Source organism: Gambusia affinis, linkage group LG17 (genome assembly GCF_019740435.1).
Source record: "Gambusia affinis linkage group LG17, SWU_Gaff_1.0, whole genome shotgun sequence".
NCBI classification, from domain to species: Eukaryota; Metazoa; Chordata; class Actinopteri; order Cyprinodontiformes; family Poeciliidae; genus Gambusia; species Gambusia affinis.
In genome coordinates, this window is record NC_057884.1 from 21,045,728 (window position 1) to 21,189,906 (window position 144,179).

Consider the following 144,179-nt stretch of genomic DNA (forward strand, 5'->3'; position numbering starts at 1 on the left):
TCACAGATCTAGCTTCTCCAAAGTGTGAGGGAGTTGTTCAAAACGCGTAGCGTCATAAATAAGATGATTTTGGCCGGCTGCAGCTGCTTTCGCGTTATTTTATGCTTCATCTGGGAGACGTTGCCTGACACGCCGCTGATGGATGGTGGCTCACGCCTCAGCTGGATGCCAAGGCGTCTCAGATGAGTCTGGCTCTCCTGAGCGGAGGATCCGCATCGGTCGTGGATCATCGCTGCGCTGACATGGAGGAGAGGCGCCAAGAACGGAAAGATGGAGGGAGGAGTTGAACACAACGTCTAGATTACCATAAAACCAGATCAGATAAATAAAGATCTGGGTTTATTTTTCTGTCATGTCTTCAGAGAAATTATAGTTTTTATTATCTGAATGTAAAAAATAAAAAGCTGTGCTGACTCATTCATTTAAGAAAAATGTCTATATATTTTTTAACATTTACAAAGTCTGATTCAAGTTTGATAATATTTAACTTTTGTAGTATTTGACACTATTTATTACTATTGTTTAGTTGTTTTTCTGTCAATCTCAGAAGCATTTATATCTATTCCCTCCATGCTGTCGATTCAGAAAAATAATAAATGAAAAAAATATTATAAAATTAGTGACAGTAAAAACCAGACTTTCATCATTTTTGCTTCAAAAGTAGAAAAATAAAAATATTACAGCTAACTTTTTTTTTTTTTTTAAATCTAATGAAGAAGAGAATAATGACAGCATTGCTATCACTATTAGCAACGAGAAGCAGCTCCACCTTGTGGTGCCTTTAGGAAACAGCAGCTTACCTGGAAAGTTTCTCCACCTGCAGCAAAACGCAGCATATTTTAATTTCCAAGCCCTACTGGCTAGTTAAAGCTCTGCTATTGAGAAGAAGAAAAACAAAAACTTTACTGAATCTTAGTCCTGGACGGTACAGCTAGCTTCTACAGGAAGTTAGAAAAGTGTTGTTTTACACTCCTATAAGCAACAGCTGTAAACCTGCGAGGATTGTTCATGATTTTATTTTATTTTTTATTTTTAAACCCTTTACAAAAGGGTAAAGGGTTCAGCCTACTTCATGTCATCAGATGGGTTCTTCTATTTTAATTGATTTGTTTCCGCAGGTCAGACAGTAATTAAGACAAACTGTAGCTGGTTAAAGTGAATTTAGCTTCCAAAGAGATTTGGTTTGGATAACTGTTTGCTTCAATAAATGAAGTTATTTCAAAGCTACCTTCTAATCAAATTATTGTGATGATCTGAAACAAGCAAAAACAGAAGAAATTGTCTGGAAATAATTTGTCTTCTCCAAATTCCTCAATTAATGACCTGAAAAACTGGGATTACAAGTATTTAACCAGTTTCTAACTTTAAAAAACACACAGGGTTGGTCAAGATTAGTGATGCAAACAATGAATTACTATTAATAATTTATTCTATTAAAATGATCTCCAATAGATTAACTAGTAATGTCCGTTTGGATCGTTTTTCAGTGTTGTAGTTTGGCCGCCATCCAGCAGAGGGCGCCGCTGGTCATCTTGAATAGGCTGAGCCGTTGGTATGGAAACAAAGATGGCCGCCAGGCCAGAACGGGGGAGGAGAAACTGCCCAAACGGAGTCCGTTTGGAGGTGAAAAATGCAATTCACGTGGTTCTGTTTTGAAATATAAACTCTCGACAGGCGTCACCTTAATAACGCTCTTTTATTATCAGTTAATTATTAGAAATTAAACGTAATTTGATCGATAAATCCCTGGTTATTCCGTTCAGGATAGACTCTGTTTAATCACCGTAACTGTTTTGGTGAAATTTTTCCGTCTGATTTTTGTTATTTTCCATAGTTTTCTCTTCTTCAATATTCATTTTTCCAGATCCTTTAGCAATCGATGCACCAGAATCAGCCTGACCGCAAAAACGTGACTGTAGTGTCAGGATAACAAAAACAAAACCGTCACTGAAATGTTTTATCTGACCTCTGAACGGCGTGAAAAGCTAAGCGTAATTGCAGGATCAATACGTTGAAAACAAGGAGTGAATTTGCAGAAACAGAGTCTGTGGGAGTTAAAGGAGCATTTTATCAATAATAATCCAAAGCGACAGCAGCACTTTGCATGTCGTCCCTTTAGATTTGATGGTTTATCGACTTGTTTCTGTGCATTCAACAGATTGGCAAGTGTTGCATTTCCTCCTTCAGCTCTCATCTGAAGCAGCAACATTATCTGTTCTCATGTTGAGGTCATAGCATGAAAACAGACGGTTGTCACGGTTTTTCCTTCAAAATAAACACATTGATATTCAATTAGCAATTAAATAACAGGATTGGGATTTGGTTCTGCACATCAAATCTGTTACTTTTGGGTAACAAAATCCAGCATTCAGCTCATTTACTGAGAGTTTCAATACATTTTTATATTGTTTCTGCATTTTCATGACAATCTGAACAATTAAGTAAAAAAAAAAAATGCATATTTTATCTGCTTGAACCTTGAATTACAAAACAATGTGGTTCTTATTTGCAATTAATCAATTACATTATTTAAATAATCTTGTTAATTGATTATCACACATTGAAATGCAGCAGAGGACAAGAGAAGAAGAACCTCTTCCAGGGCTGAAAGGATTAATCAGGTTAATTGTGATTAATCAGGTTAATTGTGATTAATCGATTATGGGAACAATCATCAACTAATTTAGTTACTGATTAATCGTTAACTGAAGTACACACACAAGAAAGGGCCATTGCTGAAAATGAAAACATATTCAGAGCAGTAGTGAAGCAAAAATTGCACAATATATATATCTATATCTATATATATAATATATATATATATCTATATCTATATATATAGATATATATATATTGCAGTTATAATAAAAAAACATTTGTCTGTAAATATGTTTTAGCCAAAACTCGTTAAGTGGCAGTTTTAGCTTCACCTGGTTCTGATTTACTATAAGCAATAAAATGTTTATAAACGTTAATATTTTTAATTTGCATATTTTAATATATTTCTAATATTGCATAAAAGAGGTTTAGGTGGTTAAATAAAATCTAAAGTGTTATTTTTAATCCGATTAATCATCAGAATAATTGCTACTTTAATCGTTAATTTTAGTTCTACAACAGATTGGTGCTTTATTGTCGATATGAATTTGGATATTTGCCACCAAAAGCCCCGTAACTAACCTAAAAATATTATTCCTGCAGCTACCTTTCAGCTCTAAATAAACCTAACATCTGTGTTATTCTTTTGCTCACACATCAACACAAAGCACATAATGAACCGACTCTGACGTGTCAGATGCTTTGTGAGCTGGAGATGCAGCGCCAATCTGTGCCAAATGAGCTCAACTGTTGCCCAAAAGCCATTAAAAATCCATCAGTGAGCCGCAGCGCTGGATGTTAGCGGCACAAAAACAAACGCGCTGCAGCATCTCGGTGTCTCCATTTAAGGCTGAGAAGAGCCGCAGCGTCCAGCTCAGGTGAGATTAAAAGCCTCATCAGAGGTTAGATTTGTCCTTTTCGTCACGTAAAGAGGTGTTAAAACACAAAGTAAAACTGCTGAGATTTTAGATTTCTATTGGAGAAACCAGTGTGGGAAAAATTTAGACACAAATTAGGACATTTCTTCATCTTTTCAAGCTTAATTTAACACATTTGCTGGTCAGTTTCACTAAATCAAAATGTTCTTTAAGTTCAGTAACCTCAGATTATTAGACATGTTTGAAATTTTATTAGTAATAAATACTCAGTTTAGGGCTGCAATTAATAATTATTTTAGTCATCAATAATTCTGACGATTAATCAGTTAATCAGATAAAAATTTATAGTTTTTTAATTTAACCACTTAAGTCATTTTATACAATATTCAAAATACAATAAAGATGCAAATACAATTAATTTTTAAAATAATACAATAAACATTTTATTGCCTAAAATGCAACAACAGCAGGTGAAACTAAAACTTCCACTTCAGTAGATTTGAATCAAACAAGTTTTTTATATCTTAAATGCAAAAAATATGTATATTGTAAAATTTCGACTTAATTACTTCTCTGAATATGTTGTTTTTTGAGTCTGAATTAATCACAATTATTCAATTAGTTGCCAATTATTTAAATTATCACAATTTGTAAAATAGAATTTAAATAAGTAGTTCCAGAAGCCAGAAGCATTTTAATAAATCACTTTAATCAAAAAAGATTATTTTTATTTCACAAGTTAAATTCAAAAAGTTGAACTTCACATCATTTTGTGACAAACAGGGACATTTTAAGCATTTATTACGGTAATTCTGATGATCAGTTACAGCGAATGAAAACCCAGAAATTCAGTTCATCAGATAATCTGAATATTTTCAGGCTTCATGGAGATGTTTTTACTTTCAAGGCTGCTGTTATTGGTGGTTTTTCCCTCCACTAAATTTTCCACCGATATATTTAGGAACATCCAGTTTCTTTTGCAATGAGCATTTTGTAACTTAGTGTCTTTTTTTATTATTATTATTTTTTTTAGCAGAAGTGCAAGCTCAATGAAAAGCTGCAGACTTTTCCATAAAGCTGGATCAGAACCAGAAAATGGATTTATTCAGATAAATTGTTACAAGGAAGAGGTCAAATATCCAAAAGCTCAACGAAATGCTAATATTTTGATTAATTTAGCCAAAAACTAACATTTCTACCCGGAAGCGAGTCTGGCATCTCTAGATAAATAACAAAACATAGAAAAAATGTGCAAAATGTACCCCTTTGCAGTTGTTATTCACATTTTATTAAAAACTGTCACATTGAAAATTATTTACAACCTTCTCAATAATCATTGAAAATATATTTATTAGTTTTGCAGTGATCAAGTCATCCTTCCAATGGCTTAGCAGCTTTTTGCAGGTTGAAGCTGGGATTTTAATGGCTCATCTTTGAGGTTGGAAGGCCTCTTTACCATCACCCTAATCTACAATCTTCCACCACAGATTAAAGTGAAGATTTGATTCTTTAACCTTCATCAAATCCAGCCTTAAAAAGTCAAAAGCAGCGTTGAATTGATGTAAACTTTTTACATTATATCTGGATTCTTTATTATTTACTCTTTAGTTTATTTTACATTTTACAAACAATTTAAATATTTCTTTTGATCCTCCAAATCTTTTTTGTTTCCTGATACAGGAAAACGTAAAAACTATGACCAAGTATTACGGTAATTATACATTGACTGATTTTCTGACAAAAACCCTTGGAAATTAATTTCATGTTTATAAGAGAAAAACAATGGCAAGTAAAAAAAAATAAAAAATGAAAAACAAAAATTAAAATTGGTCGATGCTGATGCTTCGTGCCTCTTGGAAAGAATCTTTTTTCTAGTAAATATGTGAAATAAATCTGAAAATTTCTGAGTAGCTTGGTTAAAATTGACGGTTTTGTGGACAATTTACTATATTCTTCTGTAACTCCAAGATTTTGCGATTGTTTTTGTGATTTTTTGTAATCAAAATCATTGATTGTGTGGTGATTTGTGATAATTTCCTTCAACTATCGGAGAACAGAGGGATGGCGCTCTGTGTTACTGTTTATGTTTTTGTTAATTTGACATCAATTCAAGCTGAGGTAGTAGAGTAGTGGAGCAAAGAAATACTGCCACCTACTGGTGGGAGTTTGTATAATTTTAACCAGATGATTTTGACAATTTCTCTGTAAAATTTGCAATAAAATCACAATCACAAAAATGCAGGGATTTGTTGGTTTTTGCGAGAATTTCTGTGAAAAACCTCAACATGTATGATGGCCATAACACTTTATCGTAGGAAAAAATGAATTTTTTTCTCTCCATCTAACCTTCAAAAATATTTTCTATACAAGTTTCTTCCAGGTCAGAGTTGATTGCGAGTTCATCTCAGGTCCAGACAGTTTAATAACTTCTTCATGTCATATAAAGTGACTTTCCAAGTAACAGACAAACAAAAACATCCATGAAACCTGAATAAATAAACATAAATTAACCCGGAAAAAAATAAGCTACATTCATTGAAGAACCTGGATTATTAAGAAGGTCAGCTCGAGTCATTCATTTATTAAACATCTCCGAGTGATAAATCACCACTAAATGTACGAGTCAGACATTAAATAGCACTAATGAGTGATTTCCACCTCTTATAATATCCCGCAATTAGAAAATATACAGTCATTAGTCGATAACCGAGTCGTAACAAAGTGTTTTGGTGAGTCTGATCCGAGTTCAGCTCAGATATGAAACCTTTTCCTTAGGAAAAATAAAGGAGGCCGAAACCTGGACCTTGCGGGACTCCGGGTTTCATTTGGGCGGAGAAGGCCATATGGGCAGAGGGTGAGCCTCGGTGTTGAAGACGTACTTGTCTAGACTGAGCAGCTCCTCGTCGTCGGAGAACAGCAGGTAGAGGTACTTCAGCGTCTCGCCCAGGAAGAAGCTCTCCATCTTGTCCCGGGGGCCGGGGTTAGCAGGGTCACGGACGTTGTTGATGGACGTGTAGCCGCCGCCAGGGACCTGCGATTGGAGAAGACGTGTGGGCAGGTGGTTAATGCTTCCATTGGGAAGCTGAAAAATCAATTTTGATACATGTTGAGCTTTCCCCAGAAGTCGAACATGAAACATAATTACATTTTTACCAGCTGAGGAAATGTCAGAGAGGCCAAGAAACAGAGCCGCTTTGGTCAAAAATCCTTCAAAATCAGTTTAAATTCATTCCTTTACAGGTGAACTATCATGCTTCCTTCAACAGGTTAGCTGTTTTCATTACATTTTGAACACAAAATCATTCTTAGATAACTAGCTTTTAGTTGTTTTAGGGCGTCTTTTCACTTTAAATCCAAATAAACTGCTGGCCACGCCCCCAACTCTATGTTTACATTCGCACGTAAAAATGGCTGCAAACAGATGTGTAATTACACAACCGTACATCTTTGAAAAGCATTAGTAGAGCCTCCTGAACAACAAACAAGAATGCAGCAAGTGGTCTCTGGATCGGAAGTAAACACTAAAACACTTTTCTTTTCCAGCAGCCATTGTACAGCGCATACAGAGGTAAAACCAACTCCAATGGGGTTGCTAGGTAACCGGCAGAATTCTGCTGGGGTTGCTAAGTAACAAGGAAATTCTGCTGTTGTTGCTAGGTAACGGGGCACTCCCTGATTGTTTGTGACGTTACGTTTCGGAGGTTTTAGGAAAACTTTAACTGAATGCCTAAAACCAGCCGAGTGGTTTCTCTATTTACGCACTGGGACTATTTTTAGAAGCAGTTGAGACCCAAACTGAAGTGCGATAACATAAAAATCTGAATTTTGCATAACAGTTCCTCTTTAAGTTCTGGCTCCACAATAGCTTACAAATCTCTTCTTGACGAAAATAAAAAGACTATTATGTTATCTAGTAATACGTAACAGTAGAAGAGTTTTAATAGAAATATACTTTTTTGGCCTTCAAGTTCGTTAGACTTGATGATTTTGGCCGACGTGACAAAAAGTTTGGACACCCCTGGTTTAGCATAATGTTCACACCATCAGCGAATCTGAAATAACAGGAATACGTGAGCGGCTGGCTGGTCAGTACCTTGGTGTAGGCGTTGAAGCTCTGCAGGATGTCCCAGCCCCAGTCTCTGTACTTGGCGTCCTTGGTGAACCGGTACATGTAGAACAGGCTCTCCACCGTCTCCGGGCGCAGCAGGTTGTGTCTGTCGGCAGGCTGCAGGATAGCAATCAGTATTTTTAGTCTGACCTTTAAAAAGCTGACAGGAAGCTCAGAAACACAACTTTATTAAAGTCGATTGAGGAGACAGAAGCAGCAGTGAGGACTGAATGAAATTATCCAGTGTTTATCCTTATCTTTAACTTAGCAATTTAGAGAGAATTTCAGCAGCTCTTTAAAACTTTTGGTTGACATGAGTCAGCGTTCGTCCCAGAGTGGGGGGGTCCAGATGAAGGAGGAGAGATGAAACAAAGAGGCAGAGCAGCAGCTGATCGATGGAGCTATGAAACATTTTAAACGGTCTCTCCATGCATCAACGTCTCGTCTCTGCTTGGTTTAAAAAATCTAATAAAAACATAGAAGGAGAAGAGGAGCTGCCAGCGGTTTCAGTTTCATCAGCCAGAAAAACCGAATGCATCTTTTGTTAGTATTTATGATTTGACCAGGATTCAAAAACATTTTACATGGAGCAGTCAGAACCTTCAGTAACACCTGCAAAAATCTGAAAGAGAAAGAAGGACTGACAGATGGATGAGTAGATGGATGGACAGTTGGATAAACAGATGATGGATGGATGTTTTGTTGGTTGGATGGACAACAAACAACCAACCGTCCGGATATATGGACAGTTAGTTGGATGGATAAACAGGCGGATGGATAGAAAGTTGGTTGGTTGAACAAACGATGGATGAAAGGATGAATGATGGATGAATGAATGATGGATGAATGATTGATGGATGGATGAATGATGGATGGATGCATGATGGATGAATGAATGATGGATGGATGAATGATGGATGGATAGATGATGGATGGATGACGATGATGATGGATGATGATGGATGATAATCTGATGATGGATGAAAACTGTTTCTGGATTGAAAGCTTCTGTTGATGAAGAGTCCAGTCAGCCTGTCATGTTGTTTATCATCATCTTCATCATCATGGTGTTTAAAAGCTGCTCTCTCTCTCTCTGTCTCTCTCTCTCTCTCTCTCTCTCATCCCAAAGGCCTCTGTGATCACTCCGTTGTTTCTGTGGGTCTGAATGAGTTTCCTAATTATCTCAGGAGTTAATGGAGAAATATTCAGCGCTGCGAGAAACTCAGAGCTGCTAATGAGAAACCAAATGAGGCCTGAGGAGAGCAGGGTGGCCGCGCTCAAACAAACGCAGAGCGGCTGATTAAAAATCAGATTCAGCAGACCTGAATCTGCTGGAACGTCTCAGGCGGCTTCGCACCGATTACACTGCAAAAACACAGAACCTGACCAACAACTTACGGCCCAGTTTCTACCGCTAATATCTAATCACACGTAAAATGAGACAAAACTAACAAGTTACTTTTCAGCAAGAAGTAGCAGCTTGTTTTATGTCAATAAAATAGTTATAAGTAAAATAATGTTCCATAGAATGAAACATTTTTATGTATTGTAGGTTTTAACATGAGGAACATTACAACTTATAAAAATATAGACCAAAAATACTTCGAAAGATTTTTGCCGTATTTCTTTAAAAAGTCAGATTGTGAGTGAAAATTGTTAATTATAAGTTATAATATGGGAAAATGTCTTCTTTTCTGATAACCATTTTCAAATCAATATGAAGGATTTATGACTTAAAATAAGAGCCTGTACTTTGATGAAATGTTATTTGTAATTTAGTTTGGTGTAATTTTAAATGCACTAAGATATTTGAAGTAGAAACTAGATAAAAATACTTGGTAAGATTGAGTGTTTTTGTAGTATTTCTCTTTCAGATTGTGTATAAAAACATGCTATATGTGCACGGTAATTAAAATTACAATGTAATTATTGGAAAAATATTTTGTTCCACTCTCAAATTATTCCACTTATAACTATTTTTTAAATAAATATTACAGAATTGACTTAAAACATTTGAAGTAGAAAGTAGATATAAATACTTGGTAAGATTTAGTATTTTTGCAGTGTTCCTCTTTCAGATTGCTTTAAAAATCCATTATTGTGTATAAAAACATGCTAATAGTGAATCTTGCACATGGATGTGAAAATAAAAGCGGCTGAAACTCGGCCTGACCTTCACAGAAATGTCCTGGCCTTCGCCGCCCTGCAGGTTGAAGTGAGCGATCTCCGGGCTGAGGCCCGTCTCCATCTGCTTGTACATCTGGTGGCAGGTCTCCATCAGCTGCTGGGCCAGGTCCAGGTGGTCCGGCGGCAGGCCGCTGTGCGCCCCCAGAGCCAGAGTCCCCGGCAGGAAGCACACCAGGTGGTCCTGCAGGGCGGCGACAAAGAGAAATAAATCTGTTTAATGCAGAGCTCCCACAAGATCCGCGCCGTCTTAGGCTGCGTTCACACTGGAGCTTGAAGTGACCCAAATCTGATTTTTGATTTAATCTAATCTTTTAATGAAAACACAGGTTGATTTTTTCAAATGCGACCCAGGCTGCTCAAGAAGGACAGCGAACAGTTAGGGGCCAGACGGACCCAATACCAGACCAATACCATATTAGGAACCATTGCACTCCGGAAATACAGGGGGCGCTGTTTGCCATTTAATTTGTGGTCTCCTGTTTTCATTTTCTTTTGAAATCTGTGATACATCTTCACCTTTCACTCTCAGCATGCATTCGAGCTTCTGTTTCATTTATTTCAGCTCAGCTCACAGTTCTAAACAAATTCTGTACGTTTCTGCGTACTTCTAAATCTGCTCCCTATTTGGGTCTTTTGGGGTCTGCTACTGCCCCTAGTGGTGAGGGAGTGGTAACACAACTATCAAATACCAACGGCTTCCAGACCAACAGAAAGAAAATATGTGGGGACTCTTGATACATGAACAAAATGGCCGCCGTCTAGATGGACCCGTATGAGACGGACAAGGAAATATGTCAGACATATTTCATATGCGGACAAACTGCCTCCAAACGATGGAGGAGGACAAGGTTCTGGTGACTGGCAGAGTAACAAACACATAGGTTACAAGTCTGACTTAGCTAGCAGATAAAAGCTACATTAGCTAAGCTAGTTCAGCAGCAAGTACTACAGAAATATTGCTGATATTTATCTTAGCATTACACTGAGGTAGGTAGAGTACTAAAGTAGTTTTAATGTTTAATAGCTAGGTAGGAATGAGGAGAGAGCTAGCGCTAACCTTGTCGTTTGTTTATTGTTGTCATAGCAACTGCCTACCAAGATGGCTGTCGGTTAGAAAGTTAGCGGAAATGTGGCGTTGCATGAGAGCTACACCAACTCCCATGACCCTCCATTGGTACCATTTTGGGGTTGAAGCGGCTGTGGGAGAGTTCTCCGATGAAGGTGAGCCTGCCGGGTCCGGTTTGCCTCAGCAGGTGCTTCTTCACTCCTTCCACCGCCTGCAGGTAATCCTCCAGCAGCCTGCAGCCAGATTCAGGAGGGTTAAACGCCGTCTGTGCCCTTTATGTTGGAACCCAACCTGGTTTATGAGGAACTCTGAATACTCGCAGGTATTTAATCTACTGGTGGGCGGCTGGGCTTTAACGTTGTGCTTGTAAATAAAGATTTAATTACAATTGCAAGTTTTGGCAGTTTTTGTTTTTCATGGGAAAATGTTGAATTTTCACAACAAAATGACAAAAACGTACCAATAATTTCCTTAGAGCTAATTTTCTTGTCATCAGTTTGACAAATATCTGGTTGGAAAACATTTATTCATCCCTATTCTCAAAGGTTTTATAATTTTCATTTGAAAACTTTTCCCTTTTATCCCGTCTTTGTTTTTTCTTTCCTTCCCTGTCTATTTTCTTCTTTTCCCCTTTTTTCTGCCTGCATTTCCTTTCCCTCTGGTTCATAAGAAATACTACTACTACTACTACTACTACTACTACTACTACTAATAATAATAATAATAATAATAATAATAATAATAATAATAATAATAATAATAATAGATTCAGTGCTCCTTATTGTGTAAAAACATCAATGCCTCTAAGAATCAAACATTTCTTTTGAATTATTTGTCAATAAATCACAACTTTTCTGATGTTTCTGTGACTTTAAGACAAGCAGAACCTACATGACCATATATGGAGAGATGATGCATCACATGGAGCAGAAAAACATGGGAAACAAACACCATTCTCAATTCAAAACAAAACAGCATTTAGAGTGACAAATATTTCAATATGTTAACGGAACTCAACGATTAATCGATTATTCTAGTGATTAATCAGACTAATTGTCACATTCTGCAAATTTTTCATTTAAGCCCTTTTCATGCAATATCAGAAAATATTAAAAGATGCAAACAATAACATTTTTGTAAGAAAATTAACATTTTATTGCCTAAAATGCACTAAGAGCGTTCATTTACTGAACACTTGATCATTTATAGCAAAGGATTAATCTGCAGGTAAAATTACTACCAACATCAACTTAAAAATTTATTTTTAAGACAATTAAATCTGAGCTCAGAAGTATTTTTCTAGATGCAGATGAATCTTTAGTTACAAAAGAAAAAGAGTTCACTAAAGGAATCCTGTTCCTGCATTTTATGGAATAAAATGTTTTTTGAAACATTTATATAAATGTTTCAAAACATTTGGATAAATGTTTTATTCATTTATTAGACAAATAAAAACATCTTTAATTTGTCTTTTATAAACAAATAAAAGATGCTTATTTGGATTTTTTACTTTATCTCTAATATTGTTTTAAAAGGCTTAAATATGCCAATTTTTAAGAATCTGATTAATCGATTAAACATCAGAATAATTGATTAATCGACAACTAAAACAATCGTTAGTTGTCACCCTAATGTGTAGAATGTGTCTGCATTGATTTTGTTGGCCGCGGCTGCAGCAGAGGCTCCCAGTGGTACCAGTTTGTGGCCCAGACCTGGTACTGGGGGTCCTGGGTGAGGTGGCTCAGCTCCCTGAACTCCAGCTGAATGCTGGTAACCTCGGCGACCGTGCTGTCTGACGTCCACCGCGGCGGGTGCGCCGTCCCCTTCCCGATGTTGACGTCTGAAAACGGGATCTTTGACGGCGTCTTGAAGGCCGGCATCAGTCGGGACCCCAGATCTTTCTTTAAGGGGCAGAAAATAATCTAATTAAAAACTGATGTTTTTCTTGATGTTGAAATAAAGTTTTTCCTTACAGCTTTTTCCAAGAAGAGCTGGTCTTCTGTCAGGTGGTAGCAGCTCAGCAGTCCGCCCAGAATCCGAATAGTCGTCTCAAACAGATTCACGTCCACGTTCTTGTCAAACGAAAGCTCTTTCTCCACCCAGCTTCTAGCTTCAGCAAACTCTGCATCAACAGACCCGTTTACATCGTTTACATCCGGAAATTTCACACAAGCAAACAGCAATGGAGGGAAAACAGGAGATTCTTTTACAAGCCATCATGGCCGCAGTGGAACGACTCTGTTTACACGAATTAAACCTGGACGTGGAGCTATTACTAGTACAGTGCAGGACGCCACAGCAGAGCCACAAACAAAGCAGAAAAACCCCTGAAGGACTCAACCACTCATGTTCTTCTTCTCTTTCGCTCTCCATGTTTAACCCACCTCCATCTCCCTCGCTATTTTCTTCTTAATTAAAAATTTTTCCCAACCTTGTTACCTAGTTTTTATAGAGTTTTATAGAATACAAAGCACTGCATCCATCCATCCATTTTCTTACACCCTTTGTCCCTAATGGGGTCAGGAGGGTTGCTGGTTCCTCTCCAGCTACGTTCCGGACGAGAGGAGGGGTTCACCCTGGACAGGTCGCCAGTCTGTTGCACACACACACACACACACACACACGCACACACAAGCATTCACACACACGCTCACAACCATTCACACACACAACCATTCACACACACACTCACACCTAGGGAGAATTTAGAGAAACCAATTAACCTGACAGTCATGTTTTTGGACTGTGGGAGGAAGCCGGAGAACCCGGAGAGAACCCACCATGCACAGGGAGAACATGCAAACTCCATGCAGAAAGACCCCGGGCCGGGAATCGAACCCAGGACCTTCTTGCTGCAAGGCAACAGCTCTACCAACTGTATCCCTTTTCCTTTTATACATCAGGCGCACATTTAGGATTTAGCTGGCATTGTGTTGGCAACTTAACAGCTAAAGCTAGTCATTACCGGCTAGCAGCTAGCAGGGAAACAGAGACGGGGTCTAGTGGGCGTGACCTGACATGTAAGGATGTAAATGTTGACCAATAAGTTTAAAACCTTCTGTGTGGAACAAAAAGTGAAATAAATCACCTTCTTTTAGGCCCATAATCCACATGGTGTCCAGAGAGTCGATGAGCGTCAGGCCCAAACCGAACCATTCGCTGAATGACTTGGAGATGGGTTTGAGCTCATCGTGACCCCAGGCGTATTCCCGGTAGGCTTTCCAAGCGTGCCTGAAGGCATCACGGACGGCCTCCAGACGCTCCGCCGCTCCAGGAGAAACTGGATTTAAAAACAAAGACGATTCATTCAGCTCCTCTTGAAGTGCATAGAGTTAAAGGAAATCTTCAAAAATTTAGAAAACCTGCAAACAATGTTACGAAATATACAAACAAAAAAAACCTGTAAGAGCAGAAACATGTAGATGGTTTCCAATCGTGAAAATAATCAATTAATCATCAGAATGCAACTTGATCAGTCAATTAATGGTCAAAATGATCAATTGTCAGAATTATTGATTAATCGTCAGGAAAACTGATTAATCATGAGAGTTATCTGATAGATCAATCATCAGCCTAATCAGTTAATGTTGTGATAATCGATTAATCATCAAACTAATTAATTGTCAGTTCAATTGTTTAGTGGTCAGAATGATCAATTAATTGTGAGAATAATAAATTAATTATCAGACTAATCAACTAATTGTCAAAATAATCGATTAATTGTCAGAGTTATTGATTAGTCATGATAATCGATCAAATAAATCAATTAATCACTGGTCTACTTGCTTAAAGGTCAAAAAAATCGATTAACCGACAGAACGATTGATTAATGATCAGAATAATCAGCTGATCATCAAATCAATTAATATTCAGGATAATTGATTAGTGGTCAAAATGACTGACTAATCGTCATAATGATCAACTAATCATGAGAATAATCAACCAGTTACGAGACTAATCGATTAATCTTCATGTAATTTATTTCTAAAATAATTGGATGTTGGAGCCCTGAATAAATTTAACAATAACAGGTTCAGTAATAAACATTTAAAAACATAAAAATCCACTCAGCTCTTGTTTCTGAACATTCAGACGGATTTAAAAACCATCCGCTCTCTTTCTCTTCTAGCTTTTCTATTTGGACCAGCGAACTGGAACCACCTGAAATTGATCACTTCCTGTTCATCACGATCAGAAGCAAATGAAGGTGGACCTTGCTGATGGACGGAGGCCGCGGGTTCGGCCGGCGCTTGAGGCTCCGCAGCTTCTTTCTGATTGGACGGAGGCTCTGTGGCCGGCTCGGCTTCGATCACCGCTCCTCTCCAGCTGCATGGCGACAACAGCAACTTCGAAACACGCCTTTCAGACATTTCCTTTCCTGAAATCAGTCAGGTTACCTGATAATTTTCTTCTCCTCCTCCTTTTCCTCGCCAGCTTCTTCCCGAACCACTTCCTGGTTCTGCTTTGCGTCGCTCACCGTGTCCAAAGCATTCCCATCTTTTCGGGAGTTTGGTGCAGCTCTTCTGTTGGAAAATGGCTTCCTCTATCGGCAAAAACACAGAAACAGATTTTAAAAAAAGAAACATAAAACACACTTACTTGTATAAATTAAATAATATCCCTCATTTATGTAGAGTTTATTGTTTGAGGAATATTTCTGCAGCCCGTTTTATTCTCAGATTATGTTGATTCATCCCATCATGACTCACCAGTCTTCCATATCCTACACATTTCCACAGTAACCAGCAGCTATTTACATCCTGCATCCTGAGTCATATTAACCGTTTCCTGGAGCTGCTGCTGTTACTGTAAATAAAAGGCGTCATTTATGTGATAAGCTCATTTAAATTTGATTTTCCAAAACGTCCAGCTGGTGTTTTTCATCTCTTTGCTGCTCTGTGTTGGTCTAACAACTTACTGTTTTTAAATCTTTAATGCAAAAACAGTTTTGGATGAATTAATTATCCGAGTTTTGTTCTTTCAGTAACTGCCTCTCTTTTAAATGGATTACTAAATTAGTTGAAAATTATTTTCATAATTGATTTATCACAACTGTCAATAAGATATTAATTTTCTTATCTAAAAAGGGTTTGAATTATTTGTATATTTGCATTTTTTAATGTGTTTCTATTATGGTATAAAAATGGCTTCAGTGAATGAATGAATGTGACATTTTTCTTTACACAAGCAACGGAAAAAATAATCAATTAATCACAATCTTCTATTAATCATCAGGATAATCAATAAATCACCAAAATAATCATCAGAATTATTGATTACTAGTCAGAATGTCACTTGATTAGTCTGATCAATTGTCAAACTAATCACTTAATAATCAGAATAATCTATTAATGGTCAGAATAACTGATCAATTATCAGAATAACCAATTAATCACCAGAATGATTGATTAATCATTAGAATGATAGATTAATTGTCATTATTCTCATAACTATGGGAATAAATTAAATTAATCGTCATAATGTTACCCGATTAGTTTGATCAATAGTCAGACTAATCAATTAATCAGAATAATTGATTAATAGTCATATAACTGATTAACTGTAAGATCAGTAATCACCTGAGTGATCGATTAATCATCAGAATGATCAATTAATAGTGAGAATAATCGCTCAATGGTCAGACTGATCAATTAATCGTCAGGATAATCGATTAATCTTCATAATAATTGATTTTGGAAGTTGCAGTCATAAATAAATCTGATAAAATATTCATTTAAAAACAACAACATGAATATTCACTCAGCTCTTGTTTTAGAAATAAAATCCCACCTTGGTGGGCGGCCTAGCCAAAGCAGGGATGTTCGGTCCTCTGGGGTCCATCGGGTCTTGAGGCCCTTCAGCCGCCTCCGCATGGGGCCCGGCTACCGGCTTCAGAACCGGGGGAACCAGACCTCCGTCCCTCAGCTCCAGCCAGTCGTCCTTATCGGACAGCCCTGCAGAATTTTCCCGTTAGCTGAACTCCATCCTCAGAAACACCAGATGTTCCACTAAACTCTCATCCAGACGAGCGCCTGGGTTGACCTCTCACCTCTCCACTGCGCCGCCATGCTGGAGAAGGAGAGCAGCGTGAACACGAGCAGCAGAGCCAGCAGGAAGAGGATGAGGCTGCGCTGCAGCCGAGAAAGCTGCTTCCATTTCTGAGAAAGCAAAAACGGACAAATTAAATCAAACTCCACTTACATCAATAACTCCAACATCCCCATCGCTTCACCTAAAAACAACAAAAAAGTACAACCTCTCTTCATTTAATGTTTTATTTCTCAGACTTTTTCAGGCTGAATACACAAACAGTCACAGACCAGCCAGTTTAAAACTGACCCCACAGTAAACATCTTAATGTCTACAGTCTGAAATTTAAACATTCACTGTCTTTGTTCCTTCTAATATAAAACGTGACGCTGTTTTTCTAAATGTGACTGATCACAATAAACCATAAACAAATCTATTTGAGTTATTTACAGTTTCTGAAAATGTTTTCTAAGCTTTCGCACATAGAGATAAAAAAAAACAACAACTTTGTTTTAGGGCTATTTGTAATTTATAAACTAAATAAAGATAGACCTGAGTTGCAAAAACAAATATTTTCTTCCAACCAGTAGACTGCCCAACATCAATAGTTTTACTTTAGGTGTTAAGATGCAGTTAATCAGCGCGGGGCGCAGCGCTGCTCACCGCCTCGTCATCATCACATCACATTCAGCCGCAGACAGAGATCTGCACTCGTGTATCGTAATAATGTTGAAAAACTAAAGTTCTGCAATCCAGAAACCTTCCACCGGCATCTTCAGGCTTTCTTTTAGTCTGAGGTGGAAAGGACTACAGAGCAGGGCATTATGGGTAAACACAACCAAAACAAACATGCTAGCCCTGGGCTAGCAGGAGAAATCACTCATTTCTCAAAATAGAAATCTCACAGTCATTTTTGTTTCTATTTTGTGAAGAAGAAGGTTTTTCATGTTGTTTCCTTCAGCGGCTTGTGGTGCAGCGCCCCCACAGGCGAGGAAGGGAACAGGTTTTTAAATTAGTTTGTTTTGACTCAGTGTAGCGTAACAAATGTTGCAACTTTGTTCACAAATAGAAAAATATCTGCTGGACTATCAGGTGTAAAAACAGCCTGAAGAAAATCACAAATAAAGAGTTTCACATAACAAACAGGCCAGTCAGGCAGGAAGCTGCTGGACCAGTTCAACATGGAGGAAACTGGAACCTGGTGGTTTTAACCCACCAGAGGACAAAACTCTTCACTACAGACAAACAGGAATAATAATTCACATGGATAATCTTTTCCTGCGCAAAACCACAAATATCTCAGTGAGCACACAAACAAATTATGAAACGTTTGATTATTTCTTGTTAGGGAGATTGACTGGGTTCTGCTGTTTTTTCACACTCACCCTCATTTGACTTTCAGATCATTTAGTTTGTTTTCAGTTTGCCGCTCTTTTGATTGTTTGTGTTTTGCATATTTTCTACAGGAAATGAATAAAATGTGCAGAAATATGGAGATAAATTTGGATTTTCCTGGTCGCCGTCCTCACCCTCCAGCAGGACTGTCTCCGGTGTTTGCCGTTGTTGTAGGCGTGACTGTGGGGGTCGCTCAGGGTCAACGCGATGAAGTCCTTCCTGGGAGGCGGGTACATCCTCAGTCTGGATGATGGGGTCAAAGGTCATAGAACCTGGCGACGAGAAACCAAAAGTTAAAACCATAGCAAACCTGTCAGGTAGGACATGGCTCCCAGTATGGAGATTCACACTAAACCACAAATTGGGTTTTCTACCAACATTTGGACTCTTTCACTTCCCCCAGAATCTTTTTCTCTCAGAATCTTTATGTTTCTCTCTCACAATCTTGACATATTTTTGTCATCATTTGGACTTTCCTTCCCCAGAATTTTGACATTTCTCAAAAATCTTCAACATTTAGATTTTTATTTTATGGAATTCTGACAAATTTTTCTCATAATTTAGACTTTTTTTTCTTAGAATATAGATTTTTCACCATAATTTGAGTTTTTCTCCCCAGAATGGGGGCATGTTTTCTCTCATAATTTGGACTTTTTCCACCCAAATTTTTTTGCAGATTTTTCTTTCCTAGAATTTTGACAAATTTTCACATATTTTAGACTTTTCTTTCTTAGGATACATATTTTTCTCTCTCAGAATTTTTATTTATTTTTCCCCATAATTTGTATTTTAACCCCAGAATTTTGGCATATTTTCCCTCATAATTTGGACTCCACGTCTGGAATAGTGACATTTTTCCCCAGAATTTAGATTTTTCTGTCCCACAATTATTAGTTCTTTTCCCCACCAAATTTAGATTTTTCTTTCCAAGAATTCCAACTAATTTTTCCCATATTTTAGACTTTTGTCATATTTTCATCCATTATTTGGATTTTTTTCACCAGAATTTTGATTTTTCTCCCCCCAGGATTTTTACTGTTTTTCTCATAATTTGGATTCATTCTCCAAAACAAAAAAACCAATATAGTCAATATAATTTATTTTCTTCTTTAGTGGCTCTAATCTTGTTTCGCACATTTTTAGCTGAACTGAGGTTATAAATTGCTCGTAATGTCAAGATTGCAAACCGCTTTCTATACGATTATACTAAGCAATAAAATTTAAAACCACTATATCACAAATTGTATTAAAATACTGCTGTAACACACCGCTCAATGACCTAAATCTGGCTAAGGCTAACGTCTGAGCTACTTTGTTGAATAATTTTATCAGAATATAAGCATTTTACCAGCAGATGACAGAACCGTCCCCCGGTTAAAGCTTCGGTTTTCTTCCCTCTGACACCGTTGAGGCAGCTTGGCTCCCTGACAGCGACTCTCCGCTGCTGAAACCCAAACAGCTGTTAGCTTCCAGAGGCTAGCCCGCCTCTTCCAGTAGCTTCCGCATGAAAAATAAAACCTTTTCAGGTCCAGAACCGCAGCCCAGTAGAAAAAAAGAAACCTGTACGACTTTTACACCCAACAAAAAGCTGCTACCTGAGACGCCAAACAGGTTAAACCGGGGGGGGAATTATGCTAAAGTTACAGAATGAAACACCAAGTAGAGATGCGGAAAGGAACGAACCGGTGACGACGTAATGTCACGTGATCTGCGTAACGTAAGGACGTTAACCGTTTCAGTACCGCGGTTTCTACATAAACCCCCAAATATGTCAATATTAGCTTTTTACGGGATTAGACGTGGTTTTTGTCCTAATTTTATTATACAATTAAAACAACTGGATTGCTTTTTTTTTTAAAAAAAAAATCTATCCCAAGTTAAAAAAGAACGAAAAATTAAAGGGATTAAAAAAAACATATGTATGGCAGTTTATTCCACAGATTATTCCCAGGAGAAATCTGAAAGCCCCAGATATAAAAAAAAGAAACTGTACATTTCTAAATCTGAAAAGTCAAAAATTAGCAAAAAAAAAAAAAAAAAAGGACATTAACCTCAAATTTTCTAGAAGACCAATTTTCAAGCAAATTTTCAACTTTTCAAACTGAAGATTCTGAGTTTAGAAATTCTTATCTTTTTTATAAAAAAAAAAAATCGGAAATGTTTTCTAAGTTCAGAAAAAGGTGAGTTAAATTTGAAATATCAACTTTTGGAGCACAGGAATTTACTTTGCCCAGAAAATGTATTTTTTCTTTTTGTTTTCATATTTGTGGCAGAAATTTAATCTGCTTATAATCGCTGTAACACGTCATATCAACCCACCTTGTTTCAAAGTTTCATAATCCAAACAAAAGCATATAATTTACTTTTACTACGATATTCCCTAAATTTTATTACACATTGCTTCTCAATAATGCTAGTACTAATTCCAGTTCCTTAGATGTCTAGTTCATCTAAAAATAGAAAGAACTTTGAGTTGTAGAACAAATTAATCAGCCTAAATATATTTCTGTGTCTCAAGTTCAAATATTTATTAAGTTTAGATTTAGAGATTTGACAACAAAACTGTAAAAAAACAAAAACATGCTGGGGCAACAGCAGAAGAAGTGCCTGTGTGTGTCATACCTGAGATGTAAAGGAGAAAAATTATATTTATACATACATCAAAATGTAAAACAAATGCTTTGCATCTTTTAAAACGAGGACTGATCGTAAACAGCTAGCACCAAGTATGCATGAGATGACGTCAGCATCTGAATAAGCTTTAAATAAATGATCAGCACCTTCAGTTAAAGTGATAAACTGGCATCAGTGGGACAGAACCGGCCTGGAAGCAAAACCGTCTGATTCTTATATACACACTAAAGAATGTGAACAGCACAAAAAACACATATTTAATTTACTTTATGCCAGATAAATGTCTCTGTAAACAAAAATGATTTCTCTGTTAAAAAAAGCAACAGAGTCGCTGAAACCGAGGAATTCAATCCCCCAACACAAGAGAAGGAAGTTAGTGAAATCTTCAGAAACTGGAGAAAGAAGCTCTTTCTGTGTCCGTGATTTAAAATCCTGCTGGGTTCAAACTTAACATGTAGAATTTTGGTTCAGTTAAATTATAAAATAAGGAAAGTAAACAGCAACTGTGATTGTCAGTAGAGCAGATGTTTAAATTAGCTAATCTACCACCGCTGTGCTAGTTTAGCTAATAGCAGCTGTAGCTAATCTACCACAGCGATCGCTTATTCATAATAACAAAATAAACATAATATATAAAAATATAAAAATGTAACGGACTGAATATTCTGCTCAAACCAAAACACAAAAACTAGGTAACAAGGTCCAGAACATACAAACAAAATAAAAATAACAGAGCTAAACACAAAGGAATTAACTCAATGGCAACACCCAATGACAATACTTAACATGTAGACTGTGTAATTCTGAATATGGTTCAGTTAAATTATAAAATAAGGAAAGTAAACAGCAACTGTGATTGTCAGTAGAGCAGATGATCCTCACGCGCCTCCCAACCCCGGTCCGCAGGAAAGAAGGCCGGTCCGCTGCACTAGACCAAATGCGTCATTTAAAAAAATTTCAATGAACATTCGATCAGTCCGGCCCTCGGCTTGTAGCTAAATTTTTTATTTGGCCCTCCGTCCATTTGACTTTGACACCCCTGTCTTATGAACAAAAATAAAACCAGAAATGATTATGAAACAAACAAAAGAAAACACAACCACAACAATTTATCCTCTGAATAGTTTAACCTTTTCACCTTCAGCAGAATAAAAACTTGCAACTAGGTCAGGTTTTTAAGTGTTCACTAAAAATATTTTTAAACTTATCTTCTTGAATATCATAATAGTTCAACAGGTTATAAACTTATTTTACCACACAGTGATTCAGCTCTCCGAGGTAGCTTTGCATCCTGGTATCGGTGAGGAATTTCACCTCTGTGTCAGTCGGACCCAGACGGCTTCCTGGATGACAGGAGTAGGTCACCGTCTGAGACGCAGAGACGCTGTGCAGCCGCAGGAAACGCATCTGCACCACACTCTCACCTGGATAAGAAAACTAACAAACACATCATCAATGTTAATATTTACCAGCTCTGCAACTAACAATTATTTTAACAATCAATTAATCAACCATTCTGGTGATTAATTGATTATTCTGATGATTAATCTATTTTGCTGACGATTAATTGGGCAAAAATGTGGCACATTCTTCAGATTTTTCAACTAACCACTTAAGTCTCTTTATACAATATTAGAAATACAATATAAGATGCAAATAAAAACAAAAAAACAGCAAAAAAAAGAAAAGAAAAAACATTTTATTGCCTAAAATAAAATAACTTGGTATTCCTTTAGCACATCTGAAGCTAAAACTACCACTGGAAGAGATTTGGCGAAAACATATTTACAGACAAACAGTTTTAGATTAATGTAAAATGTATATAGTTTTTGAACAGTTTTAACTTCTTTAGGCTCTAAATATACGTTTTTTTGTTCAGCAAGTAGCAGAATAGCTATTTAGCTACAGTATGTGTTCAGGCATCTAGCTAACAATCTAGCTAGCTTTCTTTTAAGCTATAGGTAAATACATAGTTAGCTTTCTAGCTAGTTATATTTAGTTGTAGCTTGATAGCTAAATAGCTAGCTAGCTTGGTAGCTAAACACATAGCTAAATAGCTATTCTTCCATTTGAGGAGTTTTGGAAAAAACAAATTTACAAACAAAGGGTTTTTCTTAGTTTAATTGCAAAATGTTTACATTTGTATTTGCATATACTGCTCTGAATATTTTTCTTTTTTAAAATTTTCTCCGAAGAGTTTTTGCGGCGCTAGTGGCTCGTATCTTTGCGACAGTAGGCGGACAGGAAAGTGGGTGAGGAGAGGGGGGAAGACATGCGGCAAAGGTCGTCGGGACCGGGAGTCGAACCCTCGACGTCCACGTCAAGGACTAAGGCCTCCAAACGTGGGGCATGCTAACCCCCTGCGCCACCACAGCACGCCTCTGCTCTGAATATTTGTTTCCAGAAAATTGCCTTTTTTTGAGTGTATACTTCAGTCAACGATTAACCAATTATTAAATTAGATGACGATTATTTTAATAATCGATTAACTGCAATTAATCATAATTAATCACGATTAATCCGATTAATCGCTTCAGCCTTAATAATAACAGCTAAAAGTCTTAATTTTGATGCTGTGGTTCTGTGTCATTGGTGTTATTTTGTACTGATTTCTTTAGTTATTGATATGGATGCAGTTGCTTCGCATCATTTATTTCATCTCCTTGGTTGAAAATTATTATTTTTTTCTTGTTTGATCAAAAGACATTAAGAATTGGGTCTCAGTTTATAGTACATAGTCTCTGCAATGGGATCTGGGTCTTCCTGCCGGTGTTTATGAATGAATATCTGCTACATTAAGAGGTAAACCAATAAAAAAGACTAATGAACATGATGCTGTGGGTTTATATCAGTCACCTGATGACCCTGATCCAGCCTGCTGAGCCAATAAAACGATCCGTCTTCAGCTGATTCATCCATCCAAGCTTTCATCGGCAGCTGCAGAAGAAAAATGACGATGTTTCTAATCAAAAATATTCTGTTGTTTTTCATTTGAAGAGATGGAGAGAGTGATTCTGCCTCAAATCATCTCTTTCATGGTCTCAGTGTTGGCACTAAGAGCATATTCTGGCTGCGAGTCGTTGAACTGAGGGGCTTTAACGAGGCTCCTTCAGGTCAGCAGAGACGTCGTGTAATTTCCTGCAGCCGTCCGCGGTGCAGGTTTCATACCTGGGGGAGTTCGGGGTGAAGGCAGGTCTGCTTTGATGAGGAGGTGAAGCTGCAGTAGGCCAGCAGAGCGTCGGCGGAGCTGCCCTGGTTGGGGTCGATGTAATACATTCCTGCAGAGGAGAGAGATCAGCACGGATCAAGACAGCGCGCTCTGTACTGACAATTACTCTGGTGAAACGAGGAACAACAACAGCTCACATATTATGAAAGAGGAGAGAAGCTGGAAAAACGACATTTCTAGATATATAAACATATATATACATATATATGTATATATAATATTTATATATATATATATATATAAATATATACAGTACAGACCAAAAGTTTGGACACACCTTCTAATTAAATTCAATTAGAAGGTGTGTCCAAACTTTGGGTGTACTGAAGCAGAGACGGATTTAAGTTTTGTTTTTTTTAAAGGTTTTATTGGCTCTAGTGGCCTTTATTTGACAGTAAAGTGGGTAATGAGAGAAGGGGGAAGACATGCAGTAAAGGTCACCAGGCCGGGAATCGAACCTGCGACGGCCACGTCAAGGACTAAGGCCTCTTTATGTGGGTTGTGCTGAACCCCTGCAGCACTGCAGCACATCCCAAAGATGGATTTAAGTTTAAGGCCCCTGGATTAAGTTTATTACTGTATGACAGTCTGACTGACAGACATTCATGATTTCTAATAATATAGATGAAGGCCTCTACTATAGATGTTATCTTTATGATCTATGTTAATGTGATAACATAACACTACAACAGACTGAAGTTCAATATAATTGTACATAAACACTCACATTTACCCAGGTTTAGAAGATACAGATAGTTAAATTTGTACTTTACAGAACAGATGTTGAACTAAAATGATGTTGTGACAGGATATATTCAAATAAAGAAACAATCTTCACCTTTTATGACCTTTTCCATTTGGAAAAAGCCGTTTTTAGCATCATATTATCCCACCGGCCACAACTGTGACGATCATAAAACACTTTTTCAGATGTTTTCCCACATTTTTAAAATTATTTCCCCTTGATTAGTTCAAAGGCTATCAATGACATCTGATTTTAATATTTTCATGTCTGGGAAAAATTTGGGTTTAAATGGGTTAAGACTGACTGGCCACCAGTCTGTGTTCAGTCTCCATGGTAACCAACAGGCTGTTTAACATCATATTCACAAATGTATCAGGAATCATTCAGGAATAAAAAATGTTTTAAAACTCTCTGTTCCTTCTTCTATTTTTATGTCCTTATGCTTAAGAAATAAAAACAGAATTTAGGCAAACAAAGCTGACTTTCCAAGTTTACATCTTTTATTTTGAAAGGTTAGCATATTAGAGATGATTGTTCTTGGACTAGGACACTGTATCTCCTGCTGTAGCTGCTGAATGAGAAGATGGATCCACTGGCGTTGGACCGTTTCTCACCGCTGCTGAACTCGGGGTGACAGAGCCAGAGCTCCAGGCAGGTGGTGGCCGGGCGCAGCTTGGTCCCGTCAGGAGGGTCCAGCAGCAGCCGCAGCTCCTGCTGCAGGGAGTCCAGCAGCGTCTGGATCAGGGAGAAGTTCGGCTTGTCTGACAGGTACATCAGGCTCTGGATACACAAATAATTATAAAAAAACAAAAGATATCCATCAGTTAACTACCCAGGGTAAGGCCAGTGTTTTATTTATTTACAAAACTGCAGTATTGATCATATGTCACATAGAAAACTGATTGATGTGCCTTTATTTGGGTGAAAGTCATGTTCAGTGACTTTCCTGGGGGGCCAGGAACACCAGGGGGGCCCTGAAGCAGAGAAATAAAAATGATCACGTCTTGAAATAAATACAGCCTTTTAACATACAAACTGCAACACAAACCTCTATCTAATCAAACAAAGTTGGTGTCAAAGGTTTGTGCTGCAAAAACTTGTTTGTGCCGCCATCATTTTTAAAGGTACTAGTAAAGATTTAAAGGTGAAAAGGTCAACCTTTTGACCTTTTTCTTGATTTTATTTATTGTAAAATCAAACAAATTTGGTGTCCATCAACAAAAGTAGGTGTCAAACTTGTGCTGCAAAAAGTTAATTTGTGCTGCTTTTGTTTTGAAGGCTTTAATAAAAGTTTAAAGGTCAAAAGGTCAATCACCTCCCTCCCCACTCCACATCACCCAAATCAAACTAAATGGTTGCCATTAGTTCTACATTTGTGCAGCAAAAAAATTCTGTTTGTGCCGCCATCGTTGAATAGCTGTTAGCTATCAGCTAATAGCTATTAGCTGATAGCTAACAGCTATTCATAAAGGTCATGAGAGGTCAACCAATCATCCCACATTTACAAAAAACTAAATAACTTTCAGTAAAATCTTCAAAACAAAAGCAACACAAATGGAAATGTTTGCTGCACAAACGAAGCAGAAAAGACTAACATATCCATCGATCAATCGATCGATCGATCGGTCGGTTGACTTACTGGGAAGCCTCTCCTTCCAGGACGTCCAGGTTGACCTTGGTAACCTTTCAACCCCTGCCAGAAAAATAAATAACATTTAGTGATCTAGAACTACAAAGACCGTCGCTAAAACTAGAACCAACAAAATTAGTTATTTTTGCTAAATGCTAGAAAAATTGGCAAGAACCTTTTCTTTTTTTTTTTGGAGCTTTTCCAGAATTCAACTTCAGGGATAACTTTGTTTTAAAACTTATAATTTGGGTCAAAGTTGGATTTCCTTCCACAAAATCTAATTTTAACTGTATATTATTATATATATACTTATATATATATATATAAAAATGAGAGATCTGCAGCCAATAACAGCTTTTAAAACTCCAAATGATTAGCGACTGAAACAAAAGCAGGTCTCAGATATTTTTCAATTATTTTTACTGGAAGAATTTAATTTAGTTCCCAGAAAAAACAGTGAAACTATCAATCATTTGTATTTATATCCATATATTGCTATTAAACAGGACATTATGAAGCCAACACCTTTCAAATAAAAGTCAAAAAATAAAACAGAAAACCCAATTTTATATTTCCTGTAGGTCATGTAATATTTATCTGAGCTGAGGGCAGAAATGGCTGTTTGGATTGTAAAGGTTATAAACCCCTGATATGGATTTATAAATATGTTCCTTTATATTCTAATGCTCACTTTAAATCAGACTTTTAAAACAAACATATTAGCGTTTAACAGATATTCTGTTGATGACATCATACCTTTAATCCAAACCATCCCTGCAAACAAAGAGAAGATAAAACTTTATGTCCATTAGGTGGAAATTTTCTTTTCACTCTCAAACAATAAAATAAAACATCCATATAATCACAATATGAACATTTAGATCTTAATAACTCTTAAAACAGGAAAGAAAGGAAACATTTAGATCATTTAACTTTATTTAAGTTCTGCAGGTTTTTTCTGATCCATTAGGAAATAAACATAATAAATGGTTATGAATTAAGATTTTAGTTTGCTAATAGAAAATATTCTTCATATAAATTATGTCCATGTATGATTTTTAATCTACATAATAAAGAAAAAAACAAAATAATTTCTACTAAAATATACTGTAGTATATACTGTAAATTTTGTGGGATATACTGACATCTAGTGGCATAAGTGGCAAATTACATTAAAAAAATATTTTTTTTAGTAATAATCACAGTAATTTTCCTGATCATGTCAATAACTCGATCAACTGGAGCAGGAAGAAGCTACTTACTGGTAAGCCGGGCATTCCCAGCGCTCCTCTGGGCCCGGGCGGACCGATGTTTCCCTGGAAACACCAAAACCAGGCGGACAAACGTTTGTTTTCAGACAAATTCAAATTGACAAAATTAAATTTAATCCAAAGGTGGAGGAGCGGCAAATGGCAAACCAAGCTCAAAGTAACGATTATTTTAGTTATCGATTAATCTAGTTATACAAACGATTAATCAAATTAAAAAATTGGTTCATTCTGCAGATTTTTTTATTTAAGCCTTTTTTTTGCAATATTAGAATTACATTGTTATAATTGAAATAAACAATAAAATTTTTTTAATAATAAAAAATATTTCCTACATTGAGAAAAAACCTTTTTGTATTTACTGATTAATAATTGAAGAGCAAAATGTGATTAGTAGGAGATTTTATTTATTTTTTTATGAATCTGAACCAGATTAAGTTAAATTTGATTTCTGGATCAAAGATAATTACAGACCGAGAAAAAATTATTTTAAATGCAAAATGTTTATATTTGGTTTAATTTAATTGGTTTAACATAAAATTTTCATTTGGGATCAAATTATTTTTCAAACTTAAATTTTGGGGTCTTTATTATTATTAATAATTTTTAATAATTTTATAATTGATTAATCAATTACTATATCAGTTGACGATTATTTCAGTAATCGATTAATCATGATTAATCGTTTTAGTCCAACTGTAAACACAGGAATGGTGCAAACTCCAAAACACAAAAAAATGGAACAAAAAATGTCATAATCACAGGAAATAAAACAAGTATAAATTGCTACAAACCCGCGCCACAAAACAGAAGTCCTCCCGACCACTAGGAGGCGTCATATGTTTCTGTTCTATAATACTGTAAAAAAACATGAAGCGTAACACACATTTTCTTTATTCCTCCAACTTTTTTCTGGACATCCTGTCTTTTTCCTGAGAGTTTGATCACATAAGACTTAGTGATCGACTCCCTCTAGTGGCCTGGAGGACTCATGTTTTGTGGCGCAAGCTTGCAGCATTTTACACTTGCTGTTTTTGCTATTTGTAATATTTTCCCTCTAGCTTCCATCTCCTATTAGAACAGTATTTTTCTGTTGCACCTGTTGGCCAACGTTTAAACTTTAAGAAAGTCTGAGGAATATTTGACCAAAGTCTGACATTTAAATAATAAATATACATGAATATATGCATGAATATAAAATATTTATGGATATGAAAGGTTTTGCATATTATGAAATAATTAGGAAGTACCTGTTCTCCTTTCTGGCCGGCTGGACCGGTCAATCCGACTGGACCTCGACTACCCTGGAATATTAAATAACATTTTTCAGACTTTTCTTTACGTATTTTTCTTGTTAGAGCAGCATTTACATCTCAATAATTAAACCCTGTGGACCCTCCATAAGGGGACCTAAAGCTCCCTTGACGTCACAATCTAAACTCTACAACATGAAACATGTTAAAAACTTTTCCCTTTAAGAAGACAGTGGTACCTTTTTGCCCTCAGGTCCTGGTGGTCCAGGTAATCCCATGTCTCCTTTCTCACCCTGAAGACCAAAACGCAGGAATTTAACTTTCCATCAAGACTCCAAACAATATTGTAAAATACAGATCCTTCTCCCAGATGCCTCATTATAAACCTAAAATGGTTTCACAGCTTGGGATATTGTTTTAAAACCTAACTTTGCTTCCATGAACACGTTAGAACAGTTCTATGGCCTAAACAAAACATGTTCATTACATTTTTTTTTACACAAAACCGTTCTTTGATAATGAGATTTAAGTTGTTTTATGGCATCTTGTCACTTTACATGCAAATATTCTGCTGCTGGCCACGCCCCCAACTCAACGTTCCCATGTGAAAATGGCTGCAAACAGGTGCCCAATTACACAACGGTACATCTTTGAAAAGCAGAATTGGAGCCTCATGCACAACCAACAAGAATGCAGCAAGTGGTTTCTAGATGTTAACTCAACCACAAAACATTTGTCTTTTCTGGCAGCCGTTGTACAGAGCATACAGCGGAAAAACCAGCTGACCAAACGTGCTGGAGCTCCTCTTGGGTTGCTAGGTAACGGGCGGAATTCCACTGGGGTTGCTAGGTAACGGGCGGAATTCCGAAATGCTGCAGTGTCAATAAAACCAGATTTGACAAACGGCTGGTTTTTCAGACGCCATAAGCATTAAGGTTTTTTTTGCTATTTCGCATTTGGGTTGTTTTTGGAAGCCGTAGAAACCCAAACGGAAGTATAAAAACGTTTTTTAATGACTTATTCATGATAAAACATGCATAATTTTTGTTTAATTTTACGTTGATGCACTACTTCCTGTTGATCAGTCACAAAAAATTCTGCTAAAATGTGTAGAGATTCTGCAGGGATTCATGTAATTTTGCAAGGTGTTTCATCTCCAGGCTTGGTGAGTTGTCATCCATTTTGAAATTAATTAAATTTATGCCACGATATGCCCAAAGTTTGTAATTTTCAGTAAGTTTAATCACTCTAGTTTACCTCTACTCCCTTTTCACCTTGATCCCCCAGATCTCCAGGAAGCCCAGGAATTCCCTTAGTGGGAATAAAAACACAAAAATATCCATAAATTAGAAAAAAAAATCAAAATATATGAGTCACTTCTGCTAAAAGTCATTTTTATGAAGTAAAGAAATAAACTTACAATGCTTCCTGGCCAGCCAAGCAGGCCTGTCGTCCCTTTTTCTCCTGCTTCACCCTAAATGACATAAAAATCTCAAACTGTCAGATAAGATTCAACCCAATGCATGAAAACTTCCCGGTAATGTTTCTGTATTCTCCACCTTCGGTCCTCTGTCTCCTCTGGTCCCTCTGACTCCAGCCTTTCCCCGTTTCCCCTGAGGAAATGTTCGACGTGTTTGTGTCAAAACGAGGGAAATGCACAACAATCTGCGCCATGTTTAATGCATGAAACTTCTGCTTTTAGACGCGTTTACTCTTATGCAAACCGCCCAAACCAAAGGAACTTTATTCACCAAGATGACATTCAAAACAGGGACAAACTCTCTGCACGTTTTGCTGCAAAGGAAAAGAAATTTGAAATGTGCAACAGAATCAGGGTCACCTTACCCTCCTTCCTATGGGACCGGTTTTCCCCGAAGGTCCAATTTCACCATCATCTCCCTGTTGGAGCAACACGCAGAGGGAAGAGGTTTTTACATATTTAAAAAGGTTCAGTGATGATATATGCTCTTTAGAAAATCTGACCTTTTCTCCTTTGGCGCCTTGTTTCCCTTCAGATCCAGGTTTTCCATACATCCCCTGCAAACCAAAATGGTTCTGTTAGCCTGAGTTCAGACTGGGCAATTTAACAATAACTTTATGTTGTTTAAAATAAACATTATGCAGCTGTATTTTGCTTAGATACCTACAGGAGCTCCTACAAGGCCGGCCGGACCCTGAGCTCCCATCGGTCCCGGGGGTCCCTACAATTGAGTCAGAAAGTACAAAGTAAGACGGTTTGAGAAAGAACCCTTTAGTGGATTATTAGTAGATGTTATTCATGGTTTCACCTCCAACCCTGGTAGACCTGCAGGACCTTGGATTCCTGGAAGACCGTCTTCACCCTGAACAGGATTAGCACAAACAAATATTCACCAGGAAGTTACAGAAGTGATGAAAGTCGATGCATCCGTCCAGACAACCACTGGTTTCCACTGATAAAAGTTCAGATCCAGAAAACCCAGAAACTTCTCTACCTGGCAACAAAACGCCTCCCGTATTATAAAGAAGAATCTGTCTCAGGTTAATGAGCTTCTGGTTGAAAATAAAGTAAAAATAAACTCTTTTCTTGGTAACCTGTTCTCCTGGTGGGCCTGGTTCTCCTGGTTCACCTCTGACCCCTAACGTCCCGGGTTCACCTTTGGCTCCTTCATCCCCTTTTGGTCCAGCTTGACCAGTTGGACCCTTTGACAAAAACAGAAGGTGATTATCTTTAGCATAAGGTGAATTTTCATTGAATTGTTTTGTGTTTGTGATACTTCAGTCACTCACAGGCGGTCCGAACCCCCCGGGGTCTCCTCTGACCCCTCTGGGTCCGATGACCCCCTGACAAATCCACCAGGATAAACATAATAAATGACTGAAAGGGGAACTGAAGAAACAGAACGATTAAAATCCATATTTCACCTGAGGGCCGTCTGATCCTGGAGGTCCAGAGAGTCCGGCTGGCCCAGGTTCCCCCTGACAAGATCAGATATTCATCTTTTAACAGCAAAACGAAGATAATTTTTACATTTCAGCCTTAAAAATATAATTCTGCATCAAGTTTAGGTGAACTTCATGGACTAAAACAAGCGTGGATTTATTTTAAAGTATCATTTATGGACACTGTATTTAGATAATTTTGCTTTGAAATGTCAGAAAACTTTCAATAAAAGAATAAGAAAGCAACTAGAAAAATTAAATATTAAATATTGAAAAGTGGCATCACATGATTTAAATTAAATCCACCAATCGCCTTGTTATGTAAAATAAACAATTTTATTTTTTACTAAATGTTGAAAGCTTAGTATAAATAAATAGAAAACTAATTATCCTTTACATCAATATTTAAATGCAGATATAAAAAATAAAACTATCTATATTTATTTAAATGTAAATACTTAAAGAGTCAAAATAAATTAAAACTTTTTTACATTATTTTCTACAATCATACTTAATTTTTTTTCTGAATTATTTACTTTTATTTAATAATTCTTGTGCTAAATGTAATAAATAAAATAAAAAGATTTATCATTTATGTATTTATTGTCCATTTTATTTGGTAGATTTTACATTTAAGTAATTATTTAATGATTAATTAATCTATTTAATTACAAAACCTTTAATACACGTTAGGCCAAGATTATGTAATAATTTAATCCAATTTAATTATTTAAAAACATAATTGCATGAGGAAATTAATTAACATTATTATTATAACCCTAAATAAAATAAAATTAGTAAACCATATGTACAAATTTTAAATAAAGAAATTATATTAGGTACATGATTAATGTATATATTTACCTTTTTTATTGTGGAACTTTTAAAAATTAATAGTTTGCAGGCGACAAATGTGATAATTTACTAAATTCATGGATAAATGTGGCATTAATTCATTTGATTCTGCAGATATTTAAAAACATTCAGATGTAATTTCATGAAAAATCCCAAATATTATAAAATTATTGATCAGGATGGAAAATGGCGCCGGTGTTACCTTCTCTCCCGGCGGTCCATCCGGTCCGGATCGTCCTGGACGACCCGCGATCCCCTAAAACGACCAGAACCAGAGAATAAACCAGTGAGACGGGCTGGTAAAACCCAGCAGAGCAGTTCAACCTCGTCCAGGTAAGAAGCTCACCTGCGGCCCAGACGGACCCCCAGGCCCCGGGTCACCGGCCGTTCCGGGCTCACCCTGCGCAGAAACAAAACAACAAGAAACTCAAACACAAACTTTCACTTTTCATCACAAGATAACCCCGTTACTCAGAAATATCATGTTTCCTCACCATCCTCCCGTTGTTCCCCTCTTCACCCTTCGGCCCCTGGAGCCCGTTTTCCCCGATGGACCCCCAGGGGCCCTCTGGGCCGGTCAGACCAGGAAGTCCCCCATCGCCCTGGCAACACAAACAGAAGCAACTTCCTCTTCCTCAGCAATTCATGACTGGTTGATCAGCTCTAGAGCTGCAACTTAAATTATTCAGACGATTAATTGATTATCTGGCTGATTAACCAATTCTGCTAACTGCTTATTCGAACGATTAATCAGACAATTAATCAATTATCTGGATGATTAATAGGTTATTCAAATAATTAATCGGTTATTCTGACAATTGTTTGGATTGATTGTTCAGATTACAAAATTATCACTTTCTGCTGATTTTTTCTGCAACTACTTTTAATACCATATTAGAATTACATTAAAATATGCAAAAATATGCATAATTCCTGCTCTGACTTTGTTTTTTCACCAAATGCCCTTTTGTTGAATCGATTACCAGATTAGTTAGCGATTATTTTAATAATTGATTAACCGTGATTAATCGATTAATTGTTTCATGACCGTTACCTTCTCTCCTTCGGGTCCCGGGTCTCCAGGTTCACCAGGATGCCCGACTTCCCCCTGCAGAACCACCAGAACCACCAGAACCACTGAGGCTGATTTCCACTGAAAAAAACTCAATGAAGCTGTTCATAAAATAAACACCGTAAAACAAAAGTAAAGGAATCTTTATGAGTTTTAATGACCTAGTCAAAGTCTGGATCGACTGACCCTCTTAACTAGCTGTCTGGTTTACGCTGAATTACAAAGAAGAAAGAAAAAAATTTCAGTCTGTAGACGTTTGTTTTGATGCTTTATGTCAGAATGCAACAAAATCCAGAGAAATCTGTGTTTGAAACGTATTTCTCAGATTCTTTCCTAAATGTGCCAATTTCAGAGTTTGGCATTAACTAGTTAGATTTACTCACTTGAGTAACTTTTCTGAAAAAATAAATTATTCACAAAATGGAATGACACAGACCTGCAGTTTTTGTTAAAGTTTCACATTTTAAAGTGAAATAAATTTACTTGGCAAAATGTTACTTTAATTTGAAATTATGTTATTTAAAATATTAATTATTTTCATTTTGTTCTGTAAAATACCAACATTTCCACGTATGTTTTTATGTGATGTTCTGATCAAAATGATGTTTGGATCAGTTACTCAGTACATGAGCAGCTTTTTTACCAAATACTTTTTACTTTTACTTGAGTGATTTTTTATATTTCCTAATGACTTCCTGCTCCACATCTCATACTTCTGAGGATAAAAAAAGAAATTACCGACTCTCTCTACCTGAACAGAATCAGGTTTAAATGTTTTCTTTCTTCCTCGTAAAAATTTAATTTCATGCTTTATGAACAAATGAAAATTCCTCTAAACCCTAAAACCCATTTTCATGTGTGAGGGGTTGAACTCCACCTGCAGTAAACGCATTGATGATGATCCCAGATAGGTGAACCCACCTCTCTGCCGGCTGGTCCCGGTGGCCCCTGGGGGCCTTTATCTCCCTCGGATCCTCGTTCCCCTTTGGGTCCTTGAGCTCCAAGCGCCCCACACGAACCCAGATCCCCCTGAAGCAGCAGAAGAAGCAGAACCTGGTAACAATAGTGTCTTCTAAGAGTCGCTGTAGAATGTGGTGCTGGATCTCCAGTAGCAGTCAGCGTCGCAGTGATTCTGAAGAGGCCTCTGACTGAAGACTGTTGTCGTGACATGCTAACATCTCAGTTTTCAGATAAATAACTTCATTATGAACTACACTGAATTCAAGCTTTGATGGAAATTATTTATTGTTGCTCATTAAATGAACAATTAAGCACTTATGGTGTAATTGTTACACAGCTAAAACCTCTGCAGGGCCTGGGTTTCCCTAGAACCAGGGGGAAGCAGTAACACCAAATAAATCAATCAAAAACACATCAGACTGCCACTAACGATTATTTTAGTTATCGATTAATCGATTATTCTGACAATTAATCGGATAAAAACATTCAGCATATTTTTCATTTTGACATTTTTTAAACAATATTATAAATACAGTAAAGGATGCAAATAATTAAAATCCTTTTTAATAATAAAATAAACATTTTATTGCCTAAAATAATATAACATAACATTCTTTTAGTACATTTGTAGCAAAAGATGCTGAAGATCTGCAGATAAAAACAAAACTTCTAACACGTGGATGACTTTTCGTCAATACAGTGTAGGGCTGGACATTCTGGATTAACTCAGTAATAATTGGACATTAAAAGGAGTTTTGTTTTTACAGGATTTGAACTGGGTGAATAATAACTTTAGACATTTTTAAAAAATATTAAATTTAAAAAGTTAATTGTTTTGCTCATTTTTGGCTTGATTCCTGCTCTAAACTTGTTGTTCTTTCAGGAAAAAGCCTTTTTGAGTCTGTTTAAGTTACAATTAATTAATACTAAATTAATTAACGACTGCTTTAACAATCGATTAATTCGATTAGTCGTTACTATAAATTAACCAATGTATGCATATTCAGTATCAACACAAAGGGGAAAGATTCATCTGAATAACAGAAACAATATTTTATAAAACTCACTGAACCAGAAGAGGAAAAATCAGGCTAATTTAAAAAACAAACTGAAACTTCTTTATTTTTGCCTTGAAACCTGAAAGGTTCCCTCACAACAACATGTACAAAATGCATTTAATACTTTAATTAAATATTTTGAACAGATTCTTGAAGGAGTTCTGACTGACCTGATCTCCTTTCCTTCCAGTTGGACCCTGGGTTCCTCCAAGACCCGGAAGACCCTGAAGGGACAAAATTATGCCAAAATTATTCTCCATAACAACAACGAAGCATATTGACATGATGGTGGCTCTTAAAGGTGAGCTATAACGCTTCCTTGAGCAGGTTAGGACAGCTCTGTGGTCTATACAAAACATTTTAGGGTCTCTGTACCTTTAAATCCTAATAATCTGCTGCTGGCCACGCCCCCTAACTCATTGTTTACACTCGCACATGCAAACGGCTCCAAACCTCAATAACACGACTGAACATCTGTGAAAAGCTGAATTTTAGCTCAGCTTGAGTTGCTAGGTAACGGGGCTGGGCTTCACTGGGGTTGCTAGGTAACGAGTGGTTTCTATGGAGCTAAATTGGGGCCATAAAGTTAGTTCAAAAGAATAAAAACAATTAAACTGACAAAAAAAAAAAGATTTGAAACCACACTTTTTTCAGTTTCAAAATCATTTTTGAGGTTCAAATCTTTTACAGTTTCAAATTTTTTCCCTTTTGAACAAACTTTATGGCCCCATTTTAGCTCCATAAATCCCTGCTGCTTTATTCAGGAGACTTCTTTCAGACCCCAGAAAACATTAACTTATTAATGCTACCATGTTTCATTGCTTAAAAACAGCTGGGTGTTTTTTTTTTCTATTATACGGTTGGGCTGGTTTTAGAACCAGTTGAGATCCAAATGGAAAAATAAAAATGTGCTAAATGTGAATATTTTCTATAATAAATCCCCTTTAGGGGAGAACACTGAATTATGACCAATTTTTGCTGATTTCTTTTCTTTCTTTTTGTGGTTTGATCACAAAAAGTAGCAGCTAGATCCAAATTTCAATATGTGACATTTTTACATCACTGCTTGTGATCTGATTTCTGATTTAAATGCAAAGCATCTTAAAAGTCTCGTAAATTAAATAACATCAGTCTCAGAGTTCAAATACGACCAATATGACCAATTTTATTGACTTCCTCATATAAACTGTGACTTTTTGTGGTTTTCTCCAAACTGAATATGACTTTAGTTTTAATAATTAAGTAAAAGGTTTAACTACAATACTCTCTGTCCTGTCGGTTTTACAGCAGAGCAGAAACGTCTGAATCACCGCTAACCAGCAGTTTGAAACTGAAACCCATATCTTTAGTAAAATGAGTATTTTTTATGTCTTCATTTTGAAATTCGTAACATCTTAAAAACATAAAGTAAGCCAACCTGTGGCCCGCTCAGTCCTAGGGGTCCTGGATCGCCTGGCAGTCCGGGGAAACCCTGGAGGTTTAATCCACTCAGTAAATCCACACATATAATAATAACATGTGATAACTTTATAAATTATGCTTCACCCTGTGTCCTTTCTCTCCTGCTGGTCCCATTGAGCCATCAGCACCTTGTGGGCCCTAAAACCCAAAAACCAGGAATGTTTTGTCACTTTTTTAACAACTTTACATAAACTAAGGTTCTTTATTAATCTATTTAACTGAAAGGTATTTAATAAATCAGCAGTCAAGGGTAGGTACCCACTCACTGGGATTCCTGCTGGCCCCAGTGGCCCCTGAGGGCCCGGGGGCCCGATGCTTCCTCTGGGTCCGGGTTTGCCCGTCCCACCGCTAGGACCTGGAAGACCAGGAGGGCCCTGAGAAATATTTTTAAAAATCAAAATGTGAGTTTATATAGACAGGATTTTTAATTAGAGTTGTTTCTAAACTGTAAATAATAAAGTTAAAATGTTAAAATATGGCTGAAAACTTATCACGATATAATTGCTTCATATCAGTTATTATCGATAATTATTGATTAGTTTTTTATTTTAAATGTCTAAAATATTTCCAAGCTGTTGTTAAGACCTCTCCTGTTTTATCCAGTTTTCTCTCCACGTGGTTATTTTTTATTTTTAATCAGTTATGAGGCGCTGAGGGGAAACCTGAAACTGCTGCTGGGTCAGTTACTCAGCAGGTCGTTGCTAGGCAACCAAAGTTGGGGGAGGAGGGACTTGAAACGGCTTCTTTTCCAGCAGTTTGTTGCTAGGCAACCAAAGAGCGAGCGATTCAGTGGATTCCACCAGCCTAGCTAAGCTAGCTGAAGCCGTTCTCTGCCTTGTTATTGATTTATTGCCCTACATTATTACACAACACTTAAAATGTTTTTATCCCACATTTAACATGAGTTATGAGTTTAACATAAATTAAAGATGCAATTTAGTTTTGTAAGAGTTCACATTCAAATTGTGAAGTGACTTGAAAACATATTTGGAAAAAGGTAAGTTATTTACCTTCATTCTGGTGTTGATTTATCCATTTTAAAGAAAAACTGAGCAGCTGCAGAGTTGAAATTAAAAGCAAAATTTCTTTCTTTCCTTTAAATAAATAATAATGTGTAAATATTTTTTAAATAAATTAACTAAGTTCAACAATAGTTGGCATTTTGTAGAAATACAAACCATTTTTTTTTATATTTCAATCAAATCAAAACACACCCTGTGCAGCGAAAAATAATCAAAAGGAGAAAAAAAAAGTTGCATGTATTAAAAACAATAAAATAAATACAATATATGGTACAAACTTACAGGCGGTCCCAGGATTCCTTTGGGTCCTTCATCTCCTGGTCGGCCCTAATAAAAACAAACAAAGAAATATTTTTTCAATAAACTCTATAATCTTATTGTACAAAAAGATTTTAATATTTTTTGTAACTGATATATACTCATACCCTTAGTTCTCCTGATCGCCATATACTGATAACATTTAAATTACTTTACATCATTATTTTGATGACTGAAGAGATAATTCATTCTGAAATTACTTTTCACATAAAGAGACATTTTCCTTTTCACATCTCATTTCATAATGATTTTTAAATACATTTTCTCACCTGAGATCCGCGAGGTCCTTTCTCTCCAGGAGAACCTGGCAGACCCTTAATACAGATCATATGAGAAATTAAACAATTAAAACCCATTTACTGCTTTAAAACCTCAAATTAAACAGAGATACTTACTTTAGCACCGGGCTTCCCAGTAGGGCCCGGTAATCCTCTGATCCCCGGCTCACCCTTTGGAAAGAAAGAAGGAAGAAAGAATTTTTGTCTACTTTCTTTAGCTTGACAGATTCCATTAACTTAAACCATCAAAACATAAAACAAAACAAGCTAAACAAAATAAAAGCCATGAGAATTAATGGAACATCAAGAAATTATTATTTTCTTCTTAATTTCAGTTGACAGCAGTCAGAGCGAGTCAGCCCTGATGGTTGAAACTGTAAATATTTTCACTGCAGGAGCAAAGCTAACAACTACATAGGCTAACGTTAGCCAACAACCAATCAGATGCTCTCATGTTAAGAGTAAAGCTAACAGCTACTAGGCTAACAGTTCAGCTACAAGCTTCTTTTACTAAAAGTCAAACTGAAAGCTATTTATGGTAAGAGTTAAGCTAACAGCTAATCAACCTACCAGATGCTTAACAGAAGAGTAAAGGTAAAAGCTACATATCCTAAAATTTAAGCTAAATGCTATTATTTGTAAGAGTCAAGCTAACAGCTATTTATGCTACCAGTGTTCCTAAAAGCTACCGATGGCAAGCATAAAGCTAATAGCCAATTAATCTATCAGATGCTTAACTGAAAAGTAAAGCTAAAAGCAACTTAGGCTAACAATAAAGCTAAAATATCCTTATGTTAAATGTCAAGCTAAAGCTACAATGTAAAAAATCAAGTTAACAGCCAATTAACCTACCAGATGTTTAACCTAAGAGTATAGCTAAAAGCTAGTTATGCTAAAAGTTAAATGCTACCATTGGTAAGAGCCAAGCTAAAACCCAAACAACCCACCAGACACATAAGCTAACAGTAAATCTAACAGCTATCTCAGCTTAGAGTAAAGCTAAATGCTATGAAGCTATCAAAAGTGTCAAGCAGATGCCTAACCGAAGAATGAAGCTAACAGGAACTTAAGCTAAGAGTAAAACTAAAAGCTACTTATGTTAAATATCAAGCTAAGGTATAGGCTAACCACAACTCAGGCTAACAGCTAATCAATCCAGGAGTCGATTAAACAGCCACTTAAGCTAACATCAAGTTAACTCCTCAAATCAATCCATATTCAAGTTAACCAATTTAAAAGTTTCTAAATTAGATTTAAACTATCTGATACTCAGCACTTTAGGTTCCCTATAAAACAAATTACAGTTAGTAGTAGCGCTAACGTTATTTTGACATTGTCATGAAAGTTTCTACCTGTACTTCAAGTGGAACTGGTTTTGCTAGTTTGAGAAATAGGTGGCAAAGTAAACCAATGTCCCATGTAAAAATAATAAAACGTACATTTTAAATATTCTTCTTGGAAAGTTTTGAGCTTTGGATGGTTGAAAACTTTCAGCTTGGCTCCTCTGGGACAATTTCTGCCTAATTCTCCAAATGAAATCAAACTCAATGCTGCGTATTGGAGGTAATATACAAACTACCTTGAATGTTTTGACACAACCTCACTTCCAAAACTTAAAGCTTTGATTCAGAATATTGTTACCATTAATAGGTATTTATTTACCCGTTCTCCCATTGGTCCTGGAGGCCCTCGCATGCCCACAGCCCCAACTACACCCTGATTGGAGAAGGAAGAAGAAGAAAATCAATTATCAGAAATACTAACATGACAAAAACAGTGTAGCTTAGCATTCTGGCTAAGGTTTTTCTTAAAAAAAAAACAAAGCTCTTTTTTGCTTTGAAGTTTATTAATTTCAATCAAAATGACCAGAAAAGGAGATTTTATTTGTTCATTTTTGAAATAATAATTTCAGCTCTACTTTGTTAATATGATGCAGAAGTTTTGAAAACAGTGAATTTACTGATTCTTTTAGAAATCCCCTTTGTTAAAAACAAAACTCATGACAGCAGGGCTATTTTAAACACACTAAAACACACATAATTTAAATGATATGGCATTATAATAATGGCATGATTATTGTGTGTTTGTAAAACAAATTTACTTTAATTTGTTTTAATTTTTTAACACATATCTAAGCTTGTTTTGCGATAATTCAATATTTGAGATCGATGCTGAAGAATCACTTACATACATGCCAACTGGGCCCTGCGGTCCCTCCAGGCCGGGTTTCCCCGTGAAACCCTGGAAATACAAAACAGACAATCACAATCAGACCCCATAGATACGTATAAATATACATTTATATAACAATAATCCATGTTCTGATTATGGACGACTCACCTTTTCTCCTGGTGGACCCGGAGATCCCGGGGGCCCCGTCTTTCCTGGTGGCCCCTGAAAGACAAAAAACACTCAGATTCGATTCTTAAGCAGGGTTGGATACTGTTTACTGTGTTTACTCTGCATAACCCTGAAAGTCCTCCACATGAAGCAGCTTTACAACCGAGGTTATTATAGCTAACTGAAACTAACAGAGTAACAGAAATTAAGAAAACATTTTCGTTGACTGAAATAAATAAAAACAGTAATTAGTTAAAAAAAAAAAACAATAACTAACTAAAAAACTAAATAAAATAAACAGAAATTCCATATTTAATCTTCTTTGCTTTTGTGTTTATGGATCTATTTATCAGCTGTTTGAACTGAGTGAAATTTATTTATTTTTTACGTCATGCAGGCGGTTTATTTCAGTTTTCGGCGCTCCATATTCCTCCCGGCGGCTACGCTAACGCTAGTCCGCAAAATGGCGGCAACCAGAATCAACTGGTTGTTCAACAACATTTGGTTAAATTGTTGGAAAGTAGTGTCTTCTGAATGAATATTAATTACTCAATCAATGCAGATATTTATGTAAAATCACAAAACTTTGACCTTTTTGAACCAAAGTGTGAAAAAACTAAAACTAAACAATATTTAACTAATAATGACTAAAACTAGCAAACACTCTCTAAAAACTAATAAAACTGAATTGTACAAATAAAGTCACAATAAAATAAAAGTAAACTACACTGAAAACAACAACAGTGTCTTCAGTCAGAGGCTTTTCAGAATTGCTGTAACACTGACTGCTACAGGAGATCCTTCCTGATTATAACATTTGCGTAATAAATAGCTACAACATTAAATTTTTCTCTGTGATTTATAAAGTTATATTGAATTTTAATTATGAAAATGTGTTAATTTTAAATCCTAGATAATATAATGTTTAAATTAAACTTAGAAATCCAAATTATATCAATTAAGCCCCAATGGAACAACTTTTTAAAATAAATTACTCATAATTATTAGTCTAAGGATATTTAACCAGTATTTAAAATGTTTAAATAAGGTCCATTATTGTTTACTGTATTAAAATCTGAAATATTTAAAACATTTTTCTCTCTTTTGCTTCTATTTTCTTCAGCGTGATTTTAATAACTTGGTTGATATCATTTAAAAATCTGGTAAATATTTATGTCTATAATGTTTAATTGCAAATAAAATTAGTCTAAAATAAAAAGTAAGCATTCCAATTTATTGTGTTGAATTTAACCAGTTTTAAGTTTTGATTGGATTTTTTTTTAAGATGTTGGAACAAGAAAGGCAAATATTAAGGGATTTGTGATTAAATTAAGCTAAATGTGTAAAATATGGTTAGGAAAGGAGAAAACATTAGAATAAATAAAAAGTTTAATGTGAAGTCGGCGCAGCGTACCGGTGACCCGGTCGGCCCGTCTGCTCCTCTCTCACCAGCATTTCCTGGAAAACCCTGGAAAAAAGTTCAGCAAATAAAAACCATCAACATTAATAACTTCAAGTTGTAGTTTAGTTTTTACTCTCAGCTTCATTCATCAAATTAATTCCTGGTTGTTTGAATAGTTTTGTTGTATTTGTGATTAATTCATGATTACCCTGGAGCCTCTGGCGCCAGCGCCGCCGTCTGGGCCCTGCAAACCCTGAAACAAAAACAGAAAGGAAAAATATGTTTATACATGGAAATTATTACTACCATTGTTTGGATTATTGTGTCAAAAAATTATTTTTAAATCCTTTAAAACAAATTCTTCCTGTATCAAATTAACTGAAACAAACATTTCAGTTAATTTGATGCCAGTGTAGGTAGAAAAAAACTGAAATTAAAGAAAGAGAAAATTTCCACCAAAAATCTTTTTTTTTTTTAGAGTTTTGAGAGAAAAACTTGGAAATTTCAGAGATTAACATTCCAAAAATTTGCTAACAAAAATTAGGAAATTTTTAGATTAATCTCAAAAATTGTCTAGAAAATTTCAGTTTGTAAAGTGCAAAATTTTCTGGAAAAAAAAAAAATCTAATTTCGAATTTAATGCAATTAATTCTGTAGAAAAAAACTCAAACATTTTTTAGTTTGAAAAGAGCAAAATTTGCTGGAAAAAAATTAAGATTAAACTCAGAAATTTTCTATAAAAAACAGGAATTTCTGAGTTAGAAAAGGGCAAAATTTACTAGAAAAAACCCTCAGATTTTGAGATTAAACTCAGAAACTTTCCAAAACATTTGGGCATTTCTGAGTTTAAAATGTTGAAACTTTGGTAGAAAAACTTTGAACATTTTCAGATTTAGCTCAGAAATTTTCTAGAAAATAAACGTGGAAATTTCTGAGTTGTACAGTAGAAAATATTTGACTTTTTAAACTTTTTCAGGTTCAGATTTTTATAAGATTTTTCCAGAAAATGTCAGAGGTTAATATCAAAGTAAAATCAAATGTTTTTTTTCACAGATTTACTCCCCTTGTATTTCCATCTATTTTTATTTTTTTAATCTACAAGTGCTCTAATATGTTTTTTATTTTAATGGGGTTTTTCATAAAATTTAGACTTTTTAATTTCCTTGTTTTTCTTTTTAAAAAACCTGATTTATCTCAATATTATTAAGATTTTTACAAAAATTTCCTCTTTTTATTTTCTTCTATCTACGATGCTTCTAATGCAAAAATACACCTGAATTTACGAGTTTAACAAATTAAATATCTTTTCACTAAACTCAACAGTCATGAAGACACTTTTAATTATCATTCAGTTCAGTTATTAAGATGCATAAAGTGAAATATTCTTTAACTAAAAACGTGAAAATGGTTAAATCTCAGCATGTAATCTGAAAGTGAAGCAGGACTGAGTTCACACACACACACACACACACACACACACACACACACACACACACACACACACACTCTGATTATGTAAGATGTGATTTGAAAATGACAGAGAATGGGAACCTGTGTACCAGGCTTTCCTTCTGCTCCCTGCGGTCCCGTTTGCCCAGAGTAACCCTGAAATGAATCAAACAAAAACAAACAAACTCATTAAAAGAAAACATGGAAAACATCTGAACGCTGCAGAACTTCTCAAACGATTCATTTCCCATTAAAAACACAGAAATACCAGAAACCAGAGTCAACAGGCAGATCAAAGTGTTTCTGAGCTTTATAGTGGTTTTTATTTTTTTTTATTATTAATCTTTTAACCTTTTCATACACAAATCAAAAGAAGAAAAACAAGACAAACGGTAGAGTGAAAAAAGGGTAAGTTTGTTCTACCTGCATTGTTTCTACATTCAGCCTCAGAAAAATCAAGCAGCAGAATTTTTGCTGTACATTTTTATAAAACATTTAACCAAGAAACTCCGGCTCAGTCTTTAGACAAACTCATAAAAATAATCAGAATCAAACCTGTGTTGACTTAAAAACAAAGTGCTTTTAAGTCCCTCTGTATGGTGCCGGTTTGGTAGGTGTCCAAACTATCAGATACTTTTTTTTTGTTGTTAATCGACTGAAAGTTTACAAAACAGCCAAGTAAATCAGCGCTTTAGGATCCACTGGAACAAGTTATTTAGGAGACGCTAAATGTGCTCAATGTTTTCCCAAGTTAGCTAAACAAAAATTAGCTTAGCGCATTAGCTTAGCACATGTTCCCAACCACTGATTGGGAGGATACAAAACCCACCACAAAATTTCTGCACAATTTTTTACCAAATCCAAGTTTTAAAAAAACAATTTAACTCAACCGTAGTCAAGTTAACCAACAAATTAAAACTTTTAGTTAACTTTAAGCTAACGGTTTAGAGACTCACCATTGGGCCCGGGGGGCCAGGATGGCCCCTCAGTCCAGTCAAACCCTGGAGAAAAACAATGTGAAGAAAATATGAGTCACTTTGAGCCAACATAAAACATTTTCACATGTTTTCTGTCAGATTAACCTTGTTGCCTCTTGGTCCGGGTTTACCAGGTCGGCCATCTTGTCCTCTGTTCCCCTTCAAGAAGGTCAGAGTGTTAGCCTGATTCCATCGCAAATTCAGATTTTTATGCAAATTTCGCTTGAAAACAAATCAAGACATTGAATTAAATGAAACTTAAGAAAGAAAAAAAAAGCTGCCATGTTGGAGGAAACAGGTTTTTCTTTACTTTTTAGGAAGAAATAAAATATTTTGCTGTGAGATCACAATGTAGAAACACAGATCATCACTGACCTTTAACCCCTGGCTGCCCTGTTTCCCCTGCAGGCCGCCCTCACCGTCCGTCCCCTGAACGAGAAAATATCAAATCAGTCCAGCTCTTCGTTACGACGCCAAATCAGAGCCAATGGGAAGAAAACAAATATGTAAAGATTTTGAAAAACTGAAATGTTCAGACTAATGTTAGAATTATAAAACAAAAGAATTGCAAGAAAAAAATTACTTTGAAATTAATTTTCCATGATTTTTATTTTTGAGTTTCAAAAGTCAAATATTTACAATAAATAAAAAAAAATTTAGATTTAAAAGCTGTAAATTTACAACTCTTAAAACTCAGAAAATTTCCAAAAGCCAAAAAAATTTTATTTTACTTTTGAATCTCTGAAATTTCAGAGTTTTTTTCTAGAAATTTCTTGAGATTAATCTCAAAATTTCAGAGTTTTTGACTTTTTGAACACAGAAATGTTTAGAATAATGAAATTTCTGAGTTAGAAACAAAGCAGGGAGGTGTAAAGTCTCCACAGTGACAGGTGCATAGATCAAAATGAAAAAGTGTAAATTTCTGACATTTTTCTTGAAAAAAACCAAGTTGAATATTTAGGAAAAAAACTCAAAAGTTTTTAGATTAATGTCAGAAAATCTCCAGAGAAAACTTCAAATAGTCAAACATTTATGTCTTTTCAAGCTCAGAAATTTTACAGTTATTTTTCTTTAAAATTTCTGACATTAATCTCAAAACTTCAGATTTTGTTTTACATAAAAACTTACAGTGGCTCCAACACGGCGTCATAAAAAGTGCCTGGATTCCTCTATACTGTAGATTATTATTGTAATTATTGTGATCCCAGTCCTTCAGTCTTTACCTCGGTACCTGCAGGGCCCGGCGGGCCGCTGACCCCGGGGAAGCCGGGCAGACCGACGGGGCCGCGCTCCCCCTGAGGGCCCCGGATGCCTGTGGCCCCTGGAACTCCCTGAGACAAAGAAACAAAGTCAAGCAAGAAGATTCTACCAAACGTTTGTTTAAAATCAAAGTATTTAAATCCCAATAACTGAACAATAAAGAAAAGATAAATAATAAATGTTGTTCCTACTCTGTCGCCTTTACATCCTGCGTCTCCTTTGTCTCCATCGGCTCCTCTGTTCCCCTGTCAATAAAACATGAATAATAAAATAAAATGATAATATTTTCACACTGAAACACGAGTCCATCTAAAACACGACCCACCGTGGCTCCTGGGAAACCCAGATGACCCGGCCTGCCCGGCAAACCCTGAGAAAAGCACAAATTACAAATATTAATAATTACACGAAAATGGAAGTAAAACAAGCCAAATAATACAGTAAAAATACAAATAACTCAACAAACTACTGTAGAAAAGATCAATAATTCATTAAATAAAAATATAGAAGGAAGATCAGCTGAGCTGCTGACAGAAGCAAAAGTTAAATTATGATGCAGTGGCAGAGTTTGGCCAGCAGATGGCAGCGTGAGGCAGCAGGATTTCCTCATAGCAACAGAACCGTTTGGGTTTTTTAGCATTAATGCTACAAACCAGCTGAGAACCAGGTGAATTTTAGGACCTGAACTCACCATAGGGCCCTCAACACCAGGATCCCCCCGAGGGCCCACCGGCCCCAGAGGCCCCTGAGGACAAACATCAGAGTTTTAAACAAAAACCTGACAGAAATTAAAATATACTCAACTTTATGCATCTATATGATTAAATATGGCAACTGCAAACAGGACTCAAGATTTAAGATTAAAGATCACTCTATTGATCTCCACAGGGGAATTAATTTGTCCAAACAGCACAAGATTATTATTATTATTATTATTATTATTATTATTATTATTATTATTATTAGGGCCACTGAAGATGGAGGGGAAAAAAAGAGTAAATTTCTGCCAAAAAAAAATCTGAATTTTTTAAAATTAATCTCAAAAATTTTCAAGAAAGAACAAGGACATTTCCGAGTTTTAAGAGTGGAAATTTTCCAAGAAAAAAAATCCTCAAATTTTTAATCTAAAAAAAAAAATTATAGAAAAAACAAACATGGAATATTTTTTATTTTAAAGTTCAAAATATTTGACTTGAAAATCAGAAATTTCTGAGATTTTTCTAAAAGGTTTCTGAGATTAATCTAAAAATTTCAGAGTTTTTGTTTCTAGCAAATTAGTTTCAGATTTTTCTTTTGAATTTCTGTTACTGAGGGGCCGCACAAAAATTCCTCCAGGGACCACAAATGGCCCCCGAACCTCACTTTGAACACCCTTGATGTAAACCAGTTCTTTGTGGCTCTATATTTCGTAATGTTCAACTCTGACCAACTTCCAGGCCTTTTCCTCAGATCATGATGCTGCCACTATCATGTTAGGCAAATAATTTAAATTGAAAACAGAAGCATTTTCACTTCTATTGTGCTGTTTCTACAAAATATACTGAAGTTTGTGGTGACAAAATGTGGACAAACTCAGGATGAGGCGAATTCTTTCGCTAGTTTCCTTTAATTAAATGTAGAATCAATAATATATCAGTCAAAGAAGTGACTATTTTTATAATTAATGGAGGATTTCTGTTTAAAAACAGATTTTCAGAGGATTAACTCAAAGTCACATGAAAATGTTTTTAACTTACAGGATCTCCTTTAGGCCCAGCGGCGCCCATCAGCCCTGGACGACCCTGTTAGGAGGGAAATAACGTTGATTTTAGCTCCTCTGACGAGGCAGCAAGCAGAGAAACCGGAGCTCACCTGAGGCCCTCTGTGTCCTGGAGGTCCGATCGGCCCCTGCAGACCCGGAGGCCCCTGGTCAGGAACAAAACGAAGACATTTTACGTCTGAACCAGAATCCAAACATGAGGAAAAACTGAAAATCTGCAGCATAAACAATTTATACCTCGGGGCCCTGGGGGCCAACACCACCAGCTGGGCCCATTTCACCCTACAAACAAACAAGACATGTTTTTTATTTTATTTTTTTACACAAAAACAGCAACCAGTTCACCAGGTTTAGACATTAAGGTCAGTTAATGTTTGTTCCTGTGACTCATTCAAAACCTGAATCATTACATTATTGTTCCTTCAGTAAAACAAAGTAAAAGTAAAAATAAATACCACACAAGGTTCAGTTTTCACAAAAAAACATCTGTGTTTTGGAAAATTCTGCATTTTTTCTTAGAGGTTTTCTAAAATATTTGACAGAAAATGCAGGTTGGGAAGCTAAATTAGCTAGAGGCTATGCTAGCTGACAGGCTATTGGCTGGTGTTTGTAGGTTCCTTGGCTCTGATTGGCTGAATCCAGGAGAGCGGAGATAAGGAAGACTGTTAGCGTCTCTGGTAGCGCTAGCTAAGATGGCTTCCACTGCGGGAATTAAATATTATTAAGGCATATTAGATGTTTGAATTGTTAAAATAGCCAATTAAAAGTATTTTTCACAATTATTTAAGGATTTTATCTGCAAAGAAAATCAAAACAGAACATAAAATTAAGAGTATATCACTGTTTAAACACGTTGTATAAGAAACTGGGTCTAAAGAAAATGGTTTGACACATTTCTGTAGGAAGAATAAATGAAAATCAGGTGCAAAAATGAAACTTTTGCTTCTGTTCAGTTTGATATTCTAAATCTAAACTCCTGTGTGTTTCGCAAATCAGGAAATGAAGCAGGAACACAGATTCTACGACAGAGGAGACAATATTGTTCCTAAAAATCTTTGACAAGAAACTGGGGCTTAGCAGACAGCCCTGAGGAACTCCATAACTCTTGGGGCATTTAAGCTGATAAGCAGCCAGTTATTCAGGAATTAGAGAAGAAACTGTGAGGAGTTAACAGACGTTTTCTCAATAAAATGATTTGATTTTATTAGGACTTGGTTATTAATAGGAGAAGGATCACAACCATAGCAGGAAATCTACAACAAAATGGCTGAAAAATACCATAAGATGGTGAAATGATGAAACTTAAGGTCAATAAAAACAGAGAATGTTCAACGTTGATGGTTTTACCCTGGAGCCGTTGGCTCCTTGAGCACCAACGGGTCCGGTGAGACCCGGCGCTCCCTGCAACACAAGTTAAATTTGATTAATTAAGACATTTTAACGCAATAAAAACATATTTATAAAACAGTTGTGTTCTTACTGGTGGCCCTGGGGGGCCCGAGGGGCCGTCCAGTCCACTCTCCCCCTGGAGGTATACATGGGAAAAAATTACATTTTTAAATAAATAAAACAGAAAAAAAAATTTCGACAAATTATTTAAATCCTTAATAGTAGAGAAAACTTTTCTGACTTCTTCTTCTCAGTTATGATGAACTCATAAATGTTTAACTCACGTCGGGTCCAGTGGGTCCTTCTTCCCCCTCTGCACCTCGGACCCCCTGGTGTCCCTGCAGAGAAGATTAAAAATGTTATCATAGGACAAACAAAACAACATCAGCCTCCATTTATATAAAATATTTCTCACATTTCATCATAAAAAGGCTCCCAAACTCAAAGGATGAGCCAGTGTTGTGGTAAAAACCCAAACATTAATGTAATCTTTTTCTGATTTTCGGACATAATGCAGGAAACAGGATGTTTAGCACCAACTAGTTAGCTTAGCTTAAGCTGAAAATGTAGCTAACAGGTCTTTACTGGATTTCTGTTCCTGTTTCTAAAAGACATGGCGACTAGAGGCTTTAGATTCTGGTCGCCATGCCTTAAACTTAACTTTCACTGCTGAGGTCAAAGATTGGACAGAAAATTATTAAAATGTGACATATTATACGTCTTTGAACAGGTTAGGACGGCCTATTCAAAACCTGTTCACTACAGTATTTTACACAAAATCAATCATGTGATTTTAGCTTGTATCACTAAAACCAGCCGATCAAACAAGCTGAAACTCAGCTTGGGTTGCTAGGTAACGGGCAGAGTTCCGCTGGGGTTGCTAGGTGATGGCAGAGTTCCACTGGGTTGCTAGGTAACGGGCAGAGTTCCACTGGGGTTGCTAGGTGACGGGCAGAGTTCCGCTGGGTTGCTAGGTAACGGGCAGAGTTCCACTGGGGTTGCTAGGTGACGGGCAGAGTTCCGCTGGGTTGCTAGGTAACGGGCAGTGCCTGTTGATTCGTAAAGTTTTTTTTAAATGGCTAATTTTCCAAATATTATAAAACATAAATTTGTTGCCAAAAAAATGGCAGGATGTTTGTTTTAAGCGCTTGGGTTGTTTTCAGAATCAGTTGAGACCCAAATGGAAGCATAAAAATGTTCAAAATGTGAATTTTCCATAATAGATCCAGTCCAAAGTTGCAAGAGATTTGTATTTGCTGCAGGAGGAAGAGACTCACTGGAGGTCCAACAGGACCAGGGGGACCAGGCAGTCCAGCTTCACCCTGCAGGAATAAAGAAAAGAACACAAACATAAAATAATCTCTAAAATAGATCAACAAGGTTTGGTTAAAACAATAAACCAATCATGTTTTTTGCAGCCACTAAAGCCTCTTTATGTCTCTAAACTTAATTGATTTGCTCGTTAAAACCTTAGGTGCCCATTATGACCTAGTGAACTCTGAACTTCCTCATAAAAATCTGATCTATAGGGCGTGAGAAGATCTACAGCAGCTTTAAACAATAATAATGATTATTATTGATGAGTACCTTCTCACCAGGCCCACCAGTTTCCCCCCAGGGCCCGCGGTCGCCGACCAGACCCTGAAACCATAAAGAAGGAAAAAGATTGATGCTATAAAAACGGCACATGTTTCTCATAAAACATGTTTTCTATTAAAATATTCTCCATTTTTCAGTAATAACAGCTTACAACCGTTTTGGGTCATTACTGTGCTGGAAAACCCAGTATTCTAAAGTGTTTTTAATGCTCAGGCCCACAGCATCACAGACCCTCCACCGTACTAAACCATGAGTCCAAGGGTTTTTCTCACATATTCAGACTTTGTTTCAATGGCCAACCTCATGTTTGTATTTGTGATGGTAGGAAAGAAATGTCTCATTCTTGGCATGTAGATAGTGCCTTAATGGTTTCCATGGAGACGAGGCGACCCAAAGCGTCCTGTATTTCAACAGTGCTCCTTTAAACCATCTTTTCCTTCCTGATCACTGAATTTTCATCCAGATAAATGTTAGAAAAGAGTCAAAATTAAAAGAGTTTCAGATAAAAGATGGAAGGATGGACAGACGGGTAGAAAATAAAGACGACTGGATAGATGTTTGGATCAACAGAAAGACGGACGGATGAAAACGTTTAGCTAGTAGCTGGCTAATTAAACCCTGAAATGTTTCTTTTCTAAACCATTTTAAAGCAGAACCTGAATTTGTTGAATTTTTTAAAGTCTTCTGAACGAAGCTGTAATCATTTCTGTAGCCAGAATAATACAAACCTTTTATCATTTACCATCTAATCATTAATGTCTTATTCTCACCTCATCACCTTTCTCTCCCTTTGGTCCTCGTTCTCCTCTGTGGCCCCACGGCCCCTGATGAAGGAGAAACACAACATGGAGAGATTTTCATGATAAATGAGCCGAATGAGCTATGCTGAACGTTAACGGGTTAAAACCCGATCTGTCCTCACATGCGATCCAGGAGGTCCAGGAAGCCCCGGCTGGCCGTCTGCCCCATCGTCCCCTTCTCTGCCTGGGGTCCCCGGCCGTCCTGGGGGCCCTCTGGGGCCTGGGTCCCCCTACAAGACAACATAAACCCAACAGTCTAACTGGTGGCTCAACTTCCTCCAGGAAAAACCAGAATCCTGGTTCATATTGGAGCCTCTGAAAAGGGACAGGCGTCCCTCAGGGTTGTGTGTTCGGTACCCAGTTCATCCATTTCTGAAAACCAGCAACATTATTTAAAATCAGTGTAAAATGTGGAGATCCAGGAGGGGCTCAGAGCGGAGTCACTGCTGGGGATTAAACCTTGAACTCTGAACTTTTAGAAACGTTCGCTGTCCGAGAACCCGAGTGCAGAGAACCAGAAAACAAGAAAAGACTTTGGATGAAACGTCGGAAAAATAATGGAAATGATGCTTAAATTGCAACCAAAAGCTATTCTATACACAGTGAAACTATTTTAGGGTGAGGATGGTCAAAGTGAGGTCCGGGGGCCATTTGTGGCCCCTGGACTGATTTTCTGTGGCCCTCTCAATACCAATGAATTTTATAAATTAGCACAAAACTACCACTTTTAAATTAAAATGTACTAACACAAGCTTGTAATTTCCAAGCTTTTTGGTTTCCTTCTGTTGTCATGGTAACTAGGACCACATCTACTCACTAAAGTAAACCTCAATCTGATGTTAATTGCTTTTTGAAAACTTGGCTAAATACAGGAAGTGTTTTCAAATAAAGATTGGCCTAAATACTGTTTTTATTCCTGAGAATCAATTAAATAATTTTTGGTTTTCTTCAACTGAACCCAAAATTATAAGAAAACTGGATGAATTTCTTTTAACAAGGAAAAAACTTTAAGATTTTATTAATCTATGATCGAGTTTCAACAAGAAACAAAATCTGATTATTTGTTTCATTAAAATAGTTCATACTTAGTTTATTGTTGTGAAAATCACGATTGGGCCTGTCACAATAAGAAATAAATCAATTTATTGCATAATAAACTAAAACAAGCTCAACAATCTCCATTAGCATTATTAATCATTTTTCTCTTTTCTCTATATTTCTACCAAACTGGGTGATAAAAGTCTTCAGTCTGGTGTTTTTCTTTTCCTTTTCCTTTGTTTATTTTGGATATTTAAAATGTCTTCCAGTTCCTGTGTTTCAATTTAAAGTTCTTTTGAGAATATGTTCTTGCATTATTGTGCCATTACCAATGTATTAATTGAAAATGGTCTCAAAATAACGATATTATTGTTTATTACAATAATTTATTGTGCTCTTTTTCCATTTTGTTTTTAAAATGTACCATTTCTCCCGGGATCCCTGGCTGTCCGTCCTCTCCAGGTTCACCAGGCGGCCCCTGGAAAACAGGAAAAATAAAAATAAAAATGCTCATCTTCCGCTTTATTAGTTTTTTTAAATGAAGTTGGGTTTTTTTGCTACCTGTATGCCGGGTTTTCCCATCTCTCCACGAGGTCCTGCAGGTCCTTCCTTAGTCTGCAAGCTCACCAAGAAGAAACTCATTTAATAACTCAGAGTTACATAAGAACAGGCTGGTAGTGTCACTTTCATACTTACAGGCCAACCAGCCGACAGGAGCTGGTAGAAATTAGTTTGCTGAAAGTAAAAAAGGTCAAGAATTAGAATGAAAAAGAAAATCACTTTTTAACATTTCAAGCAGATAAAACCCATTTTTCAGTGTAAAAGTGAATATTTGACCAGGAATCCGGGTTTAAAGTGCATTCAGCATCACCATAAAACCACAAGCAGACCTTATTTCTGTCATCCCTGCTCTGTGATGAAGCTGCGGTTCTCCATCACGCTGAGCGCTTTAAACAACTTGCAGCTGCAGCCGGTGCAGAGGCAAAACAGATGAGTGCAGAACACCGGCTTGCACGCACTACAACTGCAACAGCAGGATTTTACATCAATCTGGAGGCCAAATGTCTGCAGATCGGGAGGAACGTCTCAAATTTTTAACGCAACTTCAGGGTTAATCACGCTTCAAGGTTTCAGTTTATACTAATTAGGTTAATAAAAAACACATCTGTCTCTACAAACTGGCAAGAAAAGATAATAAAAATGCAAAAAATTAAGTTTTCTGTCTAGAGTAGAACTACAACTAACAAGTAAAAAGTAGCCACTTAAAAAGTATTTGGTAAAAAGTCTACTCAATTATGAATCATTTAATATTTAAAAATTACATCATCAGACGGACCAAAATATAAAGTTGAGTGTTAATGTTGGTATTTTACGGAGCCAAAAGGACAATAATTCATTTAAGTAACAAAAAGTAGCAAAAAAAAAACTAAACATTTTTTTCCAAATCAGTTTCTTTCAATAAAAAAAACATATAAAACTTTAACAAAACCTGCAGGTGTGTGTCTGTCTGGTGAATTTTTGGTTAAAACATGTTTGATTTTCATTCAGTGGGTAGAAAGTCCAGAAATATTTCACAAAAAATTACTCAAAGTACAGCGAAGTAAAAATACTTTCCAAAAAAAGTTATTCAAGTAAATGCAACGAGCTGCTACCCAAAGCTGCAAAAGTGCAACTAAATAAATGAGAATGTGTTTGAAAAGTTCATTTATTTCAGGAATTCAATCAGAAAGTAAAAGTTTGCATGACTTCCCTCCACACAGATTGAACTTTAATAGTTTATTTTGCTCATTTTGACTTGTAGCATGGATGGCACTGCACTAAAAACTCCACAAACACAAATAAGAACTTTTAAAAAACAAACCCAGATTAAGATAGTCGTCTTTAGGACACAAGTTGCATAAAGACGTTGAGTTTCTAACCACTAAACTGAACACAGTGACTGCATTTCATCATTTATTTTATTATATTTATTGATTCTCTCATGCAATTTACATTAATTTGAAATTTATCATTGTGGTAAAAAATTAATTTTAGGATTTTTTCATCATGATGAGATAAATGTGTGTCTCCAGAAACATTGTAGTTAATTTTACCACTTGTTAACACTGGTAGCTGGTTAATAACACTGACCGTACCTTAAAAGCAGCCCATTCCTCAGCCGTGTTCGTCCACAGATAAAATGTTGGTAAACCTGGACGTCCTGGCGACCCCGGCTGCCCCGTTCTACCCGCTCTGCCTGCAATGCCTTTTTTACCCTGAAAACATTGAAATTTAAACAATATTTAGCTTCTGATCTTTATTTAACAGCATAAAAACGTCTTTCAGTAACAGCATCCCAGTAAAAAAGAAAAACACAGAACATGGTGCTCAAGTTGTAACTATCCTGACATCTTCTGAAACTTAAAACTGATAATAATGAAACATATTTACAATATTTATGTTTTAAGGGGATTAAAACAGAACTTAAAAGTTAGAAAGTTTTTTTTATATCAAATAGTTGTAATCACAAATCTTCTCTGTTTTTAGTTTGGAGCTCCAAGTTAGCTCCAAGCATGCTAACTTGGAGCTAGCATGCTAATGCTACAAGCTAGCGTAAGCATGGGAGCACAGCTAAACTCAAAGCTTCACTTACCTTTTCACCTTTGACCCCAGACGGACCAGGATCACCCGGGCATCCCTATGAAAACAGCAACAAAAAGACAATAAAACTCACAAAAAAAATTTAACATTAATATCTGGAAGCTAACGTGTTGCTCCTGGTAACATATACGCTACTGTTAGCACTAGCTGCTAAGAAATTAGAACAATAGTAGCTAAAGCTATAAAAATGTAGCAACCATTTAGCATAATAACTATTAGAATGAGAGTTTCATAGTCTTTGTTGTTGATGTTTCTGAAGCTGGAGCTCTAATCACTGAATAGGAGCTAAAAACTTCAGCTCCATCTGTAAATAATCATTAACAAACTCTGTCCTCATCACTCCAACACTCCTTAAAAAGCATATTTAGGTCACTAATTTACTAAAAGTAAGGTTAGCCATCAAATGGAGTAAAAATATTGCAGTTAAGAGAAAATAATGGAAGCTACAGCTCCTCTCTCATACTGTATTAGCCAAGTTAGCAAGTTAAAAAAGTAAACTTACATGTGGAACAGCAAATAAAATGTTATTTTTTCTTAAGCAAAGATACAAATAAAAATGCTTACAACAGCTCTGGTATAGATAAATACTGAAGTAAAATGTTTTTTAAAAAAACAAGATGTGAAACCATACTATCACATGCTACAATCTAGCGTTAGCATTGGAGCACAGCTAGCAACAGCAGTTTATTCCAAATGAACTGATACTTTAAGAGTTGCAGGAATGTTTCTGGTTCTACCTGCAAATAATCATCAGCTGTTCTTATCATTTTATTCACAGAAAGTTTTATTTTTTCTTAAGCAAAGACATAAATAAAACTGTTTGCAGCAGCCCAGCTATGGGCTACAATACAAAGAAAGAAATAATAAAAAGAAATGAGAAACTGAAGCCGAATCTTCACATGCTACAAGCTAGCATTAGCATAAGAGCACAGCTAGCGACAGACGTTTAGGAAAAACGCATTTTATTAAAAAAATAAAACATTTTTAGTAGTTGTAGGACAATTCCTTTTTGACATTTAGGCAAATAATAAATAATAATCAAATAACTACAAACTGTAACAAGTAATCAAACTATAACGAATGAAATAACTACTAACTATAATACATGCTAAAGTATAAAAATAAATCAAATAAGTGTAAACTATAATAACCAGCACTCAAATAACTATAAACATAATAAATAATGACTATAAACAACTTAATCAAACATATTTCAAGACAAAGCTCAATAAAATTAAGCTAAAATTCTAAGAATTACTCAAATTAATTATCACTTTCAGTTCAGTAGTAGCCTAATCAAAGCAAAACATTTTTAATTTAAAGAAAATAATAAAAATATATCAATCAGGTTGAAGTTTTAGCTTTAGTTTCTTAGTAAAGGGTCCAACTGTTTATTTGGAATCCATTTTTAAAAATCTGCCTTTCACATGCAGCTGATTGGTGCCAAAGAAATATATTTGTAGTAATGTGGGGGGGGGGGATCTAAAGCTTCAAAAATCTGAATAAATAAAACATCCTAACCAAGTAATATGTCAAATATCCCATGCATCTTCTAGGAAATGTGTTTTCACTCAGTCATCAGTCCAGCCCTGTTACTAACAGAAGATCTAACGTCGTACATGAGAAGAGTGAAACCAATAACCTCCTCTCTCCAGCCGGCTCCAATCACAGTAATTATGCTGAGTGGGCTTGTGGATTTTACAGCACCATGACTCCAGATGTACGTTGCCAAGCAGGCAGCCTGCATTTGGCTCCATCTACCCTGCAGTCACTCGTTTCCTACAGCAGGAAACCCAATCAACAGGGATCAGCTTCAGTCCTTCAGACCAATCAGAAGTGAAAGGTTAACAGTGTCACATTGGTAACGTTCTAAAACCCAACAAGGCCGCTCCATGTTCTCGCATGGCGGCATCAAAGGCATGTGGACCGACCCGTCTGAGCGATGAGAACCGTCGCTGATGGGTTTCAGATGGCGGCCGACGAAGAGCAGCAGCTCAGAAAGCTGTGAGACCAGAACCATTTGTCTCTCAGAGATCATCTTTTCCCACTTCCAGCTCCACTCTGACATGCTGCATGCAAAGCAGGAAATCACTTCCATGTTTGGGGGGTCTTGGTCTCATTTATGGCCTTGGCAACAGCAATGCCAGGAAACATTTCTCATCCAGAATGAGCCGAGCAACACTTGTCTTTGTGGTGGCTTTCCTGTAATTGTTACAAGGTGAACCATTATGCTTCCTTGAACTAGTTAGGATAGGCTGGGCGATACAGAACATGTTCATTACATTTTCTGCACACAGTCATTCATTCATGATGAGATTTTAGCTGTCTTGACACTTTAAATCTAAATAAGCTGCTGCTGGCCACGCCCCCAACTCAACCTTCACACTACCAAACGAAAATGGCTGCAGACAGATGCACAATTACACAACGGTACATCTTTGAAAAGCAGAAGTGGAGCCTCGTCCACAAAAAACAAGAATGCAGCAAGTGGTATCTGGATGGCAAGTCAACAACAAAACACTTGTCTTTTCCAGCAGCCATTGTACAGCGGATGCAGCAGTAAAACCAGCTGACCAAACATGCTGGAACTCCGCTTGGGCGTGAAGGGTCAGTTCCTGCTGACTTGTGACGTTACATTCTGAAGGTTTTTGAAAAGGTAAATTTTTCAGACACCAGAAAACATGAACTTATTGCCAGGAAATGCTTGGCCTGTTTTTAGAAGCAGTAGAAACTCAAATGGAAGCATAAAATTGTGCAAAATGTAAACTTTGCTTTATTAGCCCCCTTTAAAAGTGCGTCACAAAGAGCATAAAGACAGACTTACATCTGGTCCAGGGGCTCCCATCCTGCCAGGCCGTCCCCTCCGGAGCCTGTACGTTTTCCCATCAAATCCCAGGACCAGATCTCCTTCTCTGGACACAGTGGTCACAATCTGAGGGTCTCCTCTCTCTGGTTCTGTTTCTTTCCCTTCATGCTTGTTTTGGTGCACCGGTGGTTTGGTGGTCTGGATCGGGGCCTGACTAGTTGCAGGTGAAACAGTGTTGATCTCCACTGAAAATTCCTCTATTAGTTCATTTGATTCAGTTGAAACTCTAGGAGTCTTGGGAAGCAGAGGAATTCCCAGTGAGGGCTTCTTTGGGGAACCTCCAACATCCAAGTCGATTATATTATCCGAGGGTTTTAGAGGAAACACCACCGAAGTCCGAGAGTCTGTCTTTTTCTCTGTTGTAACGTTCTCCTCCATTTTTTTAGACGACGCGTCCGGTTTGCCCTTCTGGCTTCCCTTCAGTCCATTTCTAGGTTTCCACTGAGGGTTCACGACTCCACCGCTTTGAAAGATGGGATCTAACAAATCGGTGTCCTCTTCAACCACAAAAACGTCTCCACGTCCCACTGAACCCTTTCGGTTCGGCCGGGAGGGTATCGTCCCATCGCCACGAGACAACTCCTGTCGCTGAGATTCATTCTGTAGAGAAACAAAAGAATTAGGTTCAGTTTTACAGAGACTGTGAGAGTGATTAGGTTTAGTCTACAATCCATCATTAACTGCATGTTTGAATCTTTGCAGATGTGATTCATTTTCTGGAACATATAACAATGACGAAATGTTGACTTAGTGATTTTCAAACACATCCTACAAACAGAAAATACACGAGTAACAATATGCACCCAATTATTATTATCGTTATTGTGTCCAGCTGCCTTACTGTTTCTCTGAGATTAAAGCAAACGTTACTGCATATTTATGGTTTGATCTGTTCCAAGTCTCACTGTGATTTGGACTTGGATCGACACAAAAGCAACACGAGTCATTTTATTTCTAATAAAGAAACATCCGGCCATCCATCCATTGTCATCTACACTCGTTTGTCCCAGTCAGGTCACCAACCCAAACCACAATCTGGTGTAATGAAAAAAACTGTATTTATTACTAAAGTCTTACGACAGTCTGAACTTATGGTTTATATTATGTTTTGTTTTCCAGGTGTTTTCAGACCCGACGGTTCGGTAGATTCACTTCATTTGGGGACCAAATTTGCAACAACATTTTCATCTGGTGTGGTTCTCTTTCACACCGAGTCAAACGAACCAAACCCTTTGGAAAACCTGATCCCATCTTCACCTGTAGGGGCGCTGCACCAAGAATCATCGAAGGAAACTACACAAAAATCTCAGAAGAAGACACAGAGCACAACTTCCTTCATCATGAAATGGAGTAGCATCAGATTTCAGCAGTTGTAGGATTTCTGTTTAGACTGGTTCACATAATATGAGTTTGAACGGCACCAGAGTTCACTCCAACTGAACCGAGACCGAGGTTTGCAGATGGAGTTTTTTGGTCCAATTATGGATTCACATGGATTTTGTAAAGTAGTTTGATTAAAGCGGACTGGACTGGACTGGACTGGTGGGACGGTTCAACAAGTCCATATGATGCTTATGGACTTGTTGAACTTGGTTCCTCTGTGTTGCCTCTTTGAGGGTCAGCTGGTTTCTGCAGCTTCCAGGCTGGCGGATGAATTAAAAGTATATATATTTTGCATTTCTTCTGTTTTCAGGTATTAAAAACATGTTTTCCAGAACTCAACCTACACGATTCTTCAAAAAAATCCTGACTCAGTGCTTTCCATAACTCCGGGATCTGAACCAAGGACCTCTTGCTGCCACCAACTGCAGCTTGTAAAAACAAACAGTTGACAACAATGGCTGCAACCTGCATGAGGTTCTTTTCCAAGTCTATGCGGCCATAAACAGACCACAAAAGGAAAGTGTGTTTTCTTAAGATCCACTCAAATCATTTTCAACCTCATCTAAAGTTCATCTGCTTAATTACTTTTGAGCTGTGGGTAAACGAGATGCTAAAGTTCTGTAATTTCTCAGTGTGAACGAGTTCGGTCTGCGGTCCAACGACTCAAAACCACTTAAGTAGTGTTGAAATGTTTCCATTAGTCAAACTTTTCTTGAATATTATTTTCACACATCTCAACTCATGGAGGCCGTTTGTTTTTTTTTAATGTTCTGTTTAAATCTGATTGGTTGCTGTAAAGTAAAGAGAAACATTGTTGCCATTTCCTGTAGAAACGTTACCATAGTTACCGTTATCTCTCCTCAAGGACAGAATCTGTTTTATAGATATGGAAATCTAAATTTATCAGTTTATGTTAAGTTTAAAACAAGCAGAAAAATTTGAGAATTCTTACAAACGAGACAAAAATCAGAATAAGACCAGAATAATTAGCATAGCAATGGGATAAAAAGAAAACAGCAAAAATAAATCTGAGTAAAATGAATAAAGTCGATGTAATGAGGATAAAACTGAAATAAAATGTCTAAAACCTTCCATGAAAACAGGTGATAAAAGCAGGACAGGAAAACATAAAAAAATATTTATATATCCAACAACAGTTACAAAAGATACCACAATAAAAGCTGGAACTGGATAAAAGTAAAAGAATAATAAATACATCAGTAAAATCTCAAATTCAAAAGGTTGATGTACATAAATGAATTAATAAAAAAATTACAATTAGAATTTAATAAAACAAAGAGAACAAAGCAAAAGGTAATCCTAGTAACAAATTTAACTGAAGGAAATTGTAAGAAATTTTTGATGAAATTTAATTTTAAAAATGGGAGAAAAGTAATAATAAAGTGGGTCATAAATGTGATTAAAATCAGGATAAAGTCTGTATAAAATCAGGGTAAAACTGGGACATAATCTAAGTGAAATTCAGAATAAAAAGAAAAAAAAAATTCAGAATGAAAACAAATAAGGCCTTTTGCATTTCATTTATGCCCCCTAGTGGCCGTTCCAGACACATTCATAATAAATCTGATTATTTAATAACCATCACTGGTCTGGATGTGGATTTAATTAGATCGCTGCTTCAGGATGCTGAACTTATTTTACCTAAACATGACTGAAACATTTATGATCTAATTAACGTCCTCTTCAAGATAAACTTTTCTTGTAATTTCACCTGGATTTGAACACAGGTGAGTAATTTTATTACAACATGACCAAATAATCACAGATCAGCTCATTTACAGGGTTTTTTCTTTCATCAGATATTAAATATTAGACATAATGAAAGCACAGAGCGAGTCTTGACTTCACCCGGCCTGTCAAATCAGCAACAGTCTGCAGATCGGCACAAGACCAGACGAAGGGGGCCCGAATGAAAACAAAGGTTGTTTTTCTTCTTCTACTCTTTCTGTCGTCTCAGGCAACATTCAGGCAGCTGGCAAGCCGACACTGGATCTGTTCTGGTGAACACTGACCCTTCACATGATCCCCCTCCAGGCTGGGAGAAAAGCCGAGAAATGTTATCCTGATCGGACTGGGATGACAAGCAGGTCCTGAAAGCACGAAGCATTTCAGAAATCCATAGCTGGCTCGCTAACTGACTATGCTACATGTCAGTCCATCCATCAACAAGCCACCAGTCTGTAAGAAAGTGGCTAAAAGCACCGTTAGGGTGGCGCTCTCATGAAATATGATCTTTGTTTGAAAGCTCTACAATTTAGCAGCTTATTAACAACAAACCTCATTTAAATTTTCAGACTTACTGTAAAACTCTTCCACATCCTCCCCCCCCATGTCTGAAGGTATACCAACATACCTAAAACCTAAACCTAAAAGAGTTGGAACGACAGCATGTCGCATTCACATGACTGCATTTTAATAATCAATTAAAAATGGGTGGTTCAAGACAAAGCAGCTAAATGTGTTTCACAAATGTTGTGACCATCAAACTGCCAACAATGTCCAGAAGCAATAAAATAAACACATGCACACGTACGCCCTCTTGGTGCTGGAAAATCTGGTAAGTGCTGCAAAATTCAGACAAATCAACTGTGTAAAAAAGCCACTTAAATGAACAATGAAATGTTTTTTTAAAAAAAGGCATAACAATGGGCAATGGAGATCAAATGAAGCCTCAATTATTTTGTCTCAAGTTGAGATTCAAGTGTTTGAAGGACAAACCAAAGTCAAATCCTCAGAATATTTGAGTCATTAGGTCAAAATCTGGGATGACAGATTTGACTTTCATCCCGAGTTTTTGGTCTGCAAATGTTAAAACACAAGATTTCCTGTCAAAGCTGCAGCCTGAAGCTTTGCTATCCCGCTAATTATGAGACAGACTGTTGATGAGACTTGAGCTCCAGACATTAAGTAAAGTCTCAAGTTCAAAGTAAATCCTTGGCCTATTAAGGAAGAGTCCAATTCAAGCTTTGAGTCTCAAATGTTAGAAAATTCAGTCAACCTTTGGTGCCGAGTACCGTTATGTGCCACCTGATACTTGACTGTGGTGTTCATCATGGTTAGTTATTGCGTAGCATTGAGATCGGACAACCCATTCCTCCCAGTTACACCCCACCTTCATTGACCATGATTGGTCAACAGGACATACATGTCCACCGAGACAACAAGAAAAATGTTGGTTATTAGTTTTTAAATTGACCATTCTAGCAGAAAAATAAAAACTCTTGTGCAAAATTTACCTGAAAACAAATTTTTTTTCTGTTTTGGAGTGGTATGATGTCTGCATGTCATCAGAATATTCTCAATTTCATTGCTCCATTTAGGGCAACTGGTTGTTGGGGATTTATTATATGTTTACATCACAGCGTTTACATCAGCGACTGTCCTGCTCTAGCAGACTCAAGACTTTGTTTCCCTAAAACTCTTCTACTGTTGAAGGAGCTGGAGAGGCAAAACACAACCCAGCAGTTTTTAGTTAAGGAGGACAAATGGTTGTCAGAGGCCACTACAAACCAGGTTAAGTGTAAAAGGTTTTTAATATAAAGCTGATTAAATCCTCTTTGTTCTGACTGCGTCTTTTTGGTTTTGTCAATAGTAAGTGGTTACACAGTTGAGCTGGAAACGGTTCATATAGAAAACTGTGAATAACGAAGCACGGGATGACAACAGAAACTTTATTTAGCTTGGTCTGGTTTTAAAATACACAGTAGTGATAGAAAAAGAAAAGTCTCAAAACATCCATTCTAGCGCTGGGAATGTGACATAGCCAACAAAAACAAATAAAAAGCAAATAAAAATGGGTGGCTTAGAAAAAAGGTGTTAAATGTGCCACCATGTCTCACTCACCAAGACTGTCACGGTTTTATTCTAAAACACTTTGTGTCTCGCAAAACTGTTTGAATTGATCCTTTTCTAATTCTGCAACCGCAGACGTCAATGTGTTTATTGAGTTTTATTGTAGGATAGACAAGCATAACGTGAGGAAAATTAAACATGGTTGACCAAAACTCGAGTCAGCCTTCATGAGCGAATGCTTTGCAGAAACATGTTGCTGCAATTATAGCAACAAATATTTCCACGTCTAAACTGAATGTACTGCCCAGTACAATATTTGGTACTGGGAGCATATTTGAACTCTTACCAGGGATTCCCAGTTGCATTGAGGCCTGGACTTTGACTGGGCCATTCTAACATGAATAAGCTTAGATCCTATATGTAGGTAGCTGTGTCCATTTCTGATTACCTGTATAAATCCAGCTGTTGTGCAGCTGCTTTTCCATTAACCATAAAAATGTGCAAATTGAAATTACAAAAATAAATTGGCTTAATGGAATCACGCCAGTTTTGAGAAAAAGTTTTTTGCTAAAAAGGTTTTGCACTAGGATGAGTTGGTTTTACCAGCCAAGTACAAATAGATGCGTTTCTCAAAACTCTTATTGTGCACCAGACAAAACATATAATCAACAACAGGATGTTACTACTGATGGAAAAGACGAAGAAGACGACAGGAAGTGGGTGGAGGATGAAGATGTCGCATGTTTTTAATGACTAATCATGTGAATAATTTCATTTTAATCTAATTTCTTATTTAATGGAAACAGTCCAATAGGAAAATTGTGTTTTTTCAACATAAACGGAATATAAAAGTTTTTCACACATTTGTAGCGTAAAGGCAGCTATCGACACATAACGTCTTTTATTGGATATTAAATATTAGCCTCAGTAATTCAATTTTCACTGAATTGTGTCGGAATAGCGCGTTAGCTTTAGCGGAGCTAGCTAACAGTTTATGGTTAGCGCGGTTGGCTTTTTCATTAGTGGGTGTTTGGTTACCAGTATAAATCCAGCCGTTCGTGTTTGTTTGGGAACATGAGTGAACAAACAACATCATAAAAACCAAGAAGCTTTTCATCTGCATAAGACAGAAAGATTAATCAGGGTTAATGGGAACGAGGATGTAGCTTAAACCATAAATATTAGTTCTGCTAATATCAACTCTAAAGCACTATGCCAACATTATATTTGGTGAAAGCTAATGCTAAAGCAAACCACTACGTTTCAATGATACAACATATGTTTTAAATATAGTTTATCAACTCCACAGGCCCAAGTTTTTACTGCACACCTAGCTAACTGTTCAGTTTGCGCTTCAGGATGCGACTCCTCAGATCATTCATGGTTTCAGTTTTATAGCTGTTGAGTTTTGCTAACTGTGTTGCTAATTTAGCCTAGCAAATCACAGTAGGGCTTTGGTCAGAAGGCACACAAACATCAGAAGTTTTTAAACAGTTTACTGTAGGGCTACAGTGATGCATCCTGGGTACAGAACAAACACTGGCTGCATTGCATCATGGGTAGAGAGCAGACACACGTAATTAGCAAGTCCCGTTATTGCTTGGATTTTACAGCGCCACGTTAAGTCCCTGAACTTCACATTTTAACAGAAAAAAGCGACTTGGATGAAACAAGTATCACCGCGATGGTTTTGTAGAAAAGTAGTGAAGTAGAAAGTACAAATACTTACAGAAGTACAAAAAAGTATTTGTACTTTGCTACTTCCCACCACTGGTGGAGAATGAACAAAGTATAAATAAAATGGCTCTCAAAACAGTTAATATGAATGAATCTGTACACCTCATTCATTCGCTTGTTGTATACATCCATTTGTTCAATAAAGTTTCTTTTTTTTTTAAAATGTTATGACTGGAAACTAAACAGACTTCAAAATATGAGCTTGAATCTAAACGTCTAAATACCTGAACTCTACAACCAAAACTTTAACACAGATGTAGAATTTACTCCAATGAACATTTATAAAATTTAGTGCTTTAGAATTTAACTGGGAAAATTAATTTATGGGAAGCTAAGTGCGCTAAACTTTTCAAAAGTTAACTGACACGATAAAGGAAGAATTAGCTCCATTATTAGCGAAAGTATGTCAAACCAATGCTGATATTATTTCCAAATAGGGGTCTGTTGGATTTTATTGAGTTGTATCAGAGTACAGGGGGTTGAACACAAATGCAAAACTGAAAACTTTTGAAAATAATCAATATTTTTTTCTTCCACACTCCTACAACCAATGATGACGCAGCTCATTAAAAACTGGGTGCTACATTGGTGCCAACATGCAAATATAAAACTAAACACACCTCCATCAATCAAATGGATTACCTAATATTATCATGCATCAACACTTCTAAGCTGTCTTCACATTCATGTTATTTTGGAGCAAAGCCTTCAAGGCAACTGGACCGACATGCAGGGACGCGGCTCTCATCCATCACGCTGTCTGGGTTCGGTATTGTCTCGGTTACAGTAGAAACGCTTAGCAACGCTGCAGGCGCAGTTGGTTCCTGTTAGAGGAAATCTTTATAAAACACGTCACTTTACGACTGCTGACTGTTATTTCTGATATAAAACAAACATCGTTTACTTCCTAATGGAGTTTTTAGGAATACAGTAAACAGGACGGATGATGACAGGGAACCTAAAGCTCTGATTGACGGTTACTGTGACTGAGGAACGAACCTCGATATGAGCCATGTGAAATCCATACAGACTGACTGAACGGCTGCAGGCCAAACTGATTCAGACACACACACACACACACACACACACACACGCACGCAGACGCACACACACACACATACACACACACACACGTTTGCGCAGATATCTTTGTGGGGACTTTCCATTGACTTCCATTCATTTCTACAGCCTAAACCTCACCTTTACCCTTATCCTAACCCTAACCATCACATACCTAACCCTAACCCTAACCAAAACTCAATTCACACCTTAGTCCTAAATCTGACCCCTGACCCAAAAACAGTGTTTCCCCTTGTGGGGACCAGGCTTCGGTCCCCACAATGAGCAGTGGTCCCCACAACATGGTATAAGTCAGGAAAATGGTTCCCACAAGGTATTAGAAACAAACGCGCACGCACACACACACACACACACACACACGCACACACACACAAACACACACACACATTTATATATATTTATAGACAACACTTGCTTCTACAAATGGATGATCAAATGGCAAAGGTCGGTAAATCTTGCTGAGACTCAGGTATGCAGACGCAGTCAGACTGGCTGGGTCTTGCCAGCTGCAGGAGATAAATTTAGATGGAAAAGGTTTAAAGATAAGAGGAGTTTGATGTTTCAAAGCATCAGAAAAATGGATTCTACCAAGATCGTTTTAATAAACTGGAGTGGGTTTGATCAACAGCACTTTGGGGTTCCTGAAAGTCTCCTGAACATTTTATTAGAACCTTAACAACTCACTACATTTAATTCAGCAGTGGATCAGTTTTAAAATTACTTTATTTTACGCTGCTGTAGCGCTAACAGAGCAAACCAATCTCTAACTTTTAACTTTTCCTTTCCAAAAACCTCTGCTTTTCTGCCAACTTTCCCTCACCTGTTATGTTTTACTATTTAGGTGAAGTTAGCTCTCTGGGTTCATTCACACCAGCGCTGTTTAGTCTGCTTTAATCTGAGCTCATTTCCAGTGTGAATGTGCAACCAACAAAGTGAACCTGGTCCGCCTAAAAACCTCCGTCTGAAGTGAACTCTGGTTCGGTTTGATTACATATGTGAACCGCTCCACATACACTACAGCGCAAGGCATTCTGGGTAAGTACAACCAAAATAAACATGCTAGTCTAGCATTAGCAGGAGAAATGCTTTGTGGTTTTTTTACTCAAGACAAAAAGAAATCTTACAACTGCTAAAATCGTACGTTATTCCATTTTTGTCCCATTTTTCAAAGAAGGAAGTTGCACCTTCTGTTTCCTTCAGTGGTTCTCGGTGCAGTATTTTCTTACATTTATATGTATTAAAATTCATTAAAATTTTTATATTTTACAGTTTTCCAGGTGAAGATTTTTTTGTACATTGTAAATCTACAAAAAAGAAAAACTTGACAACTTTGATTAAATCTGCATAAAAAAAAACATAAAACTAAACAGTAAGATTTGGACTTTGATGGCTAAAACTCACATTTTAGAGATCAAAAATTTAGAAAATTAATGTATTGTAGTGGATCAAGAGGTGTGAGGTTAATGATGAAATGAAGATAAACTGAGAAAAATAAAATGATGCATAAACTAAATTCATAACAAGAAGCTTTTGTTATGAAGCTTTTGTTAAAATTCAGAAAACCGACAGAAAGTCTGGAAAATTAAGAGAACTTTAAAGGGAAACAGCAACATGGCTTCTCATCCCTGGAAGCAAATTATAAACAAATGTTGCAGCTGAAGCTTGAAATAACAATAAATAAAAAGATTTTAGTTTTTAAACTCTAATCAGATACTTTTAGTATCTGATGTGATGACATAATAAAACTCTGCTAGGGAAATCAATCACTACTAGCATTCATGTTCAGACTAGTAGGTGAATTGAAACATTTCCATGTGTGTGTGTGTGTGTGTGTGTGTGTGTGTGTGTGTGTGTGTGTGTGTGTGTGTTGATCAGCAGGCTAGCGTGCGACTTGTGACTCAGTAGCTTTCAATGGGCTCAGCAGGTTAACTCTGGGATTAAGAGCGTCGCTGTTGGGGGTGTAGCTCCCTGTTGGACCACCCATGTTAAACACGCCCCATTAGCTGGGATTAAAGTTTCCACAGAATCCACGGCGGTGGTCCAAATAAATCACAAAGCCAGCCAGAAAACACGCTGTCTTATGAGCTTAAGACAAGTGGTTACTCTTTCTTTAAATCATCATCACCACTAAAGCCTTTAATGTTTCAGGCACTTAAGATATTTCCACAATTATCTGACTGAAATTGGTGGTTAAGCATCTAATTTTGGTGATTTTCGTCTGTCTGCATCGCTTGTAAACTTGATAACATTTGAATGTACATCTAATCTTTGAGAAAGACAAAATAAATTCACAAGCCAGAGGCAACCGAATGGTCCCAAAAAGAGCTAAACACACAGAAGAAGAAGAAACTGGGAGAGGAAAGATGCATCGCTAAAATAAAACTTGTTTGCAAACAAATGTAGAGAAGAAAGACTTTATAGCAAAGCACAGTTGGTGGAATCAACTCGCTCACTCTTTGGTTACCTAGCAACAACCTGCTGGTCGAGAAGCAGTTTTGATCCCCCCGCCCCCACCAGCTTTGGTTACCTAGCAACCATCTGCTGAGTAACTGACGCAGCAGCAGTTTCAAGTTTCCTCACTGTGCCTAATAACTGTTTAAAAACAAAACACAACGTTGTGGAGAGAAAACCGGCTAAACAGGAAAGATCATAACAGTTTGGTAGTATTTCAAATATTTAAAATAAAAAACAAAACAAATCAATCGTTTTCAACATCGACTGATATGAAACAATTATATCGTAATATGTTTTACAGTCACACTGTCCAGCACTAGACGCACCAATATGGGAATTTGAACTGATTTAAATTTTGCCATTATGGCCCATATCCAAAAAAAACACAAAGCTAACCTTTTATTTCCTCAGATTTCCAACATTTTATATTTGAATTTAGAATATAATCTCAAAATTTGACTTTTTATTTTCAGAATTTACTTTTTTACTTAGAATTTTGACATTTATACTTTTGTCTCAGAATCCAAAGAAAAAAATGTTGGAATTCCGACTTTTGTCTCATAATTTTGACTCTTTCTTAAAATTCGACTGATTAAAAAAAGTCTTAATTATTTTTTCCCAGTGGCCTCAAACTTCTTCCATAATTAGTAGGATGAAGAAAAACCAGATCCAAATTGAGCCTCCAGATTTGCTGTGCAGACGTAGAGTGGGGCTGTATGTCTGTCGGCCTTTGAGCCTGAATAAATTAGAGAAAAATCAACTAAAAACTCAAGTTTGGCCTCCAATCACTGCAGATGTATGTTGAGCAATCATTACATCATGGAAAAAACAATTGAAAGCCGCAGACAGAAATTATGAACATATGGTAATTTCTGACCAGAACTGTTGATAGTTTTACTCTGGAAACAATAAACGCTTGTTTCATACTCATTTTTTAAAGACAGATCTAAATGTTTTAAGTGTGTTGTGTTTTTTGGACTGTGCATGAAGAATATCACCTTTCATAGTTAAAAAAGTCAAATCTACCATTGATTTCTAAAAATATCATGTTATTTTTTACTCCAAGAGAGCCGAACTACATCAGAATCACTAAATAAATATCTAAAAACACATTTTAAAATGCAATTTTTTCATTTCCAAAACGAACATCTGTCTTTTTAAAGCTGTTTTTGAAGTATTGCAAACATATGCAGCATTCTAAAGCAAATCAGTGAACTGATTGAGATCTGAGACTCAAAACACTTTAAAAAAACGTCACAAGTTGAACAAAGCAGGATTTTAAAGTGGAGAAAAACAAGACCAGATGTTCACTGGAATTAGAGATAATTTATCATGCGAGTGAATCAGCCGTCCTTTATGCAAACGTGTTTCTTTTCACATTCATTCAGTGTTCAAAGGAACGACTTTACTCTCAGTTGTGAAACAGAAACAATTCAGTGCGATAGCTGCAACTTTGTTGACTCAGCGGTGATATTTTTGCATCCCTGCCAGACAGAGAGACTAAATAAAACTCAAAGTGAAGCGGAGAGGAGAGTACCTTTCTACTCCGCCGCCGCTGACCTTTCACCTGCACGCTCTTTAAATCCAGCAGCAGGCATCCCAGCAGCAGGTACCATCCGACATGGTGGAGCATGACTGCAGGAGACGGCGCAGGTCGGCCTGCTGCTCAGCTTTGTACCACCAGACTGCAGAGGAGGCTGATCCAGCTGTCAGCAGGCACACCCACACACCTACAGGCTGCACACCTGACGACACGGCTTCCAGGAATAATACCCCTTACAGCGGTGCACAACACACTACAGAAACCTGAATAAACATGGGCTGATCCAGGCCATCAGGCTCTAATCTCTGATTTGTTGATTGTTTGTCTACAAGCTAGCTTTAGCTTAGCAGTGCAGCTAGCTAGAAAATAAAAAAAAGTAATTTAATGAAGTTACAGCTAAAGGGACTGTAAATGATCCAGCCATTAACTTTTATCATGTAGCTGTCAGTTAGCATAAAGCAGGTGAGAAACCAAATTGTTATTTGTAACTGCAAAAGCTGGATTAGCATGATTAGCAATGCAGCACAGCTAGCTGCTAGAGAGCGTTTGGACATTAGCAGCTAACATTCGGACAAGCACTTAATAATAAAACTGGACTTCCTGTGATGCTAATGATCCAAACTTTGAGTTTTACCATGTGGCTGTCAGCTGTGAAAAATCCAAAAACTTTTAAAACCTTTTATTTTTAATTCAATCAATACCAAATTGATGCACTGAGAATCACAACACTATGAGTTTTTTTTTAATTCTGCTTATTAAACTTCACCAAAGTATGAAAAAACTAAGACTACTAAAAAAACTAATACAAACTTTGTATCTAATAAAACTAGGGAACACACTGTAAAAATGAGCTAAAGCTAACTGACTGACAAACAGTTCTGTGTGAGGGAATCCCCACCGCATCCAAACATGAATGGATTCTCTTTTATTTATTTTTCTTTTTGGCTCTCTGGAAGACGAAAAGAGAGATTTCAGAAGTGGGTAAACCCACAAAGCTGAGGCTGAATGAATGAACCGCAGCTGAGAGAACATTTGAGGAGCAACTTTTCCCCCCACAGATCTGATTTATGCGGAGGAGAGACGGGTGGAGGAGCAGCGGACTCCACGCCTTCGGAGGAAACCTCGCCTCGTGTTTATCGGAGGGAGAAGAGAAGCTGTCGAGCGTAAACAGCAACAGAAATTAACGGCACCAGAGGGAGTTCAGCTCTGGATGAAAAGCACCTCTGTGGACTTTAAAATCTCACCGCAGATGTGCAAACAAAAGGAAAAAAGAAAGAGTTTTTGTTTGGTTTTAAATAACTTTGCATCAATGAGACGTTGAGTCAGGATTTCTGTCCCTGAGGAAATAAGTTTGGGACTCTGGTGAGAGGTTTCATCACCTGACATTCAGCCATGCCTGATTTATCATCGCTTTATCACCGCCCCCCCCACTCTTTAAATTACAGATTGGAGAAAAATTATTACTTTGAGCAATCTGGAGCTTCTCACGCTGAGAAAACGCTCCAGTGACAAAGACAAGAAAACAAGCGGAGGAAGATATCTGCTTTTCCTGTTTCCATCCTCTCCAAATCCCAGATCTCCTCCCTCTGTCTTTCATCCAAGCCTTTCTGCTTTTAACAACACATTTCCCACTGTACTGTTTGACTTTAGGGCCTCGTTTCTCCTCTTTAATTATTTCACATTGGATGGAGTCCTAAACCTCATCAGGCAGATGAAAAATTACAGCTGAATCCCTTTTAAAGCGCATGAAAGAAACGCCTTCACACATAACTGCCTTTATTAAAGAAATAAAAAACATTCATTTTCCTTTTTTTATTTTTAAAAAAACATGAAGCCCTTTTATTAAGCCACATCTTCTAATTTGTGAATGTGTAGCTGGGAATAATGTGTGGTTCCTCTTTAAAGCATAAACACCCAAAACCCAAAGCAATTGTTTACATTTATGCTGTGAACCCGTCACATGTTATCGTTTACATCCAGAAATTTCACGCATGACTCAACGCTGGAGGCCAAAATGACGATTCTTTCACCAGCCGTCTTTGGCCGCGCTGCAGCGGGAGAACGACTCCGCTAACTAAATGAAACCTGGAGATGCAGGAATTATTAATTCAGTGCAGAACATTTATCTTTAATTTACTGAAAAAAACAATAAAGATAAAATCAAAACCCTTTTTTCTTGCTCTCTTAGCTAAGTTGGCTAACTTAGCTAAGAGTTAGCTAAGTTGGCTAACTTAGCTAAGGCTTCACAAACGACAACATCACCACTTTATGATTCAACACAAAACAAAACACTCAAACATTTCCCACACAAACAACAAAACAATAAGGTGAACATTACAGTTTTATGTTTTCAGGATTGATATTTACTTTGTGATAATTAATAAATAATAGCTGTGGCTGATTAGCTACTGCTGCTATTAGCTAAGCTAACACAGTAGTGGTTGATTAACTAATTTAAACACCTGCTCTACTGATGATCTGTCAGAGTTTGTGTTGAGGTCACATTTTGTTATTTTTTAACTGAACCAAAACACACCGAATTCCACATCACATCTACATGTTAAGTGTGTCACAGTCAAGCTAGCATAGCTAACCTGACTTTGTTATCTAGTTGTAGTGTTGACAATTAGCATCAAACCACTGCGTTCCTTTTTCTTTACATCAAGTGTAAATTTCAAATTTAGCACATTATTCTGAAAACTTAACACCTAAAACCGATGCTAGTCATTGTTAGCGAATAGCTTTTGGTTCTCGTGTAAGAAAACAGAGGCGGGAATGTGATGTCAGTCTGCAGTGGGTCTAAATGTTTATAATCCAAACTGTGATGCCAAACATTACAGCAGGAGTAAAAAAAAAAGAAAAAGAGTCTGGTCTATATTTGGAGAACGTTTCCAGATGTCAAGAAGAGCCACATTTATCTGTCCAGACAATTATACAGAAGCATAAGCATCATGGGAATGTACGAATTTTAAAGGTTTGAAAACAGATAAGCAGGTATTGAGATGAAAGTGCGACTCAACACGAGAGCAAAAGCAAAACATCTTAAGAAGATTCTGGGTGGAACTGAAAACGTCATTATCCACAGTAAAACCTGCTGAAATGTGGACTGAAATGCCGCTCAAGAAGAAGCCATCAATCAAAACGCAACATGAAGTGGATGGTCAGGTTGTCCATAATTTTCCTGATTTTATGAGAAATCCTTCTATGGATAATCTGTGGAACGTCTGGAGATGAATTTGGATTCAGTACAATTTCACAGAATCCAAAACAAGAAGGATCGGTTTCAAAAAAATCCATTTTCCTCCAAAAAGACAGGAATGAAAGTTTTAAGACAAAATCTCAATGAAAGTACAGAGCTACTGCGTCATGCTGCCACCCTGAGCGGCTCGATTCTAGCACTGCATAATCTGTCCACTTTAAATCATCTTAGCGGCTGAAAATGAGGGAAAATTTTTTCATTTTTCGTGCAAAGTCTCAATGACAAACCCTCAACACTTAATGATAGATGTTTTTAGCTCTTCCTCTCTAATTTGGCCTCCTCTTGACATTTGAAGGCCGGCGTTGCCAACAGGAGCCTCCCTGGAGACACAAAGCAACAACATTTGGTTGTGAAGGAATAAGGAAGAGGGAGCCGGATGTCCACAGGCATCTAAACCGACACATTTCACGATTTACGGATCAAGTGCGTTTACACAATCGAGCACTCTGAAAAAATTGGTGAAGGAAAACAAGCTTTTATTTTGAATTACAAAGACATTTTATGCAACTAGGAGTTGATTTGGGATGATCACTTTGGGAATCACTCTGTTTCTGCTCCCTGTTGAGGCAGAAACAGACGCCAATGCCGCCATGTTGCAAACAGAAACCAATATCTACCAATTATCCAGGCGCTTTTTAACAAGCATAAAGATGTAAATTCAAACCAGCTTTGCTTGTCTTTTGTCTCTAAATATTGGTCTATTACTTCGTCAAACATCTGGTGAGTCTGGAAACCTGATTCCCTCTGAAAGTGAAGTCATTTAATCAGTTATATTTGGTTTGGTTTAAGAGATTTGGCTGCAGCGTGTAGAACGAAACCATGTGTGATTTATGAAAGGCTTGTTTTCAACAGATCTGATCAAATTCTTCATCCTCAGCATTAACAGGAGAGAGGAACCGTCGTCTTCAAAATGCTCAGCTTATTAAATCTTATTATAGATTCATTTTATTTCATCATGATGCCTCAACAGGTTTCATCCTCAACTTAATCATTTTATTAGTTTGGGGTTTTCAGGATGTATTGTTATCATTAGATATTGTTATTACTGTTAGATTTGTACTATTATTTTTAACATTTTTTACTATTTTTATCATTTCATTATTTTATTTTGTTTCATTATTTTTTCGATTTTATTCTTTACTGTTTTCTTATTTTTTATTTTTAGTGCTTTTACTATCAGTTTTATTCATTCGTTTTTGTTTTTTATTTGATTTTCAATATTTTTTCTCTTATTTGTATTATCATTTTATCATTATTTTTTCTTTTAATTTTTCTTTACTTTCAGTGTCTTTTTGTTATTTTTTCTGTCATTTTTCCCTTTATTATTCTTTACTATTTTATTGTTTTATTTTTATAATTTATTCAACTCTTACTTTTTCTTTACAATTATTTTCATTTTTCATTAATTTTACCATTTTTTTATTATTTCTTCGTTTTTATAATTATTAATTCTACTATAATCATTTTACTTGCATAATTATTTTTACTATTACTACTAATGCTGTTGTTACTGATATAATTATTAATTTTATTATTAAAACCAGAGTAATATGTATAAACAGGCGATAGTTGTACATTTTTTTAATGTATTGTGGATTTTGCATTATTGTGAAGAAAAAGCTCAACTAAAAAGCAAAGCTCTCGATTTATATATCTGACAGTTTTCAAAGTGTTAGGAATCTAAAAGGCCAAATTGCATTTTATCCAACCTTTATGTCACTAATTTGAGACATGTGCCATAATTCTGCAGCACATAAACCCACATTAATCCAGACTGAGTGTCGGTGTTGTAGAGCTGAAGATGCCAACTGGCCCACAGCTGCTTCTAATCACCAGCATGTCAGCACACGACGAAACCAGACAACCAAACTGCCGTTAACTGGGAATTTGAAGGACAGCTTTTACAAATTAACTTATTATCCAAAATTCACATTTTTCACTTTTTTTTTTCTGTGATCCCATTTGGGTCTCAACTGCTTCTAAAACAGACCAAACGTTTAAAATGAAAGAAAAAAGAAACCACTTGTTTTCTGGCAGTAAGCTGATGTTTGTTGATGCCGGAAAAATGAGCCGTTTTTCTGTAGAGTCACATCCTGCCTGTTACCTAGCAACCCCAGCAGAGTTCCACCCGTTACCTGGCAACCCAACCAGAGTTCCGCCCGTCACCTAGCAACCCCAGCACGTTTTACTGCTGTAAAACGGCTGCTACAAAAGTTAAGTGTTTTGTCGTTGACTTACCATCAAATAAAACCAACTGGACCGGTTCTGGGTCCTCCTTACAGTCCAGTTCCAGCAGAACAAGGTCATCAAGGTCATTTGAGGTCACCAACATACAGAGGTGGGTAGAGTAGCCAAAGATTGTACTCAAGTAATAGTGGGACTACTTCAGCTCATTTTTACTAAGTAGCTGTCCACAAAATGACTCAAGAATGCTGGTTATGTATTAGGTAACTGATAATTAAATTTGATTGTTACGACTTTACTGCGACAGACTGGCGACCTGTCCAGGGTGACCCCGCCTCTCGCCCGGAACGCAGCTGGAGAGGAACCAGCAACCCTCCCGACCCCATTAGGGACGAAGGGTGTTTAGAAAATGGATGGATGGATGGATGTTACAACTTTATTCTTGTACAAGTTTGTTCTCATAATTTTATTTTTTAACTTTTTCTAAGCAGGGTCCTAATTCTCCATCATAACATGGCAGTGAATCTACTTTTTTTCTCAAAAAGTTACTCATTATAACTAGTTACTATCCACCTCTTGTTCTGTGTGGAAAAAGTCGGTGACAATTTCTAAATGTAAAACCACAGAAGCAGCGTTGAAAGCCCGGCTGCTGAGCGACCACACACTGAACACACCGGGCTGCATCTAAACCGCAGTAATCTGAATAGTTTTCTGAATAAATCCGCAGAAAATCCTTTCAAACGTTTATATTAGAGACTCCAGCAGGTTCTCCTGATCCAGGAGTCTAAGTGTCTGCCCTGAGGGAGACATCTGGCTTCACCTGACACATCCCGATTTACAAGCCAGAGCCACATTAAGAATTATTACAAGTTATGTAACAAGATTTCTTTTTTTTTCCCATCTATTGTATTTTTTTACTGTTACCTCCAGGTCGATGTTGGTGCGCGGGGAGCGAGGAGTTTTGGGAGCGGAGCGGCTGCAGCGGGGCGGGTGGTGGCTGCAGTGCTGCTGGGCGCCATCAGGGTCGTCCAACAGGAAGGACAGCTGGCGCAGCTCCCCCTGCAGGAGGGAGGCGGAAAGACGCAACAAAAATCACCAGAGGAAAGAAAAACTAAAATTACAACCAAGAATTTTTATCTAGTTTATACTGCAAATTATTTTGTTTACTTGAAATAAGACAAAATATATTTTTGCCATGTCATGAAGAAAATAATAACCAGAAATTAAATCTCATTATCTAAAAATTTAATTTGTACAACAAAATAAAATGTAACGAAGCTATTTTGTTTAGTCCATGCTTGGGTTGCTAGGTGATGGGCGGAACTCCGCTGTGGTTGCTAGGTAACGGGCAGATTATATCACTTATAACATAATATTTTCCTATGCTATAAGTGAAACAGTACACCACTGGAACTAGAAATTTGCAGTAGAAATTAGACCAAAAACGTTTGGTAAGGTTTTGTGTTTTTGCAATGTCTACGGAAGAAGATTAGGACCAACTTTAATCTCAGATTTCAGACTTATTTCCCAGAATTTTGGATTTTCCTCCCACCCGAAGAATACAGAATTTATTCTCAAAACTTAGATTTGACTTCTGGTCAAAGTTTAAACTTTTTCTTGGTCAGAATTTAGACTTTTTTTTTCAAAATTTAGACTTTTCCTCACAATTTAAAGTTTTTCTCGGAATTAAATTTTTTTATTTCAGAGGGTTAAACTCAGACTTTTGACAAAATTCAGATATGACTTCGCTTAATAAAACCATGTCATTTTAGGGTTGTTGGGACAGAAAAGAATCCATTTTATTTGATGTTCTGAACAGATCCAGATGCATTCATGACAGTCACCGCGGCCACTCCAACCCTCAGGCTGCAGTTTATGTTGTAGAAACTGGATACCCATAAAGCAAAGCTGCTTAACATTTATGAACTTTAAAAAAATTATCCTGCTAGTAAAACAATGAGAACAAGAGGAGGTTTTATTGTAAGGTGTAAGAAGAAATATCTGTAAAGCTAAATGGCAAAAATCCCCTTTAACAGTCAATGTTGTTTTTTTCTATGAAAACATTGAAGGTTGTGGTTTTGGGGAATTCATGGAAACAATCTGCTGGTTTGTAGGAATCAGGATGAACAGCAGGGCGGGTCAGAAAAACATGGCTGAAACAGAGAAAGATCTGAGTGTCTGCCTGCTCAGACTTCATCAAGACTTCACACATATTGACCTCAAATACTCCAGGTTCAGCAAAATGTAGCAGAAGAAAATTAACATTTAAGACTTTCTTCAAATCAAGTCAGATACTTAAAGTTTGAAACATGTTTTTAAATGTTGAGAGTCAGAGGAACATGACATGCATCTGTTTTTAAGACCAGAGGGAAGAGAAGGAAAAAAGTCATGCAAGTTCACACTTAAGAACGAGGTCAAAGTTCAACTCAAGCTGAACCTGAACTCATTCATGTTTGTAGTTCACCACCAACACATTCTGAACTAGGTTCAAAATGAGTCTGTTTACATTTATTCAGGATTTATTCAATGAAGTTTTAATTAAATCATCCATAGAACATTTATTGAGTCACTAAGTCTTTTCTGAGTAAAACGGGTAAAAATTCTAAGTCAAAGAGTCAGAATTTACCAAAAAATGTCAAACTTTTTAATAAAAAAGTAAAAAATCTGAGTAAGAAAAGTCAAAATTCTATGAAAAAACATCAGAATTCTAAGAAAAAAAGGCAGAATTTTGATAAACAAAAATCAGAATTCTGACAAAAGTTTGAATTCTTAGAAAAGTTCAAATTCGCCAAAAAAGTCAAAATTTTAAGGAAAAAAAAGGTCAAAATTTTTAAGAAAAAAGTCAGAATTCTGCTACAAAATTTAAAATTCAAAGTAAAAAAACACTCCCACCTCAGAAAGCAGCTTACTTCAAACGGAGTTTCAAAACTCTCCAGGATGCCTCCGACCATGAGGAGTCCATCAGAACCGATGTCCAGGCCGTGGTTGACCCAGTCCACGCTCTCCAGCAGCGAGCAATCCACAAACAGCTGCAGCTGATTCCTGGAGACACTGAAGGCAACGCGATGCCAGCCTCCATCGCAGAGCCCACTGATGGGGAACCTGCAACAGAACCATGAAGCATGAAGCAGCTTGTGTTGAAGTCAGAAAGAACAACTTTGTTTTTCCCCTTCAGTTTATGTTAACATCAGATTTCCACTGAATGTGTGGAAATTCTGTTTCCTGTCTCTCAAGTTTTGTTATATTTAGTGTTTTTTTCAGAATCAGTCAGTAAAAAAAAAAAAAAGCAGCAAACGTCCAAATAAAAACTTTCCAACTGTTTAACACTTTAAAAAAATACACTAAAGTCCTGCTGCTTTTCTAAGCAGAAATATGAAAACAAACCAAAACTTGTGTATTTGCAGCTAATTATGAAAATGCCAAATTCTAATCGCCAAAGATTAAAGTAATAGTGAATAATTAATTGAGTTTAGAACTACAACACAGATTTACAAACATATGAAGACGCAAACTAAGAATCTGTGTAGGACCTCCACACCAGCAGGGGGCGACCAGGAGCTAAACGTTAGACAAATGTTTGGTTTATAGATGTAAACTTAAGAAAACAGCATAAGCAAAAAGAGAAAAAGCATTTTGTTTGCTCGTTTTAAAAAACTTAAAAAACAACAAAGACATTTTCAAACATGTTTAAAAGACATTTTATTAAATTAATTTTGGTTGTATAGTAAAACAGCATGTCATATTTTTTATTTTGTTTACCATATTTTTATTTTTCAGATGTTCAGACAGAGTTAAAATGAAACAAATGTAAAATGAGATTTATTCAGTTTGAAGGTTCCCAAATTAAATTCTGCTCAGGATCCCATTTAATGAGGGACCGGCCCTGTTTACAGGGAACCTGTGAAAACTAATGACAAATACTCACTACTCTCTCTCTGACAATAATCAAACTTATTGGATATACCAGTACAGAATGTCTTTATGATTTTCACACATTGTTTTTTCTATTGCCTGTTTATGATCTGTTCTTTCCATGTTTGTGTTTCCAGAACATGAAGGAACAAGTTTCAACAAATCATTTCACCAAATGGAGTCGCCTTCAAACAAAAGCACAGGGTGCAAACAGACGTCCTGCTGCAGGCTCCTCACCACCTGGGTGCACATTTACATACAGACAGGAGGAATGCAGGACCCAGCATGAAAAAGGTTATTTTCTGCCATCTGAGCTGAATGTAGGAAGGTTTACATCATGATTTAACCAAATACTTACATATAAAACTGTAGTTAGTTCTGCTGAGGACATAAATGAGCTATTAAGTTGTTTGATATTATAAATATTTTATTAAATAAAGAACTATAAGATAATTATGTAATGTATCTGAGAGAGAGTAAATTTCAAACATTTTCTAGAAAAAATTTTTAAATTTCTGACTTAAAAAGACAAAAACTCAAATCTTAAGCGTAATCTCAAAAACTTTGTAGAATGATTTTTTTTTAGCAATTTCTAAGCCATAAAAGTCAAAAATGTTTTCAAAATTCTGCAGAAAGATTTTTTTTTGGAATTCCCAAAAAAAAAGTCACATTTCTGAGAACAAATGAATTCTCAGGAAAAAAATATTTCTGAGAAAAAGTCAGAATTATGAGAAAAAAACAAAACTTTTAAAGTCAGACTTTTTTTGTAGCCCTAATTCTCTTCTTGCAATCATTATTAAGCCCATTCTGCCTCTGAAGTTTAAAATCTGCTCTGTGAGGAAGCCTGTGAAAGCCTCATCATGAATACTCACTCGTAGTGGCGCTGTTGAGTCCCGATGAAAATGATGGCGTAGGCGCTGATCCGGACCTGCAGCACGATGTGGCTGTCTGGGCTGAGCATGGTGAACAAGCTCTGTTCGTCCCTCTGCCGACTACGAAGCTGCACCAGTAAACTGAACTCATCTGGAAACCTGGAGGCAGGAAACAAAAAACACAACAAGTAGAGAAACATAAATGTCATTTAATGGACAGGTTTTCAAATTGTTTTCATTCAAAATATGACATTCATTTTTATTTAGCCTACTTTCAATCATGGAACAAAGTACTTGTTGCACTGGCATTTTATTTTACTTATAAAGAAACATTTTCCCATGTTTTAAGTAAAAACAATCCGTGAAGAGGAAATAGCATTTTATTTTTAAGGAATTATTGATGTAAAACTATCTCCTAAATCTTGTTGAATAGTTACCTACAGGTTAGTTTTGTCTTATTCCAAGTGAACTAAGATATTTGCACTAGCAACTAGACGAAAAAATATTTGGTAAGATATTTAGTTTTTGCAGTGTAACTACTCATTTACGTCACAATTTGATGTGAAACTAAATACAGGCCAGTCCTATGGAAAAAAAACAACATGAAACATAAAAACAGAGCTACAATTGAATCAATTACCCATCAAATTATTAAGTTATGTTTCAATAGCCTAGTCCAAGTCTAGATCTGAATTAATAGGAGAAGCAATTTTTTATTAGAATTTTCTAATATGAACAAGCTTAAGCAAAAATGTACTTCTATTTTTAGTTCACAGTACGTGGATTTTCCTGAACGCAGCTCCAAATTTTTTACCAAAAAATAAATCAATCAATCACCTATTCGCTGACTTTTCCGCAAAATTAAATGTTCTCGAAAACATGTAGTTTGTAAGGCCGAAATACAAGGACGCAATTCTACTTAACATCCTATTGGCTATTGTTTGCAAAGCAGCCAATCAAGGAGAACCATTCATTTTTCCTTGGCGCTGATTGGCCGTAAGAACGGAAATAAAGAAGTCCGTCATATCGCTAATATGATTTCCACCGAGCGTATTAATGTCTATTAGGGTATATTTGATATATATTATGTATATATTTGTTTAAACTATTAAAATATGTAGCTATAATCCTTTTAAATGCATATTTGTGGATTTCAGCTATTTGCAAGCGGTTAATAACCTCAGAACATCCAATGTACGGTGTTGACATTAGCATTGCTAAAAAACATCCTAATAAAAAACATCTAAAAATCCTAATAATCCACTGCCACGTTACTGAAATGTAATAAAAGTTTACAAATATTAAAGAGATTCAAACACATTTGCAAGGCTTTGCGTGAATATTTAAATCGGGAGAAACAAACCTGTCCCTGAAAATCTGCTGCATGGGGAGCGTTAAGGTGGCGTACTGTCCGACTCTGATTATCGGACAGCTGGCGCCCTCTACAGTCAGGGAGGAGTTACTGCGATCTGACACCTGGGGAGAAAGCTCCTGCAGAATATTCAGTTCTTCTGTAGGGAGACAGACAGCGGATACCTGATCAAAACATCACCTATGCAATACTTAAAAATTACATCATCAGATAAAAATATGTCCCAAAAATTGTAGTAAAGTCAGATACTTTAAAATATTTTGACTCTAGTAAAAAGTAGCCATCCACAAAATTACTCGAGTGAAAAAGTATTTGGTAACAAGTCTACTCAAATGTAACAGATCAATTAATCAATCATTTAATATTTAAAAAATTACATCAACAAACTGGTCAAAATATAAAGTTAAGTGGAAATTTGGGGGGTTTAGGACCAAAATGACAATAATTCAGATAGGTAACAGAAATAGGAAAATCAGGCAAAAGATAATTTTTCCAAATCAGTTTTTTTCAATAAGAAATCTTCAGAAACTTTAACAAAACAAAAAAAATGTGTGTCTGTGTGCAGGTCTGTGTCTGTGTCTGGTGAATGTTTGGTTAAAACATGTTTGTTTTTCATTCAGTGGGTAGAAAATCCAGAAATTTTACTCAAATAAGAGTAGAAATAATTCATAATAAATTACTCAAAGTACAGCGTAGTAAAATACTCCTAAAGTACATTTCTAAAAAAAATAGTTACTCAAGTAAATGTAACTAGTTACAACCCAACTCATTGGATTTTTCATGGGGGTCTTGCTACCCGCTTTGAGTGCCACTGCAATTGAAAACATCTGCTAACCAAAACCCACAGCCCACTACAAACACACAGCTCACTTAAAGGCCGACTACAATCTGCGGCGCGGAGCGTTTTAAAGGGATTTCTGCTAGCCACAGCGCAGCGCGTTGTTCTACCTCGGCCCCCACCGCCTGGTTTCCTGCCAGCGGTTAGAAGTTATACGAGAGGCTTTTATTTTTACCCCCAGAGAGCAGCTAAAGTGCCATTCATCATGTGTAGCCTACAGGTGTTTTCCTTGAACAGCTTTTTTCTTTATTATACCTGGAGAAAGTGAGTCACTGGTGCTGATGCTACAGCAACCTGACAACTGACAGGGACCCGTCTGAACAGAGATGCCAGCGGGATTATGTAACAGCTGGTTCCAGGATTAATTAGGGTGATGTGTTTGAAGGAAAAACACCAACCCGACCTGCCGTTGTCAGAGGGATCTTAAAGAAAGTACTTATTAAAGAAACGCCCTCAGGGACGCCACGGTACCGACATGTTTCAGGCGGCTGGAGCGCCGCCAAACACCGCAGAGGCTCAGGCCCAACTCCTGTCAGCCATGTTTTAAAATAAATGAGGCCGTGTCTGTCAGCCCCTCCACAAGCTCGTTATCTCTTCCTGAAGAGAAACCCAGGAAAATCTCTGGTCCGCTGAGTGCCACACTGCAAAAACACAAACTTTTACCAACTATTTCACTTTAGTTAATATCTTAGTTCACTTTAAATAAAACACAATGAGCTTAGAAGGAACTCTTCAGCAAGAAATAAATCCTTAATATTGCTCATTTAAAGAAAGTACTAGTTCCACAGGCAGATATTTTCACTTACATCAAGACACGTTTCCCATAAGTTGAACTAGAAGTTTTTTAATCAACATAAAATTCACATTTTGTACATTTGTATCCATTTGTGTTTCTACTGTTTCTACAAACAGCCCAAACTCTTAAAAGCCCACTCAGATGCGTTTTGGACAGTAATTTAATATTGTTTGGTATCTGGAAAATGACCAGTTGCATAAATCTGCGGAATGTAACGTCACAAATCAGCAGGCGCTGCGCCGTTACCTAGCAACCACAGCAGAATTCTGCCCGTCACTTAGCAACCAATCCTGAGTTCCTGGACTTTCCCCCACAGACCTATAAGATGTTACCATTCCAAAATACTTCCATAATACTTGGTAAATATGGTGTAACATAAATGCCAACCGTTTATCTTGGCTGCTCTCTAAAATAAAACAAGATTTCATGTCAATCAGGTCAGGTGGATACAAGTTAAAGTGTAACTGACCAAAAAAAAATCAATAAAATAACCAAATCAAAAAAGTTGATTTGGTTAAACAAATCAACTTTTTTGCCAATAAACTGTGTTTTTTCTTAATGTTTCTCTGTAAATGGCTTCACATTATTTGGCCTAAAGCATCTCACTGCTGGACTCCTTCGTCAAATGATGCTGAAGATGTTGGATTCATTTTTGTTTATCTTAGTTAAGTTTCATGAAACATTTTACATATTTTACATATTTAAATAGTTTTATTTTGATGGATGTGGGGAAAGGCGGCTGTTTGAATTGCTAACAATCTAGATAAAATCCAAACATCTCTTACTGAGAGACATTATTACATTAAAACTGAATAAAATGCAGAAGGTTTGAATCAATTTTAAACTATTTTCCAGGCTGTAATTTTGGAAAGCGGTTGTTTCTCCAAAGCTTTCATTAACAGATCATTTGAGTGCAAACTCTGCATTAATTCCCATTATTTTCCTGAAATAATCACAACAGTACAACAGTTTTCCCACTGGAGTCTCTGATTGGTTCTCATTATATTCAGGAAAGCTTCATTGTTTCCCTGCCAACCATTACGACATTACTACCAACATAATGAGAACAACAAAAACAATCAGAGCTGTAGGCAGTTACAATGGGTTCGTTGGTACAACCCAACATTACTACCAACAAAGTGAAAAAACAAAAATGGCGTCTTGGTGCAAAACATTAGAAAATCCTCCTGTGTTTTTACTTCCTGCATTATCTGCAATCAAATAATAAAACAATAACAGAGAACGGCAAGAGGAGCAGAGGGACGTTTTTATCTAAAATAAGAACATGAGTGTCAAACCCGAGGTCCGTGGCCTAAATCTGGACCGCCATAGCTGTTTATGTGGCCCTTCATAAAATCAGTTTTTAAAAGGAGCATTGAATCTAAATTTTGTTGTACAATGTTTCATTCTTACAATGATAAAGATGTTATTCCATCTCTATTACACAATATCTAAACTTCAAATCAGGTCATTTTGAAGGCCAAATACATCCAGAGAGATATTAACTCAATGCTAATCAAGTAGCTGCAGCAGGTAATAATTTATTAAATAGTTTTGACGACTGAGGAACAAAACTGTGCAACTAGAAAGCAGGAATGTTTCTTTGAATAAAAGAAAAATAAACTTTTTCTTTCTACACATTCAGTGTTTTACCAGATCAAAACTCATTCCCATATTCTCCTCTGCAGACGAGGAAGAGTGAAACAGGATTTTTCTTATTTCCAACAGAATGGAGCAGAAGATGAAGTCCTACAGTCTGGAATGCCTCGTAATTGGTTTCATCTTTCATCTTGGCTCAGATTTCTGGCGGAGCATTTAAAGAATGTGCAGTTTTTACAACAGGCTGTTAGCAGAGGTGCTAAAACTGTAAATTATCGCTTTAATTTCTCTGTTTCTGTAATTTGTCTTGTTTTCCTGGAGCTCAAAGCGACCAATAAACACCGGCATGCAGTGATCCCCAAACGCTGATGATGTTATTCTTTACATCTAAGATCCAATAACATTTATGTTCTCCGATCCTTTGGAAGAATCTCTAGATATTAATTTAATCTGATGATTTTCCATTTACATAGTCAGCAGCACCTACAAAAGTCAACTAATCGCTGCATCTGTAAGACTTTTTTCACCCAAATATGAGTATAAATGTGTTGATTTCAGACTCACTAAGATGTTTGTGAACAAAACCTCCTTTTCATCTTGTATTTCCTCCAACTCTATCAATCTTTTTGCACCAATCTACCAGTTAAGAGGCCAGTAATTTACCAGCCTGTTACTGGGATTTTTACTGGACCTGTTAGCGTTATAAAACGCCGTGGCTCCACTTCCCCTGAGCTGAACGTTACCCAGACATCCTCTGTCTGCACTGGCAGATATTACAGGACATAAATTCAACCGAAGACGTTTTACTAGTCATGTCCTACCAAGTCAGCGTTAACCTGCGGCTTCCACCGGTCAGGAAAATACTTTAGAATGACAGAAAGGTCAGTAATATCCAATTTATGCAGCTTTTTGAAGCTGTTTTTTTTACTTTAGCCAGAAAAACAAAAATGCTGACTGAGATACATCTTGTTTTTGTAAAGCTTCTTATAATAAACACATCAAATCAATTAAATTTTATTTGTATAGCACATTTCAGCAGCAAGGCATTTCAAAAGCTTGATGCCTATAAACATCAAGCTTAACATTTTACACAACAAACCAACTGCCTAAATGCTCCTGAACATTTTCTGAGCAGAAAAGAAAGTTCACTATGACTTATGAGTTAGGAACAAGTTTTGAATTTAACGGAGTCGTTTCTGTGTGGTATCAGTAGAGAAACTGTAATAAATGAAGTCAGAGGAGCTGACATGTGTTTCAGGTTTATTCAGATTACAGGAGAGCCACAGACTGATGCCAGCGGTTTACGTCATCGACCGCTCGATTCGGTTCAAACCCAATTAAATTAAAAGACTCAATCTAAAACCATTTTAGCTAAGAAAGCATTTCAAATCACTCACACATACAGTACAGACCAAAAGTTTGGACACACCTTCTCATTGAATTCAATTAGAAAATGTGTCCAAACTTTTGGTCTGTACTGTACGTTTCTGTTACCTTTAACTTTTTGGACTCAAAAGTTAAGACTTTTAATTAAAGTTTTATGTAAAATTTAAAACTTAGATTCCTGCTTTGATTCTTTCATTAATGTTTGAGAAATCCTTTATAATCTTCATGGAAACCATTGAGCTTTGCAAGACGTCTGGGAGGACTTAGCTCCGCCTTCAAGACACAGCTCCTCCCCCTTAGTTCCTTCAGACTAGCCAGCAGCAATTAGCGAACACCTGGAGTAACTTCGCATCAGCTGAGTTCATTATTGGAGCTTCTTCTCAGGTAAACGTTGGTAAAAACGTTGTTAAAGAGCCAATAGACGAGCCATGTTGTGATGATTTCCTGTAGGGGGAGCTTTAGAAACAGCAAGAGGTTCTTAAAGAGACAGAGGCCCAATTTAAAGGCATCAAATCAGAAAGTCAAATTTCTTTTAAGTCCTATTTGATGTAAACAGATTCTTTATTATATATAACTGAAGGTAACAGTTTATTGAGCTAAAAAATGACATAATTCTGCCCCTTTAAAAGGTATAATCACCCAGAATGCTGAAGCTGTCATGAGTTTGAAAAAGTCTGTAGATCTGCAGAGTTTGAACAATTTTCTGCCCCTGAAAACACAACAAACTGTAGAAGAAAGACAAATATTCATCTTTCTTTACCCGTAGTGTTTATATCAGGCACAAATAAAGACAGTTTACTCTGAATCTAAGATGCTAACCAGATTAAAAACCCAAACTAAGTTTCTCATGTTTTCTTCCTGACTCTGACTCAAAGGTCGGGAGAGAGAGGATCTAACTGCAGGGGATCCGACCCCTGCTGCAGCGACCCGGTCCACTTTTTGACCCCCGGGTCACCAAGTCTGAGATCAACCTCAATGTGACTAACCGAGACTTTCAACATCAACGTCAAACGTTTTGCTGTCGCCTCAGGTTGAAAGGCTTTCTCAGAAATGTGGGAATGTGACTGGGAACCAGTGGGGGTGAGGCTTTAAACCAGCAGGTAAAACATCGTTCATCAGGGCACAGATAAAAAGAAATGTCCTTCTGAAATCATCTTGCAAACGTGACTGAAAAGCAGTTCTGCCTCATTAAAGTGTACGTATATATTTGGGCCTCTGTCTCTTTAAGAGTTCTTGCTCTTTCTGAAACATTGTTTACCCTTTAACAACGTTTTTACCAGGGTTGCTCGGAGAAGTAGCTCCTTAATGAGCTCAGCAGAAGCACAGTTTCATTAAGTGTTGGCTAATTGCTGCTGGCTAGTCTGAAGGAGCCGACTGGAGGAGTTATAGCTTGGAAACTGAAGCTCAGAGGAGGAGCTTCGTCCTTGTAGGCGGAGCTAGGTCCACCTAGGCGTTTCTGCAGAATGGTTGTCATGGAGATTAAACTTGCATGAAAGAAACAAAGCAAGTTCTGTTTCTGATGAGTGAATAACATTAAAACAAGATGTAAAGGTAAAAAAAAGTCTATTTTACATTCTTTGTGAGTAATTTATAAACAATATAAGCAAAACCTGAGTCTATGTTCAGAACAATAACAGGATTTGGGTCCCTCTCTCCCTGCGTTTGCTGTACTTGGTTGAGATCAAGTTTGACGATGGTGACTTAGAGGATTTACTGCTCTCTGCAGGTGGGAGTTCGCATCATTACAACCCAAAGTTTTCGGTCATTTTTGTGTAAAATTTGGTAATAAACTCACAATTATTCTTCAGTACAAAAGAGTTGATGTGGTGTGAAAAACTGCAGGGATTGATTGATGTAATTTGTCGGTTTACAGACCAAAGTTGCTTTGATTTGATAGATAAAATAATATTTCGGCAAACAAATGTTATCTCCTACTTTTTGGAGTCGCATAAGAAGCTTTGGTGGGCCGGATTTGGCCCCCGGACCTTAAGTTTGATGTTTCACATAACGATACTGAATTGACCCCCTGCAGTTCTGTAAAAGCAGAGACATAAAGCCGTTGTCTAAGCCGCAGAGAACAGGTCGTACCGAGGAAGTTAGCTTTGTTTGAACAGATGTGCTTCCAGAGGCTTCGCTCCCCGGCGGACGCACGGCGGGTTGGACTCCGCCAACAAAAAGGAGCAGAGCAAGAAAAAACCGAGCTTAAACCCATTAATATGTCTGTTAGGCTGGAAATAAACAACACCTGCAGTCACCAACTGGCCCACAAACAACCCCTGAAAACTTTCCACCGGGTCAGCTCAAGCTGAAATACGTCAGCCACCACCAGAATGTAAGAATACCAGGGAGTTTTCATGAGATTGCATCCCAATATGCACAATTACAGCCCATTGTCTCTTCCCTGCCATGTTCTGACCTCCCTTCTGCGGTTCCACCGAGCCACACAGCCAGATGAGGAATGTCTGGGTCCAAACTGCAAACACATGCGGCCGGGCGGCGTGGGGCGCGAGGAGCGCACAACTTTACATACCAGCAGGGAAACCGGAGCCCAGAGGGCAGGGAGGCCACAGCAGGCCTGTAAATTAATGTTTTATAGGTGATGAAGGGCGGTTCTGGGGTGACGGTGCTCAACGTCCACGAGGCTGGAGCACGAAGAGAAAGGGAACTTTGACTAGTCCGTTATGCACAAACCAGAGTTCAGCAACCGTTACAACCCTAGGATCCAGTTCAGCCTTCAGTTCTGCCAAATGAAACTGGTTTACAGCCACAAAACCAACATGGCTGTTTGAAATCAAAACGCCTGTCAGGGCTGACGATTAATCAATCACTTTAATGATTAACCTATCTGACGAATAACTGATTATTCTGATGATTTATTTATTAATCAGTTAAAACTTTTTTGGCACGTTCTGAAAATGTTTCATTTAATCACTTACAGTGATTTTATAAAATATTAGAAATGGAATAAAATAAAAAAATTTGCTCAGTGAAACTTTAGAGCCACAAAAACCAAAATGGTTTTCAATATATAATGGAAATCAAATGATCTGTGTTTAGAATACTTCCTGATAGGGCTGCAACCTGATAACTCATCAATTCTTTTGACGATTAATCAATTACTTTTCATGATTAATCGTAAAAAATCTGCAGAATGTGACGTTAAAGAGCCACATTAGGCTGCAGAGCTGCAAGCTGCATCCAGAACCCTGCAGGTTTCAGAAAGTTCAGTGGATGAAGATCAAATTTGTCTCTGTTGAAAGATTGAAAACTAAAAATGGGTAAAAATAAATCAGATCATGAAGCCTCAGTTCTTCAGACTTCATGATCTGATGCACTCAAATGATGGAAGACAAACATTCCCGCAGCATCACAAATCCTCTACCGTGTTTAAAAAAGGGAATGAGATCTTATTCCACACACGCCTGAAACTATTAATCAAAATTATTGTGATTGATTGATTAATGAAAGAATTGTCAACTAATTTTGCAATCGATTCATTAATCATTAACTGGAGTACATAGATTCAAAGAAATAAAAAAACAACATATTCAGAGACGTAATTAAAGCAAGACGATACAAAAATATTTTAATCACAATGAAAACTCCTCTATCTGTAAATATATTTTACCCAAAACTTCACTGGCAGTTTAAGCTTCACATGATTCAAATTCACTCCAGTAATCCAATAATACTGCAATTTACGCAATAAAAATGTTTATTTTCTTATTGAAAAATAAAAAACATTTTTCATCGTCATCTCCTAAAGTATTTCTAATTTTGGTTAAATGAAAAATCTGCCATTCTTTAAAAGTCCAATTAATCGATTAATTGTTAGAATAATCGATAGATTAAACTATAACTAAAATAATCAATCAGGGAAAATATTGAAAATGCAGATCAATAATGTTCAAATCAGGAGCCACCTGTGTGTGAAAAGTGAAGGTTTCCTAATTTTAGTATCATCAGAAATTTTTATTAACATTTTCCAACTTTTCTTTACCAATAATAATAATTCTTCGTTTTGTTTAAATTGATCTTAAAGCAGCAGAGCAGGCGCACCACGTTTACGTCACAGTGCTACTGTATCGTCAGAATCAGAGGTGGAACTGAGTTTTATGTAAACTATTCCTTAATGTGTCCGATTTTTATCCCTGGCTAAATAAAACACTCAAATAAAAATATCAGCTTTAAACCAGAAGTACAAATAAAAAAAGAAATGTGCTGGTTGCTGTAATGTTGAACAACAGAATATATCATTTTTTATATGATCTCATCAATAATCTACCAATCAAAATAATACCCTTTGACCTTCTGAGTCATTGTCAGTCTGCTCTGCTCCATCTTGGTGAGGTCAGCAAAACAAATTAGCATGGGCTTAAAACTGGCAAAACGACAGTCATTAAAGTGCTTGTAAAAAGTTTAAATGCCCTCGTAAAAAGATCCAAAATATTTCAGTTTTAACAAACGGAGCAGACGAGCTTCTGCTTGTTTCACCAATAAAACGGAGTCAGAAAATCCATGAAAACTCCACTCAGCTTCTCCATTTTCCAGAAGTATTAAGTTAAATAAGTTACACTTTTGCACACATTATAATACTCAATATTTATTCATTTAGTTCACTGCACCACAGCAAAGGGTAAAATAACGCAGAAAAACTGTTAAAGAACAACTCAAAATCTCTCTTTTCTCCCTCTTTCTACTCGCAGACTCGTTTCCATAGCAACTAACAACAACGCCGCTTTATGCTTCAGGATTTAACACTAAAAAAACACTCAAACATTTCCCACACAAAGGACAGAACATTCAGTCCGCTGCAGTTTTAAGGTTTTAGGCTTGATGTTTATTTTGTAATTATTAACAAATGACTGTTGTTGTAGATTAGCTACCGCTGCTATTAGCTAAGCTAACACAGTGGTGGTTGTTTAGCTAATTTACAGACCTCCTCTCCTAACGATCTGTCAGAGTTGGTGTTTAAGTCGCCTCTTTTTATTTTGTAACTGAACCGAAACACACTGAATTCTGCACCACATCTACACACTAAGGTTATCATAGTCAAGCTAGCATAACCAACCTACTTCTTGCTATTTTTTTTTTTAATTCAAACTTTTTCCTGGCCTTGTTATCTAGTTGTTGTGTTGGCAATTAGTAGCAAAACTTTATCTTTCATATATGAGGCATTCATGTAAGATTTGGTGCGTTTTATTAACAACTTCACAGCTAAAACCAATGCTAGTCATTGTCGGCATGCAGCTTTTTGCCCTCCAGCAAGAAGATGGGGTTGGGATCTTGAGCATGTGATGTCATGATGCAAGTGGTCTAAATATCCACTGAACTCTGATCCAGAACCGCACACCATTCTGGGAGATATAGGGAAAGGAAAGACTTTAGCCATTCAGGCTCTACCGCCCAGCTAAGCTAGGCTGAGTAACTCACTTACTCTTTGATTGCCTAGCAATGACCTGCTGAGTAATTAGCGCAGCAGCAGTTTCAAGTTTTTCTCTTAAAACCAGGTTAAACAGGACAGGTTACATCACCAGTTTGCTACTATTTCAGATATTTAAAAAAATCTATATTTATCAATATTGACTGATATAAAATACACATATCATAACATGTTTCTCAGTCCTATCTTAAAAGTTTTTTTGTCTTCCTTTTCTTACAGGACTGATTATTTGTAGTTTATTTATAGATCTTTAGGTTTGCCAGGTTTTAACAGACTGTGGCAGCACTGATTTCTTCTGACGTAATTCCTTCCAACCAGCAAACCGTTCACCAACAAACCAAAAGACATAAAGCTCCAAACAGACGTGATCTCTGAGCTCTGAGGGAAATATTTTGATTCATGCAGCACCGTGATAAACGCTGGCAAACTGTGAGGAGAGAGAGCGACGGACTTTACGACTCAATCACAAGAAAGTAAACAAATCCTCACAAGTTGAAGAAGACATGACAGACGGCGGTAAAAAGCGGTTTGAAAGCGAGGGAATAGGTCAACAAAAATGAAATTAATGGCAAAGAAAACAGATTTTAAGTCCTTCCCTCTGGCTGGTTTTATAATGTCGACTGGGCTGTCAGCTCCGGTTCCTCATCAGTCAGACAAATACAGACAAGAATCTTCTGCAGTTCATCTTTAGTGTGAAAGTTTGTAGACACCTTCAAAAAGCTTCATTTCAGCCCTTCATGTCATTCACTGAACCCAAACATTCGACCCAGAAGGACTGACGTGTTCAGTACAGGAATTTGTTTATGTTACAAAACCTGAATAAAATATTCCACTAAAGTCAAAACAAAAACAATTTCACAGCTTTGATGTTTAGATATAATTAGCTGCTCAACGTTTACACTCACACGTGAAAATGGCTCCAAACAGATGAGCAATTACACACCTGTACATGTTTGAAAAGCAGAAGTGGAGCCTCCTCCACAACCAACGAGAACGCAGCAGGTGGTTTCTGGATGGTGAGTAAACAATAAAACACTCGTCTTTACCAGCAGCCATTGCACAGCAGCGGTAAAACCAGCTGACCAAACGTGCTGGAGCTGCGCTGGGGTTGCTAGGTAACGGGCGGAACTCTGCTGGGGTTGCTAGGTAACGGCACAGAGCCGACAGAATGCAACTCAACAAAAAACAACTTGTTTTCAAGACACCAAAAGACATTTAAATTACTTCTAAAAAACGGCTGGGTGTTTTTTTAAGTGCTTGGCTTGTTTTTAGAAGCATCTTAGACTCAAACGGAAATATAAAAACATGCAAAATGTTAATTTTGCATAGTAACCTCTGTGTAACTCCTGGAAGCGTAACAACAAAATACAAACTACAAATTAAATTCAATTTATTTACATTCCTCCTTCCTTCAAACGGATACAATCGACCTGATTGTTGCAGGACGACACAAACAGGAATATTTATTTAACCCGGCAGAAAACTTTGTTGGTGTGACGGGGATGAAAGGGTCAATTATCGTTTTGACAGTTTAATGATGAACTGAGCATTTAAGTCTCAGACATTGTAAGGACTTTAACTGACTATGCACACATATATATATATAGATATCAAATACTTGCAAAAGTTAGCATTTGTCTTTAAATCCTTCTAGACGGTGAGGGCAGCGTCTGACGGACAGAACCTGCAGGGTTGTGATGGAAGCAGCATTACGTCACCTGGCATGTATGAAGCAAAACAAACACATTAAGGCCGTTAAAAGCATCCCAGCTGCAGAGGCTACAGCTGACCTTCTGGTTTTGTTTTGGCTTTAATGATGAATTAAGGTAATGAGAGAGATTAGCATGTAGAGCCAGGTGCCGTCATTAAGACGTCAATTTGCACCAGATTCACTCGGGTTGCTGAAACCGTCATGATGAAGCAACAAAACGATGAAATGCGGCGAAAACGAACAGAAAAACGAACCGATTATTTGTTACGGACTTTATTGATCATTGAGAATGGGTTCTTGCGTTATTACCATTACAACACGATCATTTATTGCAAAAAACTTCTGGAACGATTCATCATCAAGATTGATTTGTTGTGGTGACAGGACCAGCTTAGATTATGTTTGCTCAGACTTAAATTTAGCTTGCACCAAGTTTCTACTGTAAAGTGCCATAAATAGTCACGGTTGCCATGACAACGGCTCACAGAGATGTTGGCGTCCAAACTGTTTCAAACCACAAATTAGTCAAAGTCAAACCGACAGTGTATATGTATATATTTTTCTTTGAAATCGACCTAAAGGTTGACAGGTAAAACCAGCAGCTTCACCTCTTCCATATCTGAAGGCAGGTGTTGGACAATTTTAAGCAAAGTTCTGCACAGCGAATGGTTGCAATTAGCATCTGTCAACAACGCTTTAGTCGGACAAAACAGCTAGATCATCAACTTCCTGCTTTCTCACGTAACCGTCTTCGCTGCATCTGCAGGCTCTTTGCTGTTTGTGGTGGGAAGTCTGAGAAATCATCACTGAGGTAATCAGAAAACCGCAAACATGTGGGGAAGCTTCTTCCCTGGACACCTTCGGACCGCTCAGAGGGAAACTTCAGGTCCAACATGTGGGCGAACCGATCCCTGTTCAAACCGCAGAGCAGCACCCGACCCCCCACTCAGAACCAGAACATGTTAACGGGCCCCGGGTCACAGCAGAACGGCCACAGATCACACGATTGGTTCCACATGGACCTGACCTCATGTTACCAGTGACATCATGTCCTGAACCCGAAAACTCTGGAACCACGGCAGGGACGACTCCAGAACCTTCTCTGGAGCCCAGATGTTCCTTCATCAGCAGCTGTCTGCAGCTGTTGCTAATCCCCTCCGTCCATCAGGACTGGTTCTTTAAAACACTGTGTTACATCCATAGTGGATCTCAAGGAAAAGTTATCGGTTTTACAAAGAAAAATCTAAAATTTTGAAATTTATCTTCAATTTTTTGGGAAAAAAAAAATTGAAAATACTGATTTTAAAAATTAGAAAACTTGCTAGATAAATTTGGAAGTTTTTATTTGTGAGTTTTATCTCACAAAGTTTTGACTTTTAAAACTCAGAAATTTCCAAATTTAAAAAGAAAAAAAAAGTCTGATTTTTTTGACTAAATGTATTTCTTTTTTCTGTCTACTACGTCCCTCAACACGCCATCGTAAGTCCTGACAGTTGTTCAATTTTCATTTAGTGATAATGGAACTAACACTAAACATTGGCACTGTATAGTTAGCGACTGCTAAATACCTTGTTAGCATAGCCGAATTTATGTTTATGATTAGTACATTAGGTTAGCTTCTGCTAAATAAGGTGCTATTGTAGCACTTTAATGTTAGTGAAATTTGTTCATTATCACTGCATTAGGTTAGTTTCTGCCTCATAACTATTGGTGTAGAGCTTCAGGGTTAGCTTCTGCTACATAACAATGCTAGCGTAGCACTTTAGCGTCAGTGGGACTCGTGTTTATTAGCAATTTAGGGTTAGATTCCACCATATAGCATGTCTAGCATTAGAGGAACTAATGTTCCTGACTAGTGGTTTAGGGTTAGTGCAGCTAACTTTTTAGTTAGCGGTGCAAACCACTGATAAAGCTAATCAAATGTTGAGTCTACCCCATGGTTTTCCTCCAGAACAACCAGTGGCGCAAAAGGTGGCTATGCAGCGTATGCAACGCATAGGGGCTCTGCACTAGAGGGGGCGCAAACACGATGTAGGAATTTTTTTTTTCAAGTCAGCATTTTATGTACTTAACAGCTGTTTGTGTATGAAATGATCAATAACAGAGGAACAGCACTGATTAGGCTGCCCTCCCCTCCCATACAGATAGCTTGGGCAGCGGCCCTTCGAGAACGGGCAGCGGCGCGGTTTTTTTTTCTTTAAAATTTGTAGTAATGCCTCGACAACAGGGAGCTAAAGATGGGGCGCAAAAAAAAACAACAACTCAGGGGCACAAAACAGAAAACGGAAGAGGGGGAAGGATAAAGATGTTGGAGAGACGGAGAAAAGCTTTTCAAAGTGGTTGAAAGACAGAAGGTAAGTAATATCAGTGTATCAACAAGAGAGTTGTAAATATTCAGGTTAGCTTAAGCTAGGCTAAAATGACAGGCGGTGGTTGTTGTCCAATACGGGACGCGGTTTATTTCGTATTGCTATAAATGTCTGATAGACACACTTATCACACACATCTCAACAATAATAATAATAATGACCAAAACAAAACACGGGAAATATTAGGGTCATAAATTGTCGTTGCGGGACCTAAATAGGACCCAACGAACTGACGCTGTTGTCATGGTTACCTAGAGACGGACACTACGCAGTGTCTTTTTAAAATGTCCACCCGATACTACACCGTCCTTAGAAATGAAACCTCTGGCAAAAATACAGACTGTAGTGGAAAGACACGGGCTAAACAATCACAGTGAAGTTTAATCGGAGCATTAAAATAAATGTGTCAGCGATATTCAGTGGCACCCAGTGGGTTTGACATCAGACAGAATGGATCAGGAGAGGAACCGCAGACCCGTCAGAACCTAAAGAACCAGACATCAGTCTCTTCAGTCATTTTTTGAGACCAAAAAATAATATAGATGGCAATTTAAAAGAACAAATTATACAAATAGATTAATAGTAAATAAATATTAAGAGAACATTAAAAACGTTTATTACGATTGTGTAGAAAAATGTTGATATCTTTTATAAATAGTGTTTTGTGGTCAATATTATTTCAGCATTTTATTAATGTGGGTTGCCAGTTTGGATAAGGCTTCCTATCAAGCTATAAGAATGATAGAAAACATGCTAACAAAAAGCCTCAGACCGGCAGCTCATAGGAGGTTCTAGACACAGGCTAACAGAATTTGACTCACTTGTACAAGTTTACAAGTTTATGTCCGTGGTTTGGGGGGCGCCGGTGAGATGTTCGCATCCACCTCAAAAATATGTAGTTACGCCCCTGAGAACAACCCAACATCCTTCCTTTTCATCAGGAGCAACAGCCGGCGCAGTGGCCTGAGTTTTACTGTAGGAGTTGTTGTACCAGAGACGTTGTTCTTTTGGTCATGACCCAAACCTCAGCGTACTGAGACCTCCAGTCTTTCTACTTTGCTTTCCAAGAGTCAGAACCTCTTGTAACCTCTGAAAATGTCTCGAAGAATCAGCGTGCACAGTCTGCAGCTGGTTAGATTTTTCCTCATGAAGTTGGAGAATAAGCTTCAGGGAAGTGGAGAAACCCTGGGCAATGTCTTAGAGTCACAAAAACTTCCCCCCAGCTGTTCTGCATCACAAGCAATGTCTTTCTCATGGGGTCAGAGGTTAAACAAAGCTATTCCAGACATAAGAGCATCCCAGCTGGATATAATACTTGGAAGGCAGGATGGATGTAAAGATAAAAGGTAAAAAGAGGGATTAAAAATGACAGCAATGCTGAAACTGAAGCAGGTTATGTGGTTACTGGAATGCAGCTGTGCTCACAATCCTCTGCCTCTTTCATGTTTGGGTGAATATTGAGCTTTATGAAACACTTCAGACGAGGAAAACGCACATAGATCTACGACGTTCCAGAAAATAAGAAAGATTAGCGTACTACAGATGTGGAAGTTTGAATGTTTGATACCTGAAAAAAATCTGTCAAACACAAACCGAGTTCCCAACATCTATTAGCAGAAAACCAGCGTCGTCATGGTATCTTTATATCTTGGCATTTTTCTGCCCTTTGTTGGAAAACGTAGTTTTTAAGTGACGTCACACTTCTATCAACTTTGTACCTGACAGCCATCTTGGTAGGCGGTTGATGGAGTTGCTATGACAACAGCAAAGTCACAAGCCAGAATTAGCTCTCACCTCCTTTCTATCTAACTTATAAACAAAAGAAGTACATTATAACTACGTGAATATTCTACCCACCTCTGTGTAATACTAAGATAAATATCAGCGATATTTAGTGTAATACTTACTGCTGAACTTAGCTGATGTAGTTTTTATCTGCTAGCTAAGACGGACATGGATCCTACCTGTGTGTTCCTACATGTACTAACTCTGCCAGCCACCAGTTGTTATTCACAGAGTTTCAACGTCCTTTACAACTCCATGGATGCATGCAATCAATGTTAAAATGGATTTGTAAAGTTTGAACAAACTGTTGTGTGAATAACAAGGTTCTGGTGGCTGGCAGAGTCCATGTAGTAACACACATAAGCTACATGTCTGTCTTAGCTAGCATATAAAAGCTACATTGGCTAAGCTAATTTTGCTAATTCGGCTGTAAGCACTACCAATATTTATCTTAGTATTACACATTATAATGACTTAGTACTAAAGTCATTATAATGTTACATTGTTTAAAGGATAGAAACGAGGCTAAAGCTAGTTCTAAGGTTGTGGCTTGTTTATAGTTGCCATAGCAACTCCATAGCAACTGCCTACCAAGATGGTTGTCAATTACAAAGCTAGTGGAAATGTGACGTCACATGGAACTATTTATTAGGTCGACCCAAAACGAGACTCTCAGGTTTGTTTTGGTTGTATTTACCCAGAATTCCCTGCGCTGTCGGCCACTTCCTGCTTTTAGAGCGGTTTCAGTCCACTTGGCGTTCACATATGGATTCAAACGGCACCAGAGTTCACTTCAACCGAACAGAAACCGAGGTTTGTAGACGGACCAGAGTTCACGTTTTTGGTGCAATTAGGCATTCACACCTCAACAACCGAACCAGACTTTCTACAGAAACGGACTGGAGTCAGATTAAAGCGGATCAAACATGGCTGCTGCAACCGAGCCGCTGAATATTCTGGATCAGATCCGGTCCAGGAAGTCTTGGATGAATCAGCGGCCCGGCGGCGTCTTGTAACCCAACATATGTTCTGTGGTCGCTGCATCACCAGCGCCGCTAAAACAAAAGGATCCAGACGTTCTGGACCCGGTGAGTCACACAGATCAGGTTCTGATTAGCCGAGTCGGAGCTGCAGCAGGAATCTCAATCTGTGGGTCAGTTAAAATACTTTTGTCCTGTCTGCCAAACTGGGGATTTCAAAAATAAATTTACCTAAAACATGTTTGATTTTTTTTTAAGGTTTTAAAATGCATTATTAGTCAGGTTGTTTAAATAAGTATTATATTTTGAAAACATATTTTATTTTAATTGATTTATTTTTATCTAATTCAATTCAGATTTAATTTAGTTTTTATTTATTTGAATTTCTTACAATTTAATTAATGTAACAGTATTTTTGTTCAATTTTGTTTTTAATTTATATTTAAATTTATTTATTTTGATATAATTTGAACCAGATGTTATTAATTTATTTAATTTGTTTTACAATTTATTTCATCTAAATGTATTTTGTTCATTTATTTTTTTAAATCCACATTTAAATTGATTTATTTTAGATTCAGATGTTTAATTTAGTTTTTTATGTATATTTATTCATTTAGTCTAACATATATTTTGTTTATATGATAATTTTGTATTTGAATTAATTTGTTTTAATTTGATTTGATCCGTCTTAAAACAAAAAGATTCTGCAGCTTGTTGAACTAAAGAGGCAGAAAATAACATTTTGATGCATTTAATGGAAAAAAAACAACTATTTAATATCTGACCACAATGTAAATCTGCGTATCGATAATTTAAGTTTCTTACATTAACAGAACAATGTTGAGTAAAATTATGTTTTAAATCAAATCAAATGTCCCCTGAAACACTGCAGAGAGTAATTTGTTAAACACCATTAAAAACTAATTGCTGTGCAGTGAAACTTTATCGCTTCCTTGTGGTTTGACTTTTCTTCTCTTCAGCAGGAAAACAAGGAGTTTATTACCCGCTCTGGGTTCAGTCTGAGACTGAAGAACCACTTTTTCATCCGGATTTGAACCAAACTGGGAGAAAAACAAAACAAACAAAAAAAACGCAGCAAAGTGCAGCTGATTAACACTAATTAACCACAGAGGCCCTGGAAAATTTAATTTTAAAAGCAAAAAGTCACAATCTGATAAATAAATAGATTTAAATACCGTAGTAATGTACACTGAAACTATATTTATAATATGCAGATATTCAAAGCTTGTTTTAATTTATTAAATATGTCACTAATGAAGAAATAAAACTTTACATCTGGTTAATAAAGTTAGCCCCGCCCACTGATGGCTAATAAATTCATGTTTAATACAAAACTCTAAAATAATAACATGAAACATTTAAAGTTATTGTAAGTATTACTCCCATATATAAATATTTATGGCATGTTTTTTACTTTTCGCTTTTATAAAAGGTTTTATTTTAGACTTACTTCAAAAAAGTTGATAATTCAGAGGTAGAAATTATGAATAAATAAATAAAAACAAACAGAAAAAGCGTTATTTCCGGTGAATTTCCTCCCCGGGATCCACAGGTGAGTCCTCTTACCTGTCGGCAGCATCCCGGATCCGGACTCGCCTCCAACATCCAGGTCAGGTGAAGCGGTGCTCCTGGTCACCGAACCGAGGAGACAAAGTGTCCATTTCACCGCCCAGAGAGACATTTCCACCGAACCGGAACCGGACCTCCAGCTACACTGAGGTCATCATCTCATCCCCGACTGAACTGCAGGACAACTTCTTCCTCTTCTTCTTCTTCTTCTTCTCCTGCTGCTGCTTTCCTCCTGCTGCTGCTTCATCACATCATCCGGGCGTTAAACCAGACAGATAAGCCCCGCCCATTCCCTCCAGACGCTGTCCAATCAGAATCCAGAACGCCCCGCCACCTATTGAACCGTCTGCTTCTCATTTCTGGATCCTCCGCTACTTTATTACAGGTTAATATCTTCTGACTGAAAAAATACTTCATTTTTAATAGCAGGGCAGGAAAAATTAAGACTTCCTGAAAAGCTGAGAGTGATGGCTTTTTGGAAAATGTAAAATATGACAGATTGCTGGATAAAATTAATTTATAGTTGCTCATTTTTGGTGGCTCAAACATACAATCACACATAACCGTTGAGAATTTGGAAACGGATGCTTTTTATTACTTGGGAGGAACTAAACATTTCATCCTCCTAAAATAATCTGTTCCCCTCCATAACACGGGAACAGAGAACCAACATTATTAACTCTGTTTGTAACATTTGAATATTAATTATTTTTCCTTAAAATTGATCATTGAGAGAAGCAGGACTGGATCTTCACACATACACACAGAAGTTTGTGTTTACACTGTTGAACGAACAAGTTAGCATCAGCTAGCATGTTGTCAGTCAGTTTATCACAGTAACAAAGTGATTTATTCTAACTCGCATCTCTCGCTACTGTCTTAATAAGCCATCACCACTAAATGCAGGTGAGTAGATGAGAGAGAAAATGCCCCAAACGTCGGATATTAGCTATAAACTAGCGATATTAAAGCCATTTTGTTCACGGTAACATTAATGAGAGATATATTTACCGATAAACCGAGTTCCGTTTGCATAAAAAAAACTAAATACCTCGCTATTTAGAGAGCAAAGGACAAATAAAATCATTTCTCCCTATTCTGGTCACAATCAGAGGAAAATGAAGCTGTAGCTTCCTCTATCACGGCATTTAACAAACAAAGCTTTCAGAAATAATAAAAACTAAAAACAAAATAAAAAGCAGCGGGTTGAGGCGCTAAAAATAAACCCGACGGCTGCGGATGCCGCAAAGCTGCGGGAGATGCGCTGGGCGAAGAGAGGCGATCTGTGGAGGCTCCACTTGTAAATGATTTAATTATCCCAACTGTAAATAGTTTAAATATAGTCTGACATGCGCAGTAAAGTGGCTCCTGACAGAACGTGACTTCATACTGAGGATATGACGCTGCTGTGTGGGCGGTTTGATGTCTATGACGTGTGGACGGACGTCATAGGTCAGGCTCTTTATTTGCTTTTTTCCCCCCTAAACGTCACTTTGCACTCATTCTTCTCAGAGCCTGTTGTTCTTGCTAGTGTTGCAAAAAACCCAAATATTATCTTCAACCTGACAAATCATGATTAAAAGTAGTCAGAATTCACCATCCGAGACCCAAAATGTCACCGTGGAAGCCCTGATGGCTGCGGTCGACCCATATTTCAGAACCCTCACCCCAAAGGAGTGGTTAAGACTGGCGAATGGAAATACAGAAGCCAGCATCACCTGCGCTCTGCAGGAGAAGTTTGGATTCATCTTGGAGATTTTTACCTGCAATCTTCTGCTTAATCAGGAATGTTGCACTATGAGGAACTTGAAGGCGGCTGTGGGGAACAAAGTTCCCGAATGCTTTGCGAAAATCCTGGAGATTGAAGAAGAAATAATTACGGAGAACACACAAAATTTAAACAGGCTGATTGTACAATATCTGCTGGCCAATGTGAAACACAGCTTGGACTCAGGTGCTACTCCAACAGATAATGTTGAGAAAGCACCTTGCTCATCGATAGTCAGAGTAATGGTTGATGAAACCATCTTGATTATAAAGGACTTTTTGGATAGATCGCCCTCATTTGTTGAAAAATGTAAGGAACCAGCCAACAGTGAATCTTGTGAGCCAAAGTCTAAGCCTAAAGGTCTGACTGGAAGGATAAGGAGGTTTTTCAGGAATGTCATTGGTAGACGTTCAGCAAAGGTGGCTCCATTGATCGTCCAAGTGGAAGATGGAAAAATGTCAGCAGGAGAGGCTTCTCTTTCAGACATTAAAGGGTGCGTAGCTAAGCCGGCCAAAGACAATGAGGAAACGACGGCCATGGCAGCCGATATTCCTCAAGAAGTCAAGGCAACCGCAGAGCTACAGGAAGAGGAGCCTAATGTTGATCAGATCTCACCTCCTGAAACACACGGATTGACAGATTCCCATCTAGTACCTCCAGCAGAAATCTGTGAGAATATGATTCCTGCTGAGGTTGAACTGGAACGATCAGAAACCGAGTCCCTCAGTGAACCAGAGGAAGACCCATCCCTCAGCAAACCTCAGGAAGACCCGTCCCTCAGTAAACCTGAGGAAGACCGGTCCCTCAGAGAACCTGAGGAAGACCGGTCCCTCAGTAAACCTGAGGAAGACCGGTCCCTCAGAGAACCTGAGGAAGACCGGTCCCTCAGAGAACCTGAGGAAGACCAGTCCCTCGGTAAACCTGAGGAAGACGAGTCCCTCAGTGATCCAGAGGAAGACCGGCCTCTCTGCAAACCAGAGGAAGACCAGTCCCTCAGTAAACCTGAGGAAGACTGGTCCCTCAGTGATCCAGAGGAAGACTGGTCCCTCAGAGTACCTGAGGAAGACCAGTCCCTCAGTGATCCAGAGGAAGACCGGCCCCTCTGCAAACCTGAGGAAGACCGGCCCCTCTGCAAACCTGAGGAAGACCGGTCCCTCAGTAAACCTGAGGAAGACTGGTCCCTCAGTGATCCAGAGGAAGACTGGTCCCTCAGAGTACCTGAGGAAGACCAGTCCCTCAGTGATCCAGAGGAAGACCGGCCCCTCTGCAAACCTAAGAAAGACTGGTCCCTCAGTAAAACTGAGGAAGACGAGTCCCTCAGAGAACCTGAGGAAGACCGGTCCCTCAGAGAACCTGAGGAAGACCGGTCCCCCAGAGAACCTGAGGAAGACCGGTCCCTCAGAGAACCTGAGGAAGACCAGTCCGAAGAGGTTAACATGAGAAGAACTGCTGTAAGAAGTCTGGTCAGAGAAGTTATCCAGCAGATTATTGACAAGACAGGAAAGAGCCATTACCCTCTCATACAGTATAATTCTATTTGTGATCGACTCTTTGAGAAACTCTGGGCTGAGACAAAACCCTTAGTTCTCAATATGAGTCTGGAAAAAATTGCACTCCAGGGGAACAACATCTTTAAAGACCTGATGAAGGAGTGCAAAAACGTAGAGAACATCCTCCTTCTACTGGAGGCAGGGACCCCGATACTGGAAAGAAATATCCTGCTAACAATGGCAAACCGACTACAGCCGCGATGGAACATCTTTAACTCAGTTACAAAGGCTTTCAGGAATATGGTAACAAACCTGCGACATAACCTACACAGGCTTTACATTTGGCTGTAAATGAGTTACTGTCATAAGGTGTAGTGGTGGCGGTGAGGCAAACGCGGCAGACACAGATGAGATGCGAATGAGGAGTTTAATAAAGACCAATATCCAGGAAAAACAGTCCAAGAACCTGGCAGCACTGCTGAGCGGAAGGCTAATGCTCACAACAGGTAGCAACAGGTGTTCACAAGGACTTAACAGCAAACTCAGGGAACATCAGACGAGGACGTGACGAGGACGTTACCAAGACGTAACTGAGACGTAGGACCCGACGAAGACACAGACAGACAGGTGACACTAAATACACAGAAGGTAATCAGGGAACGAGACACACCTGGGAACAAATCAAGGGGAGACAGGACAACACGGAGACTCAGAAGAAACACAAAAAACACAGATCACGACAGTACCCCCCCCTTAAAGGGTGGCTCCAAGACGCCCAAAACAGAAAACAAAACAAGGGTGGGCGGAGGGGAGTCGGACGGGGGGCCAGAGTCCAGACAACAAAAAACAACCCAACAGCGTGGGCGGAAGCACAGGAAGGCGGGAACCACGGAGGCGGTCCGGCGGCCGTCGGCGGCGCAGGAGGCGGGAACCGCGGAGGCGGTCCGGCGGCGGCGCAGGAGGCGGGAACCACGGAGGCGGTCCAGCGGCCGTCGGCGGCGCAGGAGGCGGGAACCACGGAGGCGGTCGTCCGCAGCGCAGGAGGCGGGAACCACGGAGGCTGGCACTAGGAACACTGGGGAGCTCGGGACTGGCACTAGGAACACTGGGGAGCTCGGGACTGGCACTAGGAACACTGGGGAACTCGGGACTGGCACTAGGAACACTGGGGAGCTCGGGACTGGCACTAGGGACACTGGGGAGCTCGGGACTGGCACTAGGGACACTGGGGAGCTCGGGACGGGCACTAGGAACACTGGGGACCTCGGGACTGGCACTAGGAACACTGGGGAGCTCGGGACTGGCACTAGGAACACCGGGGAGCTCGGGACTGGCACTAGGAACACCGGGGAGCTCGGGACTGGCACTAGGAACACCGGGGAGCTCGGGACTGGCACTAGGAACACCGGGGAGCTCGGGACTGGCACTAGGAACACTAGGAACACCGGGAGCCTGGGACTGGCACTAGGAACACCGGGAGCCTGGACTGGCACTAGGAACACCGGGAGCTCGGGACTGGCACTAGGAACACCGGGGAGCTCGGGACTGGCACTAGGAACACCGGGGAGCTCGGGACTGGCACTAGGAACACCGGGGAGCTCGGAACTGGCACTAGGAACAGTTAAGTCATTTTATATCTGTTATTGTTTAGTATTTAAGTTATTTTATATCTGTTATTGTTTAGTAGTTAAGTTATTTTATATCTGTTATTGTTTAGTAATTAATTCATTTTATATCTGTTCATATTTAGTAGTTAAGTCATTTTATGTCTGTTATTGTTTAGTATTTAAGTCATTTTATATCTGTTATTGTTTAGTATTTAAGTTATTTTATATCTGTTATTGTTTAGTAGTTAAGTCATTTTATATCTGTTATTGTTTAGTATTTAAGTTATTTTATATCTGTTATTGTTTAGTAGTTAAGTCATTTTATATCTGTTATTGTTTAGTAGTTAAGTCATTTTATATCTGTTATTGTTTAGTAGTTAAGTTATTTTATATCTGTTATTGTTTAGTAATTAATTCATTTTATATCTGTTATTGTTTAGTAGTTAAGTCATTTTATGTCTGTTATTGTTTAGTATTTAAGTCATTTTATATCTGTTATTGTTTAGTAGTTAAGTCATTTTATATCTGTTATTGTTTAGTAGTTAAGTCATTTTATATCTGTTCATATTTAGTAGTTAAGTTATTTTATATCTGTTCATTTTCAGTAGTTAAGTCATTTTATATCTGTTATTGTTTAGTAGTTATGTTATTTTATATCTGTTATTGTTTAGTTAAGTCATTTTATATCTGTTATTGTTTAGTTAAGTCATTTTATATCTGTTATTGTTTAGTAGTTATGTTATTTTATATCTGTTATTGTTTAGTAAAGTTATTTTATATCTGTTATTGTTTAGTAGTTATGTCATTTTATAACTGTTCATGTTTAGTAAAGTCATTTTATATCTGATAATCATAAAGAACCCACTTAAGAGTTTTATTTTATTAGATGTTCTGAATTATGTAGGTGTGACGAATGTGAAAAATCTAGAAGAAATCTAAAAGGAGTAAACACTGCACAGTCCTGTGATGAATAAAATATCTCAGCTACTTCCATAAAATATATTATTTTAGCTTAGTTTGACTTTTAAATAATTTTAGTTGCTTTACATGGGACTATCCGCAAATTTATCTGTGGAATGTTGCTCCAAATTATTAGCAGAAGATTTGCGTATTTACAAATATTTTTCATAAAAACTATCAATAAAATAGAGGTTTTGAAGCTGAAATACAAAGATGCTATTAGCAAATCCAGGAGTATCATTAATTGTTATTGGTTAGCTTCTATGGTAGCGCAAAGATAAAGTTTATTTGTCATTCAACTGTAAAAGTAGGCACTTATAAGCATCGCACGTCTCTTTTGTGGAAAATTTCCGATTAATTAACCTTACTGGGATCGTTATGACTGCTGGTGTAAAAACATACAGTTGTGATTTACTTCCACTAACAGTGGAGCTAATTTTTGTTTAGCATTTTTGCTACATTTTTGAATGTTTACCACAATTAGCTTTCCCTAAATTAAATATTCTGGATAAACTCTACAGTGGTAATTTACTTCACTGTTTTGTAAACTTCCAGTTGAATAAAATTTGACATTTGGGTAAAAATTTCGGGTTTGAACGGTTAAGAATTCTTCAAGTAGCTAACCGTTTATATTCATGCTCTTATGTTGAAAGGGTGAATACCGTTTAATTAGCAGTTCCGTTACCATTCCGTACCTTATCGATTGATTTCAAACGTAAAACATAAAATAACAAAATAAAACACAAGAACGAAACATAGATACAATATCTGAAGACATTATTGAACATGTAAATTATGTCGAAATTAAATTGGAGTTGGAGGGTTGTAGTCTTCCAGGAGAAGACGTAATTTGAACTGACGTTAGCATGTTAGGGTCGTGCTTTAGCTAGCTTACTGCCACTACTGAATTCACCGCTCACCATAAAGCAACAAATTGCACTTTTTTCAGACAAAATCATCAATAAATTCGTGCTTCTATATCGTTTTTTTCGGAATTTATTGACAAAAGCAAACATATAACATACAGCAAGCCTTACCTTTAAAAAAATAATAATTAAAAAAACTGAAGTTGAGCCCAGTGGAAGGAGGTAAGGACTGAGGGCAGAGCCTTATCGAGTCTTTTTCACTGTTATTCTGAAAAATGTGGTTCTAAATCATATTGTAGAAACAAATCTGTGGCCACAGTTTTAATTTGTGGGTTGTTTTCACCCCTCACAGAAAAACAAAAATAAAACCCGGTGCTTCACACTTTTTGCCTCAGCTGTACATCTATTAATACAGATTTAATTTACAACTCTTCACTCACAGACGTAAAATCCGCTCGCAGTCAAATAAAAGCCTGAACCGGGGACTGCAGCGGGTAAAGCTACGGGCAGATGAAGTGTCGTCTTGTTGCATAGCCCTACTTTTTAATATATTTGTACATTTTTCAGAGAACAGTCATCTGCAACAACACAACTCTTCATTGAACCTGTGAGTTTACATTTAGGTCAGTTTTCCAACAAACCGTCACAGTAGTCCTTTAGAAATCAAAACGAGGAGTAAAGCCCAGAAAATCTGAGTTTTTATGGCAGAGACGATAAATATAACACATGCTGGAGGAGGCAGGTGGTTCTGAAGTATTTTCTTTTTTATATAGTTTTTAAAAAATGGCACTTTTTGTCAATTGAGTGACCGATTTCTGTGGCTGACTGGCAGTATATATGTGAGAGAATAAAGGCAAATACTTACCACAAATCCTTCAGTACAAACACTACCCTTATCATGCACTACATTACTTACTCTGAATTAATTGGACTAATTTGAATACACCCACCAGAAGAATTGTACAAAAAAAAAGTATATTTCTGCATTTAAATTAGGATGTTTGTGTATATTTTTTTCATTCTGCACTCACGGTTTAAGTCCATCTGAACCGGAGCAAAGCTGAAACTTTAACAACTTTGTGGTAAACGAGGCACTTGGTATTTGGCCACTTAACGCCAGAAAAAGAGTTCATCTGGTTCTGGTTGCACCGAAACCTTTTTACATCCTGCAGATTACAAAAACGTGACAGTGAAAAAGCGGCAGAAAATGTGGAATCTCAGCTACAGGTGGATGAAATAAACAAAACATGTACATTAGTGATACAAATAACCGACTTACGATTAATTGTTAATTTATTAGATTAAAATTAGTCCCAATTGATTAGTTAATAATCTCCATTTAGACTTTGTGTTGCAGTTTGGCCGCCATCCAGCAGAGGGCGCCACTGGTCATCCATAAACGGAGCCTTGATACAGGATTAAAGATGGTGGTGTTCTGAAACAAAACGGTCCACACAGTTATGGCATGAAAAATGCTCCTTATGTTACCCCCTTTTTTAAAATATATAAAACCTCTAAAAACTTCTTAAGGTAATTTAACCGAGCATCAATTTCTCAACCAAAATTACTGACGTGCCACGATGACGGGGGATAACGGATGAAAAACGCAGAAAGAAAACAACCTAAAATAAAAAACATTATATTAATAAGAACAATTCATTTTGAGGGATGTCTTAGAGCAATAACATAAAAAAAACAATTTCCTGTCTATTCAGTCACAACTAACATGTAAAAATGTCAAATATGACAAATTTAGCCCTTCATGTTGTAGAAAGATGGTCGGTTCTCTTGATACAAGAGAAAACTGCGATCCTTAAGAAAACGGCCACTTATAAATTAATTGTTAGTCGATCGTTAAGAGCATTCTTCTTCCTATTAGCTGGATGACTGATAACTTGCATCCCTGGTGTTAAATATGCTAACTATGCTATCACTGTGTCAATGATAGCTTGTAATTAGCGTTTCTACTACTTTACCTGCAAGGGGAGAACTTACCCTGGAAAATGAACCAACCATGTTCTGCTGATCTCAGAGAAATGGATCTAAAAGTTGCAGCAAGTAGAATCAAAATGGAACATTTGCAAGGATGTGTTCACACAAGACCAACAGGAAGCGGACTACAGCGCAGGGCATTCTGGGTAAATACAACCAAAGCAAACACGCTAGTCTAGCACGAGCGGCAGAAATGTCTTTTTACGAAAGACAAAATAGAAATCCTACAACCGCTAAAATCTGACACCACTCCGTTTTCATTTACATCTTGTGAAACAGGAAGTTGCGTTCACTATCTTTTAGTGTTGTTTTCTTCAGTGGTTCTGGTTGCAGCGCCCCCACAGGTCAGGAAGGGAAAAGCTGATTCAACTATTTTGGTTCATTTGACTCGATGCAGTGAGAAAGCGAACCGCTCCAACTGAAAATGAAACAAATGTTGCCATTTTGGTCCCCAGTTGAACCTGAGACATATTAGTTTTACAAATGTAAATTAAAGAGCAATTAATTCATTTTTCCCCCAAAACAATTTAGTCGTTTTAGATTTTTTTCCCCCTACTTGATCTGGAAATAAAGCAGAAAAAGATGCAATGAAATAGTTTGTTTCATCTGCTAAAATAAAACAGTTTTTTGTGATTTTTTTCTGCTTTAAAGTGAAATAAAAAGTAGAGATTCCACATTTTTGCCTCTGTTGGTTGTTCTCCTTTTCTACTAATGATCTCCAGATATTTAACAGATGTTCTCTAAGAATCTTAATACCTGAACGAAAACATTTGAACCTTTTTTTTGGCAAAAATTACACCAAAGTAGCAGCTAAACAAACAAACATAAATAAACTCAGAAATGTTGTTCTGATTGGGACAAAACAAACAAAAGAGCCATAAATTTAAAGCAGCTATGATAAGGTCAGGAATGAGGCATTCTGATTGGTCTGAAACCAGTTTACAGCTTCACTCTCATCATTTTGGCTTAAATCTTCTGAATTTACCAGCCAAGGCAGAAGGTTAAGGGTTTTCACGTGTGCTATAATCTCAGTGCAAGTAAATGGGATAGAAAAAGTTGGTATTTTTTTCCTGTAAAGAGGTTGTAATATTAGAGATTAACACAAAAAGCCGGAACACTGCAAAAACACAAAATCTTACCAAGCATTTTTGATCTAATTTTTAGTGCAAATATTTTAGTACACCTGAAATAAGACAAAAGTAACATACAAGTAGCTTTTCAGTAAAAAATAGGAACTTGTTTTAAGTCAGTGATTCCTTAAAGGTCACCTTTTATATGGGTTTGAATACAAATATTTGCAAAACAAAACACAAAATCATCCTTAGATAAGCAGATTTTAGCTGCTTTAGGGTCTCTGTTACTTTAAATCCAAATAAGGTGCTGCTGGCCACGCCCCCTAACTCAATATTTACACTTGTATGAGAAAATGGCTGCCAGCCGATGGACAATTATACAACCATACATCTTTGAAAAGCATTAGTAGAGCCTCTTGCACAATAACAAGGATGCAACAAGTGGATTCTGGATGGTAAGTCAACAACAAACCACTTATCTTTTCCAGCAGCCATTGTGCACCACATACAGCGGTAAAACCAGCTGACCAAACATACTGCAGCTCAGCTTATGTTGCTAGGTAACCGGCAGAACTCTGCAGGGGTTGCTAGATAACTGGCGTAGTGCCTGCTGATTTGTGACGTTACATTCTGGAGTTTTTTTGAAACATCTCGTTTTCCAGAGGCCAAAAAACATGAACTTTATGTCAAAAACGGGCTGGGTGTTTCTTTAAAGAGCTTGTTTTGCTTTTATAAGCAGCAGAAACCCAAATGGAAATGGAAAAATGTGAATTTTGCATAATATGTCCACTTTAATATTGATTGAAAAAAGTACTGTTTCCATTGGAAGATTATAAAACATTTTCCCCAATCCATAAAATAATCAGTCGGTACTTCATCAATATTAAGGGATTTTTGACCTAAAACAAGCTCCTATATTTTGCTCAAAAGTTACATGTGAGTTAGTTCTGTCTTATTTCAAGTGAACTAAGATATTTCCAGTAGAAACTGGACCAAAAGAACTCAACGGTATTTGGTGTTTTGGCAGTGAATGATCAGTGAACTCCTTCAGCAGCACAGTCCCAGTCGACCAGCTCCAGCCGGCCGACCGGCGCTCAGCAGCACATTTTTAGCGTTTCAGTTTCAGCCGTGAAGCTTAGCGCCCAGCTAGCACCAGTCCTCCTCCTCCCGCTCCCTGAGACCCGCCGCCCCCCTGCTGCTGCCCGGCGCAGACCCCAGGGTGAAGTGGTAGCCGTTCGGCACTCCCGCTGCCCGCCCCTGTGCGGCGGCGGTGGATGGCGTTGTGGCGCTTCTGGAGGAGTGTCCCCCCCCGTGGCTGCTCACAGCATCCTGGAAGTCCTCGCCCTCCTCCAGCAGGGACGAGTCCAGCTGCTGCCGGCTCGGGTTAGAGTCCGGACCAGCTGGGGCTTTGGGCTCCTCGTGAGCCGCTAGCAGGCGGTCGTGCTCCGATGCGCCGCGGACGAAGCGAGACCCGGGCGTGGAGGCGCTGGGCGGAGCGGCTGAGGAGGTGGGGGTCTTGTAGGCCACGGCGGGCCGAGGCGTGAGCGGCGTCTGGGGCAGCTGGCGGCGCCCACGGGCCTGAGCGCTGGTACCAGACGGCAGCTTCGTCACAGTGCTTCCCTGCTGGGAAAAACAACCACACTGTCACTTTAAGGCAGGCCTGGGCAATAATCAATAAGAATATAAGTCGCAATGGATACGTGATCTATATCAATAAATAATACGTCCGAACCGCACGGCATTCTGGGAGATCTATGGAGAGGAAAGGCTTTAGCTAGCTAAGCTAGGCTGGTGGAATCAACTGATCCACTTGCTCTTTGGTTGCCTAGCAACAACATGCTGGGTAAGAAGCAGTTTCAAGATCCCCCGATCCAAAACCATATCCTGACCTGTTTGATGAGCCCAGAGTCCTGGCTCTCTCCCGGAGACGTGGACCGGCTCGGGCCGGCCGACCGGGCCTGACCCGGCTCCCTGTTGCCATAGCGCTCGCAGGAGTAGTAGCGCTGCTTCTCCCCGGCGGAGGAGTGGTGCCTCCTCTCATGGGGGCGGCTGCGGTCCCGCTCCCTCGCTCGCTCTCTGGACAAACCGTCGGCTGACGGGTCTTCAAACGAACCTACAGGACGGTTACGTTCAACGTCTTACGAAAACATTTTACTTCTTAAACATTTATACGTCTGTTAGCTTCACCTTCCTGTGACTTCTAATGACTTATCACATGATCAAATCTTTACTGGTAAAGAGTCACCACTAAAGTGACTCTTTACTGGTCAGAAACCAGTTAGTATAACTTTAGCAGATCACCAGTAACATAAACCAACTTCTGTGACCAAAACCTGCAGCTAAAGCCAGAAAGAACCTTGTGAGAAAAACATTTCTGCTGTTTGTGGCGCCTCAACACTGAAAAAACTTACCAACTATCTTTGGTCTGGTTTAAATGTCTTAGTCCACTTGAAATAATAATATTAATGACAAATACTAGTTCTATTGGCAGATTGTTTTAAATGTCTTATTATAAGTGAAGTAATCTGCCAGTGGAACTAGAATGAGTTAAATTATGAGTTAGTTTGTCTTATTTTAAGTGTAATAAGATATTTACAGTAAAAATTAGACAAAAATTACTTGGTAATGATGTAAATCTTTTAAATTCTTTTTCTACACCTAATTTTCCCAAATTATTTTGCAACAATAATCTGCAAAGTTTGTACATAATAAATATATTTCCCAGAAGGAGAATCAAATTTTTAATATTTTTACTGTTTACCCATAAAAAGCCACTAAATCTTACCAGATATTGTTTTCTAGTTTCTAGTATAAGTATCTCAGTTCACTTGAAAACACAAAACAAACTTACAAGTAACTTTTCAGCAAGAAATAGCAGCTTGTTTTAAGCCAGTAATTCCTTAATATTGATGAAAAAGTTCTAGTTCTATTGGTAGATTATTTTACTAATAACATGGTAATAATGTCTTATTATAAGTTAAATATTCCCCCAATGGAACTAGTAATTTTTCATCAATATTAAGAAACTATTGAGTGAAAACAAGCTGCTATGTTTTGCTGAAAAGTTACTTGTAAGTTATTTTTGTCCTATTTCAAGTAAACTGAGATATTTGCAGTAGAAACTGGACCAGAACTGTTCGGTAGAGAGGAACATTTTGGTGTTTAATTTTTTTTCTACGTCTGGTTTTCTGGCGGTCGGCTCACCGACGGTGCCGGACGGCGGCGCTGAGGACGTTTTGTCCAGAGACTTCTGCTTCCTGTCTTTGTCCTTGTCTCTGCGGCGGTGGCAGCGGTGATGGTGGTGGTGGTGGTGGGTCCGGTCCGGGTCCGGTCCGGCGCAGAACCGGCTCTGGTCGACCCGCTCCAGGTCGTAGTCCCTCAACCCGACCTGCTGGGGCGTCAGCGATGATGCCGAGCGTTTTATTGGGCTGAGGTCAACGATCGGCTGGAAGGAGGGAAGAGGAAAAGGTCAAAGGTCAAGCGGACTGTTTGGCGGTGGATCGATGAAATAATCACAACATGAAACTAGAGAGCAGCAACTTCACGTCTAAACATCGAACCTGAATGAAGAATGAACTGATTACCAGTTATTGACGGAGGAGCAGGACTGAGTTAGCGTTTAGCTTGTTAGCATCTCATGTTTTATTTAAAGGAAAACTAATATAAAGCAGAAACTGATTTTTTTCTTTCTGTTTCCATTACAAATGTGTTTAATATTCCACTACTGTTGAAAAAACACAATTGTCTCCAAATAAGTCAATAAAAAACAAGCAGCGTCATCAGCCTCCAACTAATTCCTGTTTTTTTTTGTCATTTCCAGCTGTAGTAACATCCTGTTGATCATTTGACTTTTGTGATGCGAAAAAAGTGTTTTTACTGCAGTTTTGCAAGTTTTAATACGGCCAAAAAACTCGTGTCATCTCATCACCAAAACTTTTTATGAAAAAACTAATTATTCAAAACTAGCGTCTCTTTTAAGCAAATTTATTTCCATAATTCTAATTTGCACAACTATATAATCAATAGAAATGAAGCTGCCGTTTGAAGTTAAATCAGACTAAACTTTTCTTGTTTTTCCTAAAAATTACTAAAAATTATTTTTATTTGCCAAACTACATCCAGAGATGAGACACATTCAAATGTGAGGTTTACACTGTAAAAACAAAAATCTTACCAACTATTGTTGTCTAGTTTCTAGTGCAAATATCTCAGTGCACTTTAAATAAGACAAAACTAACTTACAAGTAACTTTTCAGCAAGATATAGGAGCTTGTTTTAAGTCAATCTCTTCAAATTGATGAAAAAATACAAGTTCAGATTATTTCACTTATAATAAGATGAGAAAAATGTTTTTTTATAAGTGAAATAATCTGCAGGTTGAAGTTGAACTTTTTTTATTGGTATTACGGAATTTTCTTCAAACAAGTTCCTATATTTTACTGAACTTTACTTGTCAGGTTTTTTTTATTTCAAGTGTATTTGCATGAGAAACTAGATAAAATACTTAGTAAGATTTTGTGTTTTTACAGTGTAGCTTCTATGCTAATGCTACGATGGTTTCCACTCTGCATACTTAAGCATTTTAAGGTATATTTGGTTTTTGAACTGTTAAAATAGGCTGTTAGTAGCATTTTAGAGGGACACACCTTTTTATCTTTAACATTAAAATATATTTAATGGATGATATTAACGTATTAATATAAAACCGACAGTTAATTTAATTTCCCTTTTATTTTATGAGATAGTGCTGCTCACCCTGTCTGGTTCTTACCTTGTTGGTTGCAGCAATCAGTCTGGTGAGACGAGGAACTGAACCAGCAACCAAAACTCACCTTCCAACTGAATTCAGCAGCGATTTAAACCAAAATGAACCATTTTAGAGATTTAAATTGTTAAATTATTAGTGTGATTAGATACATTTTGCAGTGAATCGGTGGAGCGCTGGTTCTTGTTCCTCGCTCACAGTTTGAGACGTCGCTGCAGTCAGAATCCAAAGGCGACATCATGTTAAGAAAACAATCTTAATAGTCATTTTACTCCGTAAGCAGCCTTAAAATCTCGTCATTTCAACAGAAATAAACAAGTTGTGCCAGAATTTTCTCTAATTCTGTTCCCAACTCAGAAATGGACAGAATTAAAAATTTCCACATTTAAATTTAAAGCCTGAAAAACTCTTAGAATCAGATTACACTGCAAAAATACAAAATCTGACCAAAAATTTTCTTTTCTAGATTTCAAGTGGAAATAAATTAGTTAACTTGAAATAAGAAAAACTAACAAGTAACTTTTCAGCTAGAAGTAGGAGCTTGTTTTAAGTAAATAATTTCTTAATGTTCATGAAAAAGAAGCAGATTATTATTTTACTTACAACAAGGGAAAATGTCAAGTTATCACTGAAATAATCTGCTACTTTTTCATCCATTTTAAGGAATTATTGTCTTAAACTCATTTCTTGCTGGAAAGTTACTGTAAATTAATTTTAAATTATTTCAAGTCTGATCAGACATTTGCATTAAAAACTAGGAAAAAACCTTTTTGAAATGTAAAAGCTTGTTTCAAATAAAGATTTCTTGAAAATTTGATAAAAATTGGGATGATTTCACTGAAAACATTTTCCATGTCATAAGTGAAATAAACTGCCAGTACTTTTTTAAATTAAGAAATTATTTTCTTAAAACAAAATCCTGTATTTCACTGCAAAACTATTTTCAAATTGGTTTCAATTAAAGTGTTAAACTATTTCCACTAAAACTAGACAAAAACAGAATTGGTAAAATTTTGTGTTTTTGCAGTGAAGTCCCAAAAAACACACAAACTGCACTGCAAAAACAAAAATTAAAAGTATTTCATAGAATACTTTAAGTATTTTAAATACTAGTTACATAATTTAGAGGTAACTTTTCAACAAAATATAGGAGCTTTGTGTAAGTAAATAATTCGCTATAATTGGTGAAAAATTACTTATTTCACTTGTAGCATGAAAAACCTCCCAGTGAAATAAGTAATTTTTATGAATATTCAAGAATTACTGACTTAAGTCAAGCTCTTACACTGCAAAAACTACATTTTTCCCCACATAATTAGTGAAATAATGTAAAAACTAGACAAAATACTTGGTAAAATTTTGTGTTTTTTGCAGCTTATTGTCTCCATTTTACAAGCCAAATGAGATTTTAAGACTGAAATCGGTACAAATGAGAAAACTGAAGAGGTTTAAAGTGAGAAATCTTTAAAACAGAAGAGCAGCAGTACCGTCTCTACCAAACGACACAAACACTCACAACCACAGTGTGTAGCACCGTACTGCTGGAAAGCAGGAGACGAACCTGAGAACACATACAGATACCTTTCCAAGGATGTATGGCTTCAATGTGAATGGAAATGCATTTCTTAAAAATGAGATTATATGGAATGGGTGGTGCGTTGTGGAGGGCGTCAACTCTGCCATGTGATGGAGGCAAAAACACAAAGAGAGAGAAGAGGGGAGGACAGAGAGGTGGCGCAACAGGTGGTACATACTGCCAGGTGGGTCCCGGGGGCGTGGCGAGGGTGGCTCCGCTAAGGACAGCACGCACAAGAGGAGGTGGGCAAAACATTAGCAGTGAGCATCAACATGGGAAAAAACGGGAAGACAGGAAGAGAAGAAGAAGAAGAAGAATGAGGCTGTTTCTGTAGTTTCCTGCTGTCCACAGAATCCAACGGTACAATTAGCTTCTAATGTCTAAAATATAAACGTTAAACTGGAGTTTTAGACACATTTAATTATGAATGTTGCATTTTTTTACATTAAATAACATGATCACGCTGCCTTGAACAGGTTAGCATAGCTCTATAGTCTATTAAAATCATGTTCATTACATTTTTTCACAAATTCATTTTCAGTTAATGAGATTTTTGTCTGCTCACTTCTGCTTCTTTTGAATTATTTTAGGGCTCTGTCACTTTAAATCTAAATAAAACGCAACATTTACACTAGTTGCTAAGTAACCTTGCAGAGTTCCGCTGCGGTTGCTAGGTAACGGAGTAACTTATTGTCAGAAAAATGGCTGGGTGTTTATTTTTAAACACTTGTACTATTTTTAGAAGAAGTATATTTTTAGAATGGAAGTATAAAAATGTTAAAAATGACACATTTTGAACAGTCTGTCTTTTACAGTACATCCTCATCTCTTTATATTTTCTAACTTCAGATTTTATCTGTATATTATATTTTAAAATAGTTTGGTCAACAGATTTACAGACATTTTGTTGATCTGGATTTTTTTTTACTTTTTATTTAGAAATTCAGAAATTGTTTAGAAAAAACTTTCTGAGTTTTTTGGTGGAAATTTAATCCTCTTTTTGTCTATCTGCATTCTCTACTGTCCACGTTTTATTTTGTTTTTGTATGGTTCTTGATTAAAATAAAGTTTCTGAGGAAAAATAAAGAAATAACATGTAGGGAGGAAATGGAACTGCTCCGTGTTCATCCACTTCAAAATAAGAGCATGAACATAAAACATCTAACTACGTAAAGAATCTCTAACAGTCCATAAGAAAAACTAACTGAAAATGTAAATTGGGGGTTTAAAGTTATCTAAAAAATTAATTTAGGGGGAAACTAAGTACGATAAAAGTTCCCTAAGCTAGCAAAATTGCTAAACGCTAACTTAAAATTAGCTATATTAGCAGCAGAAGAGTAGATTTGCATCAAGTTCTCCTAAAAAAGTAGCTTACGGTATTTATACAAAAGAATTACCTACAACTACTGACTATACTTTAGCAACAGACTTTTTGGATGTTTATTTGTAAGATAATGTTGAGCTTTTATTTTTTTATACTTTGTTTCACATAAACAAAACAAACCTGTTGAATCTGTGGTTATTAAGTGACAAACTGAATAATTAGAAAGACTTGAATTCTTTAAGGAGTTTAAAAATGCAACGTAAAAACAGTGGGAAAGCACGTGTTCAAGAATCGTGGAGGGAAGGACGGTGACAGACAGAAACCAGACAGTGAGACAGTAAAGCTGGACAGACGGGTGGAAAAATCCAGAAACAGAGAAACGAATCCTCTAAAGGTGGATTTCACAGAATGAAATTAATACACATTAAAAACGGTTTAAAGTTTATGAGAGTTACGTCACTGGACATGCAGAGATGGTTTATTCAACCCTTTGGCTTTGAAAGGAAAAAATAAAAATAAAAAGCACAGTCAACACCAATAAAACATTTTATAATAATTCAACATATTTTATGTTAAAAACTTTTATTAATTCATGTATATAAATACAGAACCTCTTAAAAGAAAATAATGTGAATAAAAGAAGAAGTCCGGTTTGTTTGGGTTCAGTGTGAATGCCAAGTGGACCGGAGACTGATCCAAAACCAGGAAGTGGACTACAACGCAGGGCATTCTGGGTAAATACAAAAACACGAGTCTAGCGCTACAGGGAGAAAATACTCGTGGTCTTTTACCAATGACAAAAATAATAAAATACTTATGATAAAAATGTCTTGTTCTAAAGTGGAACTAGTAGTTTTTTTATTAAGTATTGTCCAGGCATAGGTCGCCATTTTATAAGATAATCTAGTAGCTATGTTACCTTCATATGTTATATATGTATCGTATGACTTAAAAGAAATTTGATTTCATAATTTAACTCCTCGACGTTGGGCTTCTGTATCTTTAAAACCTCCTGCTCTTTCTGAAACAACATGGCTGTTCTATTAACCCTTTAACAACGTTTTTACCAGCATTGCACTGAGTAGTGGCTCACAGAATGAGCTCAGCAGATGTTCAGCTCCAGGTGTTTGCTCATTACTGCTGGCTAGTCTGAAGGAGTCAAGAGGGGGGAGGAGCTTTGTCCTCGAAGGCGGAGCTAGGTCCAGCCACGTGCTCTGCACAGCTGACTGGTTGCCATGGAGATTAAAGGATTTCTCAAATGCTTGAAAGAATCAACAGTCCACGTTTGTTTTTGATGTGGGAATAACATTAAAACATGACGTAAAGCTCAAGTCTATTTTACAAGATACTGCCCTTTTAGGAAATTATTCACTTAAAAGAAGTTCCTGTATCATGCTGGAAAACTACTTGTAACTCAGTACAATTGAATTAAATTAATTATATTGCACTATAAACTAGCGCAACAACCAGGGAATCTTCAGGTCGGCCATTTTGAAAGTAGAGGACGACGATGCTTACGTGGTATTCTGCGTTTAGGCGTGGCAGCGATGCGGCTCTGGCGTGGCCCTCCAGGCCGGGCCGGCCCTCTGCATCAGACATGTTCTCCGGCTTCGGGTCGGCCTGCCGCTCCTGAAACGAAACGCCGTCAGCGGGAGTTTGGAGGAATCAGAAACAGGAAGTAGTTTTTCTACCTGAGCTCTGCTGCAGCGGTGGACGTCCTCTGACTGGCCTCTCTGCAGCCGCCGGTGCGGCTTCAGCCTCGCGGCCGCCGGGGAAAAATCTCCAGACTGGGAATGTTTAATGGAAGTCCTCTGGTTCAGACTGGGAGGGGAAACAGAGACACTGCAAAACATTATGACCAGATAAAACCAAGGAAACTAACACTGATAGAATCAGGGATGAACAGTTGGTTGGTTGGTTGGATGACCAGATGGATAAACAGGTGAACAGTCTGTTGGGTGTCTTACTTGGCGTCCATGTTGGCGTCCACATTGGTGGCGGTGCTGCTGGTGGAAGTGGGCGGGGCTTGTGTTCTGGGTTCCGGTTCTGGTGGCGGAGCCGGTTTGATCGGCGGCGTCGGCTCGTGTAGATGAGTGAAGGGCAGAACGGGGCGGAACAGAGCGCCCAGCTTACTCTGCAAAGAGACCAGAACCAAAACAAACACTTCAATCTGAAAACATCCCAGTAAAACCAGTGAGTCACAACCAGTTCAGTCAGAACCAGTCCTCAGGTCTGTTTACCTGAGAGATCCCAGATGGGTTCTGCTGCTGGAGCTTCTTGGCTCGGTTCTGTTTGTAGTAGTCAAAGATCATGTGGGCAGCATAAACTTTCCCCACAGTCAACTCGTTGTCTGCAGAGAGAAAAGTCAGACGCAGTTCATTCCTGCTGCCACCAGATGGCGCCAGAGGAGCAGCAAAGTACAGATGATAGGGAAGGAAAAAGGAAGAAAAGCTTTACTGTATAAACATATACATGCACACTAATATATATATATATATGTAGGAGCCGATATATCTTGCATCCCTAATTTTTACTATAAAACGTGTTTCATGATTGACCTGTTAGAGTTCACAGGAAGGTTTTTGTTACACTAATAGTTAATTTTTGAGGTAAAATTAAATGTTTTGCTATGAAATGTGACGTTTAAGTCGGATAAGAAAGTTGGTGCTGCCGCTGCAGCTCACACTTATGAGGCGTGACCAGCAGGTCGATGGTCTTCTGCTGCAGGTTGGGCCAAACGCGGCGGATCTCCCGCTTCAGGTCGGCGTCGCACAGACGCTGCGCCAGCACGCCTTGGCACACAAACATCAGGTTAAATCAACACGAGTCGCCCATACAGCAGCAGGGAACTCTGGGAGTTGTGGTCTGTGAGTCTCACCGGATGCCAGCTTGATCTCCAGCGCGGTCCGGATCAGAGCCATCAGCGTGGAGGTGAAATGGACCGTGTTGTCGTCTGCGATTGGCATGTTCATCCTCACCAGGCGCTGCAGAATGCAAAGGTTAAAGGTCAGGGTGAGCAACTCTAAACTAAAAGAGAAAACAGTAAAAAGCTTTTCTCAGGAATCACCAGAAAACGGCGACAAACGGGGAAAAAAAGAAAATCGTCTCACTGGAGAAGCTGTAAGCAGCTACACTGCAAAAACACAAAATCTTACACCAATATTGTTTGGTTAAATTCAACCACTAATATCACATTCAAAATGAGACAAAACTAACTTAAAAGTAACCTTTTAGTGAGGTATAGGAGCCTGTTTCGAGTCATTAACTCTTGAATATTAATAATAAATTATTTCACTTACAGCACTAAAAATGTAATTTTGTAATAAAATAATCAGCCAATTGTACTAATACTTTTTAAAATCAATACTAAGAAATGATTCACTTAAAATCAGCTACTGTATCTTTCTAAAAAGTCACTTCTAAGATAGGTTTGTCTCATTTCAAGTCATAAGATAATTACACTATAGAATGAAAATACTTGGTAAAATCTTGTTTTTGCAGTGCAGAGTCCAGCATCTCCTCTGTTTTAATCAATGAGTGATTTAGAAGCCGATCAATAATCTAACCTGGAGGGTCAGTTTGTCGATACCGTTATTCCTGGTAATTCAGTGGAAGCAAAACAAAAACAACCAGAGGAGAATAACAACACAAGAACTTCAATATTTAAAGAAAAGTAAAAACTTTAGGTGTATTTTGTTTAATCCTCATTAGTTTAAATGTGTTTGGAAATGCTCCATTACACTGCAAAACAGAATCTTCTAGTCAACAAATAACTTAGTTCAACGGAATTAAGACAAATGTTTCACCAAGATGTAAAAAATAACTTTTTTTTTTTTAAATTTTTAATTTCAGAAAATCTTCAACTTTTTCCCTAAGATTTCTGTGATTAATCTCAAAACATCAGAGTTTGTCCTAACATTTCTTTCTCTTTAAACTCAGTCATTTTCAAGTTTTCTCAGAAAGTTGTTATCCTACCAATTCTTCTACTCCTCAAACTCAGAAACTTCAGTTTTTTCTAGAAAACTTCTGAGTTTTATTCTTATCAATATTTCAAACCGAGATATTTTATTGTTTTTTCCAGCAAATTTCTTAGATCAGCCTCAACATTCGAGTTGCTTTCTAGGAATTTTCAAACTCATATTTTCTTGTTTGTTCATTAAAAATTTCAGAGTTCTCTCCAAGAAAATTTTGGACTTTTCAAGCCTTGAAATCTTAAACATTTTTCTACATGATTTCATAGAATAATTGTAAAATTTCTGAGTTGTTTTCCAAGCAAATGCTCAACTTTTAAAACTCAGAAATTTTCTAATTTTTTCTGAGATTGATCTAAAAAGTGCTTCTGTTGGAAATTTAATTCTCTTGTTTTTTTGTTGTTTTTTTTTTAAATCCATAATAGTCCTATTATGCCATTGTAAAAATAAATACCAAATTATGAGTCCTGCACACATGCATGTTTTAGTTCTTCACCTTCACACTGTGGCCGTTTATCGGGTCAAAAACAAAACCAGTAAGTGATGGTTTGTTACAACTTCCAGCCAGTTTGAAATAGGTGCAACAGCCTGATGAAAGTATTTGCATTTTCTTTGCAGAAACAGATGAAATGAAGGTGAACAGGGGACACATGCTTGTTGACACTTCACATGCTCAGGGTTTATTCAAATGAAAATGGGAGAAAAACGCCCAAAGCAGACAAAATAAAAGCCATTAAAAGAGACAAAAGAGGTGGAAACCGGAGGCTAAAATTCCCAACCCAGAGAAATGCGTTGCAGGATTGCAGGAGGAAGATCAGCGGAAAGGTTTATGTGAATAAATTTCTTTGTTTGTGCCTTTCCCTGTCCATTCACAGGACCAGGAGTTATATTTGGAGGCGCGGTGCGAGGCGGCGGCGTCAGGCCCGGCGTTTCTAACTGGGGCAAGGACAGGACCGTGTCGAGTTTGATTCAACCTGACAGCTATGCACATGCTGGAAACAGTCGCATTACGTCTGCATGTCAGGAGGTAAGCAGCTGGAAGTCAGCATACCTGACGATCGCTGAGACTCCCACGTCAACACGACTGACAGGAAAGTGCAACAGAGTATCAGGGCCACGCTAAGGAAGTTAAATAAGAAAATTACAAGAAAAAAAGCCTTAAAATTACAAAAATAAAGTTCATATAATACAAGAATATGGTTGTAATTTTACAAGGATAAAGTCATACAAGAATAAAGTCATAATATTACAACGCAAGTTATCAATTGAGTTACATTTAAAGTTAATTGATCTTATTAATAAACAGACATTTTCTTAAATACCTGAGTTTCTTTGTATTAAAAGAAAACTGATTGTCTTTCTAAAACATAAATGGCTAAATTTTACATGTGTAATTTTTGAAAAAACGTCAAACTTTAACATTATTTTGTTACAGCTGTATTTAATACCTACTGAGTAAACTGGAAATCATGGTTCTCATATTAATAGACATTTATAAAATGCAACAAAACAGCAACCTCTTAAGCTGCTGAATACAAAAATAAAAGGTGAAAATAATAAAATATAAACTTAACCCCCCCATGAAGAAATATTCATACATAGTTACTACTCAAAATAAACCTTGCTAATTGGAAACATGTATTTTTCCCATCATGTTACCATTTTTCGTAGTCATCTTTTTTTATTATATACTCGCAGTTGTAGCACATCAGTTATTGGTTAATGAGAAGTTGTAGCTGCTTCGTCATTAAGTCCGGCTGACTCAAGGTGACACATAAGTTTATCAGGTGTTTATATTTCAATACAGAACCAGATGAAGTGTACGTTTCATCCCGCATCGGACTCATTTACGACTGTCTCTCTTCCGCGCGCCATTTCTGATTCTGAATCAACGGCTTTGCCGCTGCGGGATGGCCAGCAGTGCCATCTGATGGATGGCGGCCAAACTACAACATTAGAAACAGGTACATGCAAATATTATTAGATAATCGACTGGGCTTCATCTTTAAGTCCGGCTGACTTAAGGTGAAACCTATGGAACTTGTCGAGTGTTTATATTTCGAAACAGAGTCGCATATAATGTATTTCAAAGCCCGCAACTTACTCAGTGTGGACCGTCTCTCTTCCCCGTTCTGTTAGCTCCGCCATGTTTGTTTTAGAATCTCAGGCTCTGACGCTTCGCTACAGCTGACAGAAAGCGGCGGGGACGGACCACACGGCACTCTCATATCTTATTAGGAAATGAGATCGCGGATAATATAGGAAACAAAGACCCTTTTGGTCCCATTTCCAAATAAGAGGTAAGACTGGCCGTCCTCGCCGCTTTCTGTTTGATGCATCGAGGTGTACTTGCTTCAACTGTCCAGCGGATAAACTGAATGGCGGATAAAATTCACTGAAACAATGTGTAAACGGACATTATAAGTTTATCAATAAAGCCCGGCTGAATTAAGGTGAAACTTAAGGAGCTATCGGGAGCTTATATTTCAAAACAGATCCGGGTAAAGTGTATTTTTCATCCCGTGTCGAACTCAGTTTGAACCGTTTCTCTCCCCCGTTCTGCGTTAGCTCCGCCATCTTTGTTCTGTGAACTGTGAAGTTTCCCGCTTCTCTTTTATTCTGTAGTGTCTCCGATCGGTTTCACGCAGCCTGACAGCAGAGGAAAATATGAACGACAAACCCCGACACCCAGGCGGACAGAAACAACATCACAACAGGCGGCCAGGAGATGTAGAGTGCATCAAAGTGACAGAAGACTGAAGGCGTTTGGCAGGTGGAAGCAGAGGAGCAGCAGATTGAAAGCGGATTCTACCTTGTAGGCGACCCGGGGAGGGCATTTCTTCCCCAGACCGAGCGGAGGAGACATGTCGCGAAGCAGCTCGTACATGTCACGGTAACTTATGCGGCCGCTTCCATGAAGGAAGGAGGAAGATTTCCACGGAGAGGAATTGGCAGTAAATGAATAAAAATGGCAAAGAAAGAAAGAAAAGAAAAGAAATATGACAGAAAATGGGAATGGGGGGTGGGAAGGAGGAGAACACAGAAATCTTTGTTAATAAGATTTCTGGGATTTTTCTCCGGAATGCCATTGCAGCTGAATTGATTCATCCAATAATGGATCCCGGGAGAGAAGAGGAAGGATGGGAGGAACCTGGTGGGAGAAATGAGTGGGGTTGTAACTTTTAAATCTAAGGATTTAAAGGAAAACTCCTCTGGAAACACATTCTGAGTGAAAACCTCACACCGTCCACGTTTTGTCACATTACAACCTCAAACGTCAGCATATCCGACAGGGATTTCATGATAAACCAATTAAGAGTTTACATTTGTACAAAAATACTACCAAATCAGGAGTGTACAAACTTTTTGTCAAACTGTATCAGTCTGGAAAAAAACTAAAATCACCAATAATAAACTAAGCATGAGCTATTTTAATAGAACAAATATTCATTAATTTTTTGTAGGTAATAAATTTCATAAAGGTGTCCATTCACTGTAAAAACAATAAAATCATAAAATAAAATAAATCTGAAGGTTGTGGTTGTTTAAAACAGGTGCAACAATAAAATTTCGTGTTTTTCTTAAAACTTTTACAAATAAATGCATCAGCTAAATTTAAACTTTTCAGATTCTAGATTTACAATCAACTCAAAACATTGATTATCAGAGGTGTGTTCCTTTAAGACTCCCTGCTGCCCCCAGGTGGAAACATGGCAGGCATGTTTTTGTTAGCGGATCGCTGAGCGTTAGTGAAACCGGTCCAGAACCAGCACAGCCTCTTTCTTTAAAACAAAGGGTCTGTGTGGGAGAGCAAACCTTGTAAGCCACCCTGTTGGGGCACTTCTTCCCCAGGCCCAGGGGAGGCGAGATTAAACGCAATAATTTGTACATGTCCCGATAGCAAATCCTCCCACTGAAAAAGATGAGACACGATCAAGAGGTTAGAAAACAGGAGAACTCACAAGATGGGGTTGTGTGAGGTAGCTATGAGTAGTCAGTATCTTCAGAGTGAGTAAAAATTAGATGTGTGTGATGTGGGACATATTTGGATGAGACAATTGAAGGAAGGATTTAATAAACTGTCATCTTCCTAACTGCTTCTCAAATTGATCATGAAAGTTTAGTTTTTAGTTTTTTGTGTTTAATTATTCTTATGATAAATATGTTGTTTTCATTTTCGTCTTATTTTTTCTCTGACATTTTACAAAGATTTAATTTCATTCTTCTGTTTGGAGAATTATACAAAACATTTTCATTACATCTTTTGCACAAAATAATTTTTAGACATTGAGATTTTAGCTAGCAAGAAAGCTATTATGTTTAAACAAAATCAGTGTCAACTTATAACGTGATGGCACTCAAAAAAATTTCTCTCTGACAGCAATAGTTTTAGGACATCTTGTAACTTTATATCCAAATAAACGCCCCGTCAAACTCAACGTTTACACTCCCATCTGAAAATGGCTGAAAACAGATGCAGAGTTATACAACCCTACATCTTTGAAAAGCAGAAGCAGAGCCTGCAAGTGCTTTCTGGATGGTTGCTATGGGGATTCCCACCAGTCAGAAAGTTGGGGACTTTTTTTCAAAAGAAAAATATCACAAAAATATATGTAAAAAGTAAAAACATCTTAAAGTGGAATATGCTAAATCTGCTCAGAGTTTTAGTTTTTCTAATGATCCCCTCGTAGTTCAGCACTGAATTCACTGAGTTCTGTGTTGTGTGTAAGATACTTACTGCTTATAGCTACTGCTCATGACCCCACTTTAAACACAAAAGTCTTTAATTTGATAATAGTAAAGTATTTAGTTTCAGATCAAAAACGGTGTAATTAGTGTAATAAAAACTTTGCCTCAGAAATGTCAAAAAAAACAAAAAAAATTCTCATATATATCTAAAGAAACTGAGTAAAAACCTTTGGGGGATTTTTAATGTCAAATCCAATAACTTCTGAAAACAGACATAATTTTACTCTAAACAATCCAAAAACAAAATCTTACCAAGTATTTTTTTCCGTTTTGTTTCTAAGACAAAATTAACTTAAAAGTAACTTTTCAGAAAAATATAGGAGCTTGTTTTACATAAATAATTCCTTAATACTGATGAAAATATTCTAGCTGTAAGTGAAATAATCTGCTGGTGGAACTAGAAGTTTTTCATCCACATTAAGGATTTATTTACTTAAGACAAGCAACTTTATTTTCCTAGAAAGTTATTTGTAATTTTAGTCTTATTTTAAGTGTACTAACATATTTGATCTAGAAACTAGACTAAAAACACTTGGTCAGGTTTTGTGTTTTTGCTCATTCATATTGAGAGGAATAAATTATAATTCCTCCCCCATAGTGTCTGTCAGGTGATGGCAAATCCTTATTTTACTTCTCTCACCTCTAACGGCGTCCTGATCAGAGAAAGGAAGCTTTATTAGAACGTAATGAAGTGAGAATAATCTGAGACAGATTAGCCTTCCCAGTGCTCAGAATTAGCATTTCCGCTCCAGTCAGAGCGAGCCGCCTGGAAACGGAAAGGCCTGACATAAACCTGCAGGAGTGACAGGAAGACTCAGCAGCAGACAGCGAGGAAGCAGAGCCTGCCGGATTAGCAGCAGGACGCGGAGCAGGGATGAGATTTTAGCTGAAGTTTTTCCTGTTTCCTTCAGCAGCAGACGTCCTGTGGAACGCCACCGCGTCATAGCGCCGCCTCTGTCTGGCGTAGCGCCGCAGGAGGAACCTACCAGGCGGCGGGGTCGTACTCTGCCCACACGCGGATGAACTCGTCCAGGTGGTGCGGCCCGAGGATGGAGGCGTCCCGAGTTAGATACTCAAAGTTGTCCATGATGACGGCAACGAACAGATTCAACATCTGGGTGAAGAAAAAAAGGACAAGATGAAGGAAATGAACATTTGACCTGATTGGATCAGGTAACTCTAGTCTTTCTATACATGTAAAACTGGGAGATTAATTTATTTTATCAATTAATTGAAGTTTTGTTTTTGAAAATCAGATTTTTTTTCCCATCAATCCACTCCTTGGGTTTCCAAGTTCAGAGTGATGTCAGTACCCTGGGCGGCCATCTTGTTTAACAGCTTCTATTTGGACAGCTCTATATATCGACCTACATATAATATCACAATTTTATTTTTTACTATTGAGAATTAAGTTATAAAATTACAAGAATAAAGTTTTTATATGTGGAGACTATAGTAGTAATTTTATGCAAACTTCAACACAATAAATAAAAAATTAATTATCCAAATTTTTTCCTCAATAAAAACGTTTCTGTAATAATTTTAAGACTTTCTTCTGGTAAAATTATGACAATATTTACACAAATATGTCTGGATGATATAAGTGTTTCACATCAGTCAATATTGATAATTATTAATTAGTTTTTGTTTTAAATATCTGAAATATTACCAAACTGTCGCCGTAATCTTCCTGTTTTATCCACTTTTCTGTTCACAACATTTTTTTTTATTTTTAAGCCGTTTTTTAGGCCCAGTGGGGAAACTTGAAACTGCTGCTGCGTCAGTTACTCAGCAGGCCGTTGCTAGGCAACCAAAGAGCGAGTCAGTCAGTTGATTCCACCGACCTAGCTTAGCTAGCTGAAGCCTTTCCTCTGCCTGCGTCTCCCAGAATGCTGTGCGGTTCTGGATTGGAGTTCAGTATTCAGTATTGATATCCTATCAATCGTATCATTTATTGATATCGATCAGATTCTTTAATTTAAAAACAGGAAAAATATCTTGTTACATGTGAAAAAAATCCAGTGGAACTTTTTTAGTCAAAACTGAAGGCTTAAAACAAGGCCTTTCTTGCTGAAAAGTAACTTTTAAGTTAGTTTTGTCTTATTTTAAATGTACTAATATATTTAAACTACAAACTAAACCATAAATACTTGGTACAATACTATGTAAACTCTGAGAAGAGCTTAGAAATGATGGGAAAATCGTCTGATTTCCTGAATTACTGACCAGGAAGGAGCAGAGGAAGATGAAGGACACGAAGTAGAAGTAGGCGAAATCGCTGCCGCAGTCCTTCCCTGAACTTCCTGAGAGTTTATCACACGGCCGGTTACTGAGGCAGGCCAGCATGATCTCATGCCACGCCTCGCCTGTTGCACTCCTGATGACACACACAGCGAGCCAGCAGTCAAAATGGACGCCGCGGATCAAGGCGTTAGCGCTGAATATCTCAGGTTACCTGAACAGGAGGGTCAGGGCCTGGAAGAAGGTCTGGAAGTTGTTGTGGTGATTTATGGAGGTCTCTTCATTCAACTCGATGTTCCCAAACACCTGAGGAGAGAAAACACAAACCAGGCTTCAGGGGGAAGCTGCAGGAGCTACGACTTTATTCACCATAGAACTGAGCAATATGACACACCGAGAACAAATCTGCTCAAAGGAAACGCTCTAATTTAGAAAAGGAAAAACCTTGTGCATTGACCGCACCAAAGCACTTTACATATCACTCTCACCTACAGTTCTGTGAAAGCAACAGAAAATGCATCATTTTTAGGAGTTAGTTTCTGCTCACCTGCATGCCAATGATGGCGTAGATGAAGAACAGCATGGCGATCAGCAGGCAGACGTACGGCAGAGCCTGAAAACAAACAGAAAAACATCTGAAATACGTTCATCTTCCAAATAGACAACATATAAATAAAAGTTTTATTTCTTTTTAATCTTTCCAGCCCTCCTTTGTCAGAGTTTCTGCTTTTTCAGTGAACTCGACCAGCAGGGTTGATTCCTCTGACCGGCTATTTATCTCGCTGCGAGGAGGCGGCGGCGCCGGCGAACAGTTGTAATTAAATCGCCACCTTTTAAGACTCCGCAGCTACTGTCTGTCTGTTGTTGCCGGGCTTAAAAGCTCTCAGCGCTGACATTAAACCTCCTATAAGGTCCCTGAGCCACTGCATATATAACTGCTTCTCCCAGGGGGATTTAGCGAGCGAATCGTCGCTGTGTGGAAATCCCAACGGCTGTCTGCCGAGGCGATATCAGCTGGAAGTTAAAGGAAGCAGCATCTATTTCCTGCGTTTGTCCAAGAGTGAAACACAGTCCATTAGAGTGGCTAATGAGTTGCACTTCCAGAGAAAATGCTTTTATCTTTTCTCTTAAACAAACATAATTATTCGCTATTTGCTCATTAGCATATTACAGTCGCCCACAGATGCAACTGTGTGTTTTTTTGTTTTTTTTTTTACTCACCTTGAAGGACTGAACGAAGGTCCAAAGCAGGATGCGGATGGTGTAGCCCTGGCGCAGCAGCTTGATGAGGCGAGCAGCTCTGAACAGCCTCAGGAAACTCAGGTTTATCATCTTGTTCTGGAAGAAAGGAAAATATCTGTGAGGAACTGAGATAAATAAAGACGGCCTCAAACAGCCAGGAACCTTCACCCATCTACCAAAATTACTCCAAAAGCGCATTAGCAACTCATCCAGGAGGTCAGGAAAGTTTCCAGAACAACATCTAAAGCTCTGCAGACCTTAATAGACTCAATAAACATAGGAATGACTGACCAACCAAAATTACTCTAAAAGTGAATCGGCAATCCATCCGAGAGGGAATAATAGATCCCTATTAAACCATGTAAAAGCTCTCCAGGCATCACTTGCTTCAACTATCAGTGGAGAACCTTCTCAAGAGTGGCCAACTTACCAAAATTACTCCAAAAGTGCATTGGCAACTCATCCAAAAGATGATAAAAACCTGCTAGAAAACTCACAAAGCCCTGTGGAGCTCAATAGACTCGAACAGTGGAGAACCTTCATAGGAATGGAGAACCTACCAAAATTACTCCAAAAGTGAATCGGCAACTCATCCAGGAGGTGTCAAAAAGATTCCCAGACAAAATCCTACATTTAATGACGTTTCAGTGGTGAAACTATAGAACTTTAAAACGATGACCAAATAAAATTAAACTTGAGTTGCTTTGGCAGCCCAAAAAAACCCTGCGTAAATAATTATTTTATTGTAGGTGTTAAGATGCAGATCCTTGATGTTTTCTTTCTTCAGTTTTTCTTTTTTTTTTACCCCTCCAGGGGGTCTTTTGTGGGCTCTAGTGTCCCTCAGATGAAAGTAGGCTGACAGGAAAGGGGCAAATATCGTCGTATCCGGGAATCGAACCCGCGACGGCTGTGTCGAGGACTCAAGGCCTCCAAAAGTGGGTCGCGCCACCCCCTACGCCACCACAGCGCGCCCGATCGTAAATATTTTAAAACACAATCTCTTAGCAAGGTAGCACTGTGAGCTCACATCACCACAAATAAATGGTTATTTAGAAGCATTGCACCACTAGAGGGCGCCTACAGTGTGAGAAAACCCGCTTTAAACCAACCATCCAATAATTCATACCTGTAGATGTTCAGGCCTACCTGTTAAAATTATGTAATTATGTAAAAGATTTTTCAAGTTTTTTGAGATAGGGCACCAACGCTGTCTCCAGCCCTGGGGCCCTCATTCTTCTAAATTCGGCCCTGTGTTTAGCCAGAATCCTTCAATTTGATCCTTCTAAAGATGGAGTCATTATACGTCTTTTTATTTTCTTGTTCGACATTCGGTCTGTAGACGGACTGGCTCCAGCTGAAGCTCTCAGTTTATCTTTTCTCTAATATTATGTCACGTCAGAGAAACAGCCGATACTTTAAACTGAGACTGAACGGCGCACACACTGACGGCAAAACTGAAAGGAAAAAAAAAAGAAGAAGAAGAACCAGCAGGCGACAAGAAAAGCCACTTACCGTCTAAAGGTGTCAGATGTGACAGAGTGAGGGCACAGGCACCAGCAGACACAGCAGATGATGGAAACAGCCAAACAGAAATAAGAGAGAAGCGAGAAAGGAGACAGAAAAGAAGACTGATGTCCTCAAGAGGAAAAAACACAGCGGGCGTTGACTCACAGGAAAACACATCGGCACTGTCTCAGTCCCCCAAATCAGCTACATCTAATTATCTTTGTGATATTTGTGCATTTTTTCATTGGAGCCATGTTCTCATTTTGAACTTTTGAATGTTTCTCAATCAATTTTTTACTGATTTAAGGACTGAGACAAAGAGAGTAAGACAAAACATGGCTTCTACTGCTGCTCTGGAGGTGGAAAAACAATGGAAAACCCATTTTCATTACATCTGTGCAAAGTTGTAGGAAATCCTATTGAACAGGAAATCAAATTTATTGTGTTGAGCAAAAGTTATCAAAATAAACCACCACATAAAGGCAAATTTAAAAGTTATTTTTACATTACTACATTGATTTAATGTGACTTTACTCCAAAGTTGGTTAATCATCTGTTGGATGCAGAGGATACGTAACGTTGCACAAAGAGGCTGCAGGTCTTACATTTATCTCTGTGAACAAAATGTCCGTGATGCTCCCAATCACCGTCACAAAGTCAAACACATTCCAGGGTTCCTTCAGGTAGTTCTGGAACAAATTAGCAGAAAAACACAGAGATTAATATCATCATCAATTCTTTCTTCTCATCTATGAAAAAAAACAATCAGATGTTGTGTGGATCAAAAACACAAAGAACCAAAGAGCAAACAAGTAACAATTCTTCTACTAATTGATTAAGCGATTATTCTGACGATTAATCAAACCAAGAATTTTTAAACACTATTAGAAATATATTAAAATATGCAAATAAACAAATAATCTAATTCCTTTTTTAAACAAGAAAATAAACATTTTATTCCCTAGAAGGCTATACTGTAGTATTAATTTAGATTAGTTTAAATCTGAACTGAGTGAGGCTAAAACTATCCAACTAGGAGTTTTACATTTTTAACTTAAATGCAAAAATATGTATATATTTTTTAGTTTTGGCTTAATTGCTGCTCTGAATATTTAGTTTTATTGACCTAATGACCTCTTTTTACCACATTTTACAATTAATCAGTTACAAAATTAGTTTACGATTATTTCAATAACTGATTAATCAGGATTAATCATTTCAGCCATAAATATAATTGAATATTTGTGGACTTTGGGTGAAATCTGGATTTTCTCCAACCAATTTAAATAAACACTACAGATTTTCTACAGCATGGTGGTCAAATATTCTGCCAGACTGACACCGAAAACGTGCTGTTGGATACAAAACCAACTTGATTTTGGTCCAATGGCATCGGGGACATTTAATTACATATTAGTGGGGTGTATGTGTGTATTTGTAATTTTGACTATTTAAACATGAAGATAAATTGATCAAACTCAAAACTGCAACAGAAACTGGTCTGGATAACGATTAATCGATTATTAAATTAGCCGACGATTATTTGAATAATCAGATTAATCTGATTAACTGTTTCAAGAAATAAACATTTGCACACGATAAACAAACTGAACACATACAGAACCGACAGCATCTCCTGCATAAATCATGAGGTGCTGTCTGGACCCTGAACACCGTCAGACGGATCCGTCTTCGGGAGCCTGAGGGCCGGGGTTTCTGCCAGGAACCCACAGCTGTTTTCTCTGATCCACTACAGCAGCAAAGCGTTTAAAAAAGGCAGATGTGAGCTTAGCAGCTAAACAGGTGGAGGTAAATGGTGTGTGAGAAAAGCTATTTAATAAATGGGCCTTGTAAATGGAATTTAGCTGCAGGTGAAACACATCACTGCAGACAGGCAGCCTCACGTCAAAAGAAGATTTATGCTCCTTCCTCAAAGTTCGTTCCTGAACTAAAAATTAAAAACAATTTTAGCACCTTATACACTATGGTTTGGATTGGATATTGATATTTTAACAGTATTAATCATTGCACATGTAAAGAAACCTTTTATTGCACTAGCTTAAAACAGAGCCAGTACAAAGCTAGAGGTTTAACAAAGTTACAGAAGGCGAAAGCTAATTATTAGCCAGAGTCTACAGCAAGTCAAACACAATAAAAACTAAAAGCTAGACATCAATCAATTAAATTCTCCAACACCGAACTTGAAAATAGGATGCTATGCTGCTACAACTCAAAGACGCAAGTTGCGAAACATAAATAATCACCCGACAGAAACATGGCACCTTAAATAATAAAACACGATTCAACAAAGTTTTGAGGCAGATATTTTGTCTCAAGGAATTGTTTTCTAAGACCCTCATGGCCTTTATTTGAAAGTGCTCAGACAGGAAGGTAGGTATGGAGAGAGAGGGAAGACATGCGGCAACAGTCACCAGGCCGGGAATCGAACCTGTGACAGCCACATGTTGGTTGTGTTCGTCCCCTGCGCCACCACAGCACCCCGCCTCAAGGAATTTCAATAATCAAGGTTACAGCCCTAAAACAATTACTTGGAGTCAAGCTAACAGCTGACCATAATAAAAATAGGCTAACCAATGAGCAGAATATAGCTAACAGTTAATCAGAGTTAACAGCTAGCTCCTTATGGTGTGTTCAACTGGAACCACAAAAATGTTCAAACTCTAGAAAATGTCTGGGATTAATCTTTCTTTTTTTTCTACCTATAATGACCATAACATGCCGTCATTCAGCCTCAGCACAACATTACTGCTCAGCATAAAAAACAGAGAGCAAGTGTTTAGTGCACAGTAGATTATCTTCAACAGCTCACCAGTGGATTGAAAGCAATAATCTTGAGGATGCACTCTAGTGTGAAGAGGCCAGTGAAGACGATGTTGAGGTATTTCAGCATAGACTCGTACACCATTGGAGCTCCATAGAACTGAGGACAAAAAGAGAGAACATGAATAATACTGACTGCATAACAATCTGAACCTGAGAGAGGAAATGTTACAGTTACACTTTAACCCACTAAAATATCTGTGTGGGCTGATGATGACATGAAACTGTTGTGTTGGGTCGGCTGGAGCCGTTTTATAGACCTCTTGCAGCGTGACGTCACACCTTCATCTTCCTGCTAGAGGACAAAAAGCTGCTAGGTGGCTGGGGCTAGCATTGGTTGCAGCTGGTAAGTTGTCAACATAATGTGCTAAATCTTAAATGTACATCTGATATGTAAAAGTAAAAGGGACGCAGGGCTTTGCTACTAATTGCCAACACTACAACAACTAGATAAAGTCAGGAAAAAGTTTTAATTAAGAAAAAAATAACAAGGGAGAGGTAAGTATGTCAGTTATGCTAGCTTGACTATGACAACCGTAACATGTAGATGTGCTGTGGAATTTGGCGTGTTGAGCTGAACACCAACTCTGACAGATCATCAGTAGAGCAGGCATTTAAATTAGCTAATCAACCACCGCAGTGTTAGCTTAGCTTATAGCAGTGGTAGCCAATCTACCACAGTGCTTACTTATTAATAATCACAAAATAAAAATCAAGCTTGTAAACATTAAGTGTGACGGACTGAATGTTCTGTTCTTTGTGTGGGAAAATGTTTGTAATTGTTTTTTGGTGTTGAATCCTGAAACACAAAGTGGCGTTGTTGTCAGCTGCTATGGCAACGAGTCAGCTTGTAGCATAGCCGAGACAGAGAGCTGTTCTTTAACGTTTTTTCTGTGTTGTTTTCTTTCTTTTGTTGAGGCACATTAAATTACCAATACCAACATCTCCAGGTTTAATTTATTTAAGAGAGTTGTTCTACCGCCTGATCAAGGCAATATAGAAGCAGGGAATAACAAATTACTAAAATTTCCAACCTACTAATGATGTAAAAATTATTTTTTTGTGGTTTGTTTTGAGACAAACTTCCCCAAGCCTGAGGATTTAAAAAATAAATACGTTTTCAAGAGTGAGCTCTGACCTTCATCATCAGGACGACGGTGTTGAGGGCGATTAAAGTCATGATGGCGTACTCGAAAGGTGACGACACCACGAACTTCCACATCTTGTACTGGAAGGACTGCTTGTTCTCTGGCATGTATCGTGTAAGCGGCCTGGCGTTGATGGCGAAGTCGATACAGGCCCTCTGTGGGGAAGAAAACGCAACAACTGACTGGGTGGAAATATTCTCTGGTTGGAGATTTTTAAAGTCAAAGTCAGTGGCGGGCACCGCTAACTAAAAAGTTAGCTAGCTTTGCTAGCACTAAAGCAGTAAATACTAGCTCCACTCTTAGCATAAGTGAAGAATGCAAATAGAAACCCTTCCTGTTCTCCCTTTAATGACGTATTCTGTAAACCGTTTTGGCAGATAAAACCAGAAGCTTCACCTCGTTCTTCTCCAAGCTGCACTCCGACATCGCCTTATCTCCCTGCTCCTGGAAGGTGATGATGATCAAAGCTACAAAAATGTTGACGAAGAAGAACGGAAACACCACGAAATAGACCACATAGAAGATCGACGTCTCCATGCGGAAACCCGGGCTGGGGCCCTGGTCTTCGTACGTGGCGTCCACAGAATGCTTCAGGACCCTGAAAAGAAAAACTCTCTGGAGATTATCAAACACTCAGAGATAAAACGTTTTGTTACGACGCTTTTGTAGAGATTAAAACGCTTCCTCTACTTCCTTTAGCTTTTACTCAACTCTGCCGGATATATTCCAAAAACTTTAATCTGCTGAGACGCAAAATGAAATGCTGAAATGCAGCAGTGAGATAATCATCTGCCTTTGTCACTAAATATATAACGGCCCGCCAAAGAGCGTATTAGAAGAAACAGATCAGAGCAAATTATTTTCTTATCTTCTAAAGTGGTTCTTCTGGCTCTCTGAAACTCTTTCCAAGTTTTCTTTTGGACGTCGTTTTCAAAGGTTTTCTTATTTTTTTTTATTTCCATGAGTCATCCACATATTCCAGGAATACAACTTAAAGAAGACTTAGCTGTGTTTCCACTACAAATGTGCTCAAAACTTTGTTGATAAAATATAATTTTCCAGTCGTGGTGTTTCCATTAGATAAGAAATGAAATATAAATCATGTGAATAAGTTTGTTTATGTGATTACTCATTAAAAATATGCAGCGCCAACATCCTCCAGTTACTTCCTGTTCTCTTTGTCGTTTCTGCTAGTAGTAACATCCTGTTATTGATCATGTGACTCAGTGATGTGAAAAAGTTTTCCAGTTCAGTTTTGTGAAAAAATAAATTCCGATACAACTGGGAAAAAAAGCACTGCAAAAACATGAGTTTTTTCTATATTGCTGTGTTTTCATTAATCAAATTTACTTTTGTAATTTCAATTTGCGCAATTTTAAAGTGTATGAAAATGCAGCTGCTGTAAATAAAACAGCAAACAAAGGTGGAGAAATTTCAGAAACAAATCTTCACATAAAAAACAAAATCTCACCAAATATTTTTGTATAGTTTCTAAAGCAAGTACTTGAAATCAGAAGAAGACAAACAATTAACTTTTCATCAAGAAACAGGAGCTTGTTTTGACTTAATAACTCCTTAATATTGATGAAAAATTACTAGATTGTTTCAATAATAAGATATTTTTTCCATGTAATAATCTGGATAATTCGAACTTTAATTGTACTATTGCTGCTTATAATCGCAGAATTATAATTTTATTTCTCATAATTTGGACTTTAATAGCAGAAGTTAATTTATTATTTTTTGGATAATTTTTTCTCAAAACTTCAGGTTTTTTCTCTGAATTTTAACTTCAATAGCAACAAAAATGTCAGAATTCTGATTTGTCCTTGCTCTGAATTTTGACATTTGACTTCTTTTTTCTCACAAATTCATCTTTTTTCTTTGTTTCCAAAATAACAATAATAAAAAAAGAACGATTGCTACGGCCGAGTTTTATCACTTTCATCCAAGCTAATTAGCCAAACGCTAAAAAAACACAAAATCTTCCCAAGTATTTTGAGTTTAGTTTCTAGGGCAAATATCTTAGTGCCCTTTAAGTCAGATAAAATTAACTTTTGAGCAAGAAACAGGAGCTTGTTTTAAATAAATAATTTATTAAAATTGATGAAAAATTTATAGTTCCTCTGGGAGATTATTTCACTTGCAACATGGGAAAAATGTCTTGCTACAATTGAAATAAACTGCTTTGGAGCTAGAACGTTTCCATCAATATTAAGAAATTATTGATGTTAAGCTCCTATTTCTTGTTGAAAAGTTTTTTTTTTAAAGTTAGTTTTGTCTTATTTAAAGCAAACTAAGACATTTGCACTAGAAACTAAACCAAAATATTTGAATGATTCAACGTAAAGCCACATGGATCAGAGGTTTCTGCAGGACTTTAGCGTGTAAAACGAAATGATCTGACTCATTATTCTCAGATTACAGGTGTCTGCAGAGAGGCGGCGTGGGCTCCAATCCTCCTCCTGCGAGTATTTAGCAGCTTCTGCAGGAACCTTTTCTGTTTTTATCACGATCTGCTTGTTTCCCATAAGCTGCTGTATAATTAGCTGCTGCTTGTGAAGCTCTTGTAATAAGAACAGGAGATATGAAGATGGAGAAGCAGAAATTTCTGTCACGTGTCTGTCGGTTTTCTGCCTCACGTTGCATTTTGCTGGTAGGTTAAACTTTAATTTAGATCTCATCTGACCAGAGTTCCTTTAATTAATTACTAGATTAGGCAGATGTCATTTTGTGTTGGTGTATTACATAAAATCCCATTACAATATATTAAAGGAATATAAATATTTCATATTTTTTGGTAAACCCAGCTGACCAAATGTCTTGGAATTTCACTAGGGTTGCTAGGCAGCGAACGGAACTCTGCTGGGGTTGCTAGGTAACGAGTGGAACTCTGCTGGGGTTGCTAGGTAACGGGCAGTGCCTGCTGATTTGTGAGGTTACATTCCAGAGGTTTCTGAAACGGCTCATTTACCAGACACCAAAAACATGGATTTATTGCCAAAAAACGTCTGGAAAGTTGTTGTTTTTAAGCGCTTGGGTTGTTTTTAGATGCATTGGAGACCCAAACGAAGCTATAAAAACATGTAAAATGTGAATTTTTGATTAGTAACATGTTCTAATCACTTACAGTGGCCAGCCCTCTCCGGTGGAGACGGTAAACAGCGTCAGGAAAGCCCAGAGAACATTATCATAGTGAAACTCATACTTCTTCCACTCTCTGGGCTGAGCCGTCACTTCCTCACGATCGTACTCCAGAAACTGACCTCTGCAAGGAAGTAGAGCGGATAACAGAAACTAAATAACAATCAAGAGGAAAATATGGGTGGATGTGTTCTGGTAACTGTACCTGCAGTCTTTCTCCAGACCTTTGGACTCGTCGGTACAGTAGAAGAATTTGCCTTTGAAGAGCTGAACGGCGATAACGGCAAAGATGAACATGAAGAGGATGTAGACGATGAGGATGTTCAGAACGTTCTTCAGAGAGTTCACAACACAGTCGAACACAGCCTGAAAACGACACAGACAAAAACTGGCAGTGAGGAATGAGCGTGCAGCTACACAAAGCTAGCAGGAACAACATTTAGTTATAGTGAGAAACTTTCATGTTTTAACGAGACATAAAAATAGCAAGATGTTATACTGTTACCACATTTCCTGTTTAAAGACAGAAGCTTTCAGTTTTAATGTTTTTGTTCACTTTAGTTGTTAATTGTTCTGTTTTCAGTGATTGTGTTCATGTTGCTTCACTGTTGCTTTAATTTTCCCTTCAGCAACAAATAAGATTTTAAATTCAATTTCAACTTGAATTTATGTCAAGAAAGTATTACTATACTATACTATCCTTTTTATTTTATACATTAATGAATGTGTTATCTCTCAACCCAGTCAGTATGTAATAAATATACTTTTTAGATGACAGTTATTCTGAGACAATCCTGACAGGCATAAGATACAAGACAGTAAAAATACATTAGCTAACTAGTTAGCTAACAGGGATTAACTAGCTAGATAGTTTAGATAACTAGTTAACTATATGACTAGATAGATAGATAGATAGATAAATAGATAGATAGATAGCTATCTGAATTGATAGCTATCTATCTAAGTAGGTGGCAGTTGGTTGGTTAGTTGGTTGGATGGACAGATAAAAAGTTAGCTAGCTAGATATATCTCGCTAGCTAACTGGCTAACAATCACTAGAGTTCACATTGGGAACAGGAAGAAGCCTTCCTGTTCCATGTTTTCCTCTTTCAGATTTCTTTCTACCATCATGTCTGTTTTCAGGATGAAGAGTTTCGTTGATCTGTCCTGACATGCAATCCAACCAATGAACCTGCTGCTGCATGACTGGTGTTCATCAGGAGCATATTCTTCCTCTCCTGCACCTGCAGCGCTCCGTCCGAGCTTCCACAGAGAGACGGAGACGGCCGGCCGCCTGCCAACACCAATCTGTCTCACTCCTTCACTTCTATCACTCCAGTCACATCACTCCTGTGAGAGGTTTTGCTTTGGGACGACCAGCAAAGGGAAGCTGTCATTTCTCCATCTGGAGAAAATAAAGACTAGCCTTGTTAAAAATCGTCTGCTGCCGTTGTTGATTTACGTTGGTCAAACTCTAACCTGGTTGGTTGAGAAATACTTAACTCATAAAATATTTGGAGAGAAATTTTCAATTAAACATTAAAGACAAAGTTTTAAGACATTTTAGTGATACTACACTGCAAAAACACAAAATCATCCTCCATCTACTTCCTGTTGCCTTCTTCTTTGTCGTTTCTGCCAGTAGTAACATATGGCTATTTAAGTTGGATGAAAGTCATAAAACTCAGCCGCAGCAAATGTTTTTAATATTTAAAAAAAAAAAAAATTCTAAGAAAAAACGTCCAAACTTGGAAGAAAGAAAATCAGAATTTAGAAATTTTTGTTAGACTTCTGCCATTAAAATTAGAAACATGAGGAAGGTCAGAATTATGCAATTAAATTTGAAATTGTAAAATTAAAATGAGAATTAAGAAAAAAATACTGAAATTCAGACAAAAAGTCCAAATTATGAGAAAACAAATTAGTAATTTCTTTTAATCAATATTAAGAAATTATTGATTTAAAACAAGCTGAAAAATTGTTTATTTTAGTTTTGCCTTATTTAAAGTATAGTAAAATATTTGTACTAAATGTGAATGCAGTGATTGACTTTTTTTCTTTTTAGAAATCATTAAAATGATTTTTGTTGTATAAAAATGAAACTGAAGGTTTTTACGGGTTTTGTGAAGCTCTTCCTACAGAACTGCTGAACTTTAACTTGCCTCGGATCTCCATGTGAATCTGTCCAGAACCAAATGCTGAGAGTTTTTCTGTGAAAATCAGACTTCATTTCCAGACTGCGTCGCCGTACCTTCAGCTTCGGCAGCCGCTTGATGGTCTTCAGAGGTCGCAGAACTCGCAGCACCCGCAGGGATTTGATGGTGTTGATGTCTTTCCCCTTGGTTCCTCTGTGAGGAGTGAAAACGGCGTCAGTCTGGGAGAAACGCTGCCATCGACTCAAGTTTTAACTTTCGCCATTCGATCAGTTTTGCGTTAGTTCAGCTGTAAACTGATCAGCGCTGTTAGCATTCGGTTAGTGGAGAACATGCAGTTCAGTAGATTATCTAACTCTACGGAGTTACAATTGTGTCTGTTCTTTGCTCCTCTGTTAAGCAACTCATCCTTTTTTTCTTTTGTTTACTTACATTGTATTTACCACAAGATTACAGAATAGGATTATGGTCAATAAAAATAAAAAAACAACACAAAAAACCATTTATTCTCAGAGTTTAAGCTGGATGTGTAAGATTAAAGCGAGTCCGAATTAAGAAGAATAGAAGAAGCATAGGTTCAGAGAAAAAAAATAAAAAATTTTGAGACTAACATCAAGATTCAAAACATTAAAAAGTTGAAATTATGAGAAAAAAAAAAGATACATTTCTGGGAGAAAAAGTCAGAATTGCGAAAGAAAAGTTATAATTCTAATTAAAAATTTCAGAAATCTGAGATTAAAGTCAGAATTCTCAAATTTAAGTTAAACTTCTGCTATTAAAAGTTTTTCTTCATAATTTTGACTTATGAGCAAAAGTCAAAATTTTGCAAGTAAAAATGGAATATGAGTAAAAAACTCAAGATTCTCAGAAAAAGTCAAAATTCTGTAGAAAAAAAACTGAATTCTGGAATTTATATCTGAAAAGGTCAAAGGTTTGCAGTTAAAGTCGGAAATTGTATGATTAAAGTCAGATTTCTGACAAAAAATAATTCTGAGGTTATTGTCAAAATCATGAGATTAAAGTCAGAATTCATAAAAAAAAATAATAATAATTCTGAGATTTCAGTAAAATCTGTTATTGTGGCACTAATCGTCTTCCATAGAAGAGTGCTAAGGACATGAAGTAAAAAGCTTGGAACAATCTGGAACACAAGTCAAACACTGTGGAAGTTTTTTCACTTACTTGATGAAACTCAAACTGTTTGTTTTATAAAATGTATTAATAGGATTAACCGAAATGCAGCATAGAAACACAGGAAACAGAGTTCCATAGAACTGAGCAACTATCAAACACTGAGTGTTTCAGTGTTTGCAAAGAAAATCATGCAATAAAAATATAAATGAACATCTTTGATTAAATAAGGAGTATCAGAGCAGATGCTGCCTTTATTTTATTTGCTTGACTGAATCCAGCCCTGAGGAGCGCTAAAGTGCTAGCATCTGCTCACCAGAAAACCAACAAAAATTCAGTATATTTAGATTTTCATCCTTTTTTACCATGATATACCTTTAAAAAGGAACAAAAAAAACATGTTTTAGTCATTTCCATATGAAACAACAACAATAAACCTGAGTTTGTTCTTCGGTAAAAAGTGATAAACTCCAAATATTACGACTTTGGGAGTTTTCTTTTCCACTAAAACATCATGCAGCTCTCATGCTTCTGAACATCATGCAGTCTCTGGTTTCTGTTCCCATATCAAAGGTCAGAACAGTGGAATAGATTTCAGAAGCTGAAGATGCTGCAGAAGGTTTTCAGGCTGGCTCCTTCTCCACTTTATCTCATTTTTAAGAGCGCAACATTTTATTTTACAGACATCGAGTGAAAAAGCAGCCCAAGTCCATGTAAAACCAAAAAAGAACTACAGAGTTGTAGCATTTTAGAGGATCAGAAGAACGTCTGGCTGCTTGGAGAGAGAATCAAATACAGGTTTTCTACTACAGAAAACCTTTAGCTGTGATTTTGGGGGAAATAGAAACTGAAAACAAAATTTATAACAAAAACAGCTTTTTAAAATATTATTTCTAAAAAATAGTCATGAATTTGTGTTTTTCTAGTTAAATATAAGGCTGTCTATGGTCAGTTTGTAGCCTAGGAGGTAAAATAAAGTAAAAAACCTACTAGTTTAAATTGAAATAAGAGGCTGAACTCCTTTACTGACTCTCTGTTAAGGGAGTAAAAGGCTTAAATCTCCTTCAGTTGACCTGATAAAGTTTCTTAAACTGATTTTAGGAGTTTAGAGTCGGATAAAGGCCAGCGCTGATGGATCAGACTGATTTAAAGAAATGCTGTTTACAGAAAATCGAGCTTCTGAAATCTATTTAATGGCGTTCCCAATATTGTCTTCATAACTTCAGTTTGTCAATATTGGCTCAGGAGGATAAAATTTAGCAAAAACACAGAATATCACCAAGGATTTTTGTTTAGTTTCTATTGGAAATATCTCAGCACACTTGAACTAATCTAGGATCGGACGATAATCGTTTCATACCTGTCGAAATCAATCATTATTGATTAAGTTTTTTGGTTTAATTATCTGAAACTTTGCTGGTTTTTTTTTTTTCATTTTTAAGCAGTTATGAGGCGCAGTGGGGAAACTTGAAACTGCTACTGAGTCAGTTACTCAGCAGGTCGTTGCTAGGCAACCAAAGTGCGAGTGAGTCAGTTGATTCCACCACGCTAGCTTAGCTAGCTGAGAAGTTGAGCAACTTTTAAATTAAAATAAAAAAGCCAGAATTTGGCCAATAAAGTCGGAATTGTACGATTAAAGAGAATTCAGAGGAAAAAAAAAAAATCTACATTCTGAGGAAAAAAATTGGAATTCTAAGATTAACTTTAGACTTCTGCTATTAAAGCCAGAATTATGATAAAAGAAGGATAATTATGCAATTAAAGCAGGAATTAATTAAAATAAAGTCAGAACTAATTTCGACTTAATTCTGAGATTATGTCAAAATCATAAGGAAAAAAAGTCAGAAGTCTGAGATTATTACATGGGAAAGCTGTCTTGTTACAAGTGGAATAATCTGCCAGCGGAACTAGTAATCTTTAATCAATATTAATAAATTCTTGACTTAAAACAAGCTGCTATGTCTTGCTGAAAATTGACAGTATATTTCAAGTGTGCCAAGATGTTTACAGCAGAAATTAGACCAAAACTTCTTGGTA

At 37.4% G+C, this 144,179-nt stretch overlaps 3 protein-coding genes and 1 long non-coding RNA gene across 8 annotated transcripts in view; 1 reads left to right on the plus strand and 3 right to left on the minus strand.

Moving 5' to 3' along the window:
* Positions 1-4,166: 4,166 nt before the first annotated feature.
* On the minus strand, positions 4,167-19,978 carry man1b1a (mannosidase, alpha, class 1B, member 1a). Its single transcript, XM_044096298.1, has 13 exons — positions 19,611-19,978; positions 18,397-18,534; positions 16,887-16,995; positions 16,628-16,791; positions 15,235-15,380; positions 15,051-15,163; positions 13,926-14,117; positions 12,811-12,959; positions 12,479-12,738; positions 10,950-11,070; positions 9,758-9,952; positions 7,570-7,701; positions 4,167-6,507 (listed from the first exon to the last, which is right to left on the minus strand). Exons 2-13 carry the CDS (start codon positions 18,496-18,498, stop codon positions 6,298-6,300), a joined length of 1,893 nt encoding a protein of 630 aa, XP_043952233.1. The 5' UTR covers positions 18,499-18,534; positions 19,611-19,978; the 3' UTR covers positions 4,167-6,297.
* A 2,055-nt stretch (positions 19,979-22,033) lies between these two features.
* On the minus strand, positions 22,034-100,849 carry si:ch211-196i2.1 (collagen alpha-1(I) chain). Its single transcript, XM_044095731.1, has 66 exons — positions 100,593-100,849; positions 82,087-82,234; positions 80,724-80,882; positions 78,849-79,041; positions 76,864-76,998; positions 58,445-59,086; positions 55,613-55,657; positions 55,116-55,235; positions 53,677-53,715; positions 53,542-53,595; positions 53,405-53,458; positions 52,065-52,172; positions 51,913-51,966; positions 51,131-51,184; positions 50,821-50,865; positions 49,828-49,881; positions 49,635-49,679; positions 49,502-49,555; positions 48,392-48,436; positions 48,247-48,300; positions 48,132-48,176; positions 47,087-47,140; positions 46,721-46,765; positions 46,587-46,640; positions 46,359-46,466; positions 45,511-45,564; positions 45,241-45,294; positions 45,115-45,159; positions 44,261-44,314; positions 42,918-42,962; positions 42,722-42,775; positions 41,308-41,361; positions 41,155-41,208; positions 40,630-40,683; positions 39,085-39,138; positions 38,959-39,003; positions 38,654-38,698; positions 37,616-37,723; positions 37,434-37,487; positions 37,306-37,359; positions 36,059-36,112; positions 34,792-34,899; positions 33,853-33,906; positions 33,293-33,400; positions 33,145-33,198; positions 33,001-33,054; positions 31,926-31,979; positions 31,791-31,844; positions 31,596-31,703; positions 31,310-31,363; positions 31,169-31,222; positions 31,005-31,058; positions 30,867-30,920; positions 30,581-30,634; positions 30,442-30,495; positions 30,279-30,332; positions 29,261-29,314; positions 29,019-29,072; positions 27,763-27,816; positions 27,257-27,274; positions 26,510-26,563; positions 25,782-25,844; positions 25,485-25,650; positions 24,065-24,174; positions 23,753-23,833; positions 22,034-22,333 (listed from the first exon to the last, which is right to left on the minus strand). The coding sequence occupies exons 1-66, from the start codon at positions 100,705-100,707 to the stop codon at positions 22,142-22,144; spliced, it is 5,223 nt and encodes a 1,740-aa protein (XP_043951666.1). The 5' UTR covers positions 100,708-100,849; the 3' UTR covers positions 22,034-22,141.
* Positions 100,850-107,400: 6,551 nt separating this feature from the next.
* The window catches only part of cacna1bb (calcium channel, voltage-dependent, N type, alpha 1B subunit, b), a 137,472-nt gene continuing 100,693 nt past the window's right edge, over positions 107,401-144,179 (minus strand). Inside the window, exons 30-53 of the mRNA XM_044144188.1 lie at positions 141,110-141,206; positions 139,064-139,224; positions 138,845-138,982; positions 136,111-136,312; positions 135,705-135,869; positions 134,556-134,666; positions 132,331-132,414; positions 131,732-131,734; positions 130,199-130,315; positions 129,525-129,590; positions 129,192-129,283; positions 128,963-129,113; positions 127,723-127,850; positions 125,804-125,900; positions 120,895-121,000; positions 120,701-120,808; positions 120,257-120,366; positions 119,984-120,150; positions 119,708-119,858; positions 119,535-119,645; positions 116,871-116,909; positions 113,556-113,796; positions 112,241-112,464; positions 107,401-111,974 (exon numbers count right to left, since the gene is read on the minus strand). Of these exons, the coding sequence (XP_044000123.1) occupies positions 111,498-111,974; positions 112,241-112,464; positions 113,556-113,796; positions 116,871-116,909; positions 119,535-119,645; positions 119,708-119,858; positions 119,984-120,150; positions 120,257-120,366; positions 120,701-120,808; positions 120,895-121,000; positions 125,804-125,900; positions 127,723-127,850; positions 128,963-129,113; positions 129,192-129,283; positions 129,525-129,590; positions 130,199-130,315; positions 131,732-131,734; positions 132,331-132,414; positions 134,556-134,666; positions 135,705-135,869; positions 136,111-136,312; positions 138,845-138,982; positions 139,064-139,224; positions 141,110-141,206 (3,346 nt within the window). The 3' untranslated portion in view covers positions 107,401-111,497. The remainder of the gene's footprint in view (positions 111,975-112,240; positions 112,465-113,555; positions 113,797-116,870; positions 116,910-119,534; positions 119,646-119,707; positions 119,859-119,983; positions 120,151-120,256; positions 120,367-120,700; positions 120,809-120,894; positions 121,001-125,803; positions 125,901-127,722; positions 127,851-128,962; positions 129,114-129,191; positions 129,284-129,524; positions 129,591-130,198; positions 130,316-131,731; positions 131,735-132,330; positions 132,415-134,555; positions 134,667-135,704; positions 135,870-136,110; positions 136,313-138,844; positions 138,983-139,063; positions 139,225-141,109; positions 141,207-144,179) is intronic.
* On the plus strand, positions 123,760-136,872 carry LOC122846930. Of its 5 annotated transcripts, none has more exons than XR_006373295.1 (5): positions 123,766-123,951; positions 124,127-124,287; positions 124,613-124,880; positions 127,648-127,909; positions 128,966-128,980. It is a non-coding gene; the product is annotated as an uncharacterized LOC122846930 (long non-coding RNA). The 5 variants fall into 5 exon arrangements; XR_006373294.1 differs by lacking the exon at positions 128,966-128,980 and adding an exon at positions 127,993-128,173; XR_006373293.1 differs by lacking the exon at positions 128,966-128,980 and adding an exon at positions 136,092-136,872 and having other exon boundaries at positions 123,937-123,951; positions 127,651-127,909.

Coding starts and splice junctions, on each gene's coding strand:
- man1b1a (XM_044096298.1), bottom strand. CDS start 18,498: ATGTACCCGCCTCCCAGGAAGGACTTCATCGCGTTGACCCTGAGCGAC. Junction 15,164..15,234: donor GAGGAGAAGAAAATTATCAG/GTAACCTGACTG, acceptor GTCGCCATGCAG/CTGGAGAGGAGCGGTGATCG. Junction 12,739..12,810: donor AGCTCTTCTTGGAAAAAGCT/GTAAGGAAAAAC, acceptor TGCCCCTTAAAG/AAAGATCTGGGGTCCCGACT.
- si:ch211-196i2.1 (XM_044095731.1), bottom strand. CDS start 100,707: ATGTCTCTCTGGGCGGTGAAATGGACACTTTGTCTCCTCGGTTCGGTG. Junction 49,680..49,827: donor AAGGACCCACTGGACCCGAC/GTGAGTTAAACA, acceptor GTATACCTCCAG/GGGGAGAGTGGACTGGACGG. Junction 41,209..41,307: donor CGGGTCCACCAGGAGAAAAG/GTGAGTCGTCCA, acceptor TTGTATTTCCAG/GGTTTCACGGGGAAACCCGG.